The 132,103-nt window shown below is 49.9% G+C and overlaps 7 protein-coding genes across 24 annotated transcripts; 3 read left to right on the top strand and 4 right to left on the bottom strand.

The window, feature by feature from the left end:
- Positions 1 to 2,512: 2,512 nt before the first annotated feature.
- Positions 2,513 to 19,875, bottom strand: LOC101012082 (paired immunoglobin like type 2 receptor beta). Of its 5 annotated transcripts, XM_009202700.4 has the most exons (5): positions 13,243 to 14,232; positions 12,549 to 12,938; positions 12,094 to 12,288; positions 3,212 to 3,245; positions 2,513 to 2,995 (listed from the first exon to the last, which is right to left on the bottom strand). In XM_009202700.4, exons 1-5 carry the CDS (start codon positions 13,295 to 13,297, stop codon positions 2,992 to 2,994), a joined length of 678 nt encoding a protein of 225 aa, XP_009200964.3. In that variant the 5' UTR covers positions 13,298 to 14,232; the 3' UTR covers positions 2,513 to 2,991. The 5 variants fall into 5 exon arrangements, with proteins under 5 accessions (XP_009200964.3, XP_031521421.1, XP_031521423.1 ...); XM_031665561.1 differs by lacking the exons at positions 2,513 to 2,995; positions 3,212 to 3,245 and adding an exon at positions 19,770 to 19,875 and having other exon boundaries at positions 11,754 to 12,288; positions 13,243 to 13,372; XM_031665563.1 differs by lacking the exons at positions 2,513 to 2,995; positions 3,212 to 3,245 and adding an exon at positions 14,239 to 14,457 and having other exon boundaries at positions 11,754 to 12,288; positions 13,243 to 13,372.
- Positions 19,843 to 22,514, bottom strand: PVRIG (PVR related immunoglobulin domain containing). 2 transcript variants are annotated; one of them, XM_021935694.2, is made up of 5 exons: positions 21,293 to 22,514; positions 20,857 to 21,207; positions 20,648 to 20,774; positions 20,501 to 20,561; positions 19,843 to 20,399 (listed from the first exon to the last, which is right to left on the bottom strand). In XM_021935694.2, exons 1-5 carry the CDS (start codon positions 21,408 to 21,410, stop codon positions 20,088 to 20,090), a joined length of 969 nt encoding a protein of 322 aa, XP_021791386.2. In that variant the 5' UTR covers positions 21,411 to 22,514; the 3' UTR covers positions 19,843 to 20,087. The 2 variants fall into 2 exon arrangements, with proteins under 2 accessions (XP_021791386.2, XP_021791385.1); XM_021935693.2 differs by lacking the exon at positions 20,501 to 20,561.
- Positions 22,515 to 30,040: 7,526 nt separating this feature from the next.
- On the bottom strand, positions 30,041 to 69,119 carry STAG3 (stromal antigen 3). Of its 6 annotated transcripts, none has more exons than XM_009202693.3 (34): positions 68,863 to 69,119; positions 66,310 to 66,486; positions 64,607 to 64,709; positions 63,965 to 64,081; positions 59,930 to 60,026; positions 57,622 to 57,698; positions 57,135 to 57,339; positions 56,569 to 56,720; positions 49,843 to 49,916; positions 47,546 to 47,669; positions 46,954 to 47,052; positions 46,664 to 46,743; positions 46,247 to 46,354; positions 45,868 to 45,982; positions 45,454 to 45,559; positions 45,177 to 45,280; positions 44,504 to 44,596; positions 44,290 to 44,379; positions 43,861 to 44,061; positions 43,670 to 43,740; positions 43,479 to 43,566; positions 42,965 to 43,045; positions 42,790 to 42,882; positions 42,483 to 42,651; positions 42,233 to 42,369; positions 40,989 to 41,090; positions 40,329 to 40,477; positions 39,984 to 40,112; positions 39,733 to 39,890; positions 33,892 to 34,066; positions 33,521 to 33,625; positions 33,192 to 33,273; positions 30,636 to 30,707; positions 30,041 to 30,428 (listed from the first exon to the last, which is right to left on the bottom strand). In XM_009202693.3, the coding sequence occupies exons 2-34, from the start codon at positions 66,423 to 66,425 to the stop codon at positions 30,420 to 30,422; spliced, it is 3,681 nt and encodes a 1,226-aa protein (XP_009200957.1). In that variant the 5' UTR covers positions 66,426 to 66,486; positions 68,863 to 69,119; the 3' UTR covers positions 30,041 to 30,419. The 6 variants fall into 6 exon arrangements, with proteins under 6 accessions (XP_009200957.1, XP_031521414.1, XP_009200954.2 ...); XM_031665554.1 differs by having other exon boundaries at positions 33,521 to 33,622; positions 68,863 to 68,989; XM_009202690.4 differs by having other exon boundaries at positions 68,806 to 68,932.
- Positions 69,120 to 69,212: 93 nt separating this feature from the next.
- On the top strand, positions 69,213 to 76,539 carry GPC2 (glypican 2). The gene is made up of 10 exons (XM_031665556.1): positions 69,213 to 69,833; positions 70,499 to 70,657; positions 70,980 to 71,302; positions 72,109 to 72,189; positions 72,876 to 73,038; positions 73,943 to 74,073; positions 74,233 to 74,376; positions 74,477 to 74,616; positions 74,719 to 74,894; positions 75,646 to 76,539. The coding sequence occupies exons 1-10, from the start codon at positions 69,668 to 69,670 to the stop codon at positions 75,897 to 75,899; spliced, it is 1,737 nt and encodes a 578-aa protein (XP_031521416.1). The 5' UTR covers positions 69,213 to 69,667; the 3' UTR covers positions 75,900 to 76,539.
- GAL3ST4 (galactose-3-O-sulfotransferase 4) lies at positions 74,780 to 86,546 on the top strand. Of its 5 annotated transcripts, none has more exons than XM_031665557.1 (4): positions 74,780 to 74,894; positions 78,831 to 79,143; positions 79,309 to 79,612; positions 85,209 to 86,546. In XM_031665557.1, the coding sequence occupies exons 2-4, from the start codon at positions 79,019 to 79,021 to the stop codon at positions 86,238 to 86,240; spliced, it is 1,461 nt and encodes a 486-aa protein (XP_031521417.1). In that variant the 5' UTR covers positions 74,780 to 74,894; positions 78,831 to 79,018; the 3' UTR covers positions 86,241 to 86,546. The 5 variants fall into 5 exon arrangements, with proteins under 5 accessions (XP_031521417.1, XP_021791377.1, XP_021791376.1 ...); XM_021935685.2 differs by lacking the exon at positions 74,780 to 74,894 and adding an exon at positions 75,947 to 76,060 and having other exon boundaries at positions 79,283 to 79,612; XM_003895788.5 differs by lacking the exon at positions 74,780 to 74,894 and adding an exon at positions 77,036 to 77,595.
- Positions 86,547 to 87,789: 1,243 nt separating this feature from the next.
- Positions 87,790 to 92,107, top strand: MAP11 (microtubule associated protein 11). 2 transcript variants are annotated; one of them, XM_003895785.4, is made up of 11 exons: positions 87,790 to 88,420; positions 88,569 to 88,664; positions 88,746 to 88,875; positions 89,051 to 89,137; positions 89,292 to 89,412; positions 89,514 to 89,661; positions 89,790 to 89,872; positions 89,957 to 90,120; positions 90,675 to 90,829; positions 91,045 to 91,238; positions 91,336 to 92,107. In XM_003895785.4, the coding sequence occupies exons 1-11, from the start codon at positions 88,010 to 88,012 to the stop codon at positions 91,487 to 91,489; spliced, it is 1,743 nt and encodes a 580-aa protein (XP_003895834.1). In that variant the 5' UTR covers positions 87,790 to 88,009; the 3' UTR covers positions 91,490 to 92,107. The 2 variants fall into 2 exon arrangements, with proteins under 2 accessions (XP_003895834.1, XP_003895835.1); XM_003895786.4 differs by having other exon boundaries at positions 87,790 to 87,920.
- A 216-nt stretch (positions 92,108 to 92,323) lies between these two features.
- LAMTOR4 (late endosomal/lysosomal adaptor, MAPK and MTOR activator 4) lies at positions 92,324 to 97,273 on the bottom strand. 3 transcript variants are annotated; one of them, XM_009202685.2, is made up of 4 exons: positions 97,144 to 97,273; positions 96,543 to 96,623; positions 93,012 to 93,129; positions 92,324 to 92,681 (listed from the first exon to the last, which is right to left on the bottom strand). In XM_009202685.2, the coding sequence occupies exons 1-4, from the start codon at positions 97,144 to 97,146 to the stop codon at positions 92,635 to 92,637; spliced, it is 249 nt and encodes an 82-aa protein (XP_009200949.1). In that variant the 5' UTR covers positions 97,147 to 97,273; the 3' UTR covers positions 92,324 to 92,634. The 3 variants fall into 3 exon arrangements, with proteins under 3 accessions (XP_009200949.1, XP_003895836.1, XP_021791372.1); XM_003895787.4 differs by having other exon boundaries at positions 92,324 to 92,664; positions 97,144 to 97,271; XM_021935680.1 differs by lacking the exon at positions 96,543 to 96,623 and having other exon boundaries at positions 92,324 to 92,664; positions 97,144 to 97,221.
- Positions 97,274 to 132,103: the final 34,830 nt, after the last annotated feature.

The following is a 132,103-nucleotide window of genomic DNA, read 5'->3' on the forward strand; positions in this document are numbered from 1 at the left end:
TGCTTTCCCAAGTGGCCCTGCATGGCTGTGTCTCTCATTTCTGGGGATCTGTGAGGATACACTGCTTCCCTCATGACCCTCATTTCCGTGGCCATACTTGATGGAAAGAATGGCAGGTGCATTTTGTTTTACTATTTTATTTATTATTATTATTATTATTATTATTATTATTATTATTTTGAGACGGAGTCTCACTCTGTCACCCAGGCTGCAATGCAGTGGCACTATCTCGGCTCACTGCAACCTCTGCCTCCCGGGTTCAAGCGATTCTCCTGCCTCAGCCTCCCGAGTAGCTGGGACTACAGGTGCCCACCACTATACCCAACTAATTTTTGTAGTTTTAGCAGAGATGGGGTTTGCCATGTTGGCCAGGCTGGTCTCGAACTCTTTACCTGAGGTGATACACCTGCCTAGGCCTCCCAAAGTGCTGAGGTTACAGGGGTGAGCCACCCAGCCCTGCCAGCAGGTGCATTTTATTTATTTTTATTTTTTTGAGACAGAGTCTCGCTCTGTCACCCAGGCTGGAGTGCAATGGCTCAATCTCGGCTCACTGCAAACTCCACCTCCCAAGTTCAAGCGATTCTCCTGCCTCAGCCTCCTGAGTAGCTGGGATTACAGGCACGTGCCACCATGCCCGGCTACTTTTTGTATTTTTAGTAGAGGTGGGTTTTCGCTATGTTGTTCAGGCTGGTCTCAACCTCCTGACCTCATGATCTGCCTGCCTCAGCCTCCCAAAGTGCTGGGATTACAGGTGTGAGACACCGTGCCCAGCCCAGCAGGTGCATTTTAAAAGAGCTTTTAACTCTCTGGACAATCCCAGGAGGCAGGCAGCATCTCTGTTATGGTCCTCAATTCATACAGAGAGAAATGGAGGCCCTGAGGGGGGTTCTCAGCCTGGCCTGAGGTCACATGGCCCATGAACATCCACTGTGGCATCAGGACTGAGCCGAGGGCCCGTGCGGCCGACCACTTCCCCATTCAGTGACATCAGCCGGCAGTCCTCTGGGCCTCTGTGACAACCACGCTTCCCTTTTCTGTGTTGTCTTCCTTCTGCACAGGGAGGTGCTTGAGGGCTGGGGCACTGGCTGGTGTCGCTTTGGGTCCTTGTCACCCAGTGCAGTGTGCCGGGCAGTCAGTGCTGACCAAATGTGTATGGAGGGCGTGGAGGAATCTTCAAGGGGTGGGGATCAGGCGACGATCATTTTCAGTAGAGATGGAGTTTCACCATATTGGCCAGGTTTTTTGTTTTGTTTTGTTTCGTTTTGTCTTTTTTTGAGACAGTGTCTCTCTCTGTCACCCAGGCTGGAGTCCAGTGGTGCAATCACAACTCACTGCGGCCTCAATTGCCGCTTGAGGGCTCAATTGATTCTCCCACCTCGGCCTCAAAATGTGCTGGGGTTACAGGCAGGAGCCACTGTGCCTGGCCCATTCATGCCTTTATAGTGAAGCCCATAAAAACCCAAAAGGGATGCAGAGGGCTTCTGGATAACTGAACTCATGGAGCTTCCTAGAGGGTGCAGCACCTGGGGAAGACATGGAAGCTCTGCACGCCTTCCCCCAGGCCTCTCTCTGTGTATCTCTTGTATCTGGCTGTTCATCACTATCCTTTGTAATATCCTATGTTTTTATTTTGAGACACGGTCTCGCTATGTTGCCCAGGTTGGTCTCAAACTCCTGTGCTCAAGTAAACCTCCCAGCTCAGCCTCTCGAAGTGCAGAGATCACAGGCATGAGCCCTGGCGCCAGGCCCTATAATATCCTTTATAAGGGGGCACATGTGAGTAAAGGGTTTCCCTGAGTTCTAGGTGCCATTCTAGAAAATTAACTGAACCCAAGGAGGGGATCATGGGAACCTCAATTTTTATAGCCCTGTGTCAGAAGCACAGGCACCACGTGAGCTTTTGACTGGCATCTGATGCGGGGGCAGCCTTGTGGAACTGAGCCCCCAACCCGTGCAATCACAAGAAGCAGCCGATTTGCTGTACTAGCCTTGGCCACCACACCATCTCTGACAGTGTTCCTGCCCTGCCCACTCCTTAACGATTACCTTTCAGCCAGGCACGGTGGCTCATGCCTGTAATTGCAGCTATTTGGGAAACTGAGGCTGGAGGATTGCTTGAGCCCAGGAGTTTGAGACCAGCCTAGACAACTTGGCAAAACCCCAGTACCACTAAAAAATACAAACATTAGCTGAGTGTGGGCGTGCACGCCTATAATCCCAACTACTTGGGAAGCTGAGGCACGAGAATGGCTTGAACCCAGGAGGCAGAGGTTGCAGTGGGAGCTGAGATTGCGCCACTGCACTCCAGCCTGGGTAATGACAGAGTGAGGCTCTGTCTCAAAAAAAAAAAAAAAAAAAAAAGATTTCCCTTCTTAAACTTGCTTCCAACTGCCTTAAATCTGTGAGCGCCATCTGTTACTAGCAGGGATACTCCCTGCATCACGACTGGACACAGGTACTGCAGAGCAGGAAGGGGCACTTGGCAGCCATGTGGGAGATGTACAGGGAAGTGTCAGCAGCGTTTCACACTGTTTATTCCCTAGAACCCCTGCCATAGGAGAAGACAGCCACCGTGCAGATTGGAAAATGTGGACAAGGAGAAAAGGGGTGTACGGTAAGCAAAATAAATTGTAGTTTTCCATCCTTGGGGAAGACAAAGGAACTCTTAGCACTGCTATAATGAACAGCCCCCGAATGCCAGTGATTTAATTCAGTGGAGTTCAGACCTCATTCCTGTGTCACTGCAGAGTGGATGCTCCTGGATGAAGGCTCTTGTAGGTATCTCTCCTCCAGTTGGTGATTCAGGGACCCAGGCTTCTTCTGCCTTGCGGCTCTGCCTTTTTTAGGTCCTCAGGATGCTCTCCATGTATCTTGCCAATGGGGAGCCAGTGTGGAGTACTCACAAGCAGGTCTCACAGCACGTCCTCCGGGGCTAATACACATCCCTTCTCCCCACACCCTGTTGGTCGGAAGTCACTGCTTGGCGCCCTGCTATCTGCAGGAGGGGAAGTGTTTTTAGATGCAGGGCCAGGATTATTACAGCGAGGCAAGCGAGGCAATTGCTTCAGAGATCAGATTTAAGTGGGTGGTGGCAAAAACTCAGAATTTGTGGCAGGCTGGGCTTGTGGGGTTCTTAACAGCACACTCCCTGTGGAGTGGCCCCTTGCCCGCACCTGCATCCCCCACCCCCTTAGGGAGGCCCAGCACTCACCTGGCTGGAGTTGTGGCTTTAGTCTGCTGCTGACCTGTAGGGAGACCAACAGTGAGTCAGGGTGGCATCCGGGTGGTGGCAGTCTCCATCCCACCTTCTGTGCTGCGCCCTAGGCTGAGGCCCTCCTTAGAGGGACCAGGGCAGCAGAGCAGCTCCATGCAAACCCATCAGGAAGGGCCTGGGACTCAGCTGGCACCCTGAGGCAACCCCCTGACCTGTCCTCCCTGTTGTCCACCACATCACCTCCTGAAACCGGCACCCCCCAACCTTGATACCCTCTGTTGGCTTCCTTCACTCTTGAGCTCTCCGCTCACCCCCAACCTGGCTCCCTCCACCGCTGAGCCCTCGCCCACCCATATCTTCCCTCCCTTCCCTTCCCTTGACATATGCACCCCAACCTCTCCCTCCAAGTCCTCAGGGAGACTGTGCCTGTGGTTTCCTTCTGGGTGTCGGCTGGGTCTGCCCTCCAGCCTTGGGAGCCTCATGCTTGGGACTCATGTTTGCGGCTGTTCAAGTTCTGTTGCCACCACTAGGACCCCCTCCCCTCTGTCTGGTCTCACCCTGAATCTTCTGCTGCCTATTCCACTGTGCCCTGCCCCTCTTGTCCCCCTGGCATCCTTGCAGCGCTTCCCAAGCACTGGGCCCCTGGTCCACAGACATGCCCTCCACCATCCAGCCTCCTCCTGGGAGGGTTCAGCATCCACAGAGACACCCTCTGAACCCAGGCCTCACGGCACCCCTCAACTCTGGGGGCCTTCCCTTCCACTTCTATAGGTTGTTTTTTAATGTTGGGACTGGGAACTCAGAAATATTAACTGCTAGTATCATTTTCATGTTGCAACTTTCACTCCTTCCAGCGTAACACCTAGGCCGGGTGCTGTGGCTCATGCTGTGATAATCCCAGGATTGGGAGGCCAAGGTGGACAGATCACCTGAGGCCAGGAGTTCTTGATCAGCCTGGACAATATGGTGAAAACCCGTCTCTACTAAAATTACAAAAATTAGCCGGGTGTAGTGATGTGTGCCTGTAGTCCCAGCTACTCAGGAGGCTGAGGTAGGAGAATTGCTTGACCCCGGGAGGTGGAGGTTGTAGTGAGCCAAGATCACGCCACTGCACTCCAGCCTGGGTGACAAAGCGAGACTCTGTCTCAAAAAAAAAAACCACCTAGAATTTACCATCCTAGGCTGGGCGTGGTGGCTCAAGCCTGTAATCCCAGCACTTTGGGAGGCCGAGGTGGGCGGATCACGAGGTCAGGAGATCGAGACCATCCTGGCTAACACGGTGAAACCCCGTCTCTACTAAAAAATACAAAAAAACTAGCCGGGCGAGGTGGCGGGCGCCTGTAGTCCCAGCTACTCAGGAGGCTGAGGCAGGAGAATGGCGTAAACCTGGGAGGCGGAGCTTGCAGTGAGCCGAGATCCAGCCACCACACTCCAGCCTGGGCGACAGAGCGAGATTCCGTCTCAAAAAAAAAAAAAAAGAATTTACCATCCTAACCATTGCTTAGTGTACAGTTTGGCAGTGTTAAGCGTATTCACATGGTTGTGAGACAGATCTCCAGAACATTTTCATCTTGCGAAACTGAAACTCAAAAGTCCTCTTTCTTTTCTTTTTTTTTTTGAGACGGAGTCTTGCTCTGTCACCCAGGCTAGAGTGCAGTGACGTGATCTCAGCTCACTGCAACCTCCATCTCCTGGGTTCCAGTGATTCTCCTGCCTCAGGCTCCTGAGTAGATGGGATTACAGGTGCCCGCCACCATACCCAGCTAATTTTTTGTATTTTTTGTATTTTTTTTTTTTGAGACGGAGTCTCACTGTGTCACCCAGGCTGGAGTGCAGTGGCGTGATCTCGGCTCACTGCAAGCTCCGCCTCCTGGGTTCACGCCATTCTCCTGCCTCAGCCTCCGAGTAGCTGGGACTACAGGCGCCCGCCACCACGCCCGGCTAGCTTTTTGTATTTTTAGTAGAGACAGGGTTTCACCGTGTTAGCCAGGATGGTCTCGATCTCCTGACCTCGTGATCCACCTGCCTCGGCCTCCCAAAGTGCTGGGATTACAGGCTTGAGCCACTGCGCCCGGCATTTTTTGTATTTTTAGTAGAGCTAATTTTTTTGTATTTTTAGTAGAGACAGGGTTTCGCCATGTTGGCCAGGCTGGACTTGAACTCCAGACCTCAAGTGATCCACCCACCTCAGCCTTCCAATGCATGTCCCTCACAGGCGTGAAGCCACCACACTGGGCCAGTAAAACTGAAACTCTATGTTCTTCAAATGTTAACTCTCCATTCCCATCTCCTCCATGCCCCTGACAACCACCTTTCTGCTTCCTGTTTCTAGGAATCTGGCTACTCTAGATACTCATATAAATGGAATCAGACATTATTTATCTTTTTGTAACTAGCTTATTTCGCTTAGCATAATGTCTTCAAGGCTCATTTATACTAGAACATGTGTAAGAATTTCCTTCCCTTTAAAGGTTAAGGCCAGGCACAGTGGCTCACACCTATAATCCTAGCACTTTGGGAGGCCGAGGTGGGTGGATCCCCTAAGGTCAGGAGTTCGAGACCAGCCTGGCCAACATGGTGAAACCCCGTCTCTACTAAAAATGCAAGAAGTAGCTGGGCGTGGTGGCACACACCTGTGATCCCAGTCACTTAGGAGGCTGAGCCAAGAGAATCGCTTGAACCTGGGAGGTAGAGGTTGCAGTGAACTGAGATTGCACTGAACTGAGATTGCACTGCTGCACTCCAGCCTGGGTGACAAAGCAGGACTTTGTCTCAAAATAAATAACTAAATAAAAAAGGTTTAATAATATTCTTTTTTTCAGAACTTTTTTTTTTTTTTTTTAAATAGACAGGATCTTACTCTGTCACCCAGGATGGAGTGCAGTGGCACAATCATAGCTCACTACACCCTCAACCTCCTGGGCTCAGGTCATTCTCCCAACCTCAGCTTCCTGAGTAGCTGGGACTACAGACACCATATTTTGTTTGATGGACATTTCAGTTGATTCTACATTTGGGGTATTTTGAGTAATGCTACTACAAACATTGGTGTGCAAACCCCTCTTCCTGACCCTGCTTTCAATTTGTTGAATATATGCCCAGAAGTGAGATTGTTGGATCATATGGTAGTTCTACTTTTAATATTGCGGAGGCTAAGGCAACTCCATCTTGGAGGCTAATCTGCCATGGCAGCTTCTGATTAACTCCAGTTTTGGGAAGGCCTCTAAGATTTCCAGTTGATCTATCATTCCTTGTGTAAGAGCAGGTATATCATAAATCCTGCCCTGGAGTCAAACAACCTTGATATGATCATACTTCAACTGTGGAGTACAAACCATCCTTCCCCTGTGGAATACAAACCGTGGGTCTGGGGGTAATAGTGCAAGGACCTACCATCTTGTCTCATCACCCTGTTTTCTCCTGTATTTTCTTCTAGACATTGGGCAGTTTTGGGTCTTACGTTGAGGTCTTTAACCCATTTTCAGTTAATTTTTTGTATGTGGTATAAGGTAGAGATGCACCTCTATGTTTTGCATGAGGGTATCCAGCTTTCTCAACACCATTTGTTGAAGAAACTATTCTTCGCTGAGTGGTCATCTTGGCACCCTTGTGGAGGATCATTTGACTGTCTATGTGAGGGTTTATTTGTGGGCTCCTCTGTATTCTATTCCACTGGTCTATTTATGTCTTTTTTTTTTTTTTGGCAGAGGTTCACTCTTGTTGCCCAGGCTGGAATGCAATGGCGTGATCTCGGCTCACTGCAACCTCTGCCTCCCGGGTTCAAGTGATTCTCCTGCCTCAGTCTCCCGAGTAGCTGGGATTACAGGCATGAGACACCGCACCCAGCTAATTTTTTATTTTTGGTAGAGATGGGGCTTCTCCACGTTGATCAGGCTGGTCTCAAACTCCCAATCTCAGGTGATCCGCCCAGCTCGGCCTCCCAAAGTGCTGGGATGACAGGCGTGAGCCACTGCACCCAGCCTATTTATGTCTTTATTTCAGTACCATATTATTTTGATTACCATAGTTTTTAATATACTCTGAAATCAGGGAATGCGTGTCCTCTAACTCTGTTCACCTTCCTAAAGATTATTTTGGTTTGTGGTAGTGCTTTCAGATTCCATTTGAATTTCTGGATGAATTTTCTGTTTGAGCCAAAAAAAAAATGCCATTGGGGTTTTCATAGGATTTGCATTGGATCTGGAGATCGTTGTTGGTGGCGTGGACACCTTGACAATATTAATTCTTCCATTCCACGAACAAGAATATCATCCACTTATTTGTGTCTTCTTCATTTGTTCAGAAATGTTTTGTAGTTTCAGTGTACAAGTCTTTCATTTCCCTGGTTAGGTTTATTCCAAAGATCTTACTTTATTTTTGATATTATTGTAAATGGAATTGTTTTCTTAAATTTCTTTTCAGATTGTTTATGGTACAGAAATGCAGTACATTTTTGCTTGTATGTTAAATTCCTGGAACTTTGCTGAATTCATTCGTTCAACAGGTATTTTTGTGCAATACTTAGGATTTTCTACATATGAGATCTTGTCACCTGCAAACAGAGATCATTTTGCTTGTTTCTTTTCAAATTAGATGCCTTTTTATTCTTTGCTTAATTGCTCTGGCTAGGACTTCAAATCTTTTTTTTTTTTTTTAAGTAGAGATGGGGTTTTGCCATGTTGGCCAGGGTGGTCTCAAACTTGTAGCCTCAAGTAATCCACCCACCTCAACTTCCAAAAGTGCTGGGATAACAGGTGTGAGCCACTGTGCCTGGCCTGACTTCAAATCCTATGTTGAATAGAAGTAGTGAGATAGGGCATCCTTCTCTTGTTCCTGATCTTGGAGGCAAATATTTCAGTCTTTCACCTAAAATGACTGAAAGACTTTCAGCTGTGGGCCTTGCATGACTGGCCTTTATTATGCTGCAGTACATTCCTTCTCTTGCTGGTTTGTGGAGTGTTTTACCAGGAAAGGGTGTTCAAGCTGGGCACCGTGGCTCAGCCTGTAATCCCAGCACTTTGGGAGGCCAAGGCGGGCTGATCAGTTGAGGTCAGGAGTTTGAGAGCAGCCTGGCTAATACAGTAAAACCACGTTTCTTCCAAAAATAAAAAATTAGCCAGGCATAGTGGTGCATGCCTGTAATCCCAGCTCCTCAGAAGGCTAAGGCGGAAGAATCTCTTGAACCCGGGAGGCAAAAGTTGCAGTGAGCTGAGATGGCACCGCTGCACTCCAGGCTGGGCAACAGAGTGAGGCTCCAACTCAAAAAAAAAAAAAAAAAAGGAAAGGGTATTCAATCTTGTCCGATGTTTTTTCTGCAGCAGTTGAGATGATCACGTGGGTTTTGTCCTTTTTTCTGTTAATGGGGTACACTACATTGATTAATTTTCCTGTCTTGGGTGATACCTGCATTCCAGGACTAACTCCAACTTGGTCATGGTGTACAATCCTTTTAACGTGCTGTCAAAGCTGGTTTGCTAGAATTTTGCTGAAGATTTTTCCATCAACATTCACTGGCCTTTTCGTCTGTATTTTGTGTGTTGTTTTTCTTGCAGGGTCTTTATCTGGCTCTCAGGTCATGGTGTTACTGACCTCACAGAACGAACCTGGAAGTGTTCCCTCTGTCTTTGGTCATTATCCCACCCTGCCTCTTGTTGAACTTCATTGACTCTTGTTCCTTTGTGATCTGCTATTTTGCAGATTCTCCAAGCTTCCTGCCGGCCCCCCTGCTCTCCATTCCTGCTCTCTCACTAGCTCCTGGGCCTTCTGTGATCTCCTGATCTCCTGATTTTCTGCTGGAATCACAGATGTGAGCCACTGCACCCGGCAAAAAATTTTTTATATAGTTACATTTATCAATATTTTAATATATGGCTCCTGGGTTTGGTCATACTGAGACTGTCTCCACTCTATGGTTATAAAATAATGTCACGTGCTTCCATGAAGAAGTTGAGGTGCACAGCCTTTGAACCCGCGAGCTTGTTCCCTGGCGAGGGTGTGAGGCCAGGATCTGGCTGCAGGCAGCCCTGACCCCAAGCTCCTCCCCTCTGTGCTTTCCTAGCTGATAGGGCGAATCTCCTTGCACCGAAGACTTTCTTTTTTTTCTTTTTATAGACGGAGTCTCGCTCTGTCACCCTGACTGGAGTGCAGTGTCACCATCTTGGCTTACTGCAGCCTCCGCCTCCCAGGTTCAAGCAATTCTCCTGCCTCAGCTTCCTGAGTAGCTGGGACTACAGGTGTCCGCTACCACGCCCAGCTAATTTTTTGTGTTTTTAATTGAGACGGGGTTTCACCATTTTGGCCAGGCTGGTCTTGAACGCCTGACCTCAGGTGATCCACCCGCCTCGGCCTCCCAAAGTGCTGGGATCACAGGCGTCAGCCACTGTGCCTGGCCTGAAGACTTTCTTGATGGTAACTTACTGTCAGGTTTGGAGGATATTGAGGTAGAACTCATTGATGCCTGGAGCCTTGTCCTCTCTTTTGAACTGGGAATGTGTACATCCAAGTTTCCAAAGGACACCTCTGCTGAGATGCCACACATGGATCTCCAGTATAACAGATTCCAAACTGGCCGGGCGCGGTGGCTCAAGCTTGTAATCCCAGCACTTTGGGAGGCTGAGTTGGGCGGATCACGAGGTCAGGAAATCGAGACCATCCTGGCTAACACGGTGAAACCCCGTCTCTACTGAAATTACAAAAGAGTAGCCATGCGTGGTGGCAGGCGCCTGTAGTCCCAGCTACTCAGGAGGCTGAGGCAGGAGAATGGCATGAACCCAGGAGGCGGAGCTTGCAGTGAGCTGAGATTGTGCCACTGCACTCCAGCCTGGGCGACAGAACAAAACTCCATCTCAAAAAACAAACAAACAAAACAAAACAAAACAAAACAAGACAACAAAAACAAAAACAAAAACAAAAAAAGATTCCAAACTAAACGAGGCATCGTTCCCCTCCAAACATAGTCTCCTCCTCTATTGTCTACTGTACTTGATGGTTTCATCACAGCCCCATGGACTCAAGTGGAAACGGATACTTCTTCCTGCTCCCTCGCCCCTACAGCAAACAATCAATCTCATTGGTTTTTATTACTTAATATTTTCTAGGATCTGGCCCTTTCCCTCTCTCCGCCTCACCCCCGCACTGCACTGACCCAGCCTGGCCCACCTCTGCCTGCTGCTCCACAGACTGAGGTCTCCCATGGGGAGCTGAGGTCACCCTTTGCTGCCTCACGCTGCCTCTGGGATCAGAGGCTATTGGATATGATTTCCAAGGTCGTCTCCTCTCCTCTCCTGCCTCCTCCACCAGCATCAAGCTTCCTACAGCTCCTGGAACGGTTTCCTCCACCCGCAAGGAAAGTGAGTGACCTCTACACCACCCTCACCTCTTGCCAAGCGAATTCTTTTCTTCTCTGAGACATCTGCAGATGTCACCTCCTCTGGGAAGTCCTCCCTGATTACCTCTCTCTCCTCCTACCCTTGTTTAGCAATACCATAGCTCTTTCTCAATGGCAACTGACAACTCCACACCCCCAGTTCCCTGAGAACAGAGCCTATGCTTTATCTACTTTGCTTCTCCAGTTTCAAGCCAGGCCGTGGCAGGTGGGCAGTCAGCCAGTGCCTGCTGAGCTCAGCCCAATTCTGGTCGCTTCTCCTCTCTTTGTCCTTTTCCCAGGGCAGACCCTCTCCTCCCCAGGAACCTTCAGGGGAGGGTAGATGATTGATGACTGAGAGAGAAGTAGTTGGGGGGATCCAGCTGTGTAGAGAGGACTGGGGGCTCTCTTTTCTTTCTTTTCTTTTTTTTTTTTTTTGAGACGGAGTCTTGCTCTGTCGCCCAGGCTGGAGTGCAGTGGTGCGATCTCGGCTCACTGCAAGCTCCGCCTCCCAGGTCCCACGCCATTCTCCTGGCCAGCCTCCCCCAAGTACTTAGCCTAGACTACAGGCGCCCTGGCGATGCCCGGCCCCAATTTTTTGTATTTTTTAGTAAGGGCTGAGGGTTTCCACGTGGTCTCGATCTCCTGACCTTGATCCATCGCCTCGGCCTCCCAAAGTGCTGGGATTACAGGTGCTTGACCACACCAGCCCGGCTCTTTCTTTCTTTTTTTTTTTTTTTTTTGAGACGGAGTCTTGTTCTGTCACCAGGCTGGAGTGCAGTGATGCGATCTTGACTCACTGCAACCTCTGCCTCCAGGGTTCAAGCGATTCTCCTGCCTCAGCCTCCTGAGTAGCTGGTCCTACAAGCCTGCGCCACCATGCCCAGCTAATTTTTTTTTTTTTTTTTGAGATGGAGTCTTGCTCTGTCGTCCAGGCTGGAGTGCAGTGGCGCGATCTCGGCTCACTGCAAGCTCCACCTCCCGGGTTCACGCCATTCTCCTGGCTCAGCCTCCCGAGTAGCTGGGACTATAGGCGCCCACCACCGCGCCCGGCTAATTTTTTGTATTTTTAGTAGAGACGGGGTTTCACTGTGATCTCGATCTCCTGACCTCGTGATCCGCCCGCCTCGGCCTCCCAAAGTGCTGGGATTACAGGCGTGAGCCACCGTGCCCGGCAAATTTTTGTGTTTTTAGTAGAGATGGGGTGTCACCATGTTGGCCAGGATGGTCTCAATCTCTTGACCTCATGATCCACCCGCCCTTGGCCTCCCAAAGTGCTGGGATTCCAGGCGTGAGCCACTGCACCCAGGCTGGGAGTTCTCACACGTGACCCTGCATGACCCCACTGCAGGAGCCCCCTAGATGCAGACGCCCCAGCACAGGCCACGGAGTTGGCCTCAGTGGGCTTGAGGGGAGCCAGCAGGGTCTGCGTATTTCTGAAATCCCTTAGCTGCAGGTGGGCTCTGAGAAACCCCAGCTTGGAGGCTTGAGGAGACAGCATGTCCTGGGCACTTACCTTTCCTTCTTTTCCACCTGAGGAGGCACAGCAGTCCCAAAGTGACAGTTTTGAGCACAGCAACAGCCAATGCCACACTGATAACAGTGTCCAGACTTAGGTGCCATGATTCTGAGTGCCCTTTGCCTTCTGTGACCCTGAGTCCAGTTGTGGTGGTTGCACTGCTGGGCCTCCAGGTGGTGGTGGTCGTGACAGCTGGGGAGAGATGAGGAATGAGCAGACCCTCTTCTGGGGGTGCGGGGCATCAGGGTGAAAGGCATGGTGTGCTGCTTTCCAGATTGGGGGACATTCAGGATGAGCAAGCTGCTCTCCGAAGCCCACACAGGGAAGGGGTAGCAAGGTGAAATGCTGACAGCTCTCAATCCAGACAACTGGGTTTAAATGTAAAGACATCACCAGTCACCAAAAACTCTGACTGCAGTGGGCAAGGCGCGTGCTGGGGCAGCTGGACTCACCCTGGGTGATGGTGAGTTTGGTCCCCTTGATGGACTGCCACCGCTGCCTCCCTGATCTCCGTGTGTCCAGCTCGACTCCGCAGAAATACACAGACTGGTCCTCCTTCCGCGGGTTCCAGATCCTGAGGAGCCCGCGGTCCTGACCCTCTGTCCAGTTCAGAAAGAGCCGGTTCGAGTAATCCTCGTGAATGAAAGCTGGCCTTGTTCTGTAGAAGAACTGCCCGTGGAAGTCGCCCCGTCTCCAGGATATTTTCATGTTGGGAGCTGTGGCTAACTCCCAGGGGTGATAGAAGGAGAAGGGAATTTCCACGGAGCCACCCACAGGGGCTGAGAGGTGTTTTGGTTGAGTGACACCATAAGGGTGGTTTGGACCGGATCCCGCGGAGCCACCTAGAGGTGGGAGGGAGAGAGTGGGGGAGAGACCTTGAAGCCACCGCAAGACACAAAGAGGGTGACCCCAGACCCTCCCACACCTCAGCCACAGGCAGTCGTGTGACAGGTGGCTGGACTGACTTCTGGCCTGGGTCTCCCACTCTTCAGGCAGAGAGGATGGGGGCACCCGCCCCTGTGGGACCCGCCCTTGTTTCCTGGTGGTGGGAGCCTGGGCCCTCCCCAAGATGTCCCACCTTTGTCTCGGGTTGGCCCCTCCTGTGGTTTGGGCAGAGCCCACATCTGGGTGGTCCTGGGCACTCACCAGGCTGCAGAAATGCTGGCAGCAGCAGCAGGGGCAGCAGCAGGAGCCGGCCCATGGCCTTGCTCTCCTCCAGGGGATGGGGAGACCAGCAGAGCCGTCCAGGCAGAGAGGGGCCCTGTGGTGGGGCCACCTGGGGGTTGAGGTGAGTCGGGGGAGCCGGGCTCAGGCTCCGCAGTGGGCTGTGGGGGCCGGGAGCCTTCCTCAAACCCGTGCACCTCCAGGATGACCAGCACTTCCTTTATCCATCTGGTTTTTTTCCTCTTATTGCAAAAGGGCCTCCCTTGTGGTCAGTGTCAAGTCAGCCCTGCCCAAGGGCCCCAGTGCCCGTCCTCCTGCTGAGGGGCCGGGCCTGACCTTGGCTGGCTGGGCCCCTCCCACCTGGATCCCTGCAGCCCCACCTCACTCAGCTTCACTTCTCATCCTTCTCTCTGCCCAGGGCCAGCACAGGCTCTTTCAGGGAGAGGAAAGGCAGGCCTGATTCTCTGCCCTTCTGTGTCCCAGATTCAGTCCTCAGGGAGGAGGAGGAGGAAGCTGGTGGAGGTCACAGGCGCTCAGACCCCAGCCCAAGCACCAGAGTCCCCAGCTTGTCTTCTTTCCCTCTCTTTCCGGCAGGGACTCCCATGCAGTCCCCAGGCACCACCAGGGCCCAGTTGGCCTCTTCCCTTGGTGCAAGCACCACCACCTTGCTCAAGGGGTGAGGGGGCTGATGGTCCCCTACACAGATTGGTCCTTCTGGAGGCCACCCCTTCACCCCCTAGACATGAGACTGGATCTGCAGGCTCCCCTCTGACCTCCCCATCCTATGCAGGCGGGGACAGGGCTCCGAGAAGCACTGCCCCAGGCCATGTGACTTGCAGTGGCAGTTCCAGGACCGGAGCTCCCTCTGCCCAGATGTCTGGGCCTGGCTGAAGGGCAGAATCTCTGGGCCTCAACTTCTGAGTGCAGGACAGGAGGCCGTCCCTTCATACAGCACCTCAGGTCATTCCCTCCAAACACCTGAGCCCTTGGCTGATCCAGAAGCTTCCTTGGACACAGAAGGAAGTGAAGGCTCAGAGCAACAGTGGGTACCCCGCACACAGTCCTGGGCCCATCTCTAGCGGGTTTCTGCTGGCCTTTGCCTGGGGTGGTCGCTGGAACGGGGAGCTTTGGCGGCCCACAGGGCTCCCTCCGTAGGAGGCTCTGCCCACCCTCTCCAGGGTGAGGTGGCCCCTCCAGCTAAGGGGCCGTGGGGGCAGGAAGACAGGATTTCGTCAGAGGAAATGGCATCAGCCTTCTTGAGACAGAAGCAGACAGGGACGGGCCTCCCTTCTCTTCTCAGTCTCTTCCCTGGCCCCAGTAGGCTCCTCTGTGCTTCCCAGGGCCAGCCAGGTCAGCCCTCCCTCCCTCCCTTCACAGGCCGGAGGAAACATGTTCCCCTGTGCTCAGGAAACCCCTCCGTCTGAGCCAGGCCCTCAATACCTCATTCTCCCCATTCAACCCACAGGAAAATAGAGGCACGGGGGCTTTGGGCTGAACTGGTCCCACCTGCAAAGGTGGGCTGAAGAGAGGACAAGGGGCCCCCTGGCTGTCTGGGCAGGGCCTCGAGAGGGTGGTCCACCCTGCCTGAGAACTTTTTTTTTTTTTGAGATGGTCTCACTGTGTCACCCAGGCTGGAGTTCAGTAGTGCGATTTTGGTTCACAGTAACCTCTGCCTCCTGGGTTCAAGTAATTCTCCTGCCTCAGCCTTCTAAGTAGCTGGGAATTACAAGTGCGTGCCACCATGCCCAGTTAATTTTTGTATTTTTAGTAGAGACAGGGTTTCACTGTGTTGGCCAGGCTGGTCTTGAACTCCTGGCCTCAAGTGATCTGCCCACCTCAGCCTCCCAAAGTGCTGGGATTACAGGCATGGGATACGACGCCCAGCCACTGAGGACTGACTCTTGGTTCCATTCCTGCCTTGCCCATGAGCCATGGGACCCAGTTGGAAGGTCACCTGCTTACCAGGCCGCCCGAGGAGGGGGTGACATAGAACTTTTAGCCAACAGCCTCTGGGTAGCTCTGGAGGGCACATCCTCCCCAAGGGCCTCAGGCCTGGTACCGCCACGTGCGTTCTTAGATGCAAGGTACACGTTTATGTCACTTTCCGGGCCCTGGACCCAGCTGAACCCCCATGGGAGATTCTTTTTGCGTCAGGATTTCTGCTCTAGGATGGTGTGAGGTCTCCTGGGTGGTTCATCCTCCTTCCCCCAACATCAGTGACAGGGCCTGGGGCTAAGCCTGGGGCTGTGGCTCTCTCTCAGAGGGGGCTTTTGGGAGGAGGCAGCCCTGGAGGAGGGCATGATTCCAACAGGGGCAGAGCCTAAATGCAGCCTGTTAGCCCAGCAGGTGGCCATGGGAGAGGCGTGGGATGCACTGTGTTCAGGTGCAGGGGCAGGGAGGGGGCCAGGACCCTGAAACACGTTTTGAGAACTGCTGCTTGTATGTCCCCACCTTCCCTTAAAAACTATCCTCCTTTCCTCACCAGCCAAGTCTATCCCTGCCCCAGCCCCTTGCCCCCCCCCTTGGCACCCACCCTGAGATCAGGAATGAGGCACAGACGTCTGCTCTCACTGCCTCCCTTCACAGTACTGTCCTAGCCAGTGTGCTACGCTGGAAATACAAGTGTTTTGTGTCTTCTTCAATTCTGTATTGATCTATTTGGCCTCCACCCATCACAGGGCCCATATTATCTATATTGCCTGCATTCTTGGCCTTTTTTTAGTGGGGGACATGGTCTCGCTCTGCCTGTAGGTGGGACTATAGGCACGTACCACAGTTCCCCTCTAATTTTCTTCTTTTTTGCAGAGACGTGGTGTCACTCTGTTACCCAGGCTGGCCTCAATCTCCCAGGCTCAAGGCATCCTCCCAGTGTGCTGGGATTACACACATGAGCCACAGGGCTGAGCCCCTTGTACACTGCCAATGCTCTGGCATCTGGTACCTCACTGACTAGGGAGAGACTCCCCCTCCCAGGGGTAGCCGACTGTAAAATTTTTACATCAACTTATTAAATCAGCTGGTCAATTCTGACCAGGAGGCATGCTGAAATTTTGATTAAGAAGTTCTTATTCAGGTGGGGCACAGTGGCTCATGTCTGTAATCCCAGCACTTTGGGAGGCCAAGGTGGGTGGATCACCTGAGGTCAGGAGTTCAAGACCAGCCCAGCCAACATGGTGAAACCCCCGTCTCTACTAAAAAAAAGAACAATACAAAAATTAGCTGGACACAATGGTGCACACCCGTAGTCCCAGCTACTCGGGAGGTTGATGCAGGAGAATCACTAGAACCCGGGAGGTGGAGGTTGCAGTAAGCCAAGATCATGCCACTGCACTCCAGCTTGGGTGACAGTAAGAGTCCATCTCAAAAAAAAAAAAAAAAAAAAAATCAATTTGGGGATATTGACCTGTTAACAGTGAGCCTTAGCCAGGCACAGTGGCTTATGCCTGTCATCCCAGCACTTTGGGAGGCCAAGGAAGGCAGATCACTTGAGCCCAAAGTTTGAGACCAGCCTGGGCAATGAAACTTCATCTCTACAAAAAAAAAAAAAAGAAAAACTACAAAAATTAGCCAGGTATGGTGGCACGTGCCTGTGGTCCCAGCTACTTGGGAGCCGGAGGCGGGAGGATCGTTTGAGCCCAGGAGGTTCAGGCTGCAGTGAGCTGAGATCCCACCACTGCACAGCCCGGATGACAGAGTGAGACCTTGTCCCAAAACACCACCGCTAGGCCATGCACGGTGGCTTACGCCTGTAATCCCAGCACTTTGGGAGGCTGAGGTGAGCGGATCATGAGGTTAGGAGATCAAGACCATCCTGGCCAACATGGTGAAACCCCGTCTCTACTAAAAATACAAAAATTAGCTGGGCATGGTGGTGGGCGCCTGTAGTTCCAGCTACTCAGGAGGCTGAGGCAGGAGAATCGCTTGAAACCAGGAGGCAGAGGTTGCAGTGAGCTGAGATTACGCCACTGCACTCCAACCTGGTGACAGAACAAGACTCCATCTCAAAAAAAAAAAAAACAAAAAAAAACCACCACCACCAAAACAACAATGAGCCTTGTGATATATGAACATGGTGTATCTCACCCTTGACTTAGGCCCTGACACTCAGGCCTTTCAGACATGATCTGGCCTGGCCCCCAAGCAATGTCAGCCACACCACCTGGTGTAGATGTGAGACTGCTCTCAGAGCACCCTCATCAGCCAGCTGCGCCTCCACCCACCAGGAACATGCTTGTCCAGGCCTGCCCCCTGCCCTCTTTCCCCAAGAACTCCTCTTCCTCCCAGCCCTGTGCCCCCTGGGCAGGTTACGGCAATGCTTTGCACCTCAGGCTCCACATCTGTCAAATTGGACATCCTGAAAATACCCACCTCCTGACTTGTAAGATAAGACCATCTGGGAAGAGTTGCTCAGGCCTTGGGAGCCTCCTGGTTTACAATCTTCACATCCCTGCAGGCCTCCTCACCCTTCTCATGTACCTGATGCTCAACGTGAGCCACATGGGTGCCACACGGCCAGGGAGGGACCCGCAGGATTCAAACCCAGGTCCATTCAAAGCTGAAACCTTACTGTGGGCCATGGGTGTTGGGGCTTGTCCTGGGCGCCTGGGGCCACTGGAGGGGAAGCAGGTGCTGCTGCTGGGCTGATTCAGCTCTTCCCCTGGAGCACATCAGCTCCCTCGGGCCTCAATTTCCATGCACACTGAACCAACAGCACTCTGGTCTCTGGGTCTCAGGCTCAACCATGCACCACAGCACAGTGCACCACACACTCTCAGGGCGCCCTTTGTCGCTGCTGCTGGCTCTCACACTTGAGGTTTGGCAGCACGGAGCAGGCTGGATGTTGGGATACTTTCTGGGTCCCAAGGTGTTTGGCTCTGAGTCCCACAGGGACCAGGCTGGGCTGCAGCCTACTAAGCTTATGGAAGACAGGTTCAGGCCAGGGGACTCTTCCTCCACTGTGTGATGGGCAAGTGGCCCTGGCAGGGGGTCCCTCAGAGCTCCCCCTTTGTCTGCCTTTTTTTTTTTTTTGAGACAGAGTCTCGCTCTGTTGCCCAGGCTGGAGTGCAGTGGCGCGATCTTGGCTCACTGCAAGCTCTGCCTCCCGGGTTCACGCCATTCTCCTGCCTCAGTCTCCAGAGTAGCTGGGACTACAGGCGCCCACCACCATGCCCGGCTAGTTTTTTGTATTTTTAGTAGTAACAGGGTTTCACCGTGTTAGCCAGGGTGGTCTCAATCTCCTGACCTCATGATCCACCCGCATGGGCATCCCAAAGTGCTGGGATTACAGGCATGAGCCACCGCGCCCAGCCCCCCTTTGTCTGCTTCTTAGAGATACCCAGCTTTCTGGAGATCCCCTTTAGGTTTCCCCTGAGACCTTACAAGCCCCACTGTTCACACCCACCCTGGGTCCAGGGTGCTCTTGCTCTCTCCCTTCCCTCCCTGTCATCTTCCTCCCGGCACTGCCTTCCTCACCCTCCTTGGGGACCTCTGCAGCAACCCTTCATCTCTTCCTTGAGCCCCCAGTCCTGGAGGAACTGCTGAGCTGCCTAGGCCAGTGCTGAGGGTTTCTGGGAGGAGGAGGATGACCACCAGCTGAGGAAGGCAGGCCTGACCACCTGCAACCACCCTCTTTCCAGCATAGTGCACAGCTGGGAACTGGATGGGGCTGGGTCCTGGTAAGGCCACATCAGGGCCTGCCTGGGGCAGTGCGCTGGGCTGCGGAGGGTGGTGAAGGTGGAGGCAGCCTCTGGGCAGGCCGTCCCTGAGCTGGACGTAGGGCATGGTTCCTGATTGGCAGCTGGCACTTCCTGCGATGTCCCCCATGCAGTCCCAGGGAGGGGCTGAGGGGCAGGTGCCCTTCCTCCCCAGGGGTGCTCACCCCTGCTCAGGCAGCAGCCTCAGCCTGGCTCCGGAATGACACAGCCCCGCCACCTAGGGCCTGCTACGTTCCTGGGGAGTCTCGAAGCCCAGAGCCCTCTCACTCACGCTGTCTCGTGTGGCAAAAGGCCCATCAGGCCCAGGCTGTGGGGCCCACAAGCAGAAGGGCTGGCTCTGGATGGAACATTTTGTGGGGAGGCCCCCATGTCTGTGAAGGCCTCTGCCTGCCCGGAGAGGAGGTGGGGGAAGTGACTGAGGGAAGATTTCAGGCGAATCCCCCTACTCTCCACCCCCTGCCTGACACCAGCTGTGGAAGGAGGGCATCAGGACCGCAGACCAGGCCACAGCAGGGAGCCTGGCAGAAGGATGCCAGGTCAAACCACAGGGACTTCTCTCAGGCTGAAGCCCCAGGAACCCTTGCAGCTGTCCTAGGACATGGTGGGATTGGAGCAGAAACCATCCTGCTGGGATCCCCCAGTTCTATCTAGGCAGCTAGAAGTGTCCCTCAGGAAGCTCCCCCAACCCCCCCCCCACCCCAAGAAGCCAGGACAGATCTCTAAGATTGGGACACTGCCCTCTCCCTGGGCCAACTCCAACCCTGCAAGGAGGCCCCAACCCACTCTGGTTCTCACCTGGCTTCTTCCTCCAGGGGTGGAGACTGCCTCCCCAGTCTCTTCACCCCCAAAGAAGCAGCACAGTCAAGGCCCAAGTCAGAGAAACTGTGTTGCTGACTTCGTCACGGCAGGAAACGACTGGAATGGGGTTCTGTCACGCACACACTCACACCTGTGCCCACACACCCCCACACATGCACACACACAGACCACATCCGCAGCAGGTGGGCCTGGCCAAGTACCCGTGGTACACTTATTGGAGGCCCAAGAATAAAGTAAGGGGGTGGCGCCCAGGAGGCCAGGGAAGGGGAAAGTCCAGTGGCCTCATGGTCTCTCTCATCGAACTCCGAAGCGTCCTTCCACGGCCCTGGGACCCCGACAGTCAGGGAAAAGAGTGAGGCCGGGACCAGTGTGGGGAGGCCTCTCCCCTGCCTGAGTGTAGAGTCCGTTCTCAACAGAGACAAAGCTGCCATGTGCAAGGATGGGTGTGGAGGCCGAGGCGGCAGGGCCCTGGGGCTGGTGTGCGGCGTGGGTGGGGAGTGATGCCCACCCATTGGGGTGAGCCGTGTCCAAAGTAGCTGGGCAGAAGCTGGTGTTGATAGTGGCATAAGGGTCGTGGAGAGCAGCCTGGGAGGCCTGGCTGGGCGCCTGCACGGGGGAAGGAGGGTCAAGTGAGTCTGTACAGCTTGGGTCCAGCCCTGGCCCCCCTTCCCCTGCCACCTCGTCCCCAAAGCAGCCCCCCTCCTCACCCATGCTTGTGCTGTCAGTGCCTGGGAGTTGGTGTGGGATGGCTGTAGCCTAGGGGTAGGGCTGGGAGAGAGCGAGGATGGTCAGAGCTCTGCAGGGCATGTGGCCAGCCCAGTGTCAGGGGGATGTGAACAGGGCCCAGGTCTCACCGGTGCTTCTGTCGGCGCAGCAGGTGAAGGAGGTATCCACAGCCAAAGAGGAGGACTCCTGAGAGCCCCAAGATCCCGGCCAGATCTGCCCGCAGAATGGGGACAGGAGTTGGCGGGGCAGAGAGCCCTGGGCACAGAGACAAGAATCAGATTGGTGGCCAGTGCCCAAGCCCCTCCCTGCCCTCCTGGGCTCCTCGCCCTGGCCCCACCTGGGTCTGAGCTGGGCGGGAGGCTCCCACAGGACTCCCAGGAGCCTTCAGGGAAGGATGCAAACTTGCAGCAGAAGGTGGTGTTGGCGAAGGGGCTGCTGGCCCCAGAGTCTTCCAGGGCGAGAGAGATGCTGCTCTGGGTTTCCCAGCGGGCCTGGCGAGCAGGGGCCCATTGCCGGGTGCCAAGTTCTGGGTGCAACACAGCCAGCTTGGTCCCCCCAGCACCATCGGGGCCTCCCCAGCTCACAGTCACCAGGGAGATGGAGCCAGGCCCCAGGAACCCACAATGGACAGTGAAGGACGAGAGCTCAGTGGCCTCCATCTGAACTTGCACCCACACCTCCGGGGTCCCTGTGGAACAGCAGCAAGGTTGGTGGGCTGTTGTCCTACATCGCCCTCCCTGCAGCCCCTGCCCCTCTCTGGTGCCGGCACTCACCCGCAGTGACACACAGGGTCAGCAGCACCCAGGGCAGGGCCAGGGTCCGGCGCCCCATGGCCCCCTCCAGTCCGGGTTCTGGGGACTGCAGGGCCGGCACCTGTGCCTCTGTTCTCATCGCAGGAAGTCTTCATGTTGTCAGCAGCCAAACAGCCACTTCCTTCTCCCCTCTCACACCTTCCCCAGAGGTGGTGAACACAAGGTGGCTGATTCCCTTCTTAAAGTGACAGTGAGGGCCCGCTCAGTCCCCAAGGCTGTGCTTCCGGGTAACAAGGCAGGGTGGCACAGGTGGGTGAGAACCCAGCCCTGGCTAGGCCTGGGGAGGCCAGAGAAGGGTCGGAGTAGCTGCCAGGGTCTGGAAGGACTCCCCCTTCCCTGGACAGCAAGGGATGCCGGGCTTCCCTAGGAAAGGGCTCTGTCCCACCCCTTACCCAGCTAAGGAATCTGGGAGGAGAAAGTCCCTGGGAGCGGGAAGCCAGCAAGGAGGACCTGAAAGCCAGCCCAGTGTGCGTGACCCGCCACCAATCTGACGTGGGTCCCACGCTTACACCTGCAACCCAGGCCTCCCCGACAACCCCCAGCCTGACTTGCCCACTGCCCACTCATACCTCCTGATCTACCCTGAACGCACCCCATACTGGGCTCTGCTCCAGGTGCCGTCTCCCTTGTCATAGGTGATGGCAACTGGCTTCTGGCTGCTCAGGACCAAAGCACAGCCACCAGTGCCTCTTCGCTTTCACCTCCAATGCACCAGGAAATCCTGTTGGCTTCCCACCCTGACCAAAGGACCACTTCTTCCCAACACCCCCCGACAATCCCCAGCCACTGCTACCTTCTGACTCCAGGCCTAATATTCTCCTGCCTGGAAGAGCAGAAACAATGGAGAATTGGCCTGGCTGGTTTCAGTTCTCACCGCAGTGGCCAGAGTGACACTTTTGAACCCAAGTTAGGCAGGCCACTGCCCTTCTTGACTCTCACAGCCCATGACACCCAGAGTCGACGCCTCAAGGACCATCCATGTCCTGCCATCCCCACCTCCCCTGCCCTCCTACCTCACGTGCATACCTCTGAGTTGAATTAAAAGCAGCAAGATTTGGAGGTGACCAGGAGGAAACGGGCTGGCCCTTGCCGTGAGGTGTGCACAGACAGGGAATGAGAGGCCAGCACTTTAGGATGAGTCCAGGAGTTCAAGACCAGCCTGGGCAACATGGTGAGACTTTATCTCTATCAAAAAAAGAAATAAAAAATTAGCCAGACGTGGTGGCAGGCACCTGTAGTCTCAACTATTTGGGAGGCTGAGGTCGAAGGATCGCTTAAGCCCAGGAGGCAGAAGTTGCAGTGAACCGTGATTGTACCACTCCACTCCAGCCTGGGTGACAGAGTGAAACCCTGTCTCGATAAATAAATGTTGCTCTGAATTGGTTCCCTGCTTATGTCACTTCAAGGATGCAAACTGACCAGAATGCTGCTAGGCAGCAACAGGTGACCCTTTCCAGGGATCAGTTTGTTTTGTGTGCTGTGAGCCGGAATCCAGGGTCCAGTGAGAGCCCAGGGTGCTGTCTTAAGGTTGATCTTGTCCACGGTGTGGTAAGGACTGAAGAGACAGCCCTATCCCAAGTCACCTCTCTGGGCCCTGGTTTGCCCGTGTCAAAGACTCATCATGTCTGCTTAATCCTGTGGTGCTGGCTGGATGTGGTGGCTCATGACTATAATCCCAGCACTTTGGGAGGCTGAGGTGGGTGGATCACTTGAGCCCTGGAGTTTGAGACCAGCCTGGGCAACACAGTGAGACCCTGCCTCTACAAAAAATAAACATTAGCTGGGTGTGGTGGCTTTCGCCTGTAGTCTCAGTTACTCGGGAGGCTGAGGCGGAAGGATCACTTGAGCCTGGGAGGCGGAGAGGTTGCCGTGAGCCAAGATCATGCCACAACACTCCAGCATGAGCAAGAGTGAGACCCTATCTCAAAAAAAAAAAAAAAAAAAAAAAAAAAAATTAAAAATTAAAAAAATACAAAATAAGAATCCTGTGATGTTTGACACAAACCAGGTTTGGTCTCTGGGGCAAACTGTCCCCTCATCCACACCCTGCAGCCCATAGTGGTCTTCATGGTACCTATGCAGCCAGTCACCCATGGCTCCCAACATTCTTTTAACCCTTTGCCCTTTGCCCAGGCCACCTGTACTGATCTCCACACCTGCCTCAGACCTGCTTTTACCGCTTTCTCCACTACCGTCCCCCAGGCAGGGTGTGAGACTGGTGCAGAGGGGACCTACCTCGGCTGCCCTGGCCAGCATAGCTGCAAAGCACCTAGGGCACCTGAGGCTGCTGCATATCTACCTCCCTAGTCCGAAAGACCCTTGCCTCTCACTGAAAGAAACCAAAAATGTTTAACCTCAGAATAGGCTTCTTAGCCATATTTTGGGATGGTTGCCCAGAGGGCTTGTAGGCAGCTGTGGGCCTGCAACGTGGTCTTCAGTCAGGGAAATCCACCTCTGCAGAGGAGACGATGGAATAGCCAGCAGATGCACACAGCCTTTCTCTGCAGTCTCCATGTCTGGATCTAGGAAAGACAAACTGAGAGGCGGGACCCCTTTAAGGGTCTGAAGGACTTGCTTACCACAGGCTCCACAGAGCACCAGCTGTGAGGTGTCACCTGCAGAACAAGACCTTTGCTAGCCAAGTCTCTCTTCTCCCCTTCCTTTAACCTGTTTTGCTGTGCTCCAGGCCTCCCATTATTTCTGTAATTTCAAGATGGTTATAAAAAGTGTCAACCATCTGGCTGTTTCTTTTTTTACATATTTTATATGACTTGTGCACATGTGTGCACATAGTAACATTTTTTTTTTTTTTTTTTTGTTTGAGGGAGGAGGATTGCTTTATTCCCCGAGGCGGAGCTTGCAGTGAGCCTATATCACCTGGATGTCAATGTCCCCTCTTCAGGGGTGGCTGTCTCAGTCCTATAACTGCTTCCACTGGAAGAGTCCGAGCTCCTCCATCCTAGCCTTGGTTCTGTGCAGCAAACAGCTCAGCCCTGAGCAGCCCCTGTTCTTCTGTAGGCCCATGGGGCCCACTGCAGATAGGAACCCAAGCAGCTGATTTGGACAGCCTCAATTCCTGGGGCCAAAACACAGGGTCCTGGAGGGCCTAGTCTCACCACAGAGAAAGGGAAATGGCTATAAAAATCCAAAATATTTTTGACAGAGGACTAGAGGCCTCCTCCTCCCCTAAATGCTTTGGCACTTGACACAACCTTAGGGAAAAGGAAGGAAGCCAAGAAGACTCAGGAGTTAAATTTTCTCAGCAGCTGGGCAGAAAAAGAGCTTGAAATTAGAGGAAAAATAAAGTTGTTTCTGCTCATCTGAGTTTGTAGAGTAAGACTTGTGACTGCTGCATTTATTTTTACATGTATGTTTTTTTTTTTTTTTTTTGAGACGGAGTCTCGCTCTGTCGCCCAGGCTGGAGTGCAGTGGCCGGATCTCAGCTCACTGCAAGCTCCGCCTCCCGGGTTTACGCCATTCTCCTGCCTCAGCCTCCCGAGTAGCTGGGACTACAGGCGCCCGCCACCTCGCCCGGCTAATTTTTTTTTTTGTATTTTTTAGTAGAGACGGGGTTTCACCGTGTTAGCCAGGATGGTCTCGATCTCCTGACCTCGTGATCCGCCCGTCTCGGCCTCCCAAAGTGCTGGGATTACAGGCTTGAGACATGTATGTTTTAATGTTGTGAAAAGGGTCACTTTTGTTCCTCTGTAACTTTAATTACAGCTTACCCTTTATCACAGTAATACAGCTAATGTGAGGTAGTGTCTTCAGTGGATACTATGTGCTAAACCCATTCTCAGTGATGCACATGCATCAGTTCCATACTTAACAATCACTTTATGTGGGAAATAACTTGCTCAGGGTGGAAAGGCTACTTACACAGTGAAGCCAAAATTTAAACCCTGACAAAAATTTTCACTTCAGAACCCATAATATTCAGCATTATGCGGAGCTGCCTTCTCCCACACCTTGGTTAAAAAAATAAAATTGAACTGCAAGATTGTGTCAGCAAACGGCAGTCGTCCTTTCTGCCCTGGCAGTGCAGAAGCCAGGAGTTGAACCCATGTCTCTCACCAGGTTAAGCTGACTTGCTAAGTTCGGATGTGACCTCAGAGACAGAGGCTACTCCAGCAATACAAGATGCTTTATTTTTCGGCTTCTACCTATGCCACCCAATCCCTTCACTGGGCCTAACTTACTGAATCAAATTAAGTATATTTCCCTTCAAGTTTCCCCAGGATTCTGGTCTCCTTTGCACCCTACAGGTCTTCTCTAAACGCCCCGGGTTTATCTATCCTTTGGTGAGTTTTCAGCTCTTCTCCTTATTTCTCTGCCCCATCCTGACCAAAAATCTTCAGTGCCTGTTTCTCTCTGACATCCAAATCCCACATACATCTAGGGGTAATTGGTGAATCTGACCTGATGAGTGACTCGTTTTGTGAATGTTTTCTAGGATCTCAGTATTTCATCCTATCCGGAGGGAAGGCTCTAAAGAGCTCACGATGTCTATGTGTGAGAAGAAACCGTTCACCCCTTCACTATCACACCCTATCATCCAAGCACACATTCCTCTTTCATCCCATAAACCCCAGTGTCACCTGGAGTTACAAGGATGGGGCGACTTATCTAGTAACTGAAGACTCTCAGTAATCTGAAAAAAAAAAAAATCTCTTCACTTTATAACTCAGGAGACAACACCAACAAGTCACTTCCGGCAGAGCTCATAGCCACAGTGCAAGTTAAAAAAGGTAAAGTCTTATTGAAAATCATTAAAAGTAATCTTAAAACAATTATTTGATATTAACAGACAATGCCCAGCGGTGCCATGTGGGAGGCAAGCCACCCAGCTGCCAAGGCAAGAGACCAAGGGCACAAGCTGTTCCAGTATAATAAAGAAAATATACAGAATAAGAATAGTTATACTAGAAATATAGATATGATTATATATGAATATCACTAACCATTAGTTTATAGCATTACTCTTTATTCCAATATTATAATAATCTTTTTTCTACAATCATAACCTAGGAAAAACCAGGCCATACAGAGATAGGAGCTGAAGGGACACAGTGAGAAGTGACTAGAAGACCAGAGTGTGAGCTCTCTGTCATGCCCAGACAAGGCCACTAGAGGGCTCCCTGGTCTAGTGGTAACGCCAGTGCCTGGGAAGGCACCTGTTACTTAGCAGACCTTGGTCTAGGGGTAGCAGACCAGGAAAGCGAGTCTCCCTTTCCCAGGGGGAGTTAAAGAAGACTGTACCACCACCTCTTGTGGAAGGCCTGACAGTCAGGCCCGCCCACAGTCATCCGGAGGCCTAACCGTTTCCCTGGGATGCTGTGCTTCAGCAGTCACGCTCCTGTTTCACTTTCATGTTCCACTCTGTACACCTGACTCCACCTTCTAGATAGTAGCAGAATTAGTGAAAGTATTAAAGTCTTTGATCTTTCTGAGAAGAGCATAGAAGAAATAACGACGTAAGCTGTCCTCTCTCTCTCTGCCTCGGCTACCTAAAAGGGAAAGGCCCCCTGTCCGGTGAACACGTGACTCACATGACCTTATCAATCACTGGAGATGACTCACACTCCTTACCCTGCCCCTTTTGCCTTGTATACAATAAATAGCAGCGTGGTCAGGCATTCAGGGCCACTACTGGTCTCCGCATCTAAGTGATAGTGGTCCCCTGGGCCCAGCTGTCTTTTCTATCTCTTTGTCTTGTGTCTTCATTTCTACAGTCTCTTGTCTCCACACATGAGGAAAAAAACCCACAGACCCAGTAGGGCTGGACCCTACAGTGCCAGACCCTGAAAAGCACTGCTCTGCATCACTTGTCAGGCTGGGCAAAGGCCTCCGTGCCTGCTACCTGAGCTAGCCTCAGCTCGGTCCAGCCTGGCCTGGACCTGGCCAGTGGGAGATGCTGCTGAGAAGCCGGAGCCCTGGGCTGCCCCAGCCGGCCGGCAGGGGGCTCGCTGTCATGAACCCTTCACAGCTGAGCATGTCAAGGTGGGGGCGTGCACAAAAAATATCCACAGATGTTGTGCAGCAGAAATAAAGAAAAATTCTAATCTTTTAAGACAAAAATATAGTATCGCTTCTTGGCCTTTTGGCCAAGATCAAGTGTAGATAAAAACATTGTAAGTCATGATTGCCCTGGAATACGATCGGGAAGAGAGGCAAACCCCCAGCCCATCACCACACACCGCAGCTCATGCACTTCAGGTTTTGTGCTCCCAAACAATGCCTATTCTCATGAGGGCACTGTTGTCTGCACTGGGAAATCATCCTCTGACCTGTTCACAAGACTTCCAGATGAAGATTTTCAGTGGGTTTGGATCTATTTAAAAAGCAATTAACAGCAAAGGGGACCCTAATCCACTTGGATTTGCCTGTTTTTGAGAGGTACTCCTGGAAGTTATGAAGGTCATTAAAATTAATATCAGAATAAACTTTTTTTTTTTTTGAAACGGAGTCTCGCTCAGTCGCCAGGCTGGAGTGCAGTGGCGCAATCTCGGTTCACTGCAACCTCCGTCTCCCGGGTTCAAGTGATTCTCCTGTCTCAGCCTCCCGAGTAGCTGGGACTACAGGTGCACGCCACCACGCCCAGCTAATTTTGTTGTATTTTTAGTAGAGACGGGGTTTCACCATGTTGGTCAGGATGGTCTCAATCTTTTGACCTCGTGATCTGCCCGCCTTGGCCTCCCAAAGTGCTAGGATTACAGGCATGAGCCACCGCACCCAGCCCTAAACTAAACTTTCAACTGAACTTCAGAAAATGTTGAACCATGATTTAAAAAAATGTTTCTCACTTTGCTCTCACTAAACCTTTTTTTAAGAGCAAAAAGGTATTTTGCACTGTTAACCAATGAAATATTTTAAAACACTTATTTCATCAACTCATCTGTTACATTTTAAATGTGTATAATATAGAATTAGTATATGTTTATATAACTTAAAATTTTTAAAAAACTGATATAAATGTCCAAATGTTGGGAGTCTTATGACTTTAAGGCCCTGTTCCAGTTGCTATGGCTACATAACAAACCCCTCCAGACTGAGTGGTGTAAACCACCATCTTATTATGCGCATGGGCTCATGGTCAGGAATTTGGAAAGTGCACAGAAAAGATGGGCTGTCTCCGCTCCCTGATGCCTGGACCTCAGCTGGGAAAATTGAAAAACAGGGGAAGTTGGAATCATCTGATTCCCATCTGGACTGAGTCTGGCAGCCAACATGGATGTTGGCTGGGACCTCGGTGAGGGCTGCTGGCAGGAACACCTACACACGGCCTTTTCTTTCGGCTGCTGGGCTTGCTCACAGAATGGTGACTGGGTTCTAAGTATGAACCCAAGTACAAGAAGAGATAGGAAATGGAAACTGCCAGTTTCCTTAAAATCTGGGCCCACTAACTAGCACGGCATCATTTCTATCATCTTCTATTAGTCAAGCATCACAGAGCCCATATTCAAGGAGATAACCTAGACCCAGCCTCTCAATAAACAGTGTCAAAATCTTTAGGGAGTATGGTGTCAAGCTCCCAGATTCAAAGGCTGTGACTCAACCCAGTGCACTGAGCTGCCTGGCTGTACACAGGTGTCCATATTGATGTAAAGCCCCCAAGCTGCTCTTATCCTCTTGTGATCTCTCAATGAGTTAGCCTTCCCCCCAACCCAGCTCTGACTCCCTCAGACTCCTTTCCAAAAGGAGACCCACAAGCCAATTTCTTCTAGCTTTTATCTGGGAGGGACAGGTGGGGGCAGGGAGGGAGAATAAAAGGGGCGAGGCAGTCTTGGCTAAGTGACCTGATCGCAGGAAGTCATGGCTCTTTGTGCACAGATCACTAGCTGGATGGCTGTGTCTGGCCTAGGAGACCACAGTGAGAACCTGTCACTAAAGCAGGTGCCCATGATGGGAAGAACTGGAAATTATATCTAAAGAGAGAGGCTGAAGCGTTCCTTAAACCACAGAAGAAAACAGTGAAAGTACAAAATGACAACAGCTGTCTTCAAATACTGCTTGTCAGAGGCACAAGACAGAATAGAGGTGCTATGCTGCTCCACAAGGCAAAACAAGAGCAAATGTCTGTCTGAGTTTCAAGAGGCTGGCCCTGAGGCTGCACTGCAGCAGTCTAGGTGAGAGATGATGGTGACAATGTGTGGAGGACATAGGCCAGAGAATATTTTTCACCAAGTCTTGACAGAACTTGGTGAAGAACTAGCTGGAGAAGGCAAGAGTGAAGGTGACATCACTTGGATTTTAGGGTTGGACATTTACAGTAACTCCTTAGTTCCATTTTAACTCTCAGATACTGTGATTTGATCAAATTCCAAATTATGACAGGTACCTTTGGGATGACAGGATAAAATTTCCTTTGGAAAGAACCCCTGGGTGAAGGCTGCCAGGACACATGGCCTGGCCTGGCCCGCGTGGGTGAGACCAGCAGATTTACAAGGTCCTGCTATACTCTCCCATCTGTCAGCACAACTTTCACTGCTGCAGAGGCTGTGGCCACTAGATAAACTACTCACAGGCAGTCAATCCCTCCCTATCTCCACTGCCTCACCCCGCCTCTCAGTTACTAAGCAATACTTCCTGGAGAGCCTGTAGACAAAGCACCTGCAGGGTGTGGGAACACCTATACACTGGGCCATGGGACAAGGCAGACGAAGAACCTGACCTCCATCAGTTTAATGATCTCAAGCCACACCTTGGGAATGTGTGGATTCAAACATGTTTATTGAGCGAATCATTAGGACAAACAATAGGCTGAGAAAGATGTTCCAAAAATCCAGGAAACTATGGGCTCTTTCCATTAGACACAGAGAGGCGCTGCCCCTCTCCACTCCAAACAGAACAGGAAAACAGCAGGGGGACTGGGTCACAGTGCATTAGGGAGGACAGGGTCTCTCAGCTTCTCTACCCCAATATCACCAGAGGGAAAGGTTAGGTTAGAAAAACAATGCCCAACTCCTTCCCCTCAGAGCCCAGGGCTGAAGCCTGGGGGAATGCTTCATTTTGCTCCTTTTCTCTTTGCCTTTTCCAAATGGTCACATCCTTGAGGTAGGGAGTGGAGCTGGGGAAGGGCCCAGTCATGTCAGAAATCCTATAATGAGAAAGATGAAAGGAATACACAGGACACAGCAACAGGCCAATGGGCAGACCGTCCTCCCCTGGGTTACCGTAAGAGCCCCAGAGACAGCTCAGAGGGCCACCCCCAGGCTGTGGCCTTTCTGTCAATTTGATGAGTACATGGGTTGCCTGCCAGCATTTCCCAAGGACACATAACTCCTCCTGCTCTGGGGACACTCACCTCAACATCCAGCTCTGTAGAATCTAAGAGGTCCAGCCCACGCTCACTGGGGGAAGAGTAGCTACTTGCTTGCTAGAGAGAATGAGGTTAAAAGTCAAAAAGGGGCCGGGCGCGGTGGCTCAAGCCTGTAATCCCAGCACTTTGGGAGGCCGAGACGGGCGGATCACGAGGTCAGGAGATCAAGACCATCCTGGCTAACACGGTGAAACCCCGTCTCTACCAAAAAAGACAAAAAACTAGCCGGGCGAGGTGGCGGGCGCCTGTAGTCCCAGCTACTCGGGAGGCTGAGGCAGGAGAATGGCGGGAACCCGGGAGGCGGAGCTTGCAGTGAGCTGAGATCCGGCCACTGCACTCCAGCCTTGGTGACAGAGCGAGACTCCGTCTCAAAAAAAAAAAAAAAAAAGTCAAAAAGGCCTTTCCACACTTCTATCACTTCGCAAACAAAAAAACCAGTTCCTTTCCCAGCCTCATAAGAACAAATATGGGCACAGCAGGCCCCTATGGCACCTCCTGGTAGGGATGTTAGTGTGGACACGAGGATCGGGCCTGACTGCAGAGCACTTCTTGGCCTGCTGACTGAGCCCCTTCAATGCCTTTGGTTTGGAAACCAGAAAATGGATTTTTCCTGAGATGTTAGGAAATAATATTTTAACAGAGGCCTTGCTCTCTAGTCTCTGGTTTGAAGGTATCATTGTTTGGTTTCTCCTTCTAAGCACAAGACTCCCCTGTTCTGTTCTATTCTGTTCTTTTTCCCTCCCTGTAGAGAAGAGAACAGAACAGAAGAATAACAGAAGATGCAAAGCCTGTAATGGACTGAATATCTGTGTCCCCCCAAAACACGCACGTTGAAATCCTTCTCCCAGTGTGATGCTGTTTGGAAGTGGGGCCTTTGGGAGATGACTGGGTCACAGGGGTGCAGCCCTCATGGATGGATGAATGCCTTCTAAGCCCAGGTCAGAGAGCTAGCTTGCTGTTTCTCCTCCAGGTGAGGATACAACTAGAAGCCAGCAGTCTGCAGGCTGGAAGAAGGCCCTCACCAGAACCCAACCCTGGGACTTCAGCCTCCAGAACCGTGAGAAATGAATTTCTGCTGTTTGTAAGATATCAGTCTATGGAATTCCGTTACAGTAGCCTGAACTCAGACATAGCCCCTTTCCATGTATAAAGTGGTTTTACCTTATATTTTATGTAAAAGGTCCATTTTATTTATTTTTGAATTGTTGATTTTTTTTTTTTTTTTTAAGAGACAGGAGTGGCCGGGCGCGGTGGCTCAAGCCTGTAATCCCAGCACTTTGGGAGGCCGAGACGGGCGGATCACAAGGTCAGGAGATCGAGACCATCCTGGCTAACATGGTGAAACCCCGTCTCTACTAAAAATACAAAAAACTAGCCGGGCGAGGTGGCGGGCGCCTGTAGTCCCAGCTACTCGGGAGGCTGAGGCAGGAGAATGGCGTAAACCCGGGAGGCAGAGCTTGCAGTGAGCTGAGATCCGGCCACTGCACTCCAGCCTGGGCGACAGAGCGAGACTCCGTCTCAGAAAAAAAAAAAAAAAAAAAAGAGACAGGAGTTTACTGTTACCCAGGCTGGACTCCAACTCCTGGACTATTGATCCTCCTGTCTCCACCTCCTGAGTTGCTGGAACTACAGGCTAACAGTTCTGTTTTAAAGATGAGAAAATGGGCTGCACGCAGTGACTCACACCTGTAATCCATCACTAAAGGAGGCTGAGGCAGGTGGATCCAGTCGAGGTCAGGTGTTCGAGAATAGCCTGGCCAACATGGCGAAATCCCACCTCTACTAAAAATACAAAAAAAATTAGCCAGGCATGATGGCACACGCCTGTAATCCCAGCTACTTGGGAGTCTGAGGCAGGAGAACCGCTTGAGCCCAGGAGGCAGAGGTTGCAGTGAGCCGAGATTGTGCCACTACACTCCAGCCTAGGCGACAGAGAGAGACTCTACCTCAAAAAATAAAAATAAATCAAAAATAAAGGTGAGAAAATGCAGGCTGAGAAGGGGTAAAGTGCTAACTTGACATGGAGTTGAGGACTAGCACTCAGGTCACCTCACTCCAAATGCCAGGCTTTTCCCAGTACACCAGCAGCATTTCCTCCTGGGGAAACAGGCTAGGTTAGAAGGGGAGTGAGGGAAGGGACAGGGAGGGGAAGTCCTCTAGTAGGGAGAGGGAGAACAGGGGGTAATGTGTTGGGAGGAGAGACACTGAAGGGGGCTGCCACCTGGACTGAATGACCTCCCACCTCCAGCATTAGGACTTCCAATTCCTAGGAGGTTCGGAGGCAACAACATTTACTTAGGGATTGGGAGCAAGAGTGCTATTCCAACCTTCTTTGGTATTTGTAATTTCTTTTCCTTATTCTTTACTAAAAGTAGAGTCTAAGCAAGTCCAAACCAATGTATAACCTGTCCTCCTTTACTCTAGATTCATTCAGCTTTCAGAGACCAGGGATCACCGAGTGGGGAGAGGGGAAGCACCCTGGCTTCTCTTTGGCACATCAGCCCCTAGTTCTTGAGAGAAAGGGCAGGGTGGTCCACTCACCATGTCTGTATCCTGTCGTTCTTCACTCGACTCATCCTGAATTTCTAACTCTTCTTCCTCATTCTCTTCCATAAGGCTGAGTCTGATGTAGGGGCAAAGAGTCAGGCTTTTCAAACTGTTCTTTGAGGACCCCTGAGAGTTTCTCAGACATTTGGGGTGGGGGAAGTTAAGTACAACATAGTAGGTTTCCAGATTGTGCTGACAGGAAGTGCTCTGTGGCTAAAACAAGCCCAAAAAGCACCCACAGAGAGGCAATGGGTGAGACAGGAATCCCCTTACAGTGGGCAACAGATCTGAAGTGAAGACAGGAGATGATGAGAAAAGCTCACCGCATCAGCTGGTTGCCCAGACCAGGACCTGAAGGGTTGCGTGGAGTCTGGAAATACTGTGGACCCAAGAACCTTGACCTCTGGGTGCCTGCGAGGGGCTGACTGCTGGGAATGAAGCAGGATCAATGATGGGATAAAAATCAAGAGTAAGAAGAGGAGGATGTAAGGCAGCTGGTGTTAATGGGGAGAAGAGCTCAGTGTTGGGAGAGATGCATTTTAAAGCTAAAAAATGGAGAAGGATTAGAGAAGAACCCAACAATGAGGGACTGCTACAGCAGGGTTGTTTCTGTTACAAAACAGAAACAGCAAGATGGAGGTAGCCAGACACCAAACTGGGAACTCAGACACCCAGATTCCCTCCATGGCCTCACCCCTGGGCAAAATCCAACTCTGAGCCATCTTCTTCCTCCATCTCTTCCAGCCCCCACAGGGGCTGCCTGCTCTTCACGGCGGTGGAGGTGAGGGTGGGCGTGGGCGGGATGCTGTTCAGCTTCAGACTTTCTTCCTGGGATGAGGAGACGTCCTCTCTGTCATGCCTGGCAGGCCCTGCCAAGCAGATGCACACATTAGCCACAGCCCAGGGCCTGCAACAGGTGTGCTCTCTTTCCAAGACCTGCCCAGGATTTAGTAAGGGAAAGCCATCAAGAAGAGAATGGAAGACCTATACAGCCTCATTCTGTTGCCCTCAAATGGGCATAGCCCTATGTACTAAATACACAGCCTTATGTACCAACAAGTAAGGGTTAGAGAATTGTAGTTAGGCCTTGTCCAAGGAAAACCTGCTACACAGCTTAGAAAACAAGATGGAAAGATATGTAAATATATATTTCACAGATAAACTGTAACAGGTGAACAGGTGAACAGAAATATGAGGGAGGGTTGGAGTCTCTAAGATTGAGAGGTCTGAGTTAGCCAATGAAGACATTTGAGTTCCTATCCAAGATTTCTGAGGTCAGAAAAAGCTTAACATGACAACAGAGTTTTGGTACCAGAGGCTAGAGTGGACTCATGAGGGCCAGGAAAGAACTGGAAAATGGGAGACAGGATTTTCTAAAAGCTAGAAAAAAATGAAGTGATTACAATGCCAGTATAATTGATATATGAAGGGGGACTTAGCTCCTACAGAGATCGGAGAAGGTAGAGGAGGAGAAAGAATCTAAAGATTCTCACTACCTGAGAAAACCCAGGCAATACTATTTTAAAGCATCAATCAAATTGATATTAAGTCTGTTAACTGTAAACAGTCACACTCCCATTACCCTCCTTCTCCATGGCCATGTTCATCCACTGAAAACAATAATCCCAAAGTGAGCTGCTATGGGTTTAAGCAGAGGGCTACAGAAAACAGGGAAGAGCCATACCCCTGGGCTTGTATGCCCAGAGAGGAAACCCTGGGGCCCCAGGTGTGTCCTCCTGATCTCCCCGAGCTATTAGTGGTGTGATGCCCAAGGGCTGGGCCCTTGAGTCTCTCCTCTTCTCCATCTTCACTGGCTTCCCCATCTTCACTAGATTACCCAGCCACTGAGGTTCACATCCTTAAATATCACCTACACTCTGCCACATCCCAAAGGGATCTCAAGCCTTCAGCTCTCCCCTGAACTCCATCTTAACAGCCCCCACGGTTTGTTCAACATCTCTGCCTGTAATCCTGTGGCCAACACCAATGCCCCAACCTTCCCCCACAGCTATCTTCACTCTCTGCCTTCCCCATCTCAGATACTGTCAACTCCATCCTTCTGTCAGGCCAAAACTTGGAGCTATTCTCAACTCCTCTTTTTGTTTTATATCCCACATCCAGTTTGTCAGAAAAGCCTACTAGAGATACCTTGAAAATGCACCCAGAATCTGGCCATTTCTCGGCACCTCCACCATTGCCCCTGGCCTAAGAAGCTCTCTTATCTTGAATGTTGGGCTGGATTCCTACAACTGCCACAGCCTCCCTGCTGGTCTCCCCGCTTCAAGCCTTCCCCCATCTCCTGTTGTTTTCAACACAGCAGCCAGTAGGATCCTTTAAAAACAGAGGTTGATCCTATCGTTCCTCTGCTCAAAATCCTCCAATGGTTTCCTACTGCACTCAGAGTAAAAGTCAGTCTCTGCCTTAGATGCTCTGGGATCCTGCACCCCATTTGGTCTCATATCCTACCATCTGCATTCTGGCCATAATGGTCTTCTCTGCTGTTCCTTGAACATTCCCCCCATCCCCTCATGGCCTCAGGACTGGCTGCTTCCTTTGCTATGCTATTCTGATACACACTAAGCAGCCTCCCTCACATGTGAAAAAAATTCACTGGGAGGCCAACAGGCTGAAACTTCTTTTTTTTTTTTTTGAGACGGAGTCTCGCTCTGTCACCCAGGCTGGAGTGCAGTGGCCGGATCTCAGTTCACTGCAAGCTCCGCCTCCCGGGTTCACGCCATTCTCCTGCCTCAGCCTCCCGAGTAGCTGGGACTATAGGCGCCCGCCACCTCGCCCGGCTAGTTTTTTGTATTTTTTAGTAGAGACGGGGTTTCACTGTGTTAGCCAGGATGGTCTCGATCTCCTGACCTCGTGATCCGCCCGTCTCGGCCTCCCAAAGTGCTGGGATTACAGGCGTGAGCCACCGCGCCCGGCCTGAAATGTCTCTTGTACTTTGGGTTCCTAAGTCAGCAAACTGAAACTCAACTCAGAGTGAAAGTGTTGTGTGTAACCTAGGAGAAGGAAACTTAACCTTAACCAGTCAGAAACTACCGACTAACCTCTAACAAGAGATTTATGGTCAGTTAACCTCTAAATATGAACTTTCCACTTTAACCAATTAAATATTTTCTTTGTCTTGCTCCCACAGACACCTTGTAAGACACCCCTCTGGTTTCCTCAGTGGTGGCACCCTGAACTGCTTGCGGTCTGTCACTGCCTGATTGATAAATTGCTGAATGCTCAAATAAACCTGTTAAAATTTTAATGTGCCTAAGAGTATCTTTTAACTTATTTTTAGGCTTTTTGTCCAACATTTGTGTTCTTGAGTCTTCCCTTGATCAGTCTTTGTAAGACTGCAATCCCCACCAGGATTCCTCATACTCCTCCCTGTTTTTTGCCATAGCATTTACTACTATCTGACACCCTCTAAAGAAAGAGATTTTTGGCTTTTTTGTTCACTGCTGTATTCCCAGCACATGGTGGTCAGTATCTATTGAATGAATAGAAACAATCTCTTCAGTTTTATCTTGCCTTCACAAACCCTACGCTTTAGGCAGAGCGATCTATGTACCTCCATGCTTCGCCCAGCACACAGCGTTCTATGCTTTGCTTGTGCTATTCTGCCAGCCCATGGTGCTCTTCCTTCCTCTGTTCAGCTTACACAAATATTACTTATTTTTTAAGCTCCAGCATTTCCGTCTTCTTGGTAAAGCCTTCGTCATTCTCTGAATTCTACAGCATTCATTTGTACAAGCCTTCAGGCAGTTATTTATTGGCAATTGCTCATAATTCGGGTTTTCCATAATTAAAATTTCCCCTTTTCCTATGAGATGATAAGCTGCTGGAGGATTCTTCATGGCCCCTAAAACACTGAACATAGTATCTTGCATATAGTAGGTCCTTAACAAATACGTATTAGTTAATTGATTAAAGCAGAGTTTCCTGGTGGTACAAGATATAATTTTAGGTGGTACACAGAAGACAGCAAAAAGAAATCACACCCCATCTCACGCCATACACAAAAATTAACTCAAACTGGATCACACATCTAAATCAAGAGCTAAAACTGTAACTCTTAGAAGAAAACACAGGAGTAAATCTTTGTGACCCTGAATTAGCCAACAATTTCTCAAGATAGGGCATCAAAAGCACAAGCAACAAAAGGAAAAAGTAAGTTAGATTTCACCAAATTCAAGAATTTTTGTGTTTCAAAGGATACCACCAATAACATGAAAAGACAACCCAAAAAATGGGAGAAAATGTTTGCATATCATAAGAAATCTCATGTCTAGAATATATAAAGAATACTTAAAATTCAACAATAAAAAGACAACCCTATTTTAAAATAGTAAACGATCAGAACAGACATTTCTCCAAAGAAGATAAACAAATTGTCAATAAGCACATGAAAAGATGCTCAATACCACTGGTCATTAGGGAAATGCAAATTTAAACCACAATGAGATACCACACCTTACAGTAACTAGGAGATGGATAAAATAAAAAATAATAAGTACCAGTGACAACATGGAGAAACCAGGGGCCCCATACATTGCTGGTAGGATTGTAAAATGGTGTAGGTACTTTGGAAAACAGTGTGGTAGCTCCTCAAATACTTAAATATAGAATTACCATATGACCCAGCAATTCCACTCCCAGGTATATCTCAAGAAAACTGAAAAGATGCATCTACCCAAAAGTTTGTACACGCATGTTTAGCAGCATTATGCATAAAACAGCCCAAATGTCAATCAACTGACAAGTGGGTAAGTAGAATGTGGCATATCCACACAATGGCATATTGTTTTGGCCATAAAAAGGTATGAGATACTTATATATGTCAAAGTATGGATGAACCTTGAAAACACTGTGCTAAGTGAAAGAAGCTGGACATAAAAGGCCACATATTATATGATTCAATTTATATGAAAGGTCCGGAATAGGCAAATCAAGATAGGAATTATATTAGTGATACTAACCTAAGGCTGGGAAGATGGGCAGAGACTGCGAATGGGTATGTGGTTTCTTTTGGAATGATGAAAATGTTCTAAAATTAGATAGAGGTGATAGTTGTACAATTCAGTGAATATGCTAAGCATACACTTTAAAAGTGTGATTTCTGGCTGGGTGCGGTGACTCACCAGCACTTTGGGAGCACTTTGGGAGGCTGAGGCAGGCAGATCACAAGGTCAAGAGTTTGAGGCCAGCCAGGCCGACATGGTGAAACCCTGTCTCTACTAGAAATACAAAAATTGGCCAGGCGTGGTGGTGGGAGCCTGTAGTCCCAGCTACTCAGGAGGCTGAGGCAGGATAATCGCTTGAACCTGGGAGGCGGATGTTGCAGTGAGTCGAGATCACGCCTCTGCACTCCAGCCTGGGTGACAGAGCAAGACTCCATCTCAAAAAAAAAAGGGGGGGTGATTTTTATGATATGTAAATTGTATCTCAATAAAGCTGTCACACAAAATCCCATTTTAAAAATGTACACTAGAAAACACATACTTGCATATGAAATGATTGCTACAATGTTACTTAATATGCAGCTGTTTTTTAAAAAGCAAAGAAAAAACCTTAGGCAGCCGGGCACAGTGGCTCACGCCTGTAATCCCAGCACTTTGGGAGACTGAGGCAGGCAGATCACGAGGTCAGGAGATCAAGACCATCCTGGCTAACATGGTGAAAACCCGTCTCTACTAAAAATACAAAAAAATTTAGCCAGACGTGGTGGCAGGCACCTGTAGTCCCAGCTACTAGGGAGGCTGAGGCAGGAGAATGGTATGAACCTGGGAGGTGGAGCTTGCAGTGACCTGAGATCACGCCACCACTGCACTCCAGCCTGGGCAACAGAGCAAGACTCTGTCTCAAAACAAAACAAAACAAAACGAAACAAATCTTAGGCAACTTATAAGACAACAGGTGATCTGAAAGGAAAAAATAATGAAGGTTGTGTAAAAGTGTCTAAAGTTTGGAAAATAATGGGATACGAGACGTTGAGGAGGGGTACTCTGAATGTATAGATTTCTTAGTTCAATATTTGGTTTTATCATCGGTTTTCTATTTCATTATATTATTATTTATTTTTTTTTTTTGAGATAGAGTCTCGCTCTGTCGCCCAGGCTGGGGTGCAGCGGCACAATCTCAGCTCACTGCAACCTCCACCTCTCAAGTTCAAGCAATTCTCCTGCCTCAGCCTCTCGAGTAGCTGGGATTACAGGTGCGTGCCACCACGCCCAGGTAATTTTTGTATTTTTAGTAGAGAGGTTTCACCATCTTGGCCAGGCTGGTCTCGAATGCCTGACCTCGTGATCCGCCCACCTCGGCCTCTCAAAGTGCTGGGATTACAGGCATGAGCCACCACGCCTGGCCCTCTATTTGATTTTTGATGCAGGTTTTCAGTTGACTAAACCTTGAAAGAAATTAATACCCTGAATGACGTAGATGCTGAATGAAATATTTGACAAAATAAGTTTGAAGGCAGCGAAAAACCACCTGCACTTATCCACGCTGGGCAGCCCCATACCCACACACAGCACCCTACCTTCAACACGCCTCCTTTTGGAGCTGGGGAGGACCTGAGGGCTGGTCTCTGCTGTGTTCTCCACAGGGCTGAGGGAGTGGCAGTAGGTGGTGACTGGGCCCCAGGGACGGCCAGGTGCCTGGGAGACTTGCTGCAGGCACTTTTCTAGGTAAGACAGTCTAAGAAAGAGGTGGAACCAAAAGGCTGAAGGGGCTACTGGGCCCTCAGCAGGCCCTTCCCTAATCCACATCTCTATCCACCCACCAACTTACAAAAGCTGTTTGTCCTGATGGATGAGTCGGGGGGAAAACTCTGAAAGGAGCTCCAGGAATGCCAGATTTGGAGGCTGATCAGAGGAGCCAGCTGGAGGAAGCTCAGACAAGGAGAACTTGATGCCTTCCCTTGGTTGGGCAGAATTCTTTTAGGAAGAAAGTCTCTTCCCACTTCCCTCCCAGGGCTGAGATATCCTGTGCCAGTGCACCCTCCCTCTGTCCCCAGCCTGTCTCCAAAGGCATACCCACCACTAACCTGACTGCTATTCCTTGACACACACACCCTCCCTCCAAGACCTTGTTCCCAGCCCTCCGTGAACACGGCCTCCAACCAATACTTCCTACTTGTGTAGCATGACCACAAGGTCACGGTTCTGCAGTTGCTGGGGTCCAAAACTCAAGGCAAACCTCCGGGCCAGGTCCCTCATCTCGATGAAGGCGGGAAGCTCATTCAGGCCCTGGGGCCCATGGTCCTGCAGCAGTTCTGTGTACAGCTGTGTCCAGGAGACATGGTGCATGTGGGAAAGGGAAGAACATGGCGGAAACAGAGAAGTCCAGTATTCTCTTCTCTACTCAGAAATTCCAAAGGCCTTGGGACACCATCTACTACTTTTACTCTTTCTTTCCTTCTAAGGAACTCCCCTGATACTAACCCCTGCAGCAGACAATGCCCATCACCTCTACTCTGTAACATTAAATAAAAATGTCTATAAGTAACTGAAGGAGGCTGAAAGAGAACAGACTGAAAAATAATTAGGAATTCCCTATCACTTCCTTGTTGGTGTTCCAACGTTCTGATAAGTTACTTTTGATGGGGTTGCCCAGTCAGTTAAAAAAAAAAAAACAAACTTTCCAAGTATTTGAATGAAGGAACCTATCATGTAAAGGTAAGAGTCAAAACAAGAAAAGTTACTGCTCTGAAGGATCTTACATTTTGAGTGGCTGAGGGTAGACAGAGACTTGGGGACAACAGAGAGGGCATGCCCTCAAGGCAGAAGAGTGTACCTGCTTGAGGCTCAGCAGCAGGATTCGGGAACAATGACTTCGGTCAATCTGCCTTGCTCTAGTTAATGTTTCCTTGATAATGTCACCATAGTCATTGTAGAACTGAGGGGAAAGAGTGGGGAAAGTAATGTCTGACCAGTGGAAAAGACCATTTTGTTTCTTCCTTCACATCACTAATCATGCCTCCCTCCCAAACTGCCTTAGGTAGGAAACACGAACTGAAGCATAAAATAATTCAGGCTAGACTTCATCTCTAATCAACAGGTGCAAAGTCTAAAATAAATCAGAGTTTTGGTAAACAAATAATGAAACAGGCTGGGTGCGGTGGCTCATGCCTATAATTCCAGCACTTTGGGAGGCCGAGGTGGGCGGATCACAAGGTCAGGAGATCGGGACCACCCTGGCCAACATGGTGAAACCCTGTCTTTACTAAAACTATAAAAATTAGCTGGGCATGACAGCACGTGCCTGTAAAACTATAAAAACTAGCTGGGCATGACAGCACGTGCCTGTAATCCCAGCTACTTGGGAGGCTGGGGCAGGAGAATTGCTTGAACCCCGGGAGGTGGAGGTTACAGTGAGCCGAGATACTGCCATTGCACTCTAGCCTGGCGACAGAGCTAGATTCCATCTCAAAAATAAATAAATAAATAAATAAAAAAGAAACAAACACTGGCCCAAGCCCAATTCTTGGAGAAGAGAAGTAAGCCTGAGAGTGCCCTCTCACACAGCACTGACACCTTCACTATTTGTCTCTCTCCAACTACAACGGAAGCTCCACCAAATAGTAACTTGTGTGTTTTGTTCACTGTTGTGGCCTTAGTTCCTGGAATGGTGCTTGGTACACAGCAGGTGCTCAATAAGCATAAATCAATACTGGTGGGTTGAGGAAACTGGGGCACCTATCTAGGTATCCTGTGAGGATTGATCCCTCTTTTATTCTTTTTTCCTTCTTATGTTACCCCATTCCATAGACAGGGGTCAGAGAAAAATAAATATTTCTTGACAGGAAGAATAAGCTATTTCCTCTCCACTGAATTTCTTCACAGCTTTTTCTCCATAATTATTTACTATTAAGTCTCTTTTCTTTGTCCTCTTATTCTGAACTCCCAGTGTCTTTCCTTCCTACTTCTCCTTTAAGCTTGATACCATTGGATATCCCCCACATGTAGTGCTATCGTGTCTGAAGTCATAGCTGTGCTCAACTTGCTCCCTTCTTTTATTTCTGTAGGGCCTTGCAGTACCTTGTTGTAGTGTTTGAAAACATCTGAGGCTGCATCCATCTCCAGCACCCCATAAAGCAACAACTTGCAGAACCCAGCCAGGAGGCGGCGCCGCTGGTGTAGCCGCTCTATCTGTAAATGATCCTCCTGGGAATCACCTGGCTCACATGGAAGGCAGAAGGGAATCACAGACTTAGGCTTCCTGCCCTATATTCCTGAGCCCTACCCAAGCCCCAGCCCTTACTGAGCCCCAGGTATAGAGTCACTGCACCACTGCCCAGGTCTCCCAGCTGGATGAAGACGTGGTCCATGAGGAAGCTGGCTAGCTCAGACTGGAGAGTAGCTTCAGGAAAAAAGACAAGTGGCCTAAGGAAATCACGGCCCCCGACAATCATCTGAGGGCTAAAGATGAGAAGTAGATCACTTAATAAGACAAAAGCCTGTAGGGGGAAAAGAAAGGATGTTTAAAAGGACAGAATGTTTCCCAAGGTAGAAACGACACTTGTCAATTTCTCCTTGGAATGGGGGATGCGGGCAGGGATACTTGCCTTGTTGCTCCCACTTGAGTCAGTGCTCACCTGTTCCTGGATCTCAGTATCCACATCTGAGAGACAACTCTGGCAGAGTTCACAGAAGGCCACCATTCTGTCCCTCAAACTCGACAGCTGCTTCTGTGGGCACAGTGGCTTGAAAGGGAAGAATGAAGACACAGACTCCTCTGTTCCCACTCCCCCATCTAAGACCCACACTCACCTGGGAAGCATCTGATTTAGAAATGTGGGTTAGTGTCCAGAGAATGGAAAAATAGACAAGAGTCAAGGCTGGCAGGATAACCTGTAACAACAAAGTGTTTGAAAAATGAGGTTTGGGTCAGGAGAGGGAGAGACAGATAGGCAGACACACACCAATGAAGAGGAGAGAAAATGAGTAAGGGGAGAGCCAATTCCTTTTCCAGTGGAAAATGAATGATATTATGGACACTCTTCAGAGGCTTCTATACGAAGTAGAAATGTCACCGCTCCCTAATTTACTCTACGTCTCCTAGAATCCCTCAATATTATCCTTGGCTTCCAGGAAATCCAAGATGACACTGGAAGTAGAGTCTACCTCCTAAGAGAGGAATGTAAGAGGTGACCCCCCCGACCTGATCTTCCTCGCTATGTCTACTCTACACCTTGAGACTTGATGTACCTGGTGGCCACCTAGAACATAGGTCCTTAAAATCTAGCCCCCCAGCCCCCAACCCATCTCTAGCCTGTCCACTCACCTGGTGAGGAACCTCTCCTGTGTCCACAGCCTTCTGCAGGAGTTGACAACATGGCTCATAGAGCTCCCAGCGAGTCAGGTCATGAGCGCTTTGTGAAAGAAAGGGGAACGTTATACTGGAAAAGAACAGAGGGAATCAACTCCACAGACACCAGTAAAAACGGGAGGGGAAAGAGGAGGAAAGCCACTCACTTGTAGAAGGCAGAGAGGCGTTTCAGAGTGGCTGCCAGATTATATACCTCATCCTCATCTAGGAAGGACGACTGAGGAGGAAAGAAGATCCACAATAGCATTTCCCCCAGAACTCATCAGTCCACGTCCCCTGTCTTGCAGCCCCTTCCACCCTTGTTTGGGGTGTCCCATTGTCCAGTCCCAGCTTCTACCTGCAGCAGCTCTTCAAGCTCCTGCTGGAAGCGGTCAGTCAGCAGATCCACTAGTTGGCTGCGGGCAAAGTCGGCCCGGCTGAAGAAAGTGAATTCCGGATTACAGAGCAGGTAGAGGGCATGGGCCCCAGCCTCGAGTACCGCTGGCTCTGCATGCTTCACCACCACCTCCTGGAGTTGCTGCAGGAACAGCTCCAGGTGCTGAGAAGAAAAGGCAGAAGATGGTGTGCTGTGGGGGTGGGAGGAGGGCACTCTTCTGGAGGGAAGTGGAACAGGGTTAAAAACATTAAACTTCAAGGACAAGATGCCTAAGAAAAGGCTTGCTGATTTTTCTGGAACCCAGGTTCTTGGGAAAAAAAAAAGATACTGGCAATAGAACCCTTTGGCCCAGCAGGCAAGAAGCAAGGTATAGGAAATCTATCTCCTTACCTTCTCCAAGCGCCCAGTGCAGTAGATGTGGAGGTCAAAGGAGCTGAGAAGCCGGAGCAGGGGAGTGACCTTCTCTGCATCAGCTGAGAACTGTGATGATTGACAGGGAGGCCTCCTTACGAGTTGACACATTGCTAATTCCTACTCCCACCCCCACAGAGGCCATTTCCTTTCACTTCTCATGGTGTGATGCTGAGTGGAGGGGCAGTGGTACCTTGGCCAGGAGCTGGGGCAGCAGGGGGATGAGGTGCTCAGTCAACTTCACCCTGTCATCAGCTTGGGTCTTGCGCTCCTTAGAGGTTAAGCCCTGGAATGAGAGTCACTTGGGGGTGGGGGAGGTGTAGAGAAACACTGGTGCAGGGGGTGTGTGCAGTCCTCCTCCCCGTGACCTTATCTGCCTGGAAGGAAAAGAAAACTCGGCAGCTCCCACGAGATTTCTTCTCTCTGGAAATGAAATTCCTTTTTTTTTTTTTTTGAGACAGTCTCGTTCCATTGCCCAGGCTGGAGTGCAGTGGTACGATCTCAGCTCACTGCAATCTCCGCCTCACAGGTTCATGCCATTCTCCTGCCTCAGCCTCCTAAGTAGCTGGGACTACAGGTGCCCACTACCATGCCCGGCTAATTTTTTTGTTTTATTTTTAGTAGAGACGGGGTTTCACCATGTTAGCCAGGATGGTCTTGATCTCCTGACCTCATGATCCGCCTTCCTCAGCCTCCCAAAGTGCTGGGATTATAGGCATGAGCCACCGCACCCAGCCCTTTTTTCTGGAAATGAAATTATTTAAAGGGTAGAAGGAGCACCCTAACCCCGGCCTGAAGGGTAAGGATGCACAATGCCTGTCAGGATTGAGTATTACTGACCTACCCACTCCACCCTCATGCCATACCTTCCTCCCAGTGACCCGGCCCACAGGTGGGTGCCCCTCTGAAGCTTGCCGAGCACTGGATACAAGGATTTCTATCAGTGTGCTCTCCTGCACATCACCCAGGTCTGGAGTGCCAAGAGGATCAAAAACACAGAATCAAAGATTAGCCACCTTCTAACTCCAAGTTCCCCCTACCCCATGCCACCATTGCTGCCTTGTACAAGTCAGGCAAGCAATCTCTCCTGGTTTCACCCTAGGAAGTGGAAGGTCCCTGTCCCTGGCTCCATGTGGCACGCACTCTGGTCCTTCTCCAGCAGCAGGCTTGTCAGACTCTCCCAGTCCTTCAGCTGAGCCCCTGCACAGTCCCACAGGCTGTCTACTAAGTAAGCAGCGTGGTCGTGGAGCTGAGGAAGGAGGTGCACGGGGAGTTAGTGATGGCATATTAAAATATCCTAGGAAGTGGTCACTGATTAAATATCGCTCTCCTTCCTACAGTGTCCACCCCCTTTCTTTTCCATTTGTCTTTTTTTTTTTTTTTCCCAGTAGAGACAGGGTCTCACTATGTTGCCCAGGCTGGTCTCAAACTCCTGGGCTTAAAGGATTCTGCCACCTCAGCCTCTCAAAGCGCTGGGCTTACAGGCGTGAGCCACCAAGCCCAGCCCACTTGTCGGTCCTATGCACAACAGCCAGACTTCATTTCTGTGTATGTCACCTCACTCTCCACAAAGAAGGACAGCAGAAGCTGGAAGAAAGTCCTCTGGGCGCCTGGGCTCTGGCGTCGCTCTCTTCCACCCATCATTCTTATCTCGCACTCAGGGTAGAAGAGTCTGGTGGAAAGGACACAAGGAAAGGGCTCAGCACAGGAGGAAACAAGGAGGTGTAACGATGACCACACAGGGAGAAGATGGCCCAAGGAGATGATAAAGGAAAAGGAGGTGCAGAGCTAAGGAAAGCCCCAAGGAGCAGAGAGAGGAAAGGAGACACCAGAGAGACTTCCATGGAGATGCGGAGGCCTTAGGTAGGGCAGCAGCAGATGGGGGAGAGAAACCGAGAGGGTGGTGTTAAAGAAACATAAAAGGGGCCCTACTCACTTCCAGTACAGAAATTCGCCTGCAGCAGAGGCCAGGCCTCGATTAGAGGCATACACAACGGGGTAGATGCTCTCGCAGTCTGCGTCCGTCAGCACCCCTTCCATGTTCCTGCCCACAGAAAAGCAGAAAGAGTGTGTGAATAGGGACATTGTCTTCTGGCACAACCAAGGCTAGAAACAAAAAGAGGCAAAAGCAACGAGGACATAACTCACAAAGAACTTCTAAATGGAGAGTGGAAGACAAAGGAGTAGGGGGAGTTAGAGAAGACAGAAATATTTCCCACTCGAGATATTGCAACTCAGGAATGACCTCAGTCAACCTGCACAGATGGAAGAGTCAGCTATGACAGGTGGAGGGAGAGGACCCTGGAAGGGGCAAAGGTCTGAGACACTGGCCTCCCCTCTTCCCAGGACTCACTTAAGGATAAGTATCAGTAATCTGACGGCCTCTACTGCCACATCGTACTCTTTGTCCATGACCATGGAAACCATCCGGTCCTGCAGAAAGGAGAAAGTCACTCAATATCTCATTATACAAATTCCAAACATTCTGCTCTCTTAGAATCAGAAATTCCTAAAGAGAGTGCCTACACAGAGGAAGATGCTGGGATAGCCAAGACATCTTAGAGCATGAGGAGTAGAAAGATACAAGGTGGGGAAACGGGAATCACAACAAAGAGCCAAGCCAAGGAGCGCCACACATTTCACCTTGAAGCGGCTGGTGAAGAGCTCCAGACGTGCGGTCAGGTCCCTGTTGCCATACAGCCCTTTCAGAGCCTTCAGGCACTTCAGGCGGACTTCTCGGTGCTGATGAGGAGGGAAAACCAGGAGAATGGAAACAAGACTAACCATACTCTACTTACCCCTACTGAGCCCCCAGACTCCCCTCTCCGATCCCTCATTCTAGCTTGGGTGTCTCCTATACTGAGGACTCTGAGATGTCAGAAACAATTAACAGTGTCTTCTTACTTAAAAAACAAAAGGATCACAGCAGTACTCATGAGAAGGATACTTTGGCTGCCCCTGAGCACTTGTATTACCATCCATCAATAACTCTCTTCCATGGGAAAGTCTCTCTCCCCATACCTCATGTTTTGAGTCATTTTATCTCCTCGATATGTCTCTCTCTACCTTATCCTACCCTCCTCAGTGCTAGGAGAGTTTCAAGGTTCAGTGCCTTGATGGGTTAATCATTGCTCACTAGGTAAAGTATCTCAGTGGCAGGCCCAGGAAAAGGTGAGGTGTCCTAGGACAAGAAAAAGATGAGGGAAACGGAAAAGGAAACTGACTCGAATCCCACCTTATCATGCAGAGTCCAACCAATATATTTTAAATAGCTGTCGGTGAGGAAAGAAGTGCTGTAGCTTTGCATCCAACACCCAATTTCCTCGATGCAGATAGCACGGATCTCAGGAAGGACATCCCTAGGCACAGACAGATAAGTTGACTCTTACAGTCACCCTCTCTTCAAACTCACTTTCCATCCTACCAGATAACTCCCTCTCATGGAAGAATTTATTTTCTTGAAATACCATCCACCCCAGGCCTTTCATTTCTTCCTCCCGCTGTAAATACTCTCTCTCTCTCTCTCTCTCTCTCTCTATATATATATATATATAGCAAAATACACGTAAATATTTTTTCTTTTTTTTTTTTTTAAGGGATGGGGTCTCTTGCTATGTTGCCCAAGCTGGCCTGGAACCCCTGGGTTCAAGTTATCTTCCCACTTTGGCCTCTCAAGTGGCTAGGACTACAAAAATGTGCCGTAACCAGTTAGTAAATATTTTCTGTTACCAAACCATAAAACAGTTAAACACCAGCCTTGTAAAGCCTAATTCTCCACTCTACCTGTTGCCCAGGCACAATCTCGGCTCACTGCAACCACTACCTCTCTGGTTCAAGTGATTCTCCTGCCTCCGCCTCCCTAGTAGCTGGGATTACAGGTGCACCACCACGCCCAGCTACCTTTTTGTATTTTTAGTAGAGATGGGGTTTCACTATGTTGGCCAGGCTGGTCTCAAACTCCTGACCTCAAATGATCTGCCCGTCTTGGCCTCCCAAAATGCTGGGGTTAAAGGTGTGAGCCACTGCACCCGGCCTCCATACCTCTCTTAAAAACCAATTTTGAAAGTTCATTCAGGCGGGGCATGGTGGCCAAAAATTAGCCAAGCATGGTTGGGGGCACCTGTAGTCCCAGCTACTTGGGAGGCTGAGGCAGGAGAATCGCCTGAACCCAGGGGGTGGAAGTTGTGGTGAGCCGAGATCGCACCACTGCACTCCAGCCTGTGTGACAGAGTGAGACTCTGTCCCAGAAAAAAAAAGGTTCATTCAGCTGTTGGCCGAAGTGTGGGAGTTTTTTTTTTCTTTCTCAGACGGAGTCTCGCTCTGTTGCCCAGGATGGAGTGCAGTGGCGCCATCTCGGCTCACTGTAAGCTCCGTCTCCCAGGTTCATACCATTCTCCTGCCTCAGACTCCTGAGTAGCTGGGACTACAGATGCCCGCCACCAGGCCCGGCTAATTTTTTGTATTTTTAGTAGAGACTGGGTTTCACCATGGTCTCCATCTCCTGACCTTGTGATCTGCCTGCCTCAGCCTCCCAAAGTGCTGGGATGACAGGCGTGAGCCACCATGCCCGGCCCTGAGTGTGTTTTAATTCCACATTAAGAAAAGGTTAAATCAGCTGAAAGGGTCTGGAAAGGCAGAAGTGAAACCTAGGTAAGAGTGACAAACATCTACAGATACCATATATATGGGGGGGGGGGGGGGGGGGGAGCGGGGAAGAGAGAGAGAGAGAGACAGACAGACAGACAGACAGACAGACGGAGTTTCACTCTTGTTGCCCAGGCTAGAGTACAATGGCATGATCTCGGCTCACCACAACCTCCACCTCCCGGATTCAAGCGATTCTCCTGCCTCAGTCTCCCAAATAGCTGGGATTACAGGGATGCGCCATCACATCTGGCTAATTTTGTATTTTCAGTAGAGATGGGGTTTCTCCATGTTGGTCAGGCTGGTTGTGAACTCCTGACCTCAGGCGATCTGCCTGCCTTGGCCTCCCAAAGTGCTGGGATTACAGGCATGAGCCACCGCGCCCAGCCTACAGATACTCTTTAACTTAACTTGATCAGGTCTTTAAAGAATATAAAACTCCCCTGCCCTTCGCACAGTGAGACAGCAGGCTGGGCCAGGAGAAGGCTCACCAGGCTGCACGCATCCCTCAGAAAAGTCCCGCCTTTCTGTTCTCTGCTCTTATTCTCAAGTCTGCAACCCCAGAAAGATGAGGAGTTGGGGCAGATCTGGGGCAAAACTGGAGCAGTTTTATACTCAGCAATGCTTTACTTTCTTATTTTATACAGTTTTATACTCAGCAATGCTTTACTTTCTTATTTTCTCCCAGAAGCACTTACAAGATCCTTTGTAGGTGGTGATAAACTAAACCTCACCAATTTGAAACATTTGTTAAGAGTTTCTGCTCCAGCCGCATTAATTCTGGGACTAACCAAATAACTAAGGGTTGGAGGGGGAAAACCTTGTTCACTTCCTCGGATTCCATAACCAAAGGCCAGCTGCTTCAATAAGAGAATCCCATTAGCTCACCTGTACCGATGAACAAAGACACCCCTGAAGAGGGCATTCATCATCCCCTCAATCTCCTCTTGATGCTCTTGGAGCTGGAGGACAGGGAGAAACGAATTAATCTCTTATACCCTAACAAGCATAAGGCCCTGAAGTTACAAAAAAAGTACAACTTCCACCTACTTCCTGTGTATCACAGGATAGTGTGAACCCCCGTAATCCTATGCTCTCTTTTAAACCTTCTAATTCTGGAAGAAGCTGTATAGTCAACTAATGCCTCAGAGGTTTGTGTGTAGTAAAAATAATATCCCCTCTGCATGTGGCTATTCTGACTATTCAGAAGCCCTAGCTGGTATTATACAGGCATATCTCACTTTATTGCGCTTTGCAAACATTGTTTACTAAAGGTGTATGACAACCCTGCATTGGGTATACCTATCAGCGCCATTTGTCTAATAGCATATCCTCACTTTGTGTCCCTGTGGCACTTTTTGGTAATTCTCACAGTATTTTAAACTTTTTCATGATGGTACCTGTTATGGTTATCTGTGATCAGTAACCTTTAATGTTACTTTTTTTTTTTTTTTTTATGAGACAGAGTCTCACTCTGGCACCCAGGCTGAAGTACAGTGGTGTGACCATGGCTCATGGCAGCCTCCACCTCCTGGACTCAAGAGATCCTCCTGCCTCGGCCTCCCGAGTAGCTGGGAGTTCAGATGCATGCCACCACACCCAGCTAGTTCAAAAAAATTTTTTTTGTAGAGACAGGGTCTCCGTATGTTTGCCCAGGCTGGTCTTGAACTCCTGGGCTCAAGAAATCCTTCCACCTCAGCCTCCCAAAGTACTGGGATTATAGGCATGGGCCATCGCACCCAGCCTGAGGTTACTACTGTAACTGTTTTGGGGTACCACGAACTGTGCCCATATAAGATGGCAAACTTAACAAATGTTGTCTGTGTTCTGAATACTCTACCAACAAGAGTTTCCCTGTCTCTCTCTCCTCAGGTCTCCCTATTCATTCCTTGAGACACAAAAATATTGTAATTAGGTCAATTAATAACCCTCTTAAGTGTCCAAAAGAAAGGAAGAGTCACATGTTTCTCACTTTAAATCAAAAGCTAGAAATGATTAAGCTTAGAGGCCAGGAGCGGTGGCTCACACCTATAATCCCAGCACTTTGGGTGGGATGGTGAGGTGGCTGAGGTGGGCAAATCACTTGAGGTCAGTTCAAGACCAGCCTGACCAACATGGCAAAACCCTGTCTCTACTAAGAATAGAAAATTATCCAGGCACGGTGGCAGGTGCCTGTAATCCCAGCTATTTAGGAGGCAGAGGCAGGAGAATCGCTTGAACCTGGGAGGCGAAGGTTGCGGTGAGCCGAGATCAAGCCACTGCACTCCAGCCTGGGCAACAAAGAGAGACTCTGTCTCAAAAAGAAAAAAAAAAAAAAAAAAAGAAATGATGAAGCTTAGTTGAAAGCCAAGACAGGCCAATTGATAGCTAGGCTTCTTATACCAAACAGTCAAGTTGTGAACGCAAAAGAAAAATTCTTGAAAGAAATTAAAAACGCTATTCCAGGGAACAAAGAGTGAGAAAGTTAAACAGTCTTATTGCTGATACAGAGACAGTTTCAGTAGTCGGTACAGAAGATCAAACCAGCCACAACATTCCCTTCAGCCAAAGCCCAATCCAGATTAATATCCTAGCTGTATTCCATTCTATGAAGGCTGAGCAAACTAAGGAAGCCACAAAAGTAAAGTTTGAAGCTAGAAGTTAGTTCATGAAGTTTAAGGAAAGAAGCCCTCTCCATAACATAAAAGTACAAGGTGAAGCAGCAAATACTGATAGAGAAGCAACAAGTTATCAAGAAAATCTAGCTAAGATCATTGATGAAGGTGGTTACACTAAACAATGGATTTTCAATGTGGACTAAACTGCCTTATACTGGAAAATGCCATCTAGGACTTTCACAGCTATTGAGGAGAAGTCAATGCCTGGCTTCAAATCTTCAAAGGACAGCCTGACTCTTTGTTAGGGGCTAATGCAGTTGGTGACTTTAAGCTGAAGCCAACACTCATTTACCATTTTAAAAATCCTATAGCCCTTAAGAATTATGCTAAATCTACTCTCCCTATGTCTATAAATGAAACAACAAAGCCTAACTGATATCACATCTGTTTACAGCATGGTTTCCTGAATATTTTAAGCACATGGGTGAGAACTACAGCTCAGAAAAAAAGATTCCTTTCAAAATATTACTGTTCAATCACAATGTACCTGGTCACCCAAGAGCTCTGGTGAACATGTACAAGGAGATCCATGTTGCTTTTTTCATGCCTACTAACAGAACATCCATTTTGCAGCCCATGGAACCAAGGAGTAATTTCAACTTTCAAGTCTTATTATTTCAGAAATACATTTCAAAAGGCTATAGCTGCCACAGTGATTCCTCTGATGATTTGGGCAAAGTCCATTTAAAACTTCCTGGGGTTAGGCATAGTGGCTCATGCCTACAATCCCAACTTTTTGGGAGGCTGAGGTGGGAGGACTGATTAAGCCCAGGAGTTCAAGACTAGCCTGGGCAACATAGTGAGAACCTGTCTCTACAGAAACAAAACAAAAACTAGCCAGGTGCAGTATGCAATCTGTAGTTCCAGATACTTGGAAGGATAAGGCAGGAACATCACTTGAGCACAGCAGGTTGAGGCTGCAGTAACCTGTGACTGCACCAGTGCATTCTGGTCTAGACAAAAGAGCAAGACCCTGTCTTCAAAACAAAAAACAAAAACCAGAACAACCCAACCCCCTGTCTGGGAAGGATTCACCATCTTACTTTACTTTACTTTAATTAATTAATTTATTTATTTATTTTTATTTTTTTGAGACGGAGTCTTGCTCCATAGTGCAGGCTAGAGTGCAGTGGTGTGATCTTGGCACACTGCAACCTCTGCTTCCTGGGTTGAAGCAATTCTCCTGCCTCAGCCTCGCAAGTAGCTGGGATTACAAGCACACACAACCACACCTGGCTAATTTTGGTATTTTTAGTAGAGATGGGTTTTTCCATGTTGGCCAGGCTGGTCTCAAACTCCTGACGTCATATGATCCACCTGCCTTGGCCTCCCAGAGTGCTGGGATTACAGGTGTGAGCCACTGTGCCTGGCTGGGATTCACCATTTTAAATGCCATTAAGAACATCTGTGGTTCATGGGAGGAGGTCAAAATATCAACATTAACAAGAGTTAAGTTGATTCTAACCCTCATGGATGACTTTGAGAGGTTTAAGACTTTAGTAGAGGAAGTAACTACAGATACGGTGGAAAAAGCAAGACAACTAGAAGTAGAGACTGAAAATGTGGCTGAATTGCTACAATTTCATGACCTTGAACAAATAAGGAATTACTTCTTATGAATGAACAAGGAAAGCGGTTTCCTGAAATGGAATCTATTCCTGGTGAAGAGGTTGTGAATATTGTTGAAATGACAACAAATGATTCAGACTATTACCTAAACTTAGCTGATTAAGTAGCATGAGGGCTTGAGAGAATTGACTCTTGTTTTGAAAGAATTTCTATTGTGGGTAAAATGTCATCAAACAGCATTTCATGTTACAGAGAAATCTTTTGTAAATGGAAGAGTCAATAGATGCAGCAAACTTCACTGTTGTCTTATTTTAAGAAATTGCCACAGCCACCCTAACCTTCAGCAACCACTACCCTGATCAGTCAGCAGCCATCAACATGGAAGCAAGACCTTCCACCAACAAAAAGATGTAACTCGCTAAAGGTTCAGATTGCCATTAGCACTTTTTAGCAATAAAATATTTTTATATTAAGGTACATACATTGTTTTTTAGACAATAGTCTTGCACACTTAACAGACTACAGTGTAAACATAACTTTCATATGCACTGAGAAATAAAAATTTCAATTTTTTGATTGTGTGACTCATTGTACTTCAACATTCACTTTATTGTGATGGTCTAGAATTGAACCTGCAAGATCTTCGAGGTATGATGCCCATATGTTTCTAACAATTTGGAAAACAAATTTTTAGTTAAGTGCAGTTCGTTTAATAGAAGTGGAACTAGCAAAAATGAGAAGAAAGGGATTAGATCAGTGGTTCTCAACTGGGGCTAATTTTGTTCTCCAAGGGAGATTTAGCAGTGTCTAAAGATTTTTTTAGCTGCCACAACTTGGTGGGCGGCGGGCAGGGTACTACTGGTATCTATCTAGTAGATAAAAGGCCAGAGATGCTGCTAAACATCCTACCATGGCAGGACAGCCCCTCAACATCCATAATGCCATTGTTGAAAAATCCTGGATCACATGAACAACAGATACCAAAGAAACAGAATTATAAGGAGAAAGGGAACATTCTTTAAGACAACAGACCCCACCTCTTCAATTATGTAAGAACAACGTATCATTTTCGACAGGACATACTTAAGTCATTAGGGCTGAAGTACCTGTATGTCCATATTTTACAGTAAATTAGCAAAAATAGGTGAGGCGAATATGTAAAATATTTGGGAAAGGGAGACTGAGAAAAGGTTACCGGCTTTAGGAATTAGGAAATCATTGGTTTGGAAAGAACAGTTTCAAAGAAAAATAGGGAAATAAGCTAGGTAGCAAAAAGGATTCAGTTAGTTGGACATTAAAGAAGTAAGGAAATGGCCGGGCACGGTGGCTCAAGCCTGTAATCCCAGCACTTTGGGAGGCCTAGACGGGCGGATCACGAGGTCAGGAGATCAAGACCAGCCTGGCTAACACGGTGAAACCCCGTCTCTACCAAAAAAATACAAAAAACTAGCCAGGCGAGGTGGCGGGCGCCTGTAGTCCCAACTACTCGGGAGGCTGAGGCAGGAGAATGGCGTAGACCCGGGAGGCGGAGCTTGCAGTGAGCTGAGATCCGGCCACTGCACTCCAGCCTGGGCGACAGAGCGAGACTCCGTCTCAAAAAAAAAAAAAAAATTTGCCGGGCGCGGTGGCTCACACCTGTAATCCCAGCACTTTGGGAGGCCGAGGCGGGCGGATCACAAGGTCAGGAGATCGAGACCACGGTGAAACCCCGTCTCTACTAAAAATACAAAAAATTAGCCGGACATGGTGGGGGGCACCTGTAGTCCCAGCTACTCGGGAGGCTGAGGCAGGAGAATGGCCTAAACCCGGGAGGCGGAGCTTGCAGTGAGCCGAGATCGTGCCACTGCACTCCAGCCTGGGGGACAGAGCGAGACTCCGTCTCAAAAAAAAGAAGTAAGGAAATACTATCCTAAAAGGAAGGATGGAAAAAAGAGTAACTCACAGAGGAGAAGAATGAAATAAAGATTCAAGAGCCTATATACATTTATAAGTGGAGAGAAGAAAAGAGTGGGGAGAAAGAAATTAAGGATAAAATGGGGGAATTATAATGACAATTGATTAAGCTAGACCCCGGAGAAGCCAAAAAAAGAAAAAAAAGAAAAAAAAAAAAGGAAGATTTGCACTAGTGTACATAATCTGAAATCCAGGACAGATTAATACACATAAGCTTTTAAGATCAACTTGACAATGAAAAATAACAAAAGAGAATGAGGGAAGTAGAAAGTTTCCTTCTCTAGTGATTTAGAATGGAAGAGATCTTTTGTGAGGGCTGGAGAAACAACCAAATGATATGGTCAGACATGGTGAGTCCTGCCAGCCTCACAGGAGGTGTCTTAAGACACTAACAGAGAGTGAGGTGAAAACATCAGTAGTGTTACTCTTATGATAGACCCAGCTGATTAAAGATTTCATCAGCGTAAAAGATTTTGCTATGGCTTATGCCCTCCAGTAGTCATCCTTAAGTTTAAAAGGAAACAAAACAAGTATCTACTATGTGCCAGCTGAGGCAATTTACTCATCATCTCATTTATTCTTCACAAAAAGGTGAGACTATCCCCCTTTTTTTTTAATGAAAAGAAAACTGAAGAGAGGTTACATAAGGCTATGGAGCTAGTGACTAAGTGGAACAGAACTTAAAGCCAGGAGTTCACTGGAAGGCCTGTGCTCTTTCCATTCCTTGAAAATTTGGCCTCTTGGCCGGGCGCGGTGGCTCAAGCCTGTAATCCCAGCACTTTGGGAGGCCGAGACGGGCGGATCACGAGGTCAGGAGATCAAGACCATCCTGGCTAACACGGTGAAACCCCATCTCTACTAAAAAATACAAAAAAAAAACTAGCCGGGCGAGGTGGCGGGCGCCTGTAGTCCCAGCTACTCGGGAGGCTGAGGCAGGAGAATGGCGTGAACCCGGGAGGCGGAGCTTGCAGTGAGCTGAGATCCGGCCACTGCACTCCAGCCTGGGCGACAGAGCCAGACTCCCTCTCAAAAAAAAAAAAAAAAAAAAGAAAGAAAGAAAATTTGGCCTCCCTTGTCAATGGTTGGCTTTTAGTACTCCTGCGATCACTTGCACACTGCATGCACACTTGACAAGTAGGTCAAAAATTCCTTGCATGACAGGCAGGTACAGCACTTAAACACTTCTGACAATGAGTGCTGACAAAGAAAAACTGAGCAAAAGTGGAATTAGAGAGAACTCTAAATTACACATTATTTATTGAGCCCACAACCCAGAAACAAGATGAGCATGCAATGACCCCTTATAGGATGGGTCTATGAAACTATTGCCAGACTCTGTTATTCATGATCTTGAAAGACTGCCCAGGGCCTGTCTGTGGCAGAAGTGGATGTGAGTTGGGAAAAAGGGAAGGAAGAAGCAGGGAACACTCCTCACCTCTTTGCGTTTCTCCAACAGGCTCTCCAGCCGCTCAGGTGCCCTCTGCCCTGGCCCCTTGTTTCTTTCAGCCTCATACTGACGCTGATTGTTATCTTGGTGCAGACTCAGTTGGAGGGCAACTCTTACCAGGGAGGTCATCAGTTTCATGGCTTTGAGTAAGGAAAAAGAGATAAAGAAATCATTATTTAAGTCAGAGGAGAGAGGATGAGTCGAAGGAAAAAACAGAATGAAAATGAGAAGCCAGAGCAGGGTGACCCTAAAATCCTAAGACTGCCTGTCCTGGAGCAGACTGTTTCCCTCTAACTCTTGTGGTCTTCTTCTAACCATTAGCATACCCCTAGTGGTGAGCTCTGACAAAAATGTTAAGCCTGGAAATTGTTCCTGTGATCTACCCCTTCTCAAAACTCCACTAGTGAGAAACTGGATTGAAGTTTAGGATAAAAGAGGCATGGCCTTGAAGTGAAAAGCCAAGATGCAGGTAGGAAATAAGACCCTGAATCGGAGAACAGAGGAAAGTCCTATAAATCCCCAGGAGAATGTCCAGAGTAAAAATGAATGCTCACCAGCCAGGGTGCTAGTGTGACGGAAGGCACGGACTTGTGAGTCTGAGAGGCCAGTGAGCAGGGAGATGAGGTTGTCCATAGGGAAGCCATCATAGAGGAGGCTGTACTGGCACTGACAGACCAGTGTCCTCACAAACTCACAGAAGCTGCCCTGGAACTTCTTCCAGGATGGACCTGGAGCTGTCAGAGGATAGTCCCCTGAGTCCTACAAAAGGATGTATGAAAAGGATGGGAAAGTTATCACAAGGTCCATGAAGTCATACGGGCTTGGATGTCAAAACCCAACAGTCTAGTAAAAATACCTCTGTTATACCTCATTTCCAGGTATTCTCCCCAATTTGAGAGGCATATTCAGATCTCTTTTACCCCCAAGAGACTGAATTCCTCCTTCTAAAAGCTACCCTATTTCACAGAATCAAAAAGAAGGGGATAATAGGCATTGTTTTGAAATAAGAGGAGTAAGAGGATCCCGGTCGTCTTCTTCCACCTCATTAAACTGCTCTGTTAGGTGCTGGATGATCTCTGAGTTGGACATCTTCTTGAACATCTCAGGGGTCACGGTGCCTAAAGAATGAAGGATATGAGGTGCTTACGAGCAAAATAACAGGATGCTATGATTATTTACAGATATACCTGAAGATGAGCAAGGAAACATTCTGCAAACAGCCTAGGTGGGGAATCAGAAGACCCCCTGGTCAACAGTCTGCCAACATCCAACTATGTATTTGCTATAAGGCAATCTCTCTAAAAACCCAAAGGAAGGGAGCCACAGGTTATGCTGTAGACATGGCCAAATCCAAGAACCACACCTCACACAATCAGGCTGAAAACTGCACAGAAATGGCATCAAGAAACCCCAATCACAAAGATACAAATCTCTTAAGGGGATGGACCCCAAGTTCCTGAGGAGTATGTGCTTTGCCAAGAAGCACAACAAGAAGGGCCTAAAGAAGATGCAGGCGGCTGAAACAGTCAGTCATGCCTGTAATCCCAGCACTTTGGGAGGCCAAGGCGGACGAATCATGAGGTCAGGAATTCGAGACCAGCCTGGCCAGCATGGTGAAACCCCATCTCTACTAAAAATGCAAAAAATGAGCTGGGCATAGTGGTGGGCACCTGTAATCCCAGCTACACGGGAGGCTGAGGCAGGAGAATCACTTGAAACCGGTAGGCAGAGGTTACAGTGAGCGGGTGCCTCTGCACTCAGTCTGCCAACAGAGAGTGAGACTCTGTCTCAAAAAAAAAAAGAAGATGATGCAGGGCAACAATGCCAGGGCCACAAGTGCACATGCGAGGCTATCAAGCCTCTCGTAAAGCCCAAGGAAGTTAAGCCCACTTGCCTACACTGCCCACCCCAAGCTTGAGAAGCATGCTTGTGCCCACAATGCCAAGGGGCTCAGGCTGCGCTAGCCTGTGCCAGCCAAAGGCCAAGGATCAAATGAAGGCCCAGGCTGCAGCTCCAGCTTCAGTTCCAGCTCAGGCTCCCAAAGGTGCCCCAGGCTGTACAAAGGCTTCAGAGTAGAGATCTCCGTCTCCAATGTGAGGACAGGAGGACTGGTGTCCTCCTGCACTATTTGTACAAATAAACCTGAGGCAGAATTTGTTTAAAAAAAAAAAAAAAAAAAAAAAACTGCACTCCAGCCTGGGTGACAGAGTGAGACTCCGTCTCAAAAAAAAAAAGGAATCAAGCAGTGAAAAACTGTGCCAAAAACATCAACAACAACAACAAAACAAAACAAAACAAAATAGGCTGGATGCGATGGCTCACGCCTGTAATCCCAACACTTTGGGAGGCCGAGGCAGGTGGATCACCTGAGGTCAGGAGTTCAAGACCAGCCTGGTGAAACCCCGTCTCTACTAAAAATGCAATCATTAGCCGCGTTTGGTGGCACACGCCTGTAATCCCAGCTACTTGGGAGGCTGAAGCACAAGAATCGCTTAAACCCAGGATGTAGAGGTTGCAGTGAGCCAAGGTTGTGCCACTGCACTCCAGCCTGGGCAATAGAGTGAGACTCTGTCTCAAAAAAAACCACACACACACACACAAAAAAAAAAAAAAAAAGAAAGAAAACAAAGAGAGCAATAAAACTAAGCCAGGTGCTGATTTCTTATATAATACAACCTGACTGAGACCATCTGTCCCAATAAATTAAGCCATGACAATAAGAGTTCTGGGGGTACCACAGCTACAGAGGAGAAATATGGGCAAAGTAGCTGGGAAATAAAGAGTATGAAAATAACAGATTATTGCATCTAGAAAGACTAAAGGGTGTCTTCAAATTTGTGCCATAACATAAGCATGATTACTTGTTTTTCCCCAAAGTGTCTTGCCTCTAAACCAACATGGTTCCCTACTGGATCACTTCCCGTATTTATCAATAAAAAAAATTAGTTAAATAAGTGAAACTTTTTTTTTTTTTGAAGACAGTCTGGCTCTGTCGCCAGGCTGGAGTGCAGTGGCGCTATCCCAGCTCACTATCCACCTCCTGGGTTCAAGCAATTCTACAGGCATGAGCCACCATACCCAGATAATATTTTGTATTTTAGTAGGGTTTCACCATGTTGCCCAGGCTGGTCTTAAACTCCTGACCTCAAGTGATTCACCCACCTCAGCTTCCCAAAGTGCTAGGATTACAGGTGTGAGTCACAGTGCCCAGCCTAAATAAGTAAAACTTTTCTAATGCTTTACCATCTTCCTTTATTTAGGAAATGTCTAATCCTACTTATCTAAATGGAGAAAGAATTTCATGACATAGGAACAAAAGGCTGGGAATTAGAAAGAGTAGTTTCCTCACCTTTACATCCGCAAGATCGGATGAAAAAGTTAACAAGCTCCAGAAATCCTGCATCCTGGTCTTGCTTGTAGCTATCCAGCCACTCATCTACCAAAGACTAGGAAAAAAAATGTAGATGACTTCTATTTCTGGCAACATGACAGAACAGAAATCCCATATGATCTTCCCAGTTGAACCATCTAAACTTCTGTAAAACATTTAAAACATCTTTCACAATGTACTGGTGAACTAGAATGAAAGGTAAAATTTCATACAGGGCAAAAATGAGGTCTAAGTAGCAACCCTGGGAGGTAAGCAAACTGACTTTTGCCCTAAAAGTTTCATTAATCCCTGGGGACCCTGACTTTGTATCCATGGAATGCAGAGCACAGGAGATAGAGCCTAAGCTTTTTCCAAGACGAGTAGTCAAAGAGGAGGCACCTAAATACAGCTGGGTCCTGCAAAAAGTCACATCCTCAAGGAAGTGAGACTGAACACTAAACCTACAGGGCAGATAGGGACGGCAAGAAAACTAGCTTGTTATGACCTGAGGGTGCAGTGGAGGAAAAAAAAATAATTCTCTTTGAGAATTCATAACCATAGTGAGCCCTCAGATTTGGATTTGCAGTCAAGATTCATATCACATACATGATCAGAATAATCTTTTTTTTTTCTTTTTTTTTTTTTTTTGGGACAGAGTCTCACTCTGTAGCCCAAACTGGAGTGCAATGGCATGATCTCAGCTCACTACAACCTCCAGCTCCCAGGTTCAAGCAATTCTCCTGCTTCAGCCTCCCAAGTAGCTGGGATTACAGGTGTGCGCCACCACTCCTGGCTAACGGCTAATTTTTCTATTTTTAGTAGAGACAGGGTTTCACCATATTGGCCAGGCTGGTCTCGAACTCCTGACTTCAAGTAAGGTCCACCTTAGCGTCCCAAAATGCTGGGATTACAGGCATGAGCCACCACACTCAGCCCAGAATAATCATTCAGATAATTAAAAGTGATTCAGGCTGGAAGCAGTAACCCAAGTAAAGTAAAACTCCTATTGCCCAGGCTGGTCTACCAAAAACAGAATAATTAGTCAGGAATGTTGGCACATGCCTATAGTCCCAACTATGAGAGAGGCTGAGGTGGGAGGATCACCACCTCCCCACTGAGGGAGGTCGAATCAGCAGGGAGCTGTGATAGCACTACTGCACTTCAGCCTAGAAAGAATGAAACCCTGTCTCAAAAAAAAAAAAAAAAAAGTGATTCAGGAGTGTCCCCAGGCAACTGTCAAAGCAAAAGCAGGATCCTCTCTTAAAAACCCACCTTTGGCCAGGCGTGTTGGCTCATGCCTATAATCCCAGCACTTTGGGAGGCCGAGGCAGGCAGATCATAAGGTCAGGAGATCGAGACCATCTTGGCTAACACGGTGAAACCCCGTCTCTACTAAAAAAAAAAAAAAAAAAAAAATACAAAAAATTAGCCGGGCGTGGTAGCGGGCGCCTGCAGTCCCAGCTACTCAGGAGGCTGAGGCAGGAGAATGGCGTGAATCCGGGAGGCGGAGCCGCGCCACTGCACTCCAGCCTGGGCGACAGTGTGAGACTCCATCTCAAGGAAAAAAAAAAAAAACAAAAAAACCCACCTTTGACCTAGGCCCCAAAAAATTCCAACACATAAGAACTCCAGGGAAAATGAGTGGCTCACAATAAAATCTAGTAAAACATACAAAGAAACAAGGCACTGACAGAATTATATTCACAAAGATCTTCAGATAATAATCTACCATAGATTATAAAATGACTACGTGTAATAAAATTTTAAAAATAATAGAGGGGGAAGGCCGGGCGCGGTGGCTCAAGCCTGTAATCCCAGCACTTTGGGAGGCCGAGACGGGCGGATCACAGGGTCAGGAGATCGAGACCACCCTGGCTAACACGGTGAAACCCCGTCTCTACTAAAAAATACAAAAAACTAGCCGGGCGAGGTGGCGGGCGCCTGTAGTCCCAGCTACCGGAGGCTGAAGCGAAGAATGGCGTAAACCAGGGTGAGGCTTACAGTGAGCTGAGATCCGGCCCTGCACTCCAGCCCTGGGGGACAGAGACTCCATACTAAAAAAAATAAATAAATAATAGAGGGGAGAATGGGCTAAAAAATAAAAGAAATAAGGCCGAGTAGCTGGTGGCTCACACCTGTAGTCAACTTGCTGGAGGCCAAGGCAGGTGGATCCTTGAGGTCAAGAGATCAAGACCATCCTGGCCAACATGGTAAAACCCCGTCTCTGCTAAAAATACAAAAATTAGTTGGGCGCGGTGGCATGAGCCTGTAATCCCAGCTACTAGGGAGGCTGAGGCAGGAGAATCGCATGAACCCAGGAGGCAGAGGTTGCAGTGAGCCAAGATCGCGTCACTGCACTCCAGCCTGGCGACAGAGTAAGACTCTGTCTCAAAAAAAACTAACACACTGTACAACTGCATGTAAGATGGAAAAGACAACTGGAATTCAAATGTGCTCAGGTCCTTGTAGAAGATAAGAAATCCAAAGGAAAGCAAGCAAAGGGGGAAAAAGAAACAGAAAAGATAAAATGAAAGTACCAACTCACTACTAGGCCATAAGGCTAAGTCTCCATAAATTTTTCTTTTCTTTTTTTTTTTTTTTTTTGAGACAGAGTCTCACTCTGTCACCCAGGCTAGAGTGCCATGGCACAATCTCAGCTCACCGCAACCTCTGCCTCCCGGGTTCAAGCAATTCTCATGCCTCAGCCTCCCAAGTGGCTGGGATTATAGACAAACACCACCACACACGGCTAATTTTTGTATTTTTAGTAGAGACAGGGTTTCACCATGTTGGCCAGGTTGGTCTCGAACTCCTGGCCTCAAGTGATCTGCCTGCCTCAGCCTCCCCAAGTGCTGGGATTACAGGTGTGAGCCACTGTGCCCAGCCCCTACATAAATTTCAAACACTACATTCCCTGACTACAATGCAATAAAGTTAGAAATCAAATAACGAAAATATAACTAGCAAAATTCTGTATGTTTGAAAATTTAAATATTTTCCCAGAAACTATAAAACTACACATTAATGTGTATAAATCTCAAACAATGTTAACTGAAATAATTAAATCACAGAAGCCTGAATAATGGATTCATTTACATAACTAAAAAACACATTCATAGTGGTAACACTATAATGAAAAATAAGAAAGATTAACACAAAATTCACTCTAGTGTCTACCGACGGGTAATAAGGAGACTGTGAGGTAGGGTAAAAAGAAGGTACACAAAGGATCTCTACAGCACTATTAAGGTTTCATTTCTTGAGCTGGGGCTAGAGATCTGGGTGATCATTTTTGTTTTTTAAACTATATATAAGCTTTGTACACTTTTGGATATTAGAACTTCAATAAAATTATAAAAAAAGAAACAGAGAGAGGGAAAAAATAATTAAGTACAATTGTCAAGATGGAGCTAAAAAATAACATGGGTGAACAAGGTGCCACCCACATCCAAACTTCCTTCCTATGTCATGCAATGCCTCTCCTCATCTGCTCCATCAATAAAGGCGTAATCACTCCTGTGATACCTTTAAGAAAAGAACATGCTCTCTCAAAGCTGGATGCAGTGGCTCATGCCTGTAATTTCAGCACTTTGGGAGGCCGAGGTGGGCGGATCACCTGAGGTCAGGAGTTCAAGACCAGCCTGGCCAACATGGCGAAACCCCATCTCTACTAAAAACATAAAAATTAGCTGGGCGTGGTGGCATGCACCTGTAATCTCAGCTACTTGGGAACCTGAGGCATGAGAATCGCTTGAACCCAGTAAGTGGAGACTGTGCCACTGCATTCCAGCCTGGGCGATGGAAAGAGATTGTGTCTCAAAAAAAAAAAGAAAAGAACACGCTCTCTCATTCAAGGTTACCTTCCTATCACTCCAAGGATTCACCCCATAATCTTATCTTTTTTGATATGTTATACTCACTAAAATGTTCATATCAAATCAAGTTTGTAGACACTTGTCCTTACCACCTTACAAAAAGTGAGATGGTATCAACAGAAGTAAGACACTGCTTTACCTGCATGTCACTTTTGGCGGCTTTCACAGCACTGAAAAGATCATTGGCTGGTGGCTCTGACTGTTTCCGGCTATGACGATGTACCACTCGGGACCCTTTCTTTGGATGTTTTGCCACCTGATATGTATAAAGAGATCAGAAATATGAAAAAAAGGTAAAAGTGACATTAACATTTGGTTTCATCATTATCACACAAGTAGGCTTAAGCTGCCAATTCCACAGCAGAATCTGAGTTAGACTCAATCCTGAAATAGTTGATTTTTATACTGTTATGAAATTTATTAACTTTTTTCCCTAGGAGAAAAAAAAAAGTTGAGTCCCTTTCCTGTATCTCTACATCCTAACATCCTTTTCTCTTATTCTTTTATCTTCGAAATTTCTCTTCTTCCTATTTCCGTCCCTTAATACTTGGTAAATCTTGTCCTTTTATGAACCATATCATCTGAACCTCTTTTAGGTTTTCTTTTTTTTTTTTTTTTTTGAGACAAAGTCTTGCTCTGTCGCCCAGGCTGGAGTACAGTGGCACGATCTTGGCACACTGCAAGCTCTGCCCTCTGGCTTCATTCTCCTGCCTCAGCCTCCTGAGTAGCTGGGCTGCTTCCCCCACAAGATTCAAAAACAAAAGAAAACTGGCTGACTCACCGGCGTTGTTTTCGGTGGTCGTTTTGCTGCTCTCTTCTTCACACTGCGATTCAAGCTATCTTCAAAGTCACTGCCTTCATCAGCTAACAAAGAGTCACTATTCCTGTGAGAAAATATGGTTCTCTTTAAATACAACCATCCTATTCCCTCCATATAAAAGGCTAATGAATTATAGTTTCTCTGTCTCTCACCGCACCCCATCTCCATGAGAAAAACATATTCGGATTTTAAGAAAAAATGAGCTTATTATTCGTAGGAAGTTGGGACAAAATCTTTTTTTTTTTTTTTTTTTTTTTGAGACGGAGTTTCACTCTTGTCACCCAGGCTAGAGTGCAATGGCATGATCTCGGCTCACTGCAACCTCCACCTCCCAGGTTCAAGCGATTCTCCTACCTCAGCCTCCGAGTAGCTGGGATTACAGGTGTTTCATGTTGGTCAGGCTGGTATCAAACTCCTGACCTCAGGTGATCCACCCGCCTCAGCCTCCCAAAGTGTTGGGATTACAAGCTTGAGCCACTATACCCGGCTGAGACGAAGTCCTAAAGGAAAACTTTCATGTGAAAGCAATGGAGACGAAGAATGAGGAAATGAGACAGGGGAAGGACAACTCTTCCTAGTATTCTCTCCGAATAAGAGAATCAAATGATACTCACTTAGCAGGTAGAGAAAAATAATCATGGCTCAGGAAGTCATCTATCACTCAACCATAAATGGAAGAGTAATATGTACCTAAATTTCACCCCCTTGAAACATAAACCACATGTCTTATCAATTCAAGTTTATAACATTGATATAACCTGGTCCCCCACAGTAGCACTGACAGAAACAGAAATGACTCAGAGAAAGCCAATTAAAACAGCCAGGGGATAAAGCAGATCTATATGAAATTAGCTTTTTTCCTTCTGAAAACATGAAAAACCAAGATATATCATTATAACCTACACAGAATAAACTCTCATATGGTAATAAATAAAGATACACAGACCTGTTTACAAAATCCTCAAGTAGGAGAACTAGGGGACACCGGCTAAAAAGTATATACAATTTGCCAGGCAACAAATAAAGAACTCTTTACTCCCCCATCTGCCACCTCTCAGCCCCCACCAGGGGTTGTACATGCTGAACACAGAAATGTGTTTAAGAGAGGTTTAGACAAGATGGAATGGATTAAAAATAGGATGTGCGGCCGGGCGCGGTGGCTCAAGCCTGTAATCCCAGCACTTTGGGAGGCCGAGATGGGCGGATCACGAGGTCAGGAGATCGAGACCATGCTGGCTAATACGGTGAAACCCCGTCTCTACTAAAAAATACAAAAAATTAGCCAGGCGAGGTGGCGGGCGCCTGTGGTCCCAGCTACTCGGGAGGCTGAGGCGGGAGAATGGCGTGAACTCAGGAGGCGGAGCTTGCAGTGAGCTGAGATCCGGCCACTGCACTCCAGCCTGGGCGACAGAGCGAGACTCCGTCTCAAAAAAAAAAAAGCAGGATGTACTACTATTTTGATGTCTACAACACCTAACACCTAGGACCACCAAAAAAAAAAAAACACACCTAGAGCTGGAGGGAGGGTGTCACTGTGCTGAACGAGTATAGCACTTCTGGTGTTTTCACACAGTCCCACGCATATTATCATCAATGTGGGGAAACGAGAGGGAGAAGGCTGCGACAGACACAGGAAGTGGCTGCACAATGCAACATCTACTTACCCCTCTGATGTATGGTTTGAGTCCCTGTCATCAAAGGGTAGACTGGCAGAGGAACTAGAAGACGCAGACAAGGCCGTCCTGGCACCTCCTGCAGCTCTTTGCAGTGGGGAGGACATGCTTAGAGAGGAGCTACGGGGCCAGGACGATGAAGACTGCAGGGTAGGTATGGTGATCCAGCTGGAGAAAGAAATATAAGAAAGGGCTCCTATCACAGCACTTCTCCATCCCCAGCCCTGACCAGTCCCTTTCTTTCCAAGGGAATGGTTCTAGAACTCTGGGGTTGGGTGAGGGGGACCAAAAACTAAGACAAAAGCTGGGCACCATGGCTCATGCCTATAATCCCAGCACTTTGGGAGGCCGAGGCAGGAGGATGGCTTGAGCCCAGGAGTTCAAGACCAGCCTGGGCAATACAGCAAGACCCCATTTCTACAAAAAATAATAATAATAGTCAGGTGTGGTAGCGCATGCCTGTATTCAGCTATTCACGAGGCTGAGGTGGGAGGACTGCCTGAGTCCAGGAGTTCAAGGCTACAGTGAGCTATGATCGCACCACTGTACTCCAGCCTGGGTGACAGAGCAAGACCCTGTCCCAGAAAAAAAAGAAAAAAAAAAGTAATAATAAATAAGAAAAATGGCTGGGCACAGTGACTCATGCCTGTAACTCCAGCACTTTGGGAGACCGAGGCAGGCAGATCACCTGAGGTCGGGGGCTCGAGACCAGCCTGACCAACATGGAGAAACCCTGTCTCTACTAAAAATACGAAATTAGCCAGGTGTGATGGTATATACCTGTAATCCCAGCTACTCGGGAGGCTGAGGCAGGAGAATCGCTTGAACATAGAAGGCAGAAGTTGCAGTGAGCTGAGACTGTGCCATTGCACTCTAGCCTGGGCAACAAGAGCTAAACTCCATCTCAAAATAAATAAATAAGACAAAGAGCTGACCTAAGGCATCAAGGGATTAAGGACAACAACACCCCAGAAACTGGCCAGTGGGTTTGGAGTTGCTCTCCAACAGCTGAGGAAGTCACACACCAGGGCAGCTTCAGACACATCTCTCTAGAGGCTGTGGAAGTGCAAACTGCCTGTTGCAAGTAAATTTAACTCATGGGTTTTTTCTTCAAAAAAAAAAAAAAAAGCAAAAAAAAAAAGCACGCTGGGTGCAGCAGATCATACCTATAATCCCAGAACTTTAGGCAGCTGAGGTGGGAGGACTGCTTGAGCCCAGTAGTTCAAGACCAGCCTGGGCAACACAGCAAGACCCCATCTCTACAAAAAATAAGCAAAAACTAGCTATGTGTGGTGGCGCACACCTGTGGTCCCAGCTACTCATGAGGCTGAGGCAGGAGGACTGCTTGAGCCCAGCAGTTTGAGACCAGACTTGGCAACATGAGATGCATCCAAAAAAAAAAGGCAAGGCGCCCACGGTGGCTCAAACCTGGAATCCTAGCACTTTGAGCGGCTGAAGCAGGAGGACTGCCTGACCCCAACAGTTCGAAATCAGCCTGGGCAACATAGCAAGACCCTGTCTCTACGAAACAAAACAAAACAAAACAAAACAACTAGCCAGGCGTGGTGGTGCACCTGTAGTCCCAGCTACTGTGGAGAATGAGGCGGGATGATCACCTGAGCCCAGGAGGTCGAGGCTGCAGTGAGCTATGACTGCACCATGCACTCCAGCCTGGGCAACAGAGCAAGACTCTGTCTCAAAAAATAGTAATGACAAATAAATAAGACAAAGAGTGGCCCTAAAGCACCAAGGGATTACAGACACCAAGACCCCAGAAACTCGGCAGAGAGTTTGGAATTGCTCTCCAAAAGCCCAGGCGTGGTGCACGGTGGCTCCCGCCTATAATCCCAGTACTTTGGGAGGACGAAGCGGGAGCATTGCTTGGGCCCAGGAGTTGAAGACTAGCCTGAGCCACATAGCAAGGCCCTGTCTCTAAAAAAAAAAAAAAAAATTAAATTAAATAAAAAGCCAAGCAAGGCAAACAGAAAGGCAGCTTCAGACACACCCCTCTCTGGAGGCTTCAGAAGTATAAACTGCCTGCTGCAAGGGAACTTACAGGTTTTAAAAAATGAAATAAAATTAAACCAATAAAGAAATAAGAAAAAAAAATACCGAAAGACCCCAGGCTTACGTTTCTAGAGGACTAGCACCTGATTCCACCTGGAATGGAACGGGAGGCTCTTAAGGATTTGGGGGTGGAAGCGCCATGAGAATAGAACTGGAAAAGCAAAAGGAGTAAAGGCAGGCGCGCGTTTTCTATTTTTCCAGAAGGTAAAAATATCTACGACTGCCCCTGGGGTAACCGGCTTCGGGATGAGGAGCCTTCCAGGCGCTTAGGAGAGTGGACTCTCAGTCTATGGAGGCCTGGGGAGGGGATTCTCGGGCTCTGTGGCAGAGGCCATTGGGGGCACAGCCCAGGAAGGCTCCTAGTATCAGGGCCGGGAGGGTCGCGAGACGGTGTGTTCTTGTGTGAAGGAGAAACCTCACTGTCAGAGCCTGGAAGAGTGACTTCTGGCGAAGCAGGGTTCAGGGAAGGACCCCCACCTCAGGTCCTTCGGTGTCTCTCGCCACCCCACCTTCCGCACAGGCGCCCGCCGCTGCCCTTCCGGTGGCGAAAGAGTTCAGAAAAGCGCGGGAAGGCACGAAACACGCTGGGCGCAAGCGCAATCCCAACGGCTCGCCCAGGGCCAGTAGCTATCGCGAGGCTTGGGAGTGTGCGAGCTGGTGCGCGCCACGTTTGAGTTACGCCGCTCCACAGCCTCGTGTGGCCTCAAGCTCTCAGGCGTGCTGCCCTGTCACGTGGGCTTGGGCACGCGTGCGGCCCGCTTTAGCCCCGCCCCCACCCAGGCCCCACCCCCGCAACCCTCAATCTCCCCCTCCATTGGACGGGTTTCGGACCAGACTCGTAGTAACCCCTTTAATCTGGCTTCTCAATTGCCATAGGCTGGATTCCACCCAGGCCCCTCCTTTTGAACAGGATCGCCACGCCCCCAAGGGAGACCACGCCCCTATTTTACCAACCTCCTCAGTGCCGGCCGGGTCCCGCCCCCCTACCGAGCTTCTGCGCTACATTGGCTTAATTTCTTCCTTGCCCCCGCCCCTGAAACCGGCTCCGAGCCATTATTGGCGGGGCCCCGCCTCGGACCCCGCCCCCTGTCCGGCTCCCCGCTCCCATTGTCTCGGCAGATGCCGCCTGGTCCAGCTATCGTGCTCGCTATTCAGTTTTCGGGGGTAGCGCTCTTTCTCTGGCCCGCTGAACGGTCCCACGGCCGAGTACCGGATTCCCGAGTTTGGGAGGCTCTTCTTTCCTCCTTAGGACCCACTTTGCCGTCCCAGGGTGGCTGCAGCTATGTTCGCGCTGCGACCTCTCCTGCTTCTGCTGCTGCCTCTGTGTCCCGGTCCTGGTCCCGGACCCGGGAGCGAGGCAAAGGTCACCCGGAGTTGTGCAGAGACCCGGCAGGTGCTGGGGGCCCGGGGATATAGCTTAAACCTAATCCCTCCCGCCCTGATCTCAGGTGAGGAGAAAGAGGAAGACTAGAGAATTGGGGGTGGGGGCGGGGGCGGGGCCTCCTCATCTCACAATAACTCTCTTCCCTTTCAGAGTGACCGTTATACTAATCTTTTCATCCCACAGTAGTGTCTGTTCTCCTCCTGTAACTTCCTTACCGGGATCACAATAACCCTGCTATGCACAGAATAGCGCTCTTACTCCATCCCCACCCCAGGAATCCCCTCCTCGTAATTAACACCCCCCTATGTGTTTCTTTCTTCACAGCCATGTTCTCGCTGTTTCTATTAGCCCCTTCTATGAGAATACTTTATTGCTCACCCAGTAACCCCACCCTTCCAAGCCCCATTCTTCATCCCCTAGAAGCTGTCCTCCAAGTCCCTCGAGGTCTGGGGTGTGGACGTTGGGGAGGGTCACCTGAGGACACACTGACCACTGACTTGGCCCTCAGGGCAGCTGTTAAATAGATGATCCCGTGGCTAATGGGAGTGAACTTGGGATGGGTGAGGAGACAATAAGGTGGGGGATAGGGTCAGGTGGGGAAGAAGGTGCAGACAATAGAAAAGAGACCAGGCAGGTAGAAGAGAAGGCATCGTCCCCAGAGAGAGGCGGAAAATGGAAGGAATTTTAGGATATCACTTCCCACCATTCCTTCACATCTCCTCTGTCCAGGTGAGCACCTCCGGGTCTGTCCCCAGGAGTACACCTGCTGTTCCAGTGAGACAGAACAGAGGCTGATCAGGGAGACTGAGGCCACCTTCCGAAGCCTGGTGGAGGACAGCGGCTCCTTTCTGGTTCACACACTGGCTGCCAGGCACAGAAAATTTGATGGTGAGGACCTGGGGTCCCCAAACTCAGCTTCATAGCTCTTCTCGGCGCTTAGGACCCCAGCAAGCCTCCTGTCCCCACTCCTTACTCCGTCTGTGAAGACTCCATCCCCTCCCAGCCCTGGTTTAGCCCACCCACCCCCCAGACTCTATCTCCAGGGCCCTGCCCTCCCTCCTTCCCTGTCTGCCCCATCTCTGAGAGTTACTCAGTTTCTGATTCACTTGTCTTTTCTCTTCTCTCCCATCCCCTCCTGCCTCTGCCTGTTCACTTTTCTTCCCTTCTCTGGCCTCACCCACCTTCCACCTGTTCCCTGCATTTGCTGCAGAGTTTTTTCTGGAGATGCTCTCAGTAGCCCAGCATTCTCTGACCCAGCTCTTCTCCCACTCCTACGGCCGCCTGTATGCCCAGCACGCTCTCATATTCAATGGCCTGTTCTCTCGGCTGCGAGACTTCTATGGGGAATCTGGTGAGGGGTTGGATGACACCCTGGCGGATTTCTGGGCACAGCTCCTGGAGAGAGTGTTCCCGCTGCTGCACCCACAGTACAGCTTCCCCCCTGACTACCTGCTCTGCCTCTCACGCTTGGCCTCATCTACCGATGGCTCTCTGCAGCCCTTCGGGGACTCACCCCGCCGCCTCCGCCTGCAGGTGAGGGATCCTGAGGCCTGAGCTTCAACCACTTCTGACCTAGTGACCCCTGAACTGTGCACCACTCATCTCCAAACTGGTGTGTTCCAGTCATCTCTGACCTGGTGATCCTCCCATCCTGCATTGAAGCCATTTCTGACCTGGTGATGCCTATCCTGAGCTTTACTTACCACTGCCCAACCCAGTGCCCCTTGGTCTTCTTGAAGCAGATGCCCCAACCCCTGCCACCTCCCATTCTGTGCCCTAGTTTCACACAAACACTCACCTACCCTTAACCTCCAGCCACCTTTGTGCCAACCCCTCCCTAATCCTAACACCTTGACTTCCTCTGGTTCAACTAAACAGGAATTATGTATTCAATATGCAAAAGGTATTTTCTTTTATAGTATCACATTTAGTTGTCATCATCACCCTGCAAGGTAGAGAGTCATGCCCTTATTTTACAGATGAGAAAACTGAGGCTCCCAGAGGTTAAGCTTTCCAGCCAGTAAATGGCAGAACCGTGGCTCACATCCAGGTCTTCTGGCTTCAAGTTCAGTGTTAGTTCCGATACACAATTTCTCTATCTCTAAGCCCTGTACAACATAATCCCTTCATCTTTTCCCAAGCCTTCCTTTGGTTTTCTTTAAGACTATAATTCCTGTGGGGCTCTTGAACCTGCCTCTCTGTACCACTCAACACTCGACCCACTTTGAGAGAACCCCACAAACCCAACCCTCACTGCTCTTGATGCAGTCTCTTGGCTCCAGCCTTGACTGACCCATAACACCCTTGTGGTTTTTCTCATCTTCTTTGCCTTCTCCCAGATAACCCGGACCCTGGTGGCTGCCCGAGCCTTTGTGCAGGGCCTGGAGACTGGAAGAAATGTGGTCAGCGAAGCGCTTAAGGTTAGAGGGGGCCTGAGTGTGGGCAGGGGCTAGGGAGGGAGAGGCGGAAGTGAGAGAGACCCCACGAGGAAGAATTAGCCACCAGCCAGCACGATAGGCCTGGGGCTCTGTCTGCCTCTAGGCCCTGGTGTCCCAGGATGAATTAGGAAGGAGGGAGCTGGAGTGAAACCTCCACTGGTCCACGATCCATGATCTCTGACCCCCTCCTACCCTCTGTGGACCCTTACCCCCATCAGTCCCCAAGGGCCTGCTCATCTCCATAGCAGTCAGAGATTGGATACTGCCGCTGCCCAACCCCCCAGGAGCCCTCAACGACTCCACTTCCCTGCTGCTGAAGGCCAGATGCCTGGCTTGGCCTCTCTCACTGCCCTCCTCTACCTGACCTCCCAGCCTCACCTTCTGCCTCCTGACCGCCTCCTCCCTCCCCAGCTGTGATGGGCTCACTCTTGTCTTTGAATCTTCCCTCCACCCCTAACTGCCTCTTTAGTTCCACCCCTCCCACGAATCAGTGTCAGCAACCTGGAACCTCCCTCCTCAGATCTGTGACAATCTCACCTGCTGCCACATGTTGTCACCAGCCCTAGGCGTGGGGTGGGGTATGTGATTTCTGTCTGTGCCTGGCACCAAGCCGGGCTGAGAGAAGCCACAATGTTTGTGGAGGACATAGCCCCACTCTCTGCCCCCAGGTGCCGCTGTCTGAAGGCTGCAGCCAGGCTCTGATGCGTCTCATCGGCTGTCCCCTTTGCCGGGGAGTCCCCTCACTTATGCCCTGCCAGGGCTTCTGCCTCAACGTGGTTCGTGGATGTCTCAGCAGCAGGGGACTGGAGCCTGACTGGGGCAACTATTTGGGTGAGGGGATTCAAGAAAGCCTGGAGCCAGGCATGGTGGCTCACACCTGTAATCACAGCACTTTGAGAGGCTGAAAGGCAGGAGGATCACTTGAGGCCAGGAGTTGGAACCCAGCAGGGGCAACATAGCTAGACATCATCTCTAGAAAGAGAGAAAGAGAGAAAGAGAGAACTTATTACGCGTGGTGGCATACATGCCTGTTGTCCCAGTTACTCCAGAGGCTGAGGCAGGAGGCTCCCTTGATCCCAGGAGTTAGAGCCTGCAGTAAGCTATGATGGTGCCCCTATACTCCAGCCTGGGCAAGAGAGTAAGACCCTGTCTTTTAAAAAAATCCTTAAATTGGCCAGGCACAGTGGCTCACACCTATAATCCTAGCACTTTGGGAGACCGAGGCAGGCGGATCACAAGGACAAGGTCAGGAGTTCGAGACCAGCCTGGCCAATAGGGTAAAATCCTGTCTCTACTGAAAAGAAAAAAAAAAAAAAAAATACAAAAATTAGCCAGACATGGTGGTGGGCGCCTGTAGGCTGATGCAGAAGAATTTCTTGAACCCAGGAGGCGGAGGTTGCAGTGACCCGAGATCACGCCAGCACACTCAAGAGAGCGGGGAAAACAGGGAGAAACAGAAGAAAAAAAAAAAAAAAAAAAAAAAAAAATCCTAAAATCCTAAAATTTAAATTTAAATTTTAAAAAAGTCTGGGATGGAGGAGGGTCCTGAGTAAGGCTAGGGGTGAACTGGAGAGGGGCTCTAAAGCCAAATTGGGAGAAAACATGAGAGGAGGCTCATGTGAGTTTCCCCGAAACACTCTACTGCTTCTCTAAGGCCCGATTGAGGATTTTCGGGAACATCCTAGTTCAGTATCACCACTCATCCCATCCTTTCTCTTTCTCTGCCTCCCTTAAGATGGTCTCCTGATCCTGGCTGATAAGCTCCAGGGCCCCTTTTCCTTTGAGCTGGCGGCTGAGTCCATTGGGGTGAAGATCTCAGAGGGTTTGATGTACCTGCAGGAAAACAGTGCGAAGGTGTCCGCCCAGGTACGGGGGAGAGAAGGGTGGAGGTGAGACCCGGGGCGGGGACGGTGTGGGTGTCAGGGAGACAGTATAGGGGATCTGAGAAGAGACTCTGGGGTCAGAGTGAGGACGCAGTGTGGTTTCCCCCAAGGGTGACTGTGAGGTCTCCTCCCCGTGCCGCAGGTGTTTCAGGAGTGTGGCCCCCCCCACCCGGTGCCGGCCCGCAACCGTCGAGCCCCGCCGCCCCAAGAGGCGGGCCGGCTGTGGTCGATGGTGACCGAGGAGGAGCGGCCCACGACGGCCGCGGGCACTAACCTGCACCGGCTGGTGCGTGGGGTGACCGAGGAGTTGGGGGCGGGAGGGGCGGGGTCGGGGATGGGGATGGGGGTTGCGCTCCAGCTCGCCCCGCCCCTTCTCTCCTGCCCAGGTGTGGGAGCTCCGCGAGCGTCTGGCCCGGATGCGGGGCTTCTGGGCCCGGCAGTCCCTGACGGTGTGCGGAGACTCTCGCATGGCAGTGGACGCCTCGCTGGAGGCGGCGCCCTGCTGGACCGGAGCCGGGCGGGGCAGGTGAGCCTCGGGGGCATGGTGGGGCAGCAGGGGGCGGGGCCGCGGCCGGGAGGGGCGGGGCCGCGCGCGCGAGCGAGAGCTTCGGGGTTGCTCTGCTCGCAGGTACTTGCCGCCGGTGGTCGGGGCCTCCCTGGCCGAGCAGGTCAACAACCCCGAGCTCAAGGTGGACACCTCAGGCCCCGATGTCCCGACACGGCGGCGTCGGCTACAGCTCCGGGCGGCCACGGCCAGGATGAAGGCAGCCGCACTGGGACACGACCTGGACGGGCAGGACGCGGGTGAGACCCCGGCATTCCTGAACCTGAGCCCCGCCCACTGCCCTTAAGCCTCTCCCCTCTCCTGGTAGTTCCCGCCCGTGCCTCTGCTCTTAGCATTCATTCATTCATTAATTCATTCAACGAGCATTTATTGAGGGTTGACCGCAAAGACTGGGGGTAACAGATCAATGAGGGGATCTCTATCCTTTCGGGCCAGTAGGGGAGACACGAAAACATTCTTACAGAACAGTGGGAAGACCCTTATAATGGGCAAAGGGCAGTGGGAAATGGGGGAGGGGGCAACTTGGGGGAGGCTGGGAAGCCAGGGTGGTGGGTGACATTGGGTTGCCTCCCCAGAGTGGAATTTGCCAGACAGAGAGGCAAGGCACAGACACTCACTGTTTTCTTCTCTTCTGTCTCTGTCTCTGTCACTTCCCCCACCCCTCTTCCTGGCTGCTCTCTGCTTCTGTGTACTTCTGATTTTTCTGTTTTTTTCTGTTATCCTATCTCCCCATCTGCCTGTCTTTTTTCTCTCTGTCTCATTGTCTCCCATCATGATCTCTCCCCGCTATGTCTGCTGTCGGATCTCTCTCTTTCCCTCTCTCCCTGCCTTCCTGTCACTCATGGTCTTTCTCCCTTACCCAACCCGGCATCCACCTGTGTCTCCCTCCCCTGCCTCTCTCTTTCTGTTTTTATCTCAATTTCTTTTTCTCCCTCTGTCTCCCTCTGCCTCTCCCTCCCATCCTGTCTCTGTCCCTCTTCTTCCTTGCAGATGAGGATGCCAGCGGCTCTGGAGGGGGACAGCAGTATGCAGATGACTGGATGGCTGGGGCTGTGGCTCCCCCAGCCCGGCCTCCTCGGCCTCCATACCCTCCTAGAAGGGATGGTTCTGGGGGCAAAGGAGGAGGTGGCAGTGCCCGCTACAACCAGGGCCGGAGCAGGAGTGGGGGGGCATCTATTGGTTTTCACACCCAAACCATCCTCATTCTCTCCGTCTCAGCCCTGGCCCTGCTTGGACCTCGATAACAGGGGAGGGGTGCCCTAGCATCAGAAGGGTTCATGGCCCTTTCCCCTCCTCCCCCCTCAGCTGGGCCTGGGGAGGAGTCGAAGGGGGCTGCAGAGAAGGTAGAGAAGGGACTTTGCAGGTGAATGGCTGGGGCCCCAAATCCAGGAGATTTTCATCAGAGGTGGGTGGGTGTTCACAATATTTATTTTTTCATTTGGTAATGGGAGGGGGGCCTGGGGTATTTATTTAGGAGGCTGTGTGGTTTCCTTAGAGGGTATAATCTCCAGCCCTCTAAGGCTGGGGCTGGTGATCAGCCCCAACAGAGAAAGTGAGGAGTTTAGAGTTGCAGCTGGGGAAGGGGTTTGAAGGAAGTTGGAAGTCGGGAGGGGTGGGGGCATCTGGTCTCAGAAATGGACAAAGCTGGATGCTGACAGGGTGTGGGGCAGGGGACTAGGGGTGCTTGAGTAGGATGTGAGGCTTCATGGGCCTGGGTTCTGTTGAGGTTTTTCAGTATCAATTTCTTAAACCAAAATTTAAAAAAGACAACGTGGGGGGGTGCTCATCTCGTGACCTCTGCCACCCACATCCTTCACAAATTCCATGTTTCAGTGTTCAAGTCTGTGTTTATTCTGTAAATAAATGGTAATGTATTGGACCCCATGTGTGGCTTCTGTGCTGTCACCGTCAGTGCCTGAGCCCTGGCTCCCAGCAGAGGTCTCAGAGCCTCTCTGACTGGCTCATTTTCTGCCAGCTTTTCACCTCCCTTGGCACCTGTCCCCCAGGAGGCGGGTCTAGGGAATAACCCCTGATCTCCCACCCTCTGGGCCTCTGAGTATCTTTGTTTGTACAACAGGGAGAATTGTGGGGACCAAATAGAATCTGTGTGAAAAAGCACCTTGTCACCTGCAAAATGCTCTTTGAACTTGAGGCTTTTTTTTTTTTTTTTTTTTTTGAGATGGAGTCTCACTGTTGTCGTGAGGGTGGAGTGCAATGGTGCAATCTCGGTTCACTGCAACCTCCCTCCTCCTCCCCAGTTCAAATGATTCTCCTGCCTCAGCCTCCTGAGTAGCTGGGATTACAGGCGCCTGCCACCACACCCAGCTAGTTTTTGTATTTTTAGTGGAGACGGGGTTTCACCATGTTGGCCAGGCTGATCTCGAACTCCTGACCTCAAGCAATCCGCCAGCCTCGGCCTCCCAAAGTGCTGGGATTACAGGTGTGAGCCACCACGCCCGGCCACGAGGCATTATTAAGGTGACCACACACCACTGTCCCCTGCCTTCAGGATGGGAGGCCTTGTTCTCTGAGCATCAGTCTCTGGCTACCTTGCCACATCTTTGACAATGTCTGCTTTCAAATATCACTTTCTCCTTCCTTCCTTCTTTCTTTCTGCCGCCTGAATGAATCTTTTGTTCTGCGGCAAGCCAAGAGAAAATGGTAGGATTGATTCCCAAGTGTGAAAGGGGGGTGGAAGTGGTGTCTTCCAAGGGGAGTCTGGGTGCCCTGCCGGAGAAGGGAAGATGCAGCGGGGGAGAGACCTAGAACTGCGATCAAAGCTACAGCAGCTGCTGGGGCTGGCGGGACAAAGGGAGGAGGGAGGAGCCTGGGCGCTGAGAAAGTTCTTGGGGAAAGTTGAGCTGAGCCAAGAGTCGGGCGGTGGCTGGGGAGGGCGGGAGGGCCCGGCCTGATTTCCCTTGCTGCTCCCCTTGTGGCCTGGTGAGTGGGAAGTGAAACCAAGGATAGGACCAGTGGAGGGACCTTCTAATTTATGGGAGGAGACGTGAGGAGTTCATGGGACCCCGGCAGGGGCAACTGACTGGGCAGTCACCAAAGCTGGAGGGGACAGAGGGCTGGGATCTCCAATCATGGGAAGGGAGAGATGAATGGAAGGAAATGAAGGGCTCTGGGTAGGGGAGACGCAGCTGGACCCCAGAGGCTGTGATCGGGGAGGAAATTGGGGAGTGATGCCAGAGGGGGTGGGTCTCCGGGAGTAAAAGTGTGGCTTCTGTCTGCCTGGGGTTACCCCTGGCTCATCGGAGCAGGGAGCTGTCGGGGCTTGTTGGAGGGGGCTGTGGTCCTTGATCGTGAGTTGTAATCTGAAGGGGCAGGGCTGGACTCCTGGTTGATTAGGAAGCTCGGGCTTGAGAAGGAACTCTACAGTTAGTATTTGTGCCTTTCTCCATATCTTTGTGTCATAGTCTCTCTGTCTCTCTGTGTCTGTCTGTCTCTCTCTCTCTCTCTATCTCTGTCTCCCTCTCCAGCCCCACCCTTTCAGTCTCCTCCGGGTGCACTGATAAGGTTGGAAAGTGGCATGGAGGGTTAAGTCCGGGAATCTGGGCTTCACAAGTAGCCACACGTCTCCCCCAGCCCCTGTCGCACATGGGGGTCTGCCCCGTGCTGAGACAGAGGAAAAAGAGGTGCGGGAATTTAGAACACAGTGGCTCTTGCCCATTGCAATGCCACTCCTGGAAGTCCAACCTCCCTTCCTCCTGCCTGGGTTCATCTACCTGTGTCCTGTCTGATCCTCATTCCCACTGTATGGCTTCCCTTCCTGGCTCTGGGATAGGGCTCTTCATCCCCATCTGTGACACCCAGAGGGGCTCAGGAGGAAGCCAGGGTCCCGACCATAGTCTGACCTGACTGTCTTAATGAGCTGATTGGTCTGATCGCTCTCTTGCTGGCTGTTTCATTCATGAGCTGGGGCTTTTTCTCTCCTTCCCTTCTAAGTCCCCGAGGCTCAGGGACAACTGTAGGTGGGGAGCTGGGGGAATTGGAGATAAGACAGTGATAGAGCGGAGGGAGTAGTTCTGGGGCCACCTAGGACAGTCTGGGTGTAGACTGCATTCCCAGCCACTCCCCTTCCCTGAATCAGGTCTCAGCTGCAGCAGGAGAGAAGGTTCACTCTGCCTCTCTCCTTAGACTTCCCTTCTTCCCCCTCATTTCCCTCCTAGACGCTGACAGAGGCAAAAATCTGCTAACTCAGGGGGCAGACTCAACCAAGACTGCAAACAGGCCTGGGGAATGACCCCCCGATCTGCAACCGGCGCCTTCCGCGGCTGCACGGCTTTCTCCAGCTGTCTCTGCCCCTGTTCCTGGCCCTGGCTCCATCCCTCTCTCATCTCACCCTTCCCTGTGCCACATGGGCCCTCTGTCTCCTGCCAGGACGCTGCGGCTCTGGGGACCTCGGAGCCTGGGGGTGGCTCTGGGAGTCTTCATGACCATTGGCTTTGCACTCCAGCTCTTGGGAGGGCCCTTCCAGAGGAGGTAAGTTCCCACTTTGCCCCAGCTCCTTCTAGATGCCCCACACTTGCTCTTCCCCATCCCGCCTGGGGCTGGTGACTCTTAGGGACTCAGAAGCCTCCATGCCCTCTGTCCCTTCCACCCATTTGCTGCTGAGGGACAGGACACTCCCCCTGCATCTCTTCCCAGGCTACCAGGGCCACAGCTCCGACAGCCCTTGGCCCCATCTCTACAACCAGCCCTTCCGTCCTGCCCACCCCGGCAGCGACTGGTGTTCCTGAAGACGCATAAATCTGGGAGCAGCTCTGTGCTGAGCCTGCTTCACCGCTACGGGGACCGGCACGGGCTGCGCTTCGCCCTCCCTGCCCGCTACCAGTTTGGCTACCCAAGGCTCTTCCAGGCCTCAAGGGTAAAAGGCTACCGCCCCCAGACTGGAGGCACCCAGCTCCCCTTCCACATCCTCTGTCACCACATGAGGTTCAACCTGAAAGAGGTAAGGAGTGTCGCAGGGGTGGGAGGGACCAGCAAGAGATGGGCTCAGGCTGACACCACCAAGGGAGGGGGCCCAGACTTGAGGGCTCCCCAGGCATCATCTCACCCTAAAGTTGGACACGGGGGCCATAAAGGTGGGGCTCCCTGCCATCCTCTCTACAGGTGTCCCTTCCCCCGAAGTTTCTGGGAGCCCAAGTCCTCCTCTCTCCCTTCTCTCTCTGGCGCTTACTACAGTCTCTGTCTTTCACCAATGTATTTCCCTGGCATCAGTGCCCTGCCAATTCTGAGCCTCCAACTCTCCCTCCAGGTGCCCCTTACCCTTCTTTTTTTTTTTATTTCTTGGAAGACAGGGTCTTGCTCTGTCGCCCAGGCTGGAGTACAGGGGCACAATCATAGCTCTTGACTTCCCAGGCTCAAGGGATCCTCCCACCTCAGCCTCCTGAGTAGCTAGGGCTAAGGCATGTGCCACTACACATGGCTACTTTCTAATTTTTTTGTAGAGATGGGGTCTTGCTATGTTGCCCAGACTGATCTCAAACTCCTGGGCTTAAATAAATAAATAAATACTCCTGGGCTCAAGCCATCTGCTCACCTTGGCCTCCCAAAGGGTTGGGATTACAGAAGTGAGCTTGCCCAGCCTCTGTGTGTATATGTGTGTGTGTGTGTGTGTGTGTGAGAGAGAGAGAGAGAGAGAGAGAGACAGGGTCTCACTCTGTCATCCAGGCTAGAATGCAGTGGTGCAATTGTAGCTCACCGCAACTTCAAACTCCTGGGCTCAAGCGATCCTTTTACCTCAGCCTCCCAACTAGCTGCGACTACAGGTGCACGCCACCACACCTGGCTAATTTTTTTTTATTTTTTGTAGAGATGGGGTCTCACTATGTTGCCCAGGCTGGCCTCAAACAATCCTCCCACCTCAGCCTCGCAAGTACCTAGGACAACACGCCCCTTCCCTTTCTTAGCCTCCCTTCCACTGTCACACCAGGGCCCCAGCTCCCCCACTGCCTTCTGACTTGTCTTCTTCAACCTCCTCACCATGTCTGCCACATTTTGAGGATCAGCTGTATGTTTAGCCCGGGGCTAAGCCCAGCACTTTGGGAAACCAACATGGGCAGATCACGTGAGGTCAGCTGAGAATAGCGGGGTGGAAGCCCAGTCCTGACCTCCAGGAACTTCTATTCTAATGGGGGAGAGAAGAACATACACATTCACATACTCAGACACACACAGGAAGCTGAGGGCTCCTATAGGAAGAAAATCAATGTGTAATTGAAACATACGGGGAAGAAACTAAACTGAATATTTACCAATGCTGAGTACTAATCTTCCCATCACCTTGCCAAGAAGGCATTTTAAGTGTCTCCATTACACATATGTGGAGTTCGAGTCTCAGGGAGGTGAAGAGACTTTCACAGTTAGAAAATGGCACCCAGTAGCCACAGTGGCTCACGCTTATAATCCCAGCACTTTAGGAGGCTGAGGCGGAGAATCACTTGAACCCAGCAGTTTGAGACCAGCCTGCCCAATATAGCGAGACCCCACCTGTACAAAAAATTTAAAACATCAGGCAGGTGTGGTAATGCATGCCTGTAGTCTCAGCTACTCAGGAGGCTGAAGCAGGAGGACTGCTTGAGCCCAGGAGTTGGAGGCTGCAGTGAGCTATGATTGTGCAACTGCACACCAACCTGGGTGACAAAGCAAGATCCTATTGCTAAAAACATAAAGATTAAGGCCAGGCATGGTGGCTCACGTCTGTGATCTTCACACTTTGGGAGACTGAGGCAGGAGAATCACTTGAGCCCAGGAGTTCAAAAGTAGCCTGGGCAACATAGCAGACTCCGTCTCTACAAAAAGATAAACTTAAATAAAAATAGCTAAGGGCAGTGGTGCATGCCTGAAGTCCCAGCTACTCAGGAGGCTGAAATGGGAGGACCACTTGAGCCAAGGGAGTCGAGGCTGCAGTGAGCCAAGATCATGCCACTGTACACCAACCTGGTGGCAGAATAAGACCCTGTCTTGAAAGATGAATAAATAAATAGGCTGGGCACGGTGGCTCACACCCGTAATCCCAGCACTTTGGTAGACCAAAGTGGGCAGATCACCTGAGGTCAGAAGTTCGAGACCAGCCTGGCCAACATGGTGAACCCTGTCTCTATTAAAAATGCAAAAATTTGCCAGGTGTAGTGGTGCATGCCTGTAATCCAAGCTACTCGGGAGGCTGAAGCAGGAGAATTGCTTGAACCTGGGAGGTAGAGGTTTCAGTGAGCTGAGATCGTGCCACTGTGCTCCAGCCTGGGCAATAGAGTGGGACTCCGTTTCACAAAAGAAAAAAAAAAAAAAAAGGAAAGAAAGATAAATAAATAAATAAAATTGAAAATGAAAGTGGCAGAGCTGGAAGTTGAGCCCAGGTCCATGCACTCCAAAGTCAAGGCTCCAGCTGGAAGTTGAGCCCAGGTCCACGCACTCCAAAGTCAAGGCTCCTTCCGAGGCTTGTGCGTGCGTTTGTATCTGGAATGGTGAGAAGAGTATTCACCAAAGAGGTGAGGCTTTCTGGAGAGGGGGGTTTATTTTACTTTATTATTTAATTTTGATGTTATTTATTTATTTATTTTGAGACAGAGTCTTGCTCTTTTCCCCAGGCTGGAGTGCAGCGGTGCCACCTCAGCTCACTGCAACCTGTGCCTCCCGGGTTCAAGCAATTCTCGTGCCTCCCAAGTAGCTGGGACTACAGGCACCTGCCACCATGCCTGGCTAATTTTTGTACTTTTAGTAGGGATGGAGTTTCACCATGTTGACCAGGCTGGTCTCAAACTCCTGACCTCAAATGATCCGCCCGCCTCGGCCTCCCAAAGTGCTAGGATTCCAGGTGTGAGCCACTGTGCCCAGCCGAGAGTAGGGGGTTTTAAAGGAAAAGGTGGATGTGGCTTGTGGTAAGGACAGCATGAGGCATTCTTAGAGGGAGCAAAACACCAGCAAGGATGTGGTGGGGTGCATGTGTGTATGTGCATATAAAAGGGAGAATGTCTGTACTGGGGTGGAAGTTCTGCGGGGTCTGCAAAGTCACCCTTGTTGAAGCTGGAGCTGAAGACACCAGCTGAGGACAGGGGCATGCTCTAATGGGCAGCGAAAGGCCACTGGCAGGAGTTAGGCAATGACAGTGACCTTTGAGGTAGGTTTCTCCAGAGGCTAGGATGATGGCCTTCATTGACACCACCATTCACTGAATATCTACCATGTTCCAGACACTTGCACATTCTTCCAGGTAAGTGTTACCCAGTTACTCCGATTTCTAGATGGAGGAATGATGGCTCTGAAACCTTCGATAACCCTCCCAAAGTCACAGAATTAGTAAATGGCAGAGTGGGATTTTATTCCAGGTCCAGATGCCAAAGACTGTTTTCTTCACTTTCCCCTCTGCCTTCAAAGAGACCTGCAGGGCCTGGCATGGTGGCGCATGCCTGTGATCCGAGTGCTTTTGCATGCTAAGGTGGGAGGATTACTTCAGCCCAGGAGTTCGAGGCCAATCTGGGCAACATAGCAAGACCCCATCCCTACAAAAAAAATTAAGAATTAACAGGGTATGTTGGTGTGTGCCTGTAGTCCCAGCTACTCAGAGGCTGAGTCTGGGGAATCCCTTGAGCCCAGGAGTTTTCAAGGCTGCAGTGAGCTATGATATGCCGCCTAGGTGACAGAGCAAGAAAACACTGTCTCTTAAAAAATAATAAGAGGCCGGGCGTGGTGGCTCACGCCTGTAATCCCAGAACTTTGGGAGGCCGAGGAGGGCGGTTCACGACGACAGGAGATCGAGACCATCCTGGTCAACACAGTGAAACCCCGTCTCTACTAAACAAAATACAAAATATTAGCCGGGCATGGTGACAGGTGCCTGTAGTCCCAGCTACTCAGGAGGCTGAGGCAGGAGAATGGCGTGAACCCTGGAGGCGGAGCTTGCAGTGAGCCGAGATCGCTCCACTGCACTCCACCTTGGGCGACAGAGTGAGACGCCGTCTCAAAAAAGTAAGAAGAATAAGAATAAGAAGAAAATAAACACTGAAAAGTTTTATTTGAAAAATACTAATTTCCTGTCACCCCCTCCCCCAAAAAAAAGAGCGTTTACAGGCTGCTATTCAGGTGTGCCATATTTGCAGAGCCGATTGAGGAACACCATGACAGAAGTCAGATTCAATGATGGAAGTCATTTTTGGAGGCAGAAACCCTTTAAGGAGATCAGGAGCTAGGTTCTGACCTGCATCAGCCTGCAGGGCCATGTTAGGGTGTGGTGCAGCCTGATTTCCACCTTCCTTCTTGCAGAATGGTGGAATCACATGTCCCAGCCCTCAGGGCAGCATCCTACCAGGCAGCGGTGGCTTCCCAGTGCCCCGGCCCAGGGTGTCTTTTGCCCTCTGGGATGCCCAGGAGTCCCTGAAGTGCTTTACCCCTCAGTGATTCTGGGCCTGGCCTGCCCACCTGCTGCCTATGCCTGAGATGGCATTATAGTTGCCCCTTTGCTGCCAGTGATGCCTCTCCCAGGCACTCAACAGGTTTTTGCTGGAGAAATGAGTACAAAGGTTGGTTTCTAGAGGTTTTACTGACTAAGGCAGACAGAAATGCCCGAGGAAATTAATGTTCTCCAGGAGTTTCCTATCCTCCAGGTTTCCTTCCCTCCCTTCTTTCTCTTTTTTCTTTTTCTTTTTTTCCCTTCCTTTCCCTCCCCTCCCCTCCCCTTAAAAATTAGTGCCTGGCTAATTTTTAAGTTCTGGGATACATGTGCAGAGCATATAAGTTTGTTACATAGGTACACATGTGCCAAGGTGGTTTGCTGCACTGATCAACCTGTCGTCTAGGTTTTAAGCCCTGCATGCATTAGGTATTCGTCTGAATGCTCTCCTTCCCCTTGCTCCCCACCCCGACAGGCCCCAGTTTGTGTTGTTCCCCTCCCTGTGTCCATGTGTTCTCACTGTTCAACTCCCACTTACTTACGAGTGAGAACACGTGGTGTTTGGTTTTCTGTTCCTGTGTTAGTTTGCTGGAGTAGGTTAGTTTGCTGAGCACGATGATGGCTTCCAGCTTCATCCATGCACCTGCAAATGACATTATCTCATTCTTTTTTATGTCTGGATAGTATTCCATGGTGTATATGTGCCACATTTTCTTTATCCAGTCTATCATTGATTGCCCTGCTAATTTTTTTAGTTTTATTTTTGTAGAGGCAGGGTCTTGCTATGTTGTCCAGGCTGGCCTCGGCAACATAGCAATGCTCAAGCCATACTCCTGCCTCAGCCTCCCGAGTAGCTGCGTCGACAGGCACACAAAACATGCCTGGCTCCATCCTCCAGGTTTCTTCGTATGTTTTATCTCATGTATCTTTCATAATCACTTGGGAAAGTATGATTATCCTCATTTTGCAGATAAGCAAATTGAGTCTCAAGGATGTTAAGTAACTTGCCACGCAACAAGTGATGGAAGCTGGGGATTCCTAGCAGAGCTGGGAGAAGGAAGTTTGAGAAGGCCGGGTCAGTGGACACATGGCTTGTGCATACTTATGCATACCTTCTCCCCAGCCCAATTCTCTCTCTTCTGTCTTCCCTCCTCTGCAGGTACTTCAGGTCATGCCTTCTGACAGCTTCTTTTTTTCCATTGTCCGAGACCCAGCGGCTCTGGCTCGCTCTGCCTTCTCCTATTATAAATCCACCTCATCAGCCTTCCGCAAGTCACCATCCTTGGCTGCCTTCCTGGCCAATCCTCGAGCCTTCTACAGGCCTGGGGCCCGTGGGGACCACTACGCTCGCAACTTACTATGGTTTGACTTTGGCCTGCCCTTTCCCCCAGAGAAGAGGGCCAAGAGAGGGAATCTTCATCCCCCTAGAGACCCCGACCCCCGACAGCTTCAGGTCTTGCCTTCTGGTGCTGGCCCTCGAGCCCAAACCCTCAATCCCAATGCCCTCATCCATCCTGTTTCCACTGTTGCTGATCATCGCAGCCAGATATCAAGCCCTGCCTCTTTCGATTTGGGGTCTTCATCCTTCATCCAGTGGGGTCTGGCCTGGCTGGACTCTGTCTTTGACCTGGTCATGGTGGCTGAGTACTTCGATGAGTCATTGGTTCTGCTGGCAGATGCCCTGTGCTGGGGTCTAGATGACGTGGTGGGCTTCATGCACAATGCCCAGGCTGGACGTAAGCAGGACCTCAGCACTTTCAGCAACACTGGACTGACTGCAGAGGACCAACAGCTAACTGCACGGGCCCGAGCCTGGAACAACCTGGACTGGGCTCTCTACGTCCACTTCAACCGCAGTCTCTGGGCACGGATAGAGAAATACGGCCAGCGCCGGCTGCAGACAGCTGTAGCCGAGCTCCGGGCTCGCCGAGAGGCCCTAGCCAAACATTGTCTGGCAGGGGGTGAGGCTTCTGACCCCAAATACATCACTGATCGCCGGTTCCGCCCCTTCCAGTTTGGGTCAGCTAAGGTTTTGGGCTATATACTTCGGAGTGGATTGAGCCCTCAGGACCAAGAGGAGTGTGAGCGCTTGGCTACCCCTGAGCTCCAGTATAAGGACAAGCTGGATGCCAAGCAGTTCCCCCCTACCGTCTCACTGCCTCTCAAGACTTCAAGGCCACTCTCCCCATAGACATCAGACTACAGATTTAGGTGGAAGAGCAGCCATGTTTGAAGGGCACATGTGATGAGTGGGGGGCAGCAAGATGCCACTTCTGCATCTCCCAGAAGGGATGAGTCTTTGTCCTGATGCAAGCGTCCTCTTTGCTGGGCTCCCAACAGTGCTTTCCTCCTTCACCCTCTACTCATTTTGTTCTTTCTCCCCGATTTTTCTTTTTTTTTTAATTTTTTTTTGAGATAGAGTCTCGCTCTGTCCCCCAGGCTGGAGTGCAGTGGCATGATCTCGGCTCACCGAAACCTCTGCCTTACGGGTTCAAGTGATTCTCCTGCCTCAGCATCCAGAGTAGCTAGGATTACAGACGTGTGCCACCATACCCGGCTAATGTTTTTTTTGTTTTGTTTTGTTTTTTTGAGACAGAGTCTTGCTCTGTTGCCTGGCTGGAGTGCAATGGCGCCATCTTGACTTACTGCAACCTCCGCCTCCCGGGTTCAAGTGATTCTCCTGCCTCAGCCTCCTAAGTAGCTGGGACTACAGGTGTGCACCACCATGCCCGGCTAATTTTTTAATTTTTAGTAGAGATGGGGTTTCACCATGCTGGCCAGGCCGGTCTCGAACTCCTGACCTTGTGATCTGTCCGCCTCAGCCTCCCAAAGTGCTGGGATTACAGGCGTGAGCCACTGCACCCGGCCTAATTTTTATATTTTTAGTAGAGACAGGGTTTCAACATGTTGGTCAGGCTGGTCTTGAACTCCTCACCTCAGATGATCCACACGCCTCTGCCTCCCAAAGTTCTGCCATTATAGGCGTGAGCCACTACGCCTGGCTTCCCCTTCCCCTTTCTTGCCCCAAGGCAGATCCACATCACCAAAGTTCCCTAGGTGGGCAAAAGATGGAGTGAGCCACAGAAAGTTTGGGGCATGGTGAGTTGGAATGATACATCCATTTCTCTATGAAATATTTGCTACTAGACTGTTCATTTCTCTCTGAAATATTTGTTGAATGAATAAATAATTTGAAACTTCTACTTGATTTATGGAGGATGGAAAGGGGAGGGATGGAGAATCTTCCTGGAAGAAGTGGGGTTGGAAGGTTTATTTATTTATTTATTTATTTATTCATTTTTTGAGACAAGATCTCACTCTGTCATCCAGGCTGCACCAGTGTCCCAATCATAGCTCACTTCAGCCTCAAACTTCTGGGCTCAAAGGATCCTCCTGCCTAGGCCTTCTAAGTAGCTGGGAGTACAGGCGCGCGCCACCGCACCCGGACAATTTATTTAAAGTTTTTGCAGAGAGGAGGTCTTGCTATGTTGGCCAGGGAGGTCTTGAACTCCAGGCCTCAAGCAATCCTCCCGCCTCGGCCTCCCACAGTGCTGGGATTACTGGCGTGAGCCAACACGCCTGGCCGACAGGGTTCTTACATTTCTTTTCCAAGACGCCTGGCCGCAGCCCCGGCCACCGTTCTCTCAGCCTCAGAGCAGCGGGACCCCGCCCCCTCCTCCACGGTCCGGGCACCCGCAGATTCCGGGGCCACGGCGGCCACGCCCCCTCCCTTCCGCTTCCGGTTTCTCTCCAGTCATTCGGCTCAGTGCCCCGGTTCCGGCGCCGCCGGGTCTCGGTTCCGGATTTGTTGCCCGGGTGCCGGGACCGGGCCGGTCTCTCGGGCCGCCCCAGCCGCGCGCAGCAGCCCGAGGTGTCGGGACCCTCTGGACCTACCCTAGAGGGCCCCGCTGGGGGTCGGCCTCCGGTCTGGGCTCCCGGTCGCGCCGTCCTCGCCGCCCCATGGAGTCCCAGTGCGACTATTCGATGTACTTCCCGGCCGTGCCGCTGCCGCCGCGCGCGGAGCTGGCAGGGGATCCGGGCCGGTACCGGGCGCTGCCCCGGCGCAACCATCTGTACTTGGGGGAGACTGTCCGGTTTCTGCTGGTGTTGCGCTGCCGGGGCGGTGCGGGGTCCGGCGCCGGGGGCAGCCCGGGCTTGGGCTCCAGAGGAGCCTGGGCAGAACTGGCAACCGCCCTGGCCGCCCTGGCCTCGGTCAGCGCTGGAGGCGGGATGCCGGGTGGCGGCGGTGCCGGCGACCAGGATTCGGAGCCCCCAGGGGGAGGGGATCCTGGGGGTGGGGGTTTGTTCCGAGGCTGCAGCCCCCTTCTCACCCACGGCCCGGGCCCTGCTACCTCAGGGGGAGCGACCACGGTGAGGAGCTTTGGGGGACCCGGCACAGGGCGGAGGGGGTTTGCTGGGGGCGTAAGGCAGGAGGCAGATGACCTGCTGGTCTTAAAGGGAAAGGCTGCAGGCTGCCTCTGACTTGCTCCTGACCTCTTCACCCCTTTCCCAACCCCAGCTGCCTGTGGAGGAACCGATTGTTTCCACAGATGAGGTCATCTTCCCACTCACCGTTTCACTGGATAGACTGCCCCCAGGGACACCTAAGGCCAAGGTAAGATGAGCAAGGAGTGGAGCTGTTGTCCTAATTAAGACACCTTTTCCGGGCTCAGCCATCTGTCTTTCCTCTTGACAGATTGTAGTGACTGTGTGGAAGCGGGAGGTTGAGGCACCAGAGGTCAGAGATCAAGGCTACCTGCGATTGCTGCAGACCCGATCTCCTGGGGAGACATTCCGGGGCGAGCAGAGCGCTTTCAAGGCCCAAGGTGGGCAGGACAACGAAGAGGCGAAGGGCTAGAGTCTCTCGGAATTGAGGGAGAGAGGGGAGGGGTCACACTGGAAAGTGGCTAATGGGCTCTGAGAAGAGGAAGGTGAGAATTCTGGGTTGGAGGTGAGGTCAGCCCCCAGACCATCACTTCTTGCCCCCAACCCCTCCCGCAGTGAGCACGCTGCTGACTCTGCTGCCCCCTCCGGTTCTGAGATGCCGGCAGTTCACTGTGGCTGGAAAACACTTGACCGCGCTCAAGGGTAAGCAGGTCTGCCAGCTCCAGCCTCGGGGAGCAGCAAGGGAACTGATTGGATGCAGTTCCTCTGGGCAGGCTGGTGGGGTCCGGTTTTTTCTGGGTAAAGGTGGGGCCTGAGGGGTCCAGCTATTCTGAGCCAAGCTGGTCCTCTCCCACAGTGCTGAACAGCTCCTCTCAGGAGGAAATCTCCATCTGGGATATCCGAATCCTCCCCAACTTCAACGCCAGTTATCTACCTGTCATGCCCGATGGCTCTGTGCTGCTGGTGGACAATGTCTGGTGAGGTCCTGGGAGGGGCGAGGCTATGAAGTGGTGGGGATGGCTTCAGGGACTGAGCTCTGGCATGGGGAGACCATGCCTTGTTCTCTTTTCTGAGCTAGTCACCAGTCTGGGGAAGTCTCCATGGGCTCCTTCTGCCGCCTACCTGGGACCTCTGGCTGCTTCCCCTGCCCACTGAATGCCCTGGAGGAACACAACTTCCTGTTTCAGCTACGAGGGGGTGAGCAGCCCCCTCCAGGGGCCAAGGAGGTGAGCATAAGGGGCTGGTGTGTTCAAAGAAAAGTGATAAGGCAGTGGGAGGGAAAGACCATGCAGCTGACTCAAGATGGGAGGGGCACTCTTAATACCTGCCCCAACCCCCTTTGTCCCTCCCGCAGGGCCTGGAAGTTCCCCTGATTGCTGTGGTTCAGTGGTCCACCCCAAAGCTGCCCTTCACTCAGAGCATCTACACCCACTACCGGTGAGTGTGGATCCCGGAGGAACTGTGGCATTCGCCTTTGTGGCTTAACACACGCAGCCAGCATCCCTCTCTCACCACTCCTAGCCTGCCCAGTGTCCGCCTGGACCGCCCGTGTTTCGTGATGACCGCTTCTTGTGAGTCCCCTGTTCGGACCTACGAGCGATTCACTGTCACCTACACTTTGCTCAACAATCTCCAAGACTTCCTTGCTGTGAGGCTCGTGTGGACCCCAGAGCATGCACAGGCTGGTAGGTCAGCTGCCAGGTGGGGATCTGATCCCCAGGAAGGAGAAAAGAAAGGAAAAAGTCAGGGAGGCCGGACAGTGATAACAGCCAAACTTGGTGCCAGCCCCACCACAGGAGGTGACTTGTGGCAGGTGGCTTCCGCCCTGTACCTGGGTCATCTCCCCAGTGTCCTAGATGGAGAGTTTAGAGAGGCAGTGGGGCAGAGTGACTTTCAGGGCATACACACTGGAGCTGCACTTGCTGGTGTGAACTCTACTTCTCTCTTTTACTAGCTGTGTGACCTTGAATAAGTTACTTAACCTCTCTGGGTCTCAGAGTCCTCACCTCTAAAATACAGCAACTCATATCTCATGGGGTTGTCATGCAGATACTGAGTTAATATACATGACATGCCTTGCACACAGTAAGTATTAGCCGTTGTTATCTACAACATGCACAAAAGATAACGTTTGCTCAGTTTACTCCACAGAGTGGCTTTGAGAATCAGATGTGCTGGCGAAGGCCCTGTGGGAATGAGGAACGCTGTAGTGTTTGCTGGTCCCTGTTTCTGCCCCCAGGAAAGCAGCTGTGTGAGGAGGAGCGCCGGGCCATGCAGGCTGCCCTGGACTCCATCGTCTGCCACACGCCCCTCAACAACCTCGGCTTTTCCCGGAAGGGCAGCGCTCTCACCTTCAGTGTGGCCTTCCAGGCTCTGAGGACGGGACTCTTCGAGGTGGGCTGGGGAGGGTCTGAGCTGAGTGCTGAGTGATGCAGAATGCTGGGGTGGATGGAGGCAGGACCCTTAGATTTTAGGGATGAAATAAAAAGCTGGGCAGAGGGAAGGTGGGATTTAGATTTGACATCAGTCTGTCACGTGGGGAAGACCATTTGGAAGGAGGCCTGGGCCCTGGAAGCCGAGCTGGCATGCTGACCTGCGTCTCCCCCCAGCTAAGCCAGCACATGAAACTGAAGCTGCAGTTCACCGCCAGCGTGTCCCACCCTCCACCCGAGGCCCGGCCTCTCTCCCGCAAGAGCAGCCCCAGCAGCCCTGCTGTCCGGGACTTGGTGGAGAGGCATCAGGCTAGCCTGGGCCGCTCCCAGTCCTTCTCCCACCAGCAGCCTTCCCGAAGCCACCTCATGAGGTACAGAACCAGGGGGCGTGGCATGGGATGGGGTAGAGGCTGGGAGCAGGGAGGGTGCCGGGTCTGACCAGCGCCCACAGCCTCTGCCTTCCCCCAGGTCGGGCAGTGTGATGGAGCGCAGGGCCATCACGCCCCCTGTGGCCTCTCCTGTTGGCCGCCCCCTCTACCTGCCCCCGGACAAGGCTGTGTTGTCTCTGGACAAGATTGCCAAGCGCGAGTGCAAGGTCTTGGTGGTGGAACCCGTCAAGTAGCATCGTGCCAGCTCTGTTCCCTCTTACACTCCAGAGACCCAATGCCCCCAGAGGGGATCCCTGCTCCCGGGCTGTGCCTCCCCTGGGATGCCTCCCAGATGGGGGTGAAGAGGCCTGGCAGAGCTGCCTGTCTGTGTCTGCTGATCAGGGACGGGGGAAAAGCTGTGAAGTGGGCGGGCATGGCTGGGACTAAGCCACCAGTATTCCCCGAGTTCCTGTGGGGGGGGCTGGCCCCACCCCTAGGCCAGGGCAAGGGTTTCCAGAGCTCCCTTGCCCCCCGCCCTTTACCCTGGTTCTAAGTTTACAAAGTATCTTCCTCATTCCCTTTGAGTTCTTTCCCACCTCTGACATTCCCTCCCTCCCTCCTGCAGGGCTGAGATTAGAGGGTGGTGATGGCTAAGGGCCCCTGACAGTGACCGTCCTGTCTCAGGGGTTGGGGACAGGGCCAGGCAGGTGGCCTCCTGCCCCTCATGTTTACGTTTGCAGCCTGAAGCACTTTAAGTTGTTGTGGGTTTTTTTTTTTTTTTTTTTTTTTTTTTGGTCTGTTCCTGTAACTTATTCTCCAACTATTGCTTCCAACTGAAATAAGACTATTAAATGCCTGTTCAGGAGGGAGAAGGATGACTAGTTTGTGTACTGATGGGAAGAGCAGAAGTCGCCAGGGCTCAGAGTGACTCCCTTCCCCTCCAGCTTTTTCTGTTTCCCAGTTTTATAGCACACAGAGGCACCCCTGCCACACCCAACTTGGGCTAAAGTGCATGACTTTCTCCCCAGAAGGTGGAAGACAGACATGGGGTGTAACCATTCCCACACTAAACACACATGTCCCTGGGCTAGAGAACATCAGGCTCATGTTTATTAGGGAGGGAGGGAGGGAGCACAAAGGGAGGTCTCCTTGCCCTTGTTCTCCTTAACACAGCTCTCAGTCCCCAAGCTTCGGCCCATCCAGGTAGGGGTGGGAGGTGGGCGAGCAGAAGGCCCTAGTTCTAGCAGCAAGCCAAGACTGACGGCTGTGCCTGCCTCATCACAGAGGCCCAGGACCCAATCCGCTTCTCCGACCCTCACCCTCCGGCAGGCTCAGACATCAATGGGCTCCCGACCTCGGTTCTGCCGCTTCACCACAAACACCCTCTGTCCTGACACCGTCACCAGCAGCGTGTGTTCTCCAAAGACCACTGGAGGAGAGACACACCTTCCCCCGCCCCAGGAGAGGGAAGGGAGCACAGAGTTAGTGGGTGCAACAGACTCCATGGGGCGGGGCCACACGCACATTGGCTGGGATCAAAGCCAAAGAAATTCTATCGTTCCAGGCTCAGAGATTTGAAGATGAGTGGCCTCTGCTACATCTCCTTTCTCTTGCCTTCTCATTCACAATTCTGATACAGGGGAGTCCCAAAGGGAGGAAAGTGGCCAGACCAGAGACCCCAGGAGGAGATGGTGGGAGGCTGGGAGGAAGAAGAGAAGCCTCTGGAAGTGGCCCTTCCTCCCAGTACTACCACCAAGGGCAGGGACAGGGGCTCACCAGACAGGCGCTTGAAGGGCACATTCATGCCGTGGTGCAGCCGGAAACCGCAGGCCGTGCTGACCAGCTCAGAGATGGCACTGGCTGCTTGCTCGTCATTCTCCAGGTCCCCAGATGACTGCATGCAGACGGAGGAGGGAGGGGGCGGGCATTACGGCACAGGCTCGGGACGGAATTCCAGGCACAGTCCCCTTGGCTCTCACACTTAGACCATCTCCCCCTCGGCTTGCCAGTACCCTTGGGTCACCCAGCTTTGGAAAAAACCTGAAATCTCCCCCTATGATGTTGTTACCCTCCAGATGCCATCCTGTTTCCCGTAATACTGGACGTTCCCGGATGAGCAGCAGCTTATCCATCTCTCTTTTTTTCTGAGACGGAATCTCGTTCTGTCACCCACGCTGGAGTGCAGTGGTGCAATCTCGGCCTCTCGGGTTCAAGCGATTCTCCTGCCTTAGCCTCCCAAGTAGCTGAGATTACAGGTATATACCAGCATCACCACACCTGGCTAATTTTTTATATTTTTAGTAGAGACGAGGTTTTCCCATATTAATCAGCTGGTCTCAAACTCTTGACCTCAAATGATCTGCCCGCCTCAGCCTTCCAAAATGCTGGGATTACAGACGTAAGCCACCGTGCTTGGCCATCCATGTCTTTATTGACCATGCTTTTCTAACCCCATGAAACTGGATTTCTCCCATGTCCCTGCCTATTTGATAAAACCACATTCTCCGAAATGAATGCCTGCCCACCACTGACCTGTTAATGGCTCCATCTTTTTCTTAGTCTTCCCACTTGCTGCCCTGTTTGCACAATCTCCAACATAAACATTCCGTTTGTCCTTGAATCCCTCCCTCTGTTGACCCCGGAGTAAGTGATGGGACAGTGGCTTAGGGTTCCTCTTTTCTGGTGACTGTCTCAACTTCCTCTTCCCTCTTCCTTGATATGGGCCTCCACTAGATTTAGTTCCTTTTGCTGAGCTAGCAATATATATTAACTGCTATTTTACATCAAACTCAATGTCTAAAGTTGGGCCATCAAATTTCACCTTATCCTTATCCACCTCCTTTCCAGTCTACTTCCTTTTTTGATTTCTTGTTTGTTTGTGTTTTGAGATGGAGTCTCACTCTATTGCCCAGGCTGGAGTGCAGTGGTGCACTCTTGGCTTGCTGCAACCTCTGCCTCCTGGGTTCAAGCAATTCTCCTGCATGAACCTCCCAAGTAGCTGGGATTACAGGCATGTGCCTCCACGCCAGGCTAGTTTTTTGTATTTTCAGTAAAGATGGGGTTTCACCATGCTGGCTAGGCTGGTCTCAAACTCCTGACCTCAAGTGATCCACCCACCTCAGCCTCCCAAAGTGCTGGGATTATAGGTGTGAGCCACCACACAGGAACATGTTTCTTAAGGCATCATCACTCTTCCAGGCTTTAGAGTTCTAGCTAGAGAAGTATTTCTTTTATTACCTATTTCTAGTCATTAGCAAGATATACTGATTCCTCCTTTAAAATATCTTCTCCCAGCCAAGCACAGTAGCTCATACCTATAATCCCAGCACTTTGGGAGGCCAAGGCAGGAGGATTGATGGAGGCCAGGACTTCGAGACCAACCTGGGCAACATAGCAAGACCCCTGTCCCTATAAATTTTTTTTTTTAATGGCTGGGCGTGGTGGTGCTTGCCTATAGTTCTAGTTACTTGGGATGCTGAGGTGGGAGGATCGCTTGGGCCCAGGAGTTCAAGACTGCAATGAGATGTGATCACACTACTGCACTTCAGCCTGAGTGACAGCAAGACTCTGTCCTAAAAAAAAAAAAAAAAAGGGCCGGGCGCGGTGGCTCATGCCTGTAATCCCAGCACTTTGGGAGGCTGAGGTGGGCAGATCACAAGGTCAGGAGTTCGAGACCAGCCTGGCCAACATGGCAAAACCCCATCTCTACTAAAAATACAAAAATTAGCTGGGTGTGGTGGCACACGCCTGTAATCCTAGCTACTCAGGAGGCTTAGGCGGGAGAATCGCTTGAACCTGGGAGGCGGAGGTTGCCCTGAGCTGAGATCATGCCACTGCACTCCAGCCTGGGCCACACAGTGAGACTCTGTCTCAAAAAACAACAAAAACAAAAACAAAAACAAAACTCTTCTCTCCTTGCTCCTTCTTACTGCCACTTGCCTAGTCTCATCTCCTTTTTTCTTTTTTTTTTTTTTTTTGAGACGGAGTCTTGCTCTGTCACCCAGGCTGGAGTGCAGTGGTGCGATCTTGGCTAACTGCAACCTCCGCCTTCCTGGTTCACGCCATTCTCCCGCCTCAGCCTCCCAAGTAGCTGGCGCCCACCACCACGCCTGGCCAATTTTGTTTTTGTATTTTTAATAGAGACAGGGTTTCACCGTGTTGGCCAGGATGGTCTAGATCTCCTGACCTCGTGATCCACTCGCCTTGGCCTCCCAAAGTGCTGGGATTACTAAAGACGTGAGCCACCTATGCCCGGCCCAGTCTAATCTCTTAATGATGCCTCCTTCTGCCCATCTTCACATCACTAACAACAATATTGCTCAACCACCTCACTGGGTCTTGTTTCTGTTTAAAAAACGTTTCAAACTGTATTACCTCCAAGAAGAGTAAGTTCAAGTGTGTTAACCTGGCCTTGAAGATCCTTCACAATCAGATCCTCCCTGACCATATCCTCCTCTTCCCTCAAATCTTCCCAAATCTCTTCAGCACAGACTTACCATCAGTTCAGAAAGGTCAGTGCCACACACCTGCAAATATGTCCACCTCCCCACTGTAAATACTCTCCTTTAAGCTGAGCTGAATTCCTACCTCCAGGAAAGTTAGTTACCTTGTCATAACATGTTGAATTTTTAATATCCTGGATTCCTTCAATAGTCTTTTACCACCTGTATTGTTTTCAACACTTAACCTTAAGCTTTGTCTCTAGCTAAATCAAAAACATTTAGAGACCTAACACTATACAGTACTATGGAACAGAATACAAATGACTCTTTAAGAAATATCAAATAAAGGCCAGGGATGTTGGCTCACGCCTGTAATCCCAGCACTTTGGGAGGCTGAGGCAGGTGGATCACCTGAGGTCAGGAGTTTGAGACCAGCCTGGCTAACACGGTGAAACCCTGTTTCTACTAAAAATACAAAAAGTTAGCCGAGTGTGGTGGCACATGCCTGTAATCCCAGCTACTCGGGAGGCTGAGGCAGGACAATAGCTTGAACCCCGGAGGCGGAGGTTGCAGTGAGCCGAGATCGCACCACTGCACTCCAGCTTGGGGCAACAAGAATGAAACTCAGTTTCAAAAACTATAAATAAATAAATAAATAAATAAATAAATAAATCGCAACCGTTAGGAGACTAAGATTCCACAGACTGATTACTGAAAGTAATTGCAAAAACTGCAAATACTTTTGTACCAACCTAATAGATGCCAGACCGCAAACCAGGTAAAAGTCGAGAAAAGAAGGGCCAATATTAGAAGGGGTTACCGGGCTGTGTGCACTAAGGGACCCCCTCCCTTTCCCAGAACGCACCGCCAGCACTGCACCTTCACTCAGTACCAGGTAGCCGAGCTGGTCTGGGATTCGCTCCAGCCCCTGGGTCAGTGCAGAAGTCTAGTGGGTAAAGATGCAAGTAGTGAGAAGCATGCTAGAGGGATGGATGGCCCCTGATACCCTTCACCTACAAACCCAAGTCTCTTGATTGACGATGGCCCCAGGTTTTCTCATTCCCCAGCCAGGTCCTTTCCCGGCCCCCTTCCCCCTACATGGTCCTCAATACTGATCTTCCCGAGCCTCCATCTGCCCCCACTCTCGGCCCCCGGGCTCCCCTGGCCTTCCACGCTCCACCTATGCTACCCCGAGGGGACTTCGCTGCCCCACTGGCCCCTGCCCCCAGACCCTCTCTCCACCTCCCCGCCCCTGACCTGCAGACTACCCGCAGCCCCAGAACACCCTCCCATAGACCCCTCCCCAGCATTCCCGTCGCCATCCCTCCCATCTCCATCCCGTCTTCCTCCCCGAGCGGATAGGAGGTGAGGGTGGAGCGCAGACCCACGAGGGGGAAACCACACAGATTGGGGAGCAGAGACGCGGAACCCCCAGCGGGTCCTCCCGCGCATGCGTCCTCACTCACCATCGCAGTCTCCGGTGCTGGTGGAGCTCCCTACCAGATAGGTAGCTTCCGGCTTCAGGCCCCGGTCACGTGCTCGCACCCGGCGCGCTCCTCCTTCTGCTTGCTTCCCTACCCTTTAGCCGCGCCTCTAGCATGAGGATTGGATCGTGGCCACGTCGTCAGACCCAACCAGCCAGTGCGAAGCGCTCCTTCCCGGAGGCGCACGTTGATTGGTGATATCCCCTCTTTAACACCCATCTCCCCGCCTCTCAGTCAGTGCCTGAGCGAGAGGAAGAGGGAGTTCGTCCGGGGAGGGGACGGTCTGGGGGGCCTGGGAGTGGGACAGGGTTGACCGTGTGGCCCCGCGCGCGCTTTCTAGAGTCTGGGTTCTGCCTGAACCAGGATGCCCGCCAGTGTGACCCCCCCAAACGAATGCCTTCCCAGATTTAAGACTGGACCCAAAAAACGTGATAATACAAGGAAATAACGTGCAATGCATGTAAAATCTATTCAAGGCTGGGCGCCGTGGCTCACGCCTGTAATCTCAGCGCTTTGCGAGGCGGAAGAGGACGGATGATTTCAGGGCAAGTTACAGACCAGCCTGAGTAACATAGCGAGACCCTCCCCAACCCCCTGCCTCCAACCACCTCTACAAAAAATAAGAAAATAAGCCGGGCGTGGTGCCTCGCGCCAGTAATTCCAGCTACTAAGGAGGCTGATGCAGGAGAATCTCTTGAACTCAGCAGTTGGAGTGCAGTGAGCTATTTTGGTGCCACTGCACTCCAGCCTGGGTGCCCTTCCTCTAAAAAATAAAAATTAAAAAAGCTATTCGAATGCTACCTTTTTTTTTTTTTTTTTTTGAGTCGGAGTCTCTTGTCACCCACGTTGGAGTGCAATGGCGTGATCTCTGGCTCAATACAACCTCCGCCTCCCAGGTTCAAGCAATTCTCCTGCCTCAGCCTCCCAAGTAGCTGGGATTACAGGCGCCCGCCACAATGCCCGGCTATTTTTATGTTTTTAGTAGAGACAGGGTTTCACCATATCGGCCCGGCTGGTCTCAAACTCCTGGCCTAGTGATCCGCCTGCCTCGGCCTCCCAAAGTGCTGGGATTACAGGCGTGAGCCGCCGCGCCCAACCTTCAAATGCTACTTTTATGCCTACTCAAGACCGCTCTTTGTTGAAGACAAGAATTTGTTCCCTTGGCCGGGCACAGTGGCTCACGACTGTAATCCCAGAACTTTGGGAGGCCGAGGCGGGCGGATCACGAGGTCAGAAGATCGAAACCATCCTGGCTAACACAGTGAAACCCCGTCCCTACTAAAAAATACAGAAAATTAGCTGGGCGTGGTGGCGGGCACCTGTAGTTCCAGCTACTCGGGAGGCTGAGGCAGGAGAATGGCGTGAACCCGGGAGGCGGAGCTTGCAGTGAGTCGAGATGCCACTGCACTCCAGCCTGGGAGACAGCGAGACTACATCTCAAAAAAAAAAAAAAAAAAAGAATTTGTTCCCAAAGCGGTTTTTTGTCCTCAGATTCAGTCCGGGACAATGTGATGGTGAATAGAATCCCCAGCTAGCCAATGTAGATACAATACTGAATATTCTCTGCAGGAAAAAATTAGAAACAGTACCTTGGAATGACACACACACACACACACACACACACACATACATACATATATCACACAATATATGTAAACATTGGAAATTTTTGTTTTAAATAATTTCTAGACCTGTTGCCGTATTAATGTGGTGGAGGCAGTGTTAGTGAGTAATATGAAGAGTGATTCTAGAAGCCTGAGCAACATAGCAAGACCCCATCTCTACAAATTTAAAAATTAACCAGGCATGATACCACACATGTAGTCCCAGCTACCGGGGAGGCTGAGGTGGGAGAATTGCTTGAGCCCAGGAGTTTGAAGCTGCAGTGAGCCATGATCATGCTACTGCACTCCAGACTGGGTAAAAGAGCAAGATTGTCTCAAAAACAAACCAAAAAAAATCTGAATATAGTAACAATTGTTGAAGTCTGGGTGTCTTTTAAGACTTGTTAGAAACAACAATTTCAAGGCTGGGCATGGTAGCTCACACCTGTAATCCCAGCAGTTTGGGAGACCAAGGCGGGTGGATCACCTGAGGTCAGGAGTTCAAGACCTGCCTGGCCAACATGGTGAAACCTCATCACTACAAAAAATACAAAAAAAAAAAAAAAAAAAATTAGGCAGGTGCAGTGGTACATGCCTGTAATCCCAGCTACTGGGGAGGCTGAGGCAGGAGAATCCTTGAACCTAGGAGGCGGAGGTTGCAATGAGCCAAGATTGTGCCATTGCACTCTGACCTGGGCAACAAGAATGAAACTCCGTCTCAAAAAAAAAAAAAAGATTTTGATGTAATAAATTATGGTGGCAGTATTCTTTTTTTTTTTTTTTTTTTTGAGGCGGAGTTTCACTCTTGTTGCCCAGGCTGGAGTGCAATGGCACGATCTCGGCTGACCGCAACCTCCGCCTCCCAGGTTCAAGCAATTCTTCTGCCTCAGCCTCCCTAGTAGCTGGGATTATAGGCATGTGCCACCAGGCCCAGCTAATTTTGTATTTTTAGTAGAGACGGGGTTTCCCATGTTGGTCAGGCTGGTCTCGAACTCCCGACCTCAGGTGATCCACCCGCCTCGGCCTCCCAAAGTGCTGGGATTACAGGCGAGAGCCACTGCGCCCAGCCAGTGGCAGTATTCTTGATATTTAACCATCTTTATTGCTTCTCGGCCTTCTGGCTAAGATCAAGTGATATTTAATCATCTTTGTGTTTCTGGAATAAAATCTACTGGAACAAACTATACTACCCATTTGTTGTACTGCTTTATTTAGAATTTTAAAAATCCATTATGATAAATGAGATTGGGCTATAGTTTCTTTTTGGTATATTATTTATCTGCTTTTGGTAGAAAGAGCAGGTTGCCAGAAAAAAATGAATCAGAGTTCCTTATCTTTTTTATCTATGATCTGCAAATCAAACTGGTTAGACCAACTCACACTCCTCTAGCAATGTGTCAGAGTTCCTGGTTATCTCCAGCTCCATTAACACTTGGTATTGCGACACTTTGTTTTTTTTTTTTTTGGAGACAGAGTCTCGTTCTGTTGCCCAGACTGGAGTGCAGTGGCGCAATCTCGGCTCACTGCAACCTCCGCCTCCCGGGTTCAAGCAATTCTTCTGCCTCAGCCTCTTGAGTAGCTGGGACTACAGGAGCGCACCACCACACCCAGCTAATTTTTATATTTTTAGTAGAGACAGGTTTCACCATGTTGGCTAGGATAGTCTCGATCTCTTGACCTCGTGATTTGCCCACGTCAGCCACCCAAAGTGTTGGGATTATAGGTATGAGCCACCACACCCAGCCAGTATTGCCACACTTTTAGATATGCGATGGCTTCTCATTGTGGTTTTTATTTGCATTTACCTAAATATTAATGAGGTTGATCACATTTTCAGACAGGTTTGTCTTTTGGGATATCATATTTTGTGAAGTATCAGTTCAACTTTTTTTTTTTTTTTTTTTTGAGACAGAGTCTCGCTATGTTGCTCAGGCTGTAGTGCAGTGGTGCACTCTCAGCTCACTGCAACCTCCGCCTCTCGGGTTGAAGCAATTCTCCTGCCTCAGCCTCCCAAGTAGCTGGGATTATAGGGGCATGTCGTCATCCCGGCTATTTTTTTTGTATTTTTAGTAGAGATGGGGTTTCATCGTGTTAGCCAGGATGATCTTGGTCTCCTAACCTCATGATCCGCCCGCCTCGGCCTCCCAAAGTGTTGGGATTACAGGCGTGAGCCACTGCACCCAGCCCTTTTTTTTTTTTTAAAGAAAGGATCTTGCTCTGTTGCACAGGCTTGAGTCCAGTGGTGTGATCATGGCTCACTGCAGCCTTGAACTCCTGGGCTGGAGCAATCCTCTCACCTTAGCCTCCTGAGAAGCTGGGACTACAGACATGCACCACCTCACGTGGCTAATTTTTTGATTTCTTGTAGAAACAGGGTCTCGCCATGTTGCCCAGGTTGGTCTCGAACTCCTGGGCTCAAGTGATCCGCCTGCCTCGGCCTCCCAAAGTGTTGGGATTATAGGTGTGAGCTGCCATGTCCAGTGTGACAAATGGCTTTACCTTTTTGAATGCCATTATGGACACATAGATTTTTATTGATTTGATGTAGCTCAATCAGTACAATCATTGTTTTCTCTAATATTCAAATGTTCACAATTTTTGCTGAGTTGGCTTGTGTCCTTTTTGATGTAACTCTGGCATTAGAAAGCTTCTCAGGCTTGGCTGGGCATGGTGGTTCACTCCTATAATTCTAGCACTTTCAGAGGCCGAGGCAGGTGGATCACGAGGCCAGGAGTTCAAGACCAGCCTGGCAAGATGGAGAAACCCCCATCTCTACTAAAAATACAAAAAATTAGCCGGGTGTGGTTGTGGGCGCCTGTAATCCCAGCTACTTGGGAGGCTATGGCACAGAATTGCCTGAACCTGGGAGGCGGAGGTTTCAGTGAGCCGAGATCGTGCCACTGCACTCCAGCCTGGGCAACAGAGCGAGACTCCGTCTCAAAAAAAAAAAAAAAAAAAAAAGCTTCTCAGGCTCACTTTGTACCTATTTATGCCCCAAACTTGGAATTTGTTGATTCTCTGAGGATTTGTGAGGAATTGGAAATGCATATCTGGGGATTGTGAGTGCCCATTTTTATGGGATAACATAGTTTCTAGGCCACTCTGCAGGCAGAAGATGTAGATAGATAAAAGATGGAGGCCGGGTGCGGTGGCTCACACCTGTAATCCAGCATTTTGGGAGGCCAAAGCGGGCAGATCGCTTTGGCTCAGGAGTTTGAGACCAGCCCGGCCAACATGGCCAAACCCTGTCTCTAATAAAAATTCAAAACATCGCTGCACGTGGAGGCAGGCACCTGTAATCCCAGCTACTCAGAAGGCTGAGGCAGGAGAATCACTTGAACCTGGGAGACGGAGGTTGCAGTAAGCCAGGATTGCACCACTGAACTCCAGCCCGGACGACAGAGCAAGACTCAGTCTCAAAAAAAAGAAAGCAATTATAAAACTACAGAATGAAGTTAAAGATAACTTTAGGGCCGGGCACGGTGGCTCACGCCTGTAATCCCAGCACTCTGGAAGACCGAGGTAGGCAGGGATCATGAGGTCAGGCGTTCCAGACCAGCCTGGTCAACATGTTGAAACCCCATCTCTACTGAAAATACAAAAATTAGCCGGGCGTGGTGGCATGTGCCTGTAATCCCAGGTACTCAGGAGGCTTAGGAGAATCACTTGAATCTAGGAGGCAGAGGTTGCAGTGAATGGAGATCATGACACTGCACTCCAGCCTGGGCAGCAGAACGCGACTCCTTCTCAATCAATCAGTCAATCAATCAATCAATAAAAAGATAACTTTATTGGTGACTAGGGTTGTGTCAAAAGAATTCAAAAGCCAACTTGAAGAGGCTTCCACTGGACAAAAAAGAAAAAAAATATTTTGAAATCAATCAGTACAATAACTGCAGTGAATTGAAATATAACAAACATGCCTAAATCCACGAATTTATTTTTAAATTTTTGTTTGTTATTGTTTGTTATAGAGATGAGGTCTCGCTATGTTGCCCAGGCTGGTCTTGAACTTCTGGTCTCAAGTGATCTGTCTGCCTCAACCTTGCACAGTGCTGGAATTTCAAGTGTGACCTGCACTGCCCGGCCACTGAGATCTTAAAATTAGACTTTTATTTCCTTGAACATAGTAAGCGTTACAATCTGTGTCTGATAATTCCAACATCTGGAGCCCTTGTGTGTCTGTGTGTGTATGTGTGTGTACATGTTTCTGTAGTCTGTTGTTTCTATTGTTCTGGCTGCCCTGCTTTATTACATGCCTTGTGATATTTGATTGTTTTCTGGACATTTTATTTGAAAAAATACTTTTATGTATACTGTAAGACCTAAGGCACTATTATCTTACTCTAAACAGTTTCTGCTATTAGATATCTAAGGTACTTAACAGTTCAGACACATGGTTTGAAGTTCTGTGGCCACACAGAAAAATTCCTGGGAGTACAGTCCACCCCAACAAACAGAGTAAAATTCTTCAGTTTTCAACCCAGTATAGCAACTGTTACATAGCGTCTTCCATTTGGTGAATGGTAAGCTCCAACTCCCATTGCTCTAATGCATGAAGCCACCAAAAATACATCTCTGCCTTTCAGTGAATGCCCATGGATTAGAGTCTTGACAAATAGCAGAAGATGCTTCTCTAAAGTTTACCTTCCCAGTTGCTGAAGGACTTTCACCCATGTTCACTCTATCTCTCTCTCTTTTTTTTTTTTTTTTTTTTTTTTTTGACACAGCGTCTCACCTTGTTACCCAGGCTAGAGTGCAGTGTCGCAATCTCAGCTTAGTGCAGCCTTGACCTCCCAGGTTCAAGAGATCCTCCTGCCTCAGCCCCTCAAGTAGCTGGGACTACAGGTGCATGCCACCACACCTGGCTGGGTTTTTTTGTTTTTGTTTTTGTTTTTTTTAAAGATGGGATCTCACTATGTTACCCAGGCTGGTGTGAAACTCCTGGGCTCAAGTGATCTTCCCACCTCGGCCTCCCACCTGCTGAGATCATAGGCATGAGCCACTGCACGCAGCCCACTCTACTCTTGAGAATGACAAAAGCCAAGCTTTATGTCTCTGCTGTGTTTACTCACGTTTGGGGTCAAGCCTCAAACGTGTTTGGGCTTGAATCAGCACTTTGGTTCTCTGGTGTTTGTCTTTGAGGATGCGTGCTTTGTATTTTATTTATTTTTATTTTATTTTTTTATTTTTATTTTTGAGTGGAGTCGCTCATCGCCAGACTGGAGTGCAGTGGCGGATCTCAGCTCACTGCAAGCTCCGCCTCCGGGGTTTCACATGCATTCTCCTGCCTCAGCCTCCCAAGTAGCACAGGTTACAGGTGCCCTTCATCCTTGACTGGTTTTTTGTATTTTTTTTTTAGTAGAGGCGGGGTTTCACCGTGTTAGCCAGGATGGTCTCGATCTCGACCTAAATCAGTCCACCGATCTCGGCCTCCCAAAATTAAGCTGGGATTACAGGCGAGCCGCGGCCCGGCCTGTTTATTTTGGAGGCCGGGTCGCTCTGTCACCAGGCTGGAGTGCGGTGGCACAATCTTGGCTCACTGCAACCCCTCACCTCCTGAGTTCAGCAATTCTCCTACCTCCAGCCTCCCAAGTAGCTGGGATTACAGGTGTGTGCTACCACACCTGGCTAATTTTTAACCATTTTTAGTAGAGATGGGGTTTTGCCATGTTGGCCGGGCTGGTCTTGAACTCCTGACCTCAGGTGATCCACCCACCTTGGCCTCCCAAAGTGCTGGGATTGCGGTGTGATCCAACATGCCCCAGCCATAAATATTTTTATTTTAAATCTTTTTTTTTTTTTTTTTTTTTTGAGATGGACTCTGCAGCTCTGGCCAGCCCAGGCTGGAGTGCAGTGGCGGGATCTCAGCCTCACTGCGGCTCGCCTCCCAGATTCACATCATTCTCCTGCCTCAGCCTCTGGTAGCTGGGACTACAGGCATACATACCTAAGCCCGGCTAGTTTTTTGTATTTTTAGTAGAGATGGGGTTTACGCCCGTGTTAGCCAGGATGGTCTCGATCTCCTGACCTCGTGATCCACCCATCTCGGCCTCCCAAAGTGCTGGGATTACAGGCTTGAGCCACCACGCCCGGCCTTAAATCTTTTTTCAGTTGTCTTTATTGGGGGTAGTCAGGCCAAAGCCACAGTTCATTTGCAGATTATTGGGGTTTTCCACTTAGTAAACAGCGTAGACCAACCTTTATTGGGAAATCTTATCTCCTCTTGGCTTTCATAATATCACTTCCTTCAATGCACACATGAGCAACTTGAAAATGAGGTCCATACGGGATCTATTTTGCTGGTGAGGGTGGTATTAGAGGCACCTGGCCCTCAATAGTGGTGGTAGTTTGCAAGGCTAGACTCCTGGCACAGAAAGGCATGCATCCTTGGTGCAGTGTGAATGATAGCAGGAGTCTCTCCTACCCCACTGAGTAGGGCTGCAGCAGTGGAGGTCTGAGCATGATTTTAGGGCATAGTTCCTGGAAGATCAGCATTCAGGTTTTCATCTCCAGTCTCCTAATACTTGTATGGGCTGCCCAGGATACTTTTATTAATTCCTTTTATCTGTAATCAGCCAGAATTAGCTTCAATTTCTTGAGAGGAAAAGCAATGACTAATCAGAGTGTGTGACTGTGCTGCCCTGGTAACTGGCAGCTTCAGTTTCATATGGTGACTGTCGTGATTAGAAGTGACCTATGGGCTCGGCTCGGTGGCTCACGCCTGTAATCTCACCACTTTGGGAAGCCAAGGTGGGTGTATCACCTGAGGTAGGGAGTTTGAGACCAGCCTGACCAATATGGAGAAACCCCGTCTCTACCAAAAATACAAAATTAGCCAGGCGTGGTGGCGCATGCCTGTAATCCCAGCTACTTGGGAGGCTGAGGCAGGAGAATCTCTTGAACCCGGGAGATGGAGGTTGTGGTGAGCCGAGATTGCGCCATTGTATTCTAGCCTGGGCAACAAGAGCAAAACTCTGTCTCAAAAACAAACAAACAAAAAAAAGTGAGCCTGTGAGGCCTGGGCGAAGTGGCTCATGCCTGTAATCCCAGCACTTTGGGAGGTCAAGGCAGGCATATCACCTGAGGTCAGGAGTTTGAGACCAGCCTGGCCAACATAGAGAAACCCCGTCTCTACTAACAATACAAAAATTAGTTGGATGTGGTGGCACATGCCTATAATCCCAGCTAGTCGGGAGGCTGAGGCAGGAGAATTGTTTGAATCTGGGAGGTGGAGGTTACAGTGAGCTGAGATCGCGCCATTGCTACTGAACAATTCAATTCTCCCGAAGCGTCTCAGCTGAAGCTCAGGCTTTATTTTGTAAAAAGGTTTGTGGCCGGGCGCGGTGGCTCACGCCTGTAATCCCAGCACTTTGGGAGGCCGAGGCGGGGGGATCATGAGGTCAGGAGATCGAGACCATCCTGGCTAACACAGTAAAACCCTGTCTCTACTAAAAATACAGAAAATTGTCCAGGCATGGTGGCAGGCGCCTGTGATCCCAGCTACTCGGGAGGCTGAGGCAGGAGAATGGCGTGAATCTGGGAGACGGAGCTTGCAGTGAGCCGGGATCGCGTGACTGCACTCCAGCCTGGGTGACGCGCCAGACTGTCTCAAAAAAAAAAAAAAAAAAAAAGGTTTGTACGTTTTGGAAGGTTGATTTCCTGGCAGATGGGACGACTAACGTGCTTCAGGAAGGTGTAGGTGTCTAGACACACAAAGTTACTTCCTGGACTAGTAGCAGGGCTTCAGGTGAAGTTTTTTTTGGTGTGTGTGTATTCAGCTCCCAGTCTTGTTTGATCACTTAATGAACAGGTAGCTGAATGTGACCACAGCTTATGATGGAACCTACTGACCTGGAAAGAAACCAGCATGCTGAACCACTACCTTACAAATCCTTGAGCACAACCTTCCTCCCTCAGTTTCTGCAACAATGACCCTACTTTACCCTCAGGGTCTCTATCATCTCAAGTTTTCTCCAAAGAACTCTACTTTTGTCTTTGTACCTTGTATTAATATTTTAGTTAACAGGAGTTTTTCCTCCAGACAAATTTGTATCTTACCTTACAGGGAAATGAAACATTTTACTTTTGTCGCTACAAAAAAATATATAAATAAATGTGTTTTTTTTAAAAAAAAGAAGTGGGCCGGGGGCGGTGGCTCATGCCTGTAATTGCAGCACTTTGGGAGGCCAAGGCAGGCGGATCACGAGGTCAGGAGATCAAAACCATCCTGGCTAACACGGTAAAACCCCGTCCCTACTAAAAACTACAAAAAATTAGCTGGGAGTGGTGGTAGGCGCCTGTAGTCCCAGCTACTCCGGAGGCTGAGGCAGGAGAATGTCGTGAACCCGGGAGGCGGAGCTTGCAGTGGGCCGAGATTGCGCCACTGCACTCCAGCTCGGGCGACAGAGGGAGACTCCGTCTCAAAAAAAATAAAATAAAGTAATAATTAAATAACAAATTTTAAAAAGCAAGAAAACATCTTATAACCTTTAGTGCTGGCCTTGCTGCTAGAAAACTTAAGTCTAAACATATTGTTCTGGCCAGGCACAGTGGCTCACCTGTAATCTCGGCACTTTGGGAGGCCGAGGCGGGCGGATCACGTGAGGGCGGGAGTTCCAGACCAGCCTGACCAACATGGTGAAACTCCATCTCTACTAAAAATACAAAATTTAGCCAGATGTGGTGGCATGCGCTGGTAGTCCCAGCTATTTGTGAGGGCGAGGCAGGAGAATCACTTGAATTCAGGAGGCGGAGGTTGCAGTGAGCCAAGATGGCACCACTGCACTTCGGCCTGGGCAACAGAGGGAGACTCATCCTAAAAAAACAAAAAAAATAAAAAACATATTGCTAACATGAAGCAACTTTTTAATTTCTTAATTTTTTTATTTTTTTGAGATAGGGTCTTGCTCTGTTGCCTAGGCTGGGGTGCAGTGGTGTAATCATAGCTTACTGCAGCCTCCAACTCCTGGATTCAAGTGATCCTCCCACCTCAGCCTCCTGAGTAGCTGGGAGTACAGGTGTGCACCCCGATGCCCAGCTAATTTTTCTATTTTTTGTAGTGATAAGGTCTCACTTTGCTGCCAGGCTGGCCTCAAACTCCTGTGCTCAAACCATCAAGCTCAATATATCATCCATCCCTGCATAATTCCTTCATATACTTAGGTGCTGACTTCAAGTCTAGTTTCTCTCTAGAAAGCAGACAAACACAACCCTCTCCCCAGGGCATTGCTTTCTTCTACAGATATCCAGTAGAAAAGGCTTACTGGGCCAGGCGTGGTGGATCACGCCTGTAATCCCAGCACTTTGGGAGGCCGAAGCTGGCGGATCACTTGAGGTCAGGAGTTTGTGACCAGCCTGGCCAACATGGTGAAACCCCATCTCTACTAAACACGCAAAAATTAGCTGGGTGTGGTGGCGTGTGCCTATAATCCCAGCTACTCAGGAGGCTGAGGCAGGTGAATCTCTTGAACCCGGGCGGCGGAGGTTACATCATGCCACTACACTCCAGTCTAGGTGACAGAATGAGACTCCGTCTCAAACAAACAACAACAACAACAAAAAAATTGCTTTCTGGTGGGTGCGTGGGAGGAGGAGGTGATTATTTTTTTTCTGGGGTTCTGGACCATAAAGTTCCACAGTCATTAGGTTCCTCTTGCCCGCAGACTTATTCCTTCTTTGCGCTTGCATTCCCGGACTCTAAATTGATTCTACTAAGAAGTGTGGTTCTCTCCTTCCTAAGGCAGCTTGCCTTTCTCCCCACTGAACTTCCTTCTGGGTGCTTGACCGGCCACATCTTCCACATGTTTTCAGATGCTGTACTTTGGCAGTAGATAAAACATCGCCAGGACACTACCCTGTGAGTTTTTATGAAAAGAGGACACAAGGCTTTGGGGACTTACAGAGGGAGGAGAGAAAGAACAAGGGTTGAGGAGTATCCTGCAATGGGGGGAGGGGATTTAAGTTTCAGAAAGAAAATGTGGGCAGGGGAAAGAGACACAGGGACAGACTCAGGTTTAGGAAGCAGTGTATTTCTTCTATTTGTCAAGCAATCAGTAAGATTAAAATCATGATCTGGGACCGGGCGCAGTGGCTCATGCCTGTAATCCTAGCACTTTGGGAGGCTGAGGTGGGTGGATCACCTGAGGTCAGGTGTTCGAGACCAGCCTGGCCAACATGGTGAAACTCCTTCTGTACTAAACATACAAAAATTAGCTGGGCATGGTGGTGGGCACCTGTAATCCCAGATACTCGGGAGGCTGAGGCAGGAGAATTGCTTAAACCCGGACAACGGAGGTTGCAGTGGGCTGAGATCTCACCACACCACTGCACTCCCACCTGGGAAACAGAGCTAAACTCTGTCTTAAAATATATATATATATAATTTAAAAAAATAAAAATACAAAAATTAGCCAGGCATGGTGGCATGCACCTGTAGTCCCAGTTACTCTGGAGGCTGAGGCAGGAGAATCATTTGAGGCAGAGGTTGTAGTGACCCGAGATGGCGCCACTGCACTCTAGCCTGGGCTACAGAGACAGACTTTGTCTCAGAAAAAAAAAAAGAAGGCCGGACGCGGTAGCTCACACCTGTAGTCCCAGCACTTTCCAAGGCGGGCGGATCACGAGGTCAGGAGATCGAGACCATCCTGGCTGACACGGTGAAACCCCGTGTCTACTAAAAATACAGAAAAATTAGCCGGGTGTGGTGGTGGGTGCCTGTAGTCCCAGCTACTTGGGAGGCTGAGCCAGGAGAATGGCGTGAACCCAGGAGGCGGAGCTTGCAGTGAGTCGAGATCGCGCCACTGCACTCCAGCCTGGGCGACAGAAGAGAGACCCCCCAAAAAAAAAAAAAAAAAAAAAAAGACAATGAAAATTCAGAGTTAGAAAAAAAGCACTCATGCTGAGCATGGCAGCTCACGTCTGTAATCCCAGTACCCTGGGAGAGACTCTGTCTCTACAAAAAATCAAAAAATTAAGGCTGGGCGCGGTGGCTCAAGCCTGTAATCCTAGCACTTTGGGAGGCCGAGACGGGCGGATCACGAGGTCAGAAGATCGAGACTATCCTGGCTAACACGGTGAAACCCCGTCTCTACCAAAAAATACAAAAAACTAGCCGGGCGAGGTGGCGGGCGCCTGTAGTCCCAGCTACTCGGGAGGCTGAGGCAGGAGAATGGCGTAAACCCGGGAGGCGGAGCTTGCAGTGAGCTGAGATCCGGCCACTGCACTCCAGCCCAGGCGACAGAGCCAGACTCCGTCTCAAATAAATAAATAAATAAATAAATAAAAATAAAAAAAATTAGCTGGGCATGGTGGCAAGTGCCTGTGGTCCCAGCTACTTGGGAGTCTGAGGTGGGAGGATAGCTTGCGTCTGGGAGGTTGAGGCTGCAGCGAGCTATGATCACCCCCACTGTACTCCAGCCTGGGTGACGGAGCGAGATCCTGTCTCCAAAAAAAAAAAAAAAAAAAAAGTAAAAGGAAGAAAGAAAAGGATCAACTGAGTGGTAGGATGTCTGGAATTTCTAAAGGATGATTGTCTGAATTCCTGGGTCTTCCCTTAGCCCCAAAAACTAAATGCTGAGAAGGACAAAAACTCCCAATTAAAGGTGGGGCTGCAGGGAGAGAAAGTTGAGAGTAGACAGCAGTTGCTTCTCTTTTCTTTTTTCTTTCTTTCTTTTTTTTTTTTTTTGAGACAGAGTCTCATTCTGTTGCCCAGGCTGGAGTGCAGTGGCACAATCTCGGCTCACTGCAACCTCCGCCTCCCGGGTTCAAGCGATTCTTCGGCCTCAGCCTCCCGAGTAGCTGGGATTACAGGCGCGTGCACCACCATGCCCAGCTAATTTTTGTATTTTTAGTAGAGACAGGGTTTCACCATGTTGGCCAGGCTGGTCTCTAGTTGCAGGAAAACAAGCTCAGGGCTTCCACTGATTCTACAACACTGACAAGTTGTAGAATTATTTCATTATGTGTTACAAACACTGCTGAACACAGCTTCTAATTATTTAATCATGCAACTGGAAACTTCAAAAACTGCCATTATTGATATACATCTCCTACATTGATGGTTTCTCACAGACCCTTGGATTTTAAAAATTTTCTACCTAGGGTCTTGAGCACAGGTCCGATGTCTAATAAACAACTCTAGGCTTCCACAGACCTATTGGTCAGACAGCTCAAGTGGCATAAGACAGTGGTTGTGGTATCAGCCATTGCAATTTGGGTGAGTATTTCTCTTTCTGCTTATCTCTCTCCACCCTTAAAGCTTGAAGTAGTTCCTCTAATCTGGGACAAGGAGGCTGAGAAAAGCTCTCCATTTCTTCATTCTATTTCCCGCTATTAATCCAGGAGCAGAAGTGTCAGAGTGGAACAAGTTCTTAGAAAGAGAATGAGGGCCGGGTGCAGTGGCTTATGCCTGTAATCCCAGCACTTTGGGAAGCCGAGGCAGGATGATCACTTGAGCCCAAAAGTTCGAGACCAGCCTGAGCAACATAGGGAGACCCTGTCTCTACAAAAAATACAAAAATTAGCTGGATCTGATGGCAGGCACCTGTAGTCCTGGCTATTTGGGAGGCTGAGGTGTAAGATTCGCTTGAGCCCAGGAGGTAGAGGCTGCAATGAGCTGAGGCAGCACCACTGCACTCTAGCCTAAGTGACAGAACAAGACCCTGTCTCAAACAAACAGAAAAAAAAAAGAGAGAAAAGGAAGAAAGGAAAGAAGAAAAAAGAAAGAAGAAAAAAGAAAGAAAGAACGAGAAAGAAAGAAAGAAAGAAAGAAAGAAAGAAAAGAAAGAGAGAAAGAAAGAAAGGGGAGGGAGGGAGGGAGGAAAGAAGGAAGGAAGGAAGGAAGGAAGGAAAGAAAGAAAGAAGGAGAATGAGTGAGCAAATTGTATCAGGCAGAGGTAGCTGTAAGGGAGTCCAAAACACTAGCCCAAAAGAGTTTGTTTGAGGTAATAGAAATCTAAGTTATTCATGCTTTCTCTTTCCCAGGCTGTAACATTTCTCCTCCAACTCAACCAGCTCCTTTTCAGTTTTTCTCGTTTTTTTTTTTCTCCTTTTTGAGACAGAGTTTCGTTCTTTTTGCCCAGGTTGGAGTGCAATGGCGCGATCTCAGCTCACCGCAACCTCTGTCTCCCAGATTCAAGTGATTCTGCCTCAGCCTCCCAAGTAGCTGGGATTACAGGCATGCGCCACCACGCCCAGCTAATTTTGTATTTTTAGTAGAGATGGGGTTTCTTCATGTTGGTCAGGCTGGTCTCAAACTCCCGACCTCAGGTGATCCACCTGCCTCAGCCTCCCAAAATGCTGGGATTACAGGCATGAGCCACCGTACCCGGCCTCCAGTTCTTAAAACTGAGGTCACTGTGACCTTCATACTTGGTCTAGAAGAAAACCCTACTCTCTCCCTACCTTGGTGCAAAAGTAGAGGTTTTCTTTTCCTCTTAGTTGTGGGGGGAAAAAAATTGTAATTCTTCAAAAAAGAGCTTTACTAGGAATAAATAGGGGGAGAAAGCAGAAGGAAGCTCAAAGATATAAACCTACGTATTTACAAAGCAACAAACCACTTATATTAAACTAAGTAACAATTGGCTTCAAACTGAGTTGCCTCCGCAGTATCTCTTTTTTCTGGACATTAATTCAAACTTCTCAGTGTTTAGCCTCAGATAAGTCAATGTTATTGTAACTAGTTCTGGCGAAGCTGAGAATCTTTTCCTTCCTTCCCCCCCTCTTCCTTCCTCCCTCCCTCCCTTCCTTCCTCCTTCCCTCCCTTCCTTCTTCCTTCCTTCTTCCTTCCTTCTTTCTATCCTTCTTTCTTCCCTCCCTCTCTCCCTCCCTTCTTTCCTTTCTTTATTTTTTATCGCGGTAAAATACATATAACATGAAATTCACTATGTTAACCATTTTTTTTTTTTTTGAAACGGAGTCTTGCACTGTCGCCTGGGCTGGAGTGCAGTGGCACGATCTCTGCTCACTGCAACCTCTGCTTCCCTGTTCAAGCAATTCTCCTGCCTCAGCCTCCTGAGTAGCTGGGACTACAGGCGTATGCCATCACGCCTGGCTAATTTTTCTATTTTTAGTAGAGACAGGGTTTTGCCATGTTGGCCAGGCTGGTCTTGAACTCCTGACCTCAGGTGATCCACCTGCCTTGGCCTCCCAAAGTGCTGGGATTACAGGCATGAGCCACCGTGCCTGGCCTTGTTTGTTTGAGATGGAGTTTCGCTCTTATTGCCCAGGCTGGCATACAATGCCATGGTCTCGGCTCACTGCAACCTCCGCCTCATGGATTCAAACGATTCTCCTGCCTCAGCCTCCGAAGTAGCTGGGATTACAGGTGCTTGCCAACACACCTGGCTAATTTTTCTATTTTTAGTAGAGACAAGGTTTCACCATGTTGGCCAGGCTGGCCTCCGACTCTTGTCCTCAGGTGATCCGCCCTCCTCGGCCTCCCAAAGTTTTAGGATGACAGGTATGAGCCACCGCGCCCAGCCTATTTTTAATTTTTTGAGGGAGCACTATAGTGTTGTCCACATTGGCTGCACTATTTTACATTCTCAGTGATAGTGCACAAGAGTTCCAATTTCTCCATATCCTCACCAACATTTATTTTCTGTTTTTTGACAGTAGGCATCATAATGGATGTTAGGTAGGATCTCATTGTGGTTTTGATTTGCATTTCTCTAATTAGTGATGCTGAGTATCTTTTCATGTACCTGTTGGCCTTTGTGTGTATATATATATATATATATATTTTTTTTTTTTTTTTTTTTTTGAGACAGAGACTCTCTCTGTTGCCCAGGCTGGAGTGCAGTGGCGCGATCTCAGCTCACTGCAAGCTCCGCCTCCTGGGTTCATGCCATTCTTCCGCCTCAGCCTCCCGAGCAGCTGGGATTACAGGCACGCACCACACGTCCCGCTAATTTTTTGTATTTTTAGTAGAGACGGGGTTTCGCCGTGTTAGCCAGGATGGTCTCGATCTCCTGACCTCATGATCTGCCTGCCTCAGCCTCCCAAAGTGCTGGGATTACAGGCGTGAGCCACGGTGCCTGGCCTTTTTTTTTTTTTTTTTTTTTAAGACAGGGTCTTGTTGTGTCTCCCAGGTTGGAGTGCAGTGGCGCAATCATGGCTCACTGCAGCCTCAAACTCTTGGGCTCAAGCAATCCTCCCGCCTCAGCCTCCTGAGTAGCTGGGACTATATGCTGCCTATCGTTAGAGAGATGTTTATTCAAGTCCTTTGCATTTTTTTTTTTTGACAAAGTCTTCTGTCACCAGGTTGGAGTGTGGTGGCACAATCTCAGCTCACTGCAACCTCCGCCTCCTGGGTTCAAGCGATTCTCCTGCCTCAGCCTCCTGAGTAGCTGGGATTACAGGCATGCATCACCACACTTGGCTAATTTTTTGTTTCTTTAGTAAAGATTGGGTTTCACCCTGTTGGCCAGGCTGGTCTCAAACTCCTGACCTCATGATTCACCCACCTCAGCCTCCCAAAGTGCTGGGATTACAGGCCTGAGCCACTGTGCCCGGCTGCCCTTTTTTGAATCAGGTTGTTTGTTTTGTACTGTTTGAGTTTTAGGAGTTCTCTACATATTTAGGATATCAATCCCTTATCAGGGGTTGATTATTTGGAAATATTTTCTCTCATTCTACGGATTGCCTTTTTAGCCTGTTGGTAGTGTCTTTATTTATTTATATTGAGACAAGGTCTCACTCTGTTGCCCAGGCTGGAGTGTCATGGCGTGATCTCGGCTCACTGCAACCTCTGCCTCCCAGGCTCAAGCGATCTTGCCTCAGCCTATCCAGTAGCTGGGACTGCAGGTGCGCCTTACTATGCCCAGCTAATTTTTATTTTTTGTGAGACAAGGTCTCACTATGTTGCCCAAGCTGACCTTGAATTCCTAGGCTCAAGCGATCCTCCTGCCTCAGCCTCCCAAAGTGCTGGGATTACAGGTGTGAGCCACCGCACCTTGACTAGCTTCCTTCCCTGGGAGGAGCTGCCGAGCCTTTGTTTGTCCTGCAATTTCAAGCCATGTGGATATGTTTCCCATGAGGCAGGGCCAACTTAGGCTCATGCTTACTGGAGACTTGGGAGTTTTGTTGGGGGCTAAAGAGAGAGCGAGAGCCCACCCACTCCTTTTGAGGCAGGAGAATAGGGAACATAAGGCAGAAGAATAGCAAAGGGAATTAAAAGTTGGCTAAAGGTCAGAATAACTAAAAGCAGAGAGCAAAGTGCTTTTACTTTGCTATAAAGCAAGGTGAACAAAAGGAATACAAAAAAGACAAACAAATAGCACCGGGTGTGGTGGCTCACGTCTGTAATCCCAGCACTTTGGGAGGCCGAGGTGGGCGGATCACGAGATCAGGAGATCCAGACCATCCTGGCTAACACAGTGAAACCCCATCTCTACTAAAAATACAAAAGAAATTAGCCGGGAGTGGCGGCGGGCGCCTGTAGTCCCAGCTACTCGGGAGGCTGAGGCAGGAGAATGACATGAACCCAGGAGGCGGAGCTTGCAGTGAGCCAAGATCGCGCCACTACACTCTAATCTGGGTGACAGAGCAAGACTCCGTTTCAAAAAAAAAAAAAAGAAAGACAAAAAATATAAATAAAAAAATAAAAAATACAGCAAGATGAAGGCGGGGGTGAGCAAGAAGCAAGATAAGAAGCAGAGGTTTGGCCAGGCCCAGTGGCTCACGCCTACAATCTTAGCAATATGGGAGGTCGAGGCAGGCGGCTCATTTGAGGTCAGGAGTTCGAGACCACCTTGGCCAACATGGCGAAACCCCATCTTTACTAAAAATACAAAAATTAGGCGGGCATGGTGGCGTGTGCCTATAATCCCAGCTACTCGGGAGGCTGAAGCAGGAGAATTGCTTGAACCTGGGAGGCGGAGATTGCACTGAGCCGAGACTGCACCAAAGCACTCCAGCCTGGGCGACAGAGACTCCGTCTAAAAAAAAAAAAAAACAAAAACCAGGACACTGAACTAATGCTGATCTCATCTGGCAGAGATCAGTCTGCTCTGCCCTCTGAGAGTGGAATACTGTGCTTAATACAGTTTTGCTGCTTTGCTTTGCTTTGCTATCTGTGTGTGCCTTGTCCAGTTCTTTGTTCGGGACACCAAGAGCCTGGAATTGCACAGCACCATCTGGTAACACTTTCCCAGCTCTCCCTTCGACCTGTGCATTTATGCAGCTTTGCCCTTTGTGATCTGTCCATCTTCTCTGGCATCTTTCTCTCTTTTTAACCCACTGTGCAAGTAATCCCAAGGACCTCAGAGATTCAGTTTCATTAGTTACTCCCTAACTCAGCACTTCTCTTTCTTCTATGTGTAAACAAGCTCCTTGTTCTATGTCTGGGATGGAGATGGTGGAGGCTGGGTTGCCAACAGAGGAGATAGGAGGGAAAAGGGGGATTTACTCCAGGTTTTGAGGCCCAGAGAAGGAAGGGTTTGTCGGGGTAGGGAGAGCTGGAGACCAGGGAGTTGGAGGCAAGCCTAGACTCCCCTCTGGTGGCAAGGGAAGGGTGTGCAGGCGCACCAATGAGGACCAGGAGACAGAGATGCGAGTTATTCTCTGTGGGATTTAGCAAAACCCACGGACATATAATTGCTTTTGTTTGTTTGTTTTTTGAGACGGAGTCTCTTTCTGTCATTCAGGCTGGAGTTCAGTGGCACAATTGACTCACTGCAACCTCCACCTCCCGGGTTCAAGCGATTCTCCTACCTCAGCCTCCCGAGTAACTGGGATTATAGGTGTGTGCTACCACGCCCAGCTAATTTTTGTATTTTTAGTACAGACAGGATTTCACCATGCTGGCCAGGCTGGTCTCAGACTCCTGATGTCAAGTGACCCACCCGCCTCAGCCTCCCAAAGTGCTGGGATTACAGGCGTAAGCCACCATGCCCAGCCACAGACGTATAGTTTAAACACGAGAAGGGACCTGCAGATGTGTTTGGTGGTGGCTTAGACACTAGGCTTTGGGTCAGAACCGGTATAAGACAAGTGGAGCAACTGCTGGAGACCTGCCAGCAAGAGGAGGACTATGTTTGGTGAACCAAAACCTCCTTCCAGCCTGGGCGCATTTAATGGCTCATGCCTGTAATCCCACTACTTCGAGAGGCCAAGGTGAGAGGATCACTTGAGCCCAGGCAACATAGTGAGACCCCATCTCTATAAAAAATAAAACAAAAAATTAGCCAGGCATGGTGGTGTGTACCTGTAGTCCGAGCTACTCTGGAATATGATGTGGGAGGATCGCTTGAGCCTGGAAGTTCAAGACCAGCCTGGGCAACACAGTGATACCTCATGGCTACATAAAGTTTATTTATTTATTTACTTATTTATGAGATGGAGTCTTGCAGATATGAGCCACTGTGCCCGGCCCAAGACTCTGTCTCTAAAAAAAGAAAGAAAGGAAGAAAGAAAGAGAGAGAAGAAAGAAAGAAAAAGAAAGAAGAAAGAAAGAGAGAAGAGAGAGAAAAGAAGGAGAAAGAGAAAAGAAAAGAAAAAGAAAAAGAAAAAGAAAAAGAAAAAGAAATTAAAGAGGCTGCTGCGCTCCCGGGAGAGGGACGGCAGTCGAGACGGCTGCTGCTCCGCGGGCTTGCAGAAGGCGGCGCCAAAGAGCACGAAAGTTAACAGCGGCCGCTCGGATGCCTGGAGGTAGCGGGGCCAGGGCGAAGTACCCAGGAGAGGCGGGCTAAGCTGGAGGCTCCTGCAGCGCCTTCTCTTACCGGATGCCGGACCCTGGAGGCTCCAAGCAGCTTTTTGTCTGGGAAATTTCCAGTGGCACTCGGTCCCCAGCCTGAGAACTTAGCACTAGGAAACTCTGGTCTTTCCAGTCTAATGCGTATGCTCTCTTTGGTTAGAAAAGAAGAACCACGTGTCCCTTTTGCATTGGTCGATTGGAAATCAATCTATTATTTATTGCAGGAGCCACCTCAGAATGCCACGAAGAGGTAAAGTTCACCTCTGCAGCGAGATTGCCTAGGTTGGAATCTCTGCTCTACCAGTTACTTTTCACCAGTAACTTTCAGGGTCTTGACCTGTTGCCCATGCTGGAGTGCAGTGATGCAATCATGACTTCACGGCAGCTTCCAACTCCTGGGCTCAAGTGATCCTTCTGCCTCAGCCTCCCAAGTAGCTGGGACTGCAGGTGGGCTCCAGCAAGTCCAACTAATTTTTTTTTCTTTTTTAGAGATGGGGTTTCGATATGTTGCCCAGGCCGGTCGCAAACTCCTGGGCTCAAGCAATCCTCCCACCTCAACCTCCCAGAGCTCTGGGATTACAGGTGTGAGCCACCTCACCCAGCCGCCAATTACTATTTATGTCATATCTGATGACTTAAGGTCAAGTCACTTAACCACTCAATACTTCAGTTTTTTCTTATTTGTGAAAAGGAATAATAGGCCAAGCATGGTGGCTCAACATCTGTAATCCCAGTGCTTTGGGAGGCTGAGGCAGCCGGATCACCTGAGGTCCGGAGTTCAACCAGCCTGGCCAACATGGCAAAATCCTGTCTCCACTGGAAAAAAAACAAAATAAAACAAAAAGCCAGGCGCAGTGACTCATGCCTGTAATCCCAGCACTTTGGGAGGCCAAGGTGGGTGGATTGCCTGAGGTCAGGAGCTCGAGACCAGCCTGGCCAACATGGTGAAACCCTGTCTCTACTAAAAATACAACATTTAGCCAGATGTGGCAGCGTGCGCCTGTAGACCCAGCTACTTGGGAAGCTGAGGCACAAGAATCGCTTGAACCCAGGAGGTGAGGTTGCAGTGAGCAGAGACTGTGTCACTGTACTCCAGCCTGGGCAACAAGAGTACAACTCCGTCTCAAAACAAAAAACAGGCGAGGCCTTGGTGAGAAACCAGCCTGTAATCCCAGCACTTTGGGAGGCCGAGAGGCAGGCGGGATCAGAAGTCAGGAGATCAGAGACCATCACAAGCTGACCTGGTGAAACCCACGTCTCTACTAAAAATACAAAAACTGGCGAGTGAGGGTGGCGGGCGCCTAGCCGATCCCAGCTACTGCAGGAGGCTGAGGCAGGAGAATGGCGTAAGCCAGGGAGGTGGAGCTTGCAGTGAGCTGAGATCAAGCGGACAAATCCGACAAAGTGAACATGGTCGACTCAGTCGGGTGAGATCAGATCGAATTTCGATCGTTCGGCTAGTACCTAGCTCAGAGCTGCGATGAGGAACAAATAAGTTAATGGATGGGGCTGGGCACAGTGGCTCATGCCTGTAACCCCAGCAGCTTGGGAGGCTGAAGTGGAAGGATCACTTGAGCCCAGGAGTTCCAGGTCACAGTGAGTTACGATAGCACCACTACACTCCAGTCTCAGTTACAGAGCAAGACTCAGTCAAAAATAATAATAATAATAATAATAATAATAATAATAATAATGTACAGAAAGTGCTTAGAGCTCTTAAGATCTCACTTCAGGCATCTGTTGCTATTTCACCCCGCCCTACTCTGTGCCAGACCTTGTCCAAGGTGCTGGAGGTCCCAAGCATAGGAGAGCCAGGCAGGTGTGGCCCCATCCCATGCCCATGGGAGCCATCAGGCTGCTGAAAGAAAACAGACATTAAATCATCACACTTGGGGAAGGGTGCAGTGGCTCATGCTTGTAATCCTAGCACTTTGGGAGGCTGAGGTGGGGCAGATCACTTGAGGCCAGGAGTTCAAGAACAGCCTGGGCAACATGGCAAAACCCTGTCTCTACTGAAAATGCAAACATTAGCCTGGCCCAATGGTGTGTACTTGTAGTCTCAGCAACTTGGAGGTTGAGGCACAAGAATTGCTTGAACCTGGGAGGCAGAGGCTGCAGTGAGCCATGATCGAGCCACTGCACTCCAGCCTGGCTGACAGAGGGAGACTGCCTCAAAAAATAAATAAATAAATAAATAAATAAATAAATAAATAAATAATCGCACTTGGCGAATGTATAGTCAACATGAATTTGCAACCCCAAGGTCAGGTGTTTTCTTTACATCAACTTTATTTATTTATTTATTTTTTTTTTAATTTTTTATTTTTTTTTGAGACGGAGTCTTGCTCTGTCGCCCAGGCTGGAGTGCAGTGGCGCAATCTCGGCTCACTGCAAGCTCCGCCTCCCAGGTTCACGCCATTCTCCTGCCTCAGCCTCCCGAGTAGCTGGGACTACAGGCGCCCGCCACTGCGCCCGGCTAATTTTTTCTATTTTTAGTAGAGACGGGGTTTCACCATGGTCTCGATCTCCTGACCTTGTGATCCGCCCGCCTCGGCCTCCCAAAGTGCTGGGATTACAGGCGTGAGCCACCGCGCCCGGCCTATTTATTTATTTATATTTTTTATTTTGAGAGGGAGACTCCCTCTGTCAGCCAGGCTGGAGTGCGGTGGTGTGTTCTCAGCGCACTACAACCTCCACCTCCCAGGTTCAAGCAGTTCTCCTGCCTCAGCGCCCCCAAGTAGCTGGGATTACAGGCGCACGCCACCACGCCCGGCTAATTTTTGTATTTTTAGTAGAGACGGGGTTTCACCATGTTGGCCAGGCTGGTCTTGAACTCTTGACCTCAGGTGATCCACCCACCTTGGCCTCCCAAAGTGCTGGGATTACAGGTGTGAGCCACTTTGCCCGGCCCATGGTTTTCGTTACATCAACTTTAATCCAATTCTGAGGACCTCTGCTGCTAGGCAGGTGGGGAGGATGCTCCTCACTTTGGACCCTGCAAAGAAACCCAACTTGACCATCAGGAATCCTTCCTTAGTCCTCTGTCCATGGTGGTCACCCCAAAGTGCCCACTGTGCAAACCTGTGTGGTCTTGGCATCTGCTGGGTGGGCAGGCATCTCCACCTGGGTCCAGCATCCCTGGGCTTATCCTGCACGTGCTTCCTGTCACCTCTACAGGGTATTGGGACCCTGATACTCTTAGGGGAGGCCATGCCTGGTCATCTTTCCAGATTGCAGGAATATTCCTTAATACATCCCCTCACACACACCAATAGCAAATTTCCCCCTCCTCCTCCTAGGACATAACCTCTCCAATCAGTCCATTCCTTCGTTCAGCAAATGCATCCTGAGCACCTGTTACATGGTCCTGCTCTAGGCACTGGGAATACAGAGTGAACAAACAAAGGTCTCTGATCCGGTAAAGTCTCTATAGGACAAGGGATGACTAACCATAAACATTAACAGTAAGTAAATCAGGCCGGGCGCGGTGGCTCATGCCTGTAATCCTAGTACTTTGGGTGGCCGAGGCAGGCGAATCATGAGGTTGGGAGTTCAAGACCAGCCTGGCCAATATGGTAAAACCCCATCTCTACTAAAAATACAAAAATTAGCCAGGTATGGTGGCACGTACCTGTAGTCCCAGCTACTTGGGAGGCTGAAGCAGGAGAATCACTTGAACCTGAGAAGTGGAGGTTGTGGTGAGCTGAGATTGCGCCACTGCACTCCAGCCTGGGTGACTGTGCAAGACTCCATCTCACAAAAAAAAAAAAAAAAAAAAAAAAAGGCCAAGACGGTTAATTATAAAATGGTCAAGATGGTTAATTATATGTATATGTATTTTAATCCCAATTTTTTTAATTGGGGAAAAATGAGAATGAACTGGAGAAGGGAAAAGCAGGGAGAATGAGAAGTAGGAAGCTCTTCAGTAATCAGGCTGTAGCAGGACAAGCTGCAGACAAAACTTTTCAGACACTGAGTTGTAGAAGGAAGGACTTTATTCAGCTGGGAGCATCGGCAAGCTACTGCCTTAAAATCCGAGCTCCCTGAGTGCACAATTTCTGTCCTTTTTAAGGGCTCACAACACTAAAGATTTCATATGAAAGAGTCGTGATTGATTTGAGCAAGCAGTGGGTACATGACAGGGGCTGCAAGCGCCGGTGGTCAGAGTGAAACAGAACAGAGCAGGGAGTTTCACAGTGTTCTTTTATACAATGCCGGGAATCTATGGATAACATCGGTTTCTAAGTCATAAGTTGATTTTTAACTACTAGGTTTAGGCCAGGCAGGCCCAGGCCCAGTTTTGGGCCTGACGCTGGGCTGCCTGTCTTTGGTTTCACTTCCTTGTTTTTTCTTTTTTTTTTTTTCTTTTTTTTATTTTTTTTTTCTTTTTTTTTATTTTATTTTATTTTTTTTTGAGACGGAGTCTCGCGCTGTGTCACCCAGGCTGGAGTGCAGTGGCGCAATCTTGGCTCACTGCAAGCTCCGCCTCCCAGGTTCACGCCATTCTCCTGCCTCAGCCTCCGAGTAGCTGGGACTACAGGCGCCCGCCACCACGCCCGGCTAGTTTTTTTTTGTATTTGTAGTAGAGACGGGGTTTCACCATGTTAGCCAGGATGGTCTCGATCTCCTGACCTCGTGATCCACCCGCCTCGGCCTCCCAAAGTGCTGGGATTACAGGCTTGAGCCACCGCGCCCGGCCCTTGTTTTTTCTTAAAACAGGTACTGAGTATAAAACAATATGAGAGGGTCTCTCTCTTCCCTCAAGGCAAGAGATGACAGTGTCTTGGACTCAGGTTGTAGTAGTCGAGGTGATGAAAGTGATTCATTTATTGGCCAGGTACAGGGGCTCATGCCTGTAATCCCAGCACTTTGGGAGGCTGAAGTGGGCAGATCACCTGAGGTCAGGAGTTCGAAACCAGCCCGGCCAACACGATGAGTGAAACCCCATCTCTACTAAAGATACAAGTCAGCGGGGTATGGTGGCACATGCCTGTAGTCCCAGCTACTCGAGAGGCTGAGGCCAGAGGATCACTTTAACCTGGGAGGTGGAGGTTGCGGTGAGCCAAGATCACACCACTGTGCTCACTCCAGCCTAGGCAACAGAGGGAGACCTTGTCTCAAAAAAAGAAAAAAAAAAAATCTGGAGTTGAGCAGACAAGTCCAGGCTGGAGAGATAAACGTGGAAGTTAAAGTCATCAGGCAACGAGAGACTAAAGGAGTAAATGTAAATACAAAGAGAAGCAAGGATGGAGCCTGCACACTCCAACAGAAAGAGGTTGAGGAGGAAGGGAGGAATCGCAAAGCAGCAGCCAGGAGAGTGAGGTGTCCAGGAAACGAGCTGCAGAGTGTGTCTCAGGGAGGACGGAGCACTGAGCTCAGCCACAAGCAATGACTGTGGCTGAGAACTGACATTAGGTTTAGCCATTTCTGGGAGAAGCGGGAGTGAGAATCCGACGGAGTGGGTTTAGCGAGACCAAGAGGCGAGTTAAGACTTCTTACAAAAGGCTTCCAGTAGGCTGGGCGCAGTGGCTCACGCCTGTCATCCCACCACTTTGGGAAGCTGAGGCGGGTGGATCATGAGGTCAGGAGTTCAAGACCAGCCTGGCCAAGATGGTGAAACCCTGACTCTACAAAAAATACAAAAAATTAGCCGGGCGCGGTGGCAGGCGCCTGTAATCCCAGCTACTCGGGAGACTGAGGCAGGAGAATCACTTGAACTCAGAGGGCAGAGGTTGCAGTGAGCCAAGATCATGCCACTGCACTCCAGCCTGGGCGACAGAGCGAGACTCCGTCTCAAAAGAAAAAAAAAAAGAAAAAAAAAAAAAAAAAAACCAGTATCTTCTTGTATTACGTTATTAAGTGTGTTTTTTATTTTCTTTCCTTCCTTCCTCTTTTTTTTTTTTTTTTTTTTGAGACAGGGTCTTGCTCTGTTGCCCAGGCTAGAGTGCAGTGGTATGATCAACTCACTGCAACCTTCGCCTCCCGGGTTCAAGTGATTCTTGTGCTTCAGCTTCCGGAGTAGCTGTGACTTCAGGTGCCTGCCACCACACCTGTCAGCCTGGGTGACAGAGTGAGACTCTGTATCCAAAAAAAGAAAAAAGAAAAAGAAATCTCCAAGGCACGAAAATTCAAAGAACTGGACCCCTGAAATCCAGTTTCCAACCCCTCTCCTCCTCCCTATCCCTCACCAGGAGTCTGATGCTGGAATAGGAAAGCCCTTCACATTGAGAACCTCATTTCCTCTGAGAACCCCCATATTGCCTTAGCCCAGGATCCCTTCCCCCCAGGCACTTCCATGAAAACCTCCCCTCCTGCCCACCGGTTTCTCTTCAGGAATATGACAGACAAGGCCCTCTCTCGGAGCATTTCTCCAGTCCAGGGGGCCAAGGCGAGAAACAGGAGCCTGGGTAAGTGGCAGTGCGGTTTGCAGAAAGAGCAGCATGTACTCCACACCCGCGGCTGTCGCCCCTTCTGTACCCACTGACTACTTTGCTTACAGTTCCGTCCCCTGAACAACCATGCCTCCCGGTGTGGGGGGGCTCCCGGCCCCTAAGTCCTCTGGCTTCTACCACAGCGACGATGTGTGGCACTCGCTGTCTTGCTCCACCCGCTCCTTCTCCACCATCAACAGCATCCTGGGCTGCCTGGCTGGCCACGTCGTCCACATGATGGGGGACTCCACGCTGGGGCACTGGTGGCAGTATCTGTGTAACAACGTGCCCTCTGAGCACTCATGAGGGAGGGAGTGGGGCCTCTGAGGAACAAGAGGAGAACAGGAACGGTGAGGAGGCGGAAAACGTCTATCACGCCGATGGGGCAAGATGCCTGGATATCAGGGGAGTGAAGTGAAGGGACGGGACACCTGGGTTTGGGGCAGGGGAAGGGTTGAGAGATGGAGTGTGCAGACGGTGCCTAATCTCAACTCGGAAGGAGATGATCGGGGGCTCTTATGGGAGAGCAAAAGTATAGATCACCGTGACTGGAACCGAGGCTTTGCTGGGGGGTACTGGAGGAATAGAGTTGGGATTTTATCTATTTATCTATTTATTTATTATTTATTTATTTATTGAGACGGAGTTTCGCTCTGTTGCCCAGGCTGCAGCACAGTGGCACGATCTCAGTTCACTGCAACCTCTGCCTCCCGGGTTCAAGCAATTCTCCCGCCTCAGCCTCCCCAGTAGCTGGAATTACAGGCGCCCACCACCACAGCCGGCTAATTTTTGTATTTTTCGAAGAGACGGGGTTTTTATCTTTGTATTTTAGTACAGATGGGGTTTTGGACTTTTAGTAGAGACGGTGTCCCGTCTCTACTAAAAATCCAAAGCCCCATCTCTACTAAAACCCTGTCTCTACGAAAAATACAAAAATTAGCCAGGCTGGTGGCGGGCACCTGTAATCCCAGCTACTGGGGAGGCTGAGGCAGGAGAATGGCTTGAACCTGGGAGGCAGAGGTTGCAGTGAGCCGAGATTGTGCCATTGCATTCTAGCCTGGGCAACAAAAGACTAAAAAAAAAAAAAAAAAATTGTAGGCCAGGCGCAGTGGCTCACACCAGTAATCCCAGCACTTTGGGAGGCCGAAGTGGGAGGATCCCTTGAGGCCAGGAGTTCAAGACCAACCTGGGCAAAACATAGCAAAACCCCATCTCTAGAAAAAAATAAAAAATTAGCCCGATGTCTTGGTGCACTGGTGTGGTGGTGCGCTCCTGTAGTTCCAGCTACTGGGGAGGCTAAGGTGGGAGGCTCACTTGAGTCCAGGAGTTTGAGCCTGCAGTAAGCCATGATTGTGCGACTGCATTCCAACCTGGGTGACAGAGCAAGACTTGCTCTCTAAAAAATAAATAAAAATTTTAAAATGAGTTGTAGAGAAACTAGGATTTAGGGGGTTATGTTGTGACAAGTAGGAGACACCATGTTTTTAAGTTGAGTTTTCAGTTTGTTGGACAGATTCAATTTTTAAAAAGAGCAAAGCCTGCTTTCCCCGGGCTCGGTGGCTCATGCCTGTAATCCCAACATTTTGGGAGGCTGAGGTGGGCAGATAACGTGGGCCCAGGAGTTTGAGACCAGCCTGGGCAGCGTGGCAAAACCCTGTCTCTACTAAAAATACAAAAAATGAACTGGGCGTGGTGGCTCGCATCTGTAGTCCCAGCTACGCAGGAGGCTGAGGTTGGAGAATGGCTTGAGCCCGAGAGGCAGAAGTTGCAGTGAGCTGAGATCAAGTCACTGGACTCCAGCCTGGGCCACTGCACTCCAGCCTGGGTGACAGAGTGAGTCCCCATCTCAGAAAAATGATAATAATAAACAATAAAAATACAAAATAAAAAAGACCAAAGCCCAGTTATAAGATAACCACAGAGACCAGCCTGGGCAACATGGCAAAACTCCATCTCTACCAAATATACAAAAAGTGAGCTGGGTGTGGTGGCTTGCGCCTATAGTCCCAGCTACTCGGGAGGCTGAGGTGGGAGGATGGCTTGAGCCCGAGAGGCGGAGGTTACGGTGAGCCGAGATCATGCCACTGCACTCCAGCCTGGGCCACTGCACTCCAGCTTGGGTGACAGAGTGAGTCCCCATCTCAAAAAATGACAATAAATAACAACAACAACAAAAAAGAACAAAGCCCAGTTATAACAGCGGAGTCAACATGTGAGGTGAGGAGAGGCTAAACTGGTAAGGAAACAGGGAGCTGGCAGTAAAGGAAGTTTGCTGGAGATTGACAATACTTGTTTACAGATTGGTTCTGGAATAACTGGAGATGACCAGACAACTCTGGACAACCACAGAGTGATTCAAACTGAAAATCACAGGGGTGTCTGAACGGGGAATGAGGCAGTAGAGTGGAAAAAGATGTGGATTTCTTTCTCTTTTTTTTTTTTTTTTGGAGACGGAGTCTTGCTCTGTCACCCAGGCTGGAGTGTAGTGGCGCAATCTCGGCTTACTGCAACCTCCGCCTCCCGGGTTCAAGCAATTCTCCTGCCTCAGCCTTCCGATTAGCTGGGATTACAGGCATGCGCCACCAAGCCTGGCTAACTTTTTTTGTGTGTGTGTTTTTAGTAGACACGGGGGTTTCACCATATTGGCCAGGCTGGTCTCGAACTCCTGACCTTGTGCTCCACCCACCTCGACCTCCCAAAGTGCTGGGATTACAGGTGTGAGCCACCGCGCCCGGCCCGAGGATTTATTTCATACTTCTTCTAAATGGGTTAAAGAGATGGGCGGGGGCTTCTAGCGGAACGTGTGGATGGGGCATTTGAAAATGTGTGACTGGATTTGAAATGAGATGTCAGAGCTTCAGACAGCGTTCTGGTATTTATTCTTAGGAGATAAAAGTGGTAAGAGTGACTGGATGCGGTGGCTCACACCTGTAATCCCAGTATTTTGGGAGGCCAAGGCAGGAGGATTGTTTGAGCCCAGGAGTTTAAGACCAGCCTGGGCAGCACAGAAAGACTCAGTCTCTACAAAAATAAAAAATAAGAACTTTGGGAGGGCCAGGCATGGTGGCTCACGCCTGTAATCCCAGCACTTTGGGAGGCCGAAGTGGGAGGATCGCTTGCATCCAGGAGCTTGAGACCAGCCTGGGCAACATGGTGAAATCCTGTCTATACAAAAAATACAAAGATTAGCTGGGCGTGGTGGCACATACCTGTAGTACCAGCTGCTTGGGAGGTTGAGGCAGGAGGATCAGTGAACTGTGATCACACCACTGCACTTTAGCCTGGGCAACAGACTCTGTCTCAAAAAACACACACAAATTTCTTGGCCTTAAGCGATCCTCCCACCTTGGACTCCCAAAGTGTTGTATTACAGGCATGAGCCGCTGCGCGCAGCCATCCTTTGTTTTTGTTTTTTGTTTTTTGTTTTTGAGACAGTCTTGCTCTGTTGCCCAGGCTGGAGTGCAATGGCGCCATCTCAGCTCACTGCAACCTCCACCTCCCCGGTTCAAGCAATTCTCCTCCCTCACCCTCCCAAGTAGCTGAGATTATAGGCGCCTACCACCATGCCCGGTTAATTTTTTGTACTTTTAATAGAGATGGGGTTTTGCCATGTTGGCCAGGCTGGTCTCAAACTCCTGACTTCAGGTGATCCACTCACCTTGGCCTCCTAAAGTGCTGGGATTACAGGTGTGAGCCACCTCACCTGGCCAATGTATTTTTATTTTTATTTTTTGAGATGGAGTCTCACTCTGCCGCCCAGGCTAGAGGTGCAGTGGCGCAATCTCAACTCACTGCAAGCTCCACCTCCCGGGTTCACGCCATTCTCTTGCCTCAGCCTCCCGAGTAGCTGGGACTACAGGCGCCCGCCACCATGCCCGGCTAATTTTTTTTTTTTTTTTGTATTTTTAGTAGAGATGGGGTTTCACGGTGTTAGTCAGGATGGTATTGATTTCCTGACCTCGTGATCCGCCCACCTCGGCCTCCCGAAGTGCTGGGATTACAGGCGTGAGCCCCCATGCCTGGCCTGGCCAATGTATTTTTAAAACAGGAAGTACAGCTCTATGTTAACCCCAGATCTCCACTCCTTGTCCTCCCGACAGCCCTGAAGCCAGTGAATCTACATGCCACATACCAGAAGGGGACCCTGATGGCAGCAGAGACCGCTCAGGACATCATGCTGCACTGGCGTTCCCACGACTGGCCCCTACGCTTGGCCCGTAAACCAGTGGCCTCCCTGCAGTCTGTGGCACGGGAGCTGAGGGGCCTGGCCAGGGGACCCCACATGGTGGTGGTGCTGGGCTTGGGTGCCCATTTTACCACCTTCCCTCCATCCATCTTTGTGCGATGACTGGCAGGGATCCAGGTGGCCATGGCAGCCCTGCTGGCCCGGGAAGCCGGCACGCTTCTGGGTCATCAAACTGGCCACCACCGGCTATAAGTCTGTGTGTGGCAGTGACTGGTTCACCCTCCTGGTGAACCAGCTCCTCCGAGCCGCCTTTGCTCGTCTCCCTGTGGCCTTTACAGGTGACTGGGAAATGACCTCCAGCCTGGCCCTGCCAGACAGCATCCACCCAGGCCTGCTCATTGTCCACAACAAGGTGGACTTGCTCCTTTCTTTCATCTGCCCCACCTGAGTGCATCTGGGGGTCCCAGGGCTGTGCTGATGGGGAAGCCAGTGTGACCATTAAGCCTGGAAGCCTTTTCACTCAGCTATTGGGACCTCTTTTCCTACCTCTGCCTCATGAAGTCCATAAGATCTACCAGCATGAATTGGGATGTGGGGCTGGGGGCCGTGGCTCACACCTGTAATCCCAGCACTTTGGGAGGCCGAGGTGGGAGGACTGCTTGAGTCTGGGAGTTCGAGACCAGCCTGGGCAACACAGCAGGACCCCTTTCTACAAAAAAATAAAATTAGCCCAGCATGGTAGCATGTGCCTGTGGTCCCAGCTACTTGGGAGGCTGAGGCGAGAGGATTGCTTGAGCCCGGAGGTTGAGGCTGCAGTGAGCTATGATTGCACTGCTGCACTTCAGTGTGGGTGAACTCTCAAAAAAAAAAAAAAAAAGAATTGGGATATGGATGGTGGCAGGAAAGGTGAAGGGAGGGGGAAGCCTGATAGAGGTTTAGTTCCCACATGAAAAGCAGTGCTAAGATGAGGGTGGGGGACAGAGCCCACAGCTCTACACCAGCACATGTGACAACTGTCATTTTATGTTTGAGTTTCCATTTAGGGTATCAACAAGCCTTGCAAAGATATGAGATAGATGGCATTTCAGTTTATCAGAACCACCCTCTTGGAAAGGATGACTGTGTGTGTGTGTGTGTGTGTGTGTGTGTGTGTGTGTGTGTATAGAGACTCTTAAGTGCTGATATGTAAAATGAAATATTTCTCCTAATTGTCAAAAGTAATATATGTTTCTTGTAGAAAATTTGAAAGGATACAAAAAAATTTAACAAAATAAAAATCACCTGGCTGGACATGGTGGCTCAAGCCTGTGTTCCCAGCATTTTGGGAAGCTGAGGCAGGTGAATCACTTGAGGTCAGGTGTTCAAGACCAGCCTGGCCAACATGGTAAAACCCCATCTCTACTAAAACTACAGAAAATTAGCTGGGTGTGGTGCCGTGTGCCTGTAATCCCAGCTACTCGGGAGGCTGAGGCAGGAGAATTGCTTGAGCCCGGGAGGCAGAGGTTGCAGTGAGCTGAGATCATGCCACTGCACACCAGCCTGGGTGACAGAGCAAGACTCTGTCTCAAAAAACAAACAAACAAACAACAACAACAACAAAAACATGCTGAGGATTGTAGAACCATATATTGCATGAGGATACCCAAATCTGAAGTCAGTCTGGGGACAAGGACCTCAGCCTCCTGAAGCATGGGAGTACATGGATGTCCCAACCTATAGCTGGGACTACAGGCACGTGCCACCAAGCCCAGCTATGTATTTATTTATTTATTTTGAGAAAGTGGGGTCTTGCTCTGTTGCGCAGGCTGGAGTGCAGTGGCGCGATCTCCGCTCACTGCAACCTCCGCCTCCTGGGTTCAAATGATTCTCCTGTCTCAACCTCCCAAGTAGCTGGGATTACAGGCACCTGCCACCACGCCCAGCTAGTGTGTGTGTGTGTGTGTGTGTGTGTGTGTGTGTGTGTATTTTTAGTAGAGACATGGTTTCACCATGTTGGCCAGGCTGGTCCGGAACTCCTGACCTCAAGTGATCTGCTCACCTCAGCCTCCCGAAGTGCTGGGATTGCAGGCGTGAGTCACTGTGCCAGCCTTTTTTTTTTTAATTTTAGAAATAGGGTCTTGCTGTGTTGTCCAGACTGAAGTGGAGCGGTAAGATCACAACTCACTGTAGCCTGATCAAGTGAGCCTCCACCTCAGCTTCCTGAGTAGCTGAGACTACAGGCAGGCACCACCACACCTGGCTAATTTTTAAATTTTCTATAGAGATGAGGTCTCACTATGCTGCCTAGGCCAGTCTTGAACTCCTGGGCTTAAGTGATCCTCCCTCCTCAGCCTCCCAATGTGCTGGGATCATGGGTGTGAACCACCACATCCAGCCCTACCATGGGTCTTCTTGCCGCTCCAGTGAGTCAAGCTGTCTTGTCTCAGGGCTTTTATACCTGCTGTTCCTGAGCCTGGAATGACCTTCTCCCAGATCCACACATGGCTGGCTTTCTTCTCATTTGGTTTTCTGAACAAACATCATCTCCTCACGAAGACTTTTCCTGACACCCTAAATAAAAGAGCCCCCTCTCAGCCGGGCGCGGAGGCTCAAGCCTGTAATCCCAGCACTTTGGGAGGCCGAGACGGGTGGATCACGAGGTCAGGAGATCGAGACCATCTTGGCTAATACGGCGAAACCCCGTCTCTACTAAAAAATACAAAAAACTGCCGGGCGCGGTGGCTCAAGCCTGTAATCCCAGCACTTTGGGAGGCCGAGACGGGCGGATCACGAGGTCAGGAGATCAAGACCATCCTGGCTAACACGGTGAAACCCCGTCTCTACTAAAAAATACAAAAAAAAACTAGCCGGGCGAGGTGGCGGGCGCCTGTAGTCCCAGCTAATGTAGTTCTAGCTACTCGGGAGGCTGAGGCAGGAGAATGGCGTAAACCCAGGAGGCGGAGCTTGCAGTGAGCTGAGATCCGGCCACTGCACTCCAGCCTGGGCGACAGAGCGAGACTCCGTCTCAAAAAAAAAAAAAAAAAAAAAAAGAATGTGATCTCCATGAGGGACAGGGAGTTTGTCCAGCTGGCTCTTGGTTGTATCCCATAACTTAGGCAGTGCCTGAGACACTGCAGGGGTTAAGTATCCACTGAATGAAGAATTAGTGAATAAAGGCAGGGGCAGGGCTAGGCTCTGTGGCTCACGCCTGTAATCCCAGCACTTTGGAAGGCCGACGAGGGTGGATTGCCTGAGGTCAGCAGTTTGAGACTAGCCTGGCCAACATAGTGAAACCCTGTCTCTACTAAAAATACAAAAAATTAGCCGGGCCTGGTGGTGGGTGCCTGTAATCCCAGCTACTCGGGACGCTGAGGCAGGAGAATCCCTTGAACCGGGGAGGCGGAAGTTGCAGTGAGCCGAGATTGCACCATTGCACTCCAGCCTGGGCAACAAGAGCAAAACTCTGTCTCAAAAAAGATGCAGAGGGCCCAAGAAGGTGGGATTTCTTGAGGTCAGGAGTTCAAGACTGGCCTGGGCAACACAGTGAGACCATTTCTGAAAAAAAATGAAAAAAAAATTAGCTGATGGTCAGGCGTGGTGGTTCATACCTATAACCCCAGCACTTTGGGAAGCTGAGGTGGGCGGATCACCTGAGGCCAGGAGTTTGAGACCAGCCTGGCCAACATGGTAAGACCCTCTCTCTATTAAACATATAAAAATTAGCTGTACATGGTAGTGTGAGCCTGTAATCCCAGCTGCTGGGAAGGCTGAGGCACAAGAATCACTTGAACCCAGGAGGCGGAAGTTGCAGTGCAATCTGTAGTGCAATATTGCGCTATTGCACCGCAGCCTGTGGGGGCAGAGTGAAACTGTGTCTCAAAAAAATAAAAAAAAAAAAATCCATCCTGGCTAACACGGTGAAACCTCGTCTCTATTAAAAATACCAAAAAAAATGGCCGGGTGCAGTGGCTCAAGCATGTAATCCCAGCACTTTGGGAGGCCGAGGTGGGTGGATCACGAGGTCAGGAAATCGAGACCATCCTGG

This window comes from Papio anubis, chromosome 4, assembly GCF_008728515.1.
Source record: "Papio anubis isolate 15944 chromosome 4, Panubis1.0, whole genome shotgun sequence".
Lineage (NCBI taxonomy): Eukaryota > Metazoa > Chordata > Mammalia > Primates > Cercopithecidae > Papio > Papio anubis.

Excerpts from the sequence above, each read along its gene's own strand:
- LOC101012082 (XM_031665561.1), bottom strand. The coding sequence starts at position 13,297 with ATGGGCCGGCTCCTGCTGCTGCCCCTGCTGCTGCTGCCAGCATTTCTG. Across the intron at positions 12,939-13,242 it reads GCCAGCATTTCTGCAGCCTG|GTGGCTCCGCGGGATCCGGT; the intron begins GTGAGTGCCCAG and ends TCCCACCTCTAG. Across the intron at positions 12,289-12,548 it reads CAAACTCACCATCACCCAGG|CTGTCACGACCACCACCACC; the intron begins GTGAGTCCAGCT and ends ATCTCTCCCCAG.
- PVRIG (XM_021935693.2), bottom strand. The coding sequence starts at position 21,410 with ATGAGAACAGAGGCACAGGTGCCGGCCCTGCAGTCCCCAGAACCCGGA. Across the intron at positions 20,775-20,856 it reads CCCGCCCAGCTCAGACCCAG|GGCTCTCTGCCCCGCCAACT; the intron begins GTGGGGCCAGGG and ends CTCTGTGCCCAG. Across the intron at positions 20,400-20,647 it reads CTGCGCCGACAGAAGCACCG|GCGCCCAGCCAGGCCTCCCA; the intron begins GTGAGACCTGGG and ends TCCCCCGTGCAG.
- STAG3 (XM_009202693.3), bottom strand. The coding sequence starts at position 66,425 with ATGTCCTCCCCACTGCAAAGAGCTGCAGGAGGTGCCAGGACGGCCTTG. Across the intron at positions 44,380-44,503 it reads TGCCCCAGCTCCTGGCCAAG|TTCTCAGCTGATGCAGAGAA; the intron begins GTACCACTGCCC and ends CAATCATCACAG. Across the intron at positions 40,478-40,988 it reads TGCTGCTGAGCCTCAAGCAG|CTGTACACAGAACTGCTGCA; the intron begins GTACACTCTTCT and ends TCCTGGACACAG.
- GPC2 (XM_031665556.1), top strand. The coding sequence starts at position 69,668 with ATGTTCGCGCTGCGACCTCTCCTGCTTCTGCTGCTGCCTCTGTGTCCC. Across the intron at positions 74,377-74,476 it reads GCACTAACCTGCACCGGCTG|GTGTGGGAGCTCCGCGAGCG; the intron begins GTGCGTGGGGTG and ends TCTCCTGCCCAG. Across the intron at positions 74,895-75,645 it reads CCTGGACGGGCAGGACGCGG|ATGAGGATGCCAGCGGCTCT; the intron begins GTGAGACCCCGG and ends TCTTCCTTGCAG.
- GAL3ST4 (XM_021935685.2), top strand. The coding sequence starts at position 78,901 with ATGACCCCCCGATCTGCAACCGGCGCCTTCCGCGGCTGCACGGCTTTC. Across the intron at positions 79,144-79,282 it reads GGAGGGCCCTTCCAGAGGAG|GACACTCCCCCTGCATCTCT; the intron begins GTAAGTTCCCAC and ends GCTGAGGGACAG. Across the intron at positions 79,613-85,208 it reads TGAGGTTCAACCTGAAAGAG|GTACTTCAGGTCATGCCTTC; the intron begins GTAAGGAGTGTC and ends CCTCCTCTGCAG.
- MAP11 (XM_003895785.4), top strand. The coding sequence starts at position 88,010 with ATGGAGTCCCAGTGCGACTATTCGATGTACTTCCCGGCCGTGCCGCTG. Across the intron at positions 88,421-88,568 it reads CCTCAGGGGGAGCGACCACG|CTGCCTGTGGAGGAACCGAT; the intron begins GTGAGGAGCTTT and ends TCCCAACCCCAG. Across the intron at positions 90,830-91,044 it reads TGAGGACGGGACTCTTCGAG|CTAAGCCAGCACATGAAACT; the intron begins GTGGGCTGGGGA and ends GTCTCCCCCCAG.
- LAMTOR4 (XM_003895787.4), bottom strand. Across the intron at positions 93,130-96,542 it reads GTGAAGGTGCAGTGCTGGCG|TCATCTGGGGACCTGGAGAA; the intron begins GTGCGTTCTGGG and ends GTCTGCATGCAG. Across the intron at positions 92,665-93,011 it reads GCCCTTCAAGCGCCTGTCTG|TGGTCTTTGGAGAACACACG; the intron begins GTGAGCCCCTGT and ends TCTCTCCTCCAG.